This window comes from Lepisosteus oculatus, chromosome 11 (genome assembly GCF_040954835.1).
Source record: "Lepisosteus oculatus isolate fLepOcu1 chromosome 11, fLepOcu1.hap2, whole genome shotgun sequence".
NCBI lineage: Eukaryota > Metazoa > Chordata > Actinopteri > Semionotiformes > Lepisosteidae > Lepisosteus > Lepisosteus oculatus.
Window position 1 is genome coordinate 17,598,369 of NC_090706.1, and position 132,829 is coordinate 17,731,197.

General features: G+C 43.6%; 3 protein-coding genes and 1 long non-coding RNA gene across 5 annotated transcripts; 2 read left to right on the forward strand and 2 right to left on the reverse strand.

Moving 5' to 3' along the window:
* Positions 1-19,985: 19,985 nt before the first annotated feature.
* On the reverse strand, positions 19,986-99,496 carry LOC107077602 (uncharacterized). Of its 2 annotated transcripts, XR_011191132.1 has the most exons (4): positions 99,414-99,496; positions 98,195-98,387; positions 21,945-22,066; positions 19,986-20,252 (listed from the first exon to the last, which is right to left on the reverse strand). It is a non-coding gene; the product is annotated as an uncharacterized lncRNA (long non-coding RNA). The 2 variants fall into 2 exon arrangements; XR_011191131.1 differs by lacking the exon at positions 19,986-20,252 and having other exon boundaries at positions 21,817-22,066.
* Positions 23,439-29,241, forward strand: LOC102694214 (NFIL3 like protein-like). The gene is made up of 2 exons (XM_015349154.2): positions 23,439-24,227; positions 26,262-29,241. The coding sequence occupies exon 2, from the start codon at positions 26,345-26,347 to the stop codon at positions 27,677-27,679; it is 1,335 nt and encodes a 444-aa protein (XP_015204640.1). The 5' UTR covers positions 23,439-24,227; positions 26,262-26,344; the 3' UTR covers positions 27,680-29,241.
* nfil3-5 (nuclear factor, interleukin 3 regulated, member 5) lies at positions 37,923-58,801 on the forward strand. The gene is made up of 2 exons (XM_015349153.2): positions 37,923-38,254; positions 52,969-58,801. The coding sequence occupies exon 2, from the start codon at positions 53,542-53,544 to the stop codon at positions 55,174-55,176; it is 1,635 nt and encodes a 544-aa protein (XP_015204639.2). The 5' UTR covers positions 37,923-38,254; positions 52,969-53,541; the 3' UTR covers positions 55,177-58,801.
* A 5,696-nt stretch (positions 99,497-105,192) lies between the features above and the next one.
* rgl3a (ral guanine nucleotide dissociation stimulator-like 3a) lies at positions 105,193-129,137 on the reverse strand. The gene is made up of 18 exons (XM_069195751.1): positions 128,803-129,137; positions 125,015-125,658; positions 115,546-115,829; positions 114,889-114,945; positions 114,345-114,514; positions 114,043-114,176; positions 113,091-113,309; positions 112,672-112,775; positions 112,226-112,310; positions 110,067-110,138; positions 109,245-109,325; positions 108,663-108,695; positions 107,864-107,985; positions 107,178-107,273; positions 106,802-106,934; positions 106,398-106,634; positions 105,659-105,773; positions 105,193-105,326 (listed from the first exon to the last, which is right to left on the reverse strand). The coding sequence occupies exons 2-18, from the start codon at positions 125,210-125,212 to the stop codon at positions 105,193-105,195; spliced, it is 2,274 nt and encodes a 757-aa protein (XP_069051852.1). The 5' UTR covers positions 125,213-125,658; positions 128,803-129,137.
* Positions 129,138-132,829: the final 3,692 nt, after the last annotated feature.

The following is a 132,829-nucleotide window of genomic DNA, read 5'->3' on the forward strand; positions in this document are numbered from 1 at the left end:
CTTAAAAAACATGAGTCGCTAGCTTGTTCCAGACCCCCACTACCCTTTGCGTAAAGCTGTGCATCCTATTCTCCATTTTAATTGCATTTCTTCCCTTAGATTGCACTTCTGCATATTATTTCAGAGTTGATTCTAAAGAAGTCCACTGGGTCGTCAATGTTTTTGTAGACTCTAAGTACTTCAACCAGGTTACCTCAGAGTCTTTTCTGTTGAATGTCCCAGTGAATAAGTAATTGAAGACATATGGTACCATTGCACTTAAAAATGTCACTGTGGTATACCTCAGGAAAGGCAGAATTAATGCAGTATTATAGTGAAATAAAGGCAAAAGCAAGAGGCACAAAACAGAAAAGCAATGCCATGGTCTATGCTTGGTAAACCCATCAGAAAACTGAAAAAAGGCCAGACTAATATACCAAGGCTACCTTTCATTAAGGAACGATATGTGCAACTGTATATGCCGTTCATATACAGCTCAGGCAGCCATGCGGTTCTCGGAAACACAGGCTCGTGACACACTGGAAAAAAAGGAACCGCCGGGTATTCTAGGAAAACCAAGAGGTCCAAGATTAAATTTTCCTTCTCGGAATTCGCTCCGTTCTCCACAAAAAAAAAAGGAACCTGTAGGAGGAGCATTTCTCTATAACTTTTTTTTAAATTACACCACAAATTCATGGTCTTCATACAAGGAACACGAGCCGGAGTCAGGCTGATGGGCCCAGAGCTGAGCAGAGCAGGACACGTGATTCGATCCCAGCTCAAACAGTTGAGGGACCAAGAACAACACAGAGCTGGGGTGGGCGCAGGGGGTCTCATATTAAAGGCAAGTCAAGAAAGGAGGAAAAACCCACCTACTACCCACCGTGGGGTTCTTTCTTACAGAGGAACAAAATGACTTTTTTGATTCTCATCTGCAGTTCAGTTAGGAGAGACAGCATAGGCAGCGACTTCAAGCAGGGATCAGGTACCAGAATGTGAAGTGTTTCAGCAGCAAAGCTTTATCAGTAGTTAGTTCTGGTCTCATGTTTGCTTTCCAACTGCCAGGTTTGCTCAGCTGTGGCGGGGTAATCAGAGAAGAGAAGAACAAGAGTTAGTCAACAATGGCACAGTCGCAGAGCTATTGAGGTCAAAGGCTGTGTTTTGTTCCAATGCCCAAAACACGTGGTTTTACAAGACCATTGTCAATCCTCCACACAAAACAACAGTGTCAGGCACCAGTAACTTTATCCCAACACTTTACACTTGAACACCGGCCAAGACAGGCCAGCTGGCTTCATACCAAAATTGCAACGTCAATTCATTCCTCCACATCAAGTTACAAATCTTGTTGCCAGCCTCTGAATGAAAGCTTTGGCTTTGATACTCCATCTGCCCTCCTCCCTAAATAAGTGCATGTACAAATCTAAAGGACACAAAAACTATGTCTTGAGCTTGGATCTGAAGGAGTTGGACATATTACTGTACCTGCACTGACTGTCCACTGGAACAGGGCCTCAAATGTCAGAGTCCACTGGCACCTTCTTTTAAGCTGAACTCCATGTTACTTCATTAAACCTTTAATTAAACTAACAAGGCCTTCGTTAATATTGGAGATTTGAGGTTTAGTACAAGATGCAACAATAAAATGTAACAAACACAAAATGAAAAACCCTGACATACTTAAGAGCCCAGAACAATCGAAGGATACAGACTAATCCAACGATTGGCTCAGGTAAGGTTCAGTCATGTAACTGGGCTGGGACTGGGAAACCCGGCGTTAAACTGTGAGAAACGGCCAGTACTTCCAGGACTGCTCTGGGTCCGATCTTTTAGGACAATGCATTTGCAATGCAAAGAGAAACGTCTTTTTCCCCCTAGTATTTCTAGATATTTTTTCCAATTGAAAATAACATGCACAACAGACCGCATCACAACCCTTCTTCCAGTTAACCACTGACCACATTCCCAAAGGCTCGTATTGTATTAATGCTTTTGCAAACACGATTTTTTTTCTATGAAATCACAAAACCAGTGCCACAGGAAGCAAACAGAGGAAAGAGTAACAATTGTTTCTAGCAAGAAACAAATGTAAAAGGATAAGCAACATCAGCATCTCCACTTTCTACGACATGGGCCAATCGAAAGAGAAAAGTTCCTAAGAAACGGAGAGCAGCGGAGCCTCGGGCCTGACGATTAGCAGGGAATCGAGCGTTTTGTACTGTGGACCGTGCCAGATGCTACTGGTTCTTTCAGCGCCACCGCACTAGAGCTCATACATTGAGTGCGACTGCCTTTTTATTTCCACCTGCATCTTCAGTCGCCTCCACTCCAAACTCCACTCCTTTTGATACCAGCACAGTTCAGTATATTACAATTTTTGTTCCAGATGATCTCTGATTACTTAATTGAACAAAATGCCAGTCTGATCCTACAAAAGTTAAATTATTCCAAGGCTATAAAAATTGATGCTTTCATGGTTACCTATAACGCCGTCTACACTGGAGTCCTCCAGAATCAGGGTCAGAGACCCTTAATTTAGGATATACACCACATGTGGAAATGGAGAGACATTACCCCACAACCTTCACCCTCCCCAGGTAATCACTTAATCTTTAATTACCAACAGTGATTAAATTGGCAGAAAAGAAACATTCATCATCGCAAAATAAAACTTTGAATAAGCACTCGGCACCTAGGAGCTATTTATATACGAATGGCGGTTCTGGCTGGCTCTGACAGGAAAGCAGAGATCGCTGCTGGCACTCAGGGGTTTGTTATTACCGTCACTGCGGTTCAAACACACGCCAGGACCCGGTTGAGTTTTAATACAGGTCTACACGTGATATTCAGGGCAGGAGTGTGAGTGGATTATTTAGCTCCAAGCACCTGAAGTTAATTAACAGGGGAATGCTGCTGAACTTCTCTAGTGAGGTGTGGCCTTGTCGGGAAAAAAAAAAAACACGCTCAGCTCTGGAATAAAGAAATAGGAGAAGAGAGAGAAAATACAGGCTTAATATGTAACAGGTCAGTGGGACACATGGAGACCCCAGTCTGACCATGGAAAAGGGTTGCAATGGAAACTTGCATGTTCTGCAGGCGATATCACACAAATTAAGGTTACACATATGACATTCTGGCTCTTCCACGGCTTGTTGATTCTGGAACCACTTCAGGATGTTTCCTGAAAGAACCCAGTGAACCATAACATGCAGCATACTTCATATGGTTTTCATAAAGGAACTGCCTCCTTTCTTCACTTCTGGATCTACAGTACATCTGGCACATCTCTGATCACCTACCTTCTCTCTATGTCTCTCAGCTCCAGACACCAGTCCACACTGCCTCCATCCATCAGCTCCAGACACCAGTCCACACTGCCTCCATCCCTCAGCTCCAGACACCAGTCCACACTGCCTCTATCCCTCAGCTCCAGACACCAGTCCACACTACCTCCCTCCATCTCTCAGCTCTAGACACCAGTCCACACTGCCTCCCTCCATCCCTCAGCTCCAGACACCAGTCCACACTACCTCCCTCCATCTCTCAGCTCTAGACACCAGTCCACACTGCCTTCCTCCATCCCTCAGCTCCAGACACCAGTCCACACTACCTTCCTCCATCTCTCAGCTCTAGACACCAGTCCACACTGCCTCCCTCCATCTCTCAGCTCTAGACACCAGTCCACACTGCCTCCCTCCATCCCTCAGCTTTAGATACTAGTCCACACTACTGCCTACCTCCCTCAGATCGGAACACTAGTCCACATTGCCTCTCATCCTCTCTCAGCTCTAAACACCACTTATCACTGCCTCCGCCAAGTATCTCACCTCTCACCCCACAATGCCTTTTTCTCACTGCAAGTCAACCACTGAACACAAATTAACATCACCTGTATTGCTTTGCTTGAAAATGGATCACATTCTGCAATTAGCATGTCATAGTCATTCCTTTCTTGTATGAGTGTCAGCTCTCTACAGTTCTGCTCCTGATCTATTCCTGTCGAGTCCTGGAAATACTTTTGACTTGAGCAGAAGTTGGTGACCTCTGTTCACTCTTCCCCTGTGTGCTAAAACAGGCCAAAGACTAAAAGCATCCCTGCCTAAAACAATCAAGTCACCCTGCTTGAATCAGTGGAAAAATACCGCCTTTATCAATTATCAAAGACTTGTTCTTTGAAGCCTGGGTGGTGTTTTAAACTTTAATGGCTGGCCAGAGCACCAGAAAGAGGCTAGTTGCTAGGTGACGGGCCTTAAGAGGCTCAGCGTGTTTAGAAAGCCGAGTGACCTAGTTTGGCTGAAGGAGAAACAGAGTGACAGGCAGGCAAATTCATGGAAACGCTTTCTTGGAAAGGAGGGGGTGGGGGTGAAGCAAAGAAAGACTCATTTTATGTTTGACTAGGGCGACTCACATATGCCAGCCTGGCCTGCTTTCACTAAGCTTTTAGTATTTAGACCTTTTATGTTATGTCCTGTTAAATGCATTTAAGCAAGATTCAGCAAAGATCAGATTTTAAGAAAATTCTGCAACCTCTCTTCGCAGTAATGGTAACCAAGCACTGTGACATGATTTTGTTTCCCAAGGAAACGTAACATTCTCAGCTTCCTATTATACAAGTCTTATCAGGAAAATCAAATTGGCTGGCAAAACTTTGCGGTGTCTTCATTACGAACAGGATTCCATCCTCCCTCTCTTTGTGCAGGGAAATTAGATACTCCCACTGAACAGCAGTATGAGCCACAGGTTTGAGGAGATCTTGACCTCTGTCCAAATTGAACTGTTAAAAGAGAACAAAGAGATATTTGATGTTACTTTAACCACAGCCTGGGCAGTTTTCCTCTCAATAAGGTTAATAAGATTATCCAGCTCCCATTGTCAGGTTGCGTAAGAGACCGAGGGTTGCAAAGCCAGAAATGGACTAAAAAAAAAAGTATTCCCAGCCCCAGCAGCACTTCCTAGTTTAGTCACTGTGCTCTACCCCACAGCCCCACATCAAGGACTTATCATGGTCAACATAGCCTATACTATGTACCAGTGTGTTAGTGTCTGCTCTACTTTGTGCTTGGTATTGTGTCACTGCTGTGGAATTGCTGCATTGAGTCTTGGCTATTCATTTCAGTAGAGACTTAAGGTACTATTAGGTTCAAGATCAGCAGGTAGATTTTAGGACAGTGAACTGTCCCTCCTCCAGAAAAAAAAACAAAGCAGCCAGAGGAAAAGAATCCAGTGGAAAAGTACATTTTGAGAAAAGAAAGTCTTGATTAATCTTATTCCATTTTTTAAAAACAAAATGATGAATAACATACCGCCTGGGGACTGGGATTACATGGATGGTTAATTTAAGGCTGACCTTCCGTGGGGCATGGTGTACAGACTGCTGGACTGTGTTCCACAAGAACAACTGTAGTCCACTTACTCACATTGGGGAAAACAGAAGAATGACCAGGATGAAAGCAGTGAACTGACAGGAAAGGGACAATTATCTAATTTCAAGTCAGGGAATGCTCACTCATGTAGGCCTTAACATGCAACGAATAATTTATTGTCCTCAAAACAGATTAATACTGACTGCTCTAGTAAATAATCTTCAAGTCACGAGATTCCTGTTTTGAACTAGGATTTACTATAGACAGCCAACAGTGTCCTTTTTTAAAACACTACTGCGTGAGACCCACTCCATTCTAGTCGGCTGATTCTAGTTAATGTATTCTATAACCACTGCATGTTGTCTGGTTTTCTAGAAATTCCTATTTCTGACCTGTGCTGCTATCTAGCTGTTCTTATTTAAGCACCTTCTATTACCTGTAAATTGTAGGAGCCTCTGTATGATTAACAGAATCAAATGTTGCATTTGTGACTAATGAGGCATGATGCAAACAGTGATTTTACTACTGATGATGAAGTGCTACTTTATTCATTAGTCTGGGTGTGTTGTACTGCGCCTTTGTGTGTCTGTCATTCTAAGCAAGCTAATGGGCATTTTACAACTTTACAACTGTTCCAATGAGATGAAGAGTCACGACCCTGTTGTGGGTCACTTCAGCATCTGCTGAAGATACACAGTTCTGCTAAAGGGCTAATTTTTATTACTTATCCATTCACCCATCATTGGAAAACCTCTTATTCTGGCTTGGGTCTTGCATCTTCTACCCTGGAAGCACATACAGGGACCACAGAAAAATGGACAAGTTTCACAGAACCAATGTAACTTAGCCAGGGTGTCTTTAGGAGGTCTGTAAGGAAAATCACACATATGGATTTTATGCTAAAATCCATATGTAAATAGGAGATAACATTCAAACTCCACACAGACAGAGGTGCCTGAGGTCAGGATCAAACACACAACCCTTTAGCAGCAATTCAGCAGCTGTACAGACTCACTGCCACTGTGCTGCCTTATCCAGGCAGCACTCAGATCACCCTGCGGCAGCCCACTGAAGCTCAGCGGATGTGAGCCTGGCCACTACCTGGATGGCAGACCTCTTGGGAAAAACTAAAGCTGCTGCTGGAAGTGGTGTTATTGGGACCAGTAGGGGGCGCTCGCCCTGTGGGTCCTAATAGCCCAGTATAGTGATGGGGACACTATACTGTAAAAAGGCACCGTCCTTCGAATGAGACAGAAAACCGAGGTCCTGAATCTCTGTGGTCATTAGGGCGTTTCTCAAAATTAGTAGGAATGTTACCCCAGCATCCTGGCCAAATTCCCCCCTGGCCTTTACCAATCATGGCTTCCTAATAATGCCCATCTATGAACTGGGGTCATCACTGTTCTCCCCACCGATGGCTGGTGTGTGGTCAGTGTACTGGTACACTATGGACTGGTACCTTCCATCATCCAGGTGGGGCTGCACATGGGTGGTGGTGGAGGGGAGTTCCCATTACCTGTAAAGCGCTTTGAGTGGAGTGTCCAGAAAAGCGCTATATAAAGTGTAAGGAATTATTATCATCGTTAAATATCAAAAGCAAAAATTTTAATCCACAGTTGTGTTTTTTTCCCTCTCAGCACAAATGCAAACATTGGCTTGTTTAACTAAAAAGAAAATGGCATTCGAGTTACCTGTCCTGGATCAAACAATGACTAAAGTGTCCTGGAACACAATGTACTGAGGACTAAGAAAAGGAGACTGTTCTTTACACAAAAGGACAAACTGCCCAACCATAAGCAGAGTCTACGGGATCCATTAAAAAAAGATCTGTTAGACCCACAGATTATCTGATAGCAGCACATCAAGCACGATGGGTCAAATGGCCTCTTCACTTTGAAGCCTTTCTTAAGATCTGCACAGTATATTGGCTGCTTACCCAAATCTAGACAGAACTCCTTTAGAGTATTTCTCTGCTCATCATCCAAACACAAAGAAAAATGCTGGGTGAAGTCCCAGTAACACATGGGACAAATATTGGGTAAGTACTAACTTGCAGAACAAGTTAGAAGCCGTTCACTAGACACGTCGGCAAACATCATTACTCATTTGAAAGAATCTGTCATTACTGGGTTAAACTGGCTTCTAAGTCAAAGTGTTTATCACTTTATATTCACACACATTCCAAAAATGTTTCTGTATGAGGAGGGCTGTATATAGCCATTAGAAAACAATATGATGGGGTGTTTATTTTGAGATACATCCCACACAAAAGTAGCTTTAGGACACTGTGTGCCACCAAACTGGCACGCACAGACCTGGCTGCTCCCTGCCAGCATGCCTTTGGTGGACTGAAGCCCAGTGCAATCCAGTTTTTTCCCCACTTTCAGGAGGGGGACTGGGAACAACGTTCGCTTGGCAAAGCATCGGAGACAATGTGCCAAATCACCAAGTGTGCAAAACTGAGTATTGTATATTGAGTGAGGGGGAGCAGGATCAAGCTTTTTTTGGCTTCATCCAAATAATAAAAAATCTAACACAACAAAAAAAATAATTTAAATGAAAAAACAACACTGCCCCCGGACCCCCCTCTGGGCCACATAAAAGTTTTGTGCTCAAAATCCAAGATATATCCGTGTGGTGGAACTACATGTATGCTCTTTACAAAGTACCTTTGAGCACAGAAAGCAAAGCACAAACGCAACTAAATGAAAAAGGCGAGAATGAGTGCAAACCAACACAATACAAAGTTATTCTTTGGAATCCAACAGAAGAGACCTCCCCCACCCCCTCCAGTGTTTCAAAGTGCAACGACGTGACCCACCCACACCCCCGCTCCAGGACCTGCCACTTGAATCCACACGGAAACCTGCGCTGCGCAGGGAATGAAATCCCGCTGCCTGCACACTTGACGAATCCACAGGGAAGCTCGCCAAAACGGACCAGAGATCTTAGGGCTGAGCACTGCAGTTTACAGCAGGACATCAGGCTGACACCTGAGCCACGGGACAGGCCACACATGGAGGTCAAGTCTGAATCGGGAGCTGTCTAGCTACACTTCCTTCATTACGATTAATCCTTTTGTGGACTAGAAGGCTTGACAGAGACTAAATCCAATTCCTCACCATAAGGAACATGAACAGAGGTTTTAGATCCTAAAATGAATGCCTTGCACACGTACTGTACCTATCCATTACTTGGCAGAAACCTGATTAACATGTGGAAATCCCCCTAAAATGTCCTTTCTCACTTTGACAAGCTGTCACCACTATTCAAGGAGACACATGTCCAATAAATGGATAAAACATCCATGTTAAATAAATAACAATAAACACATCTTTTCCAGTTCATTAAATTGACAAGAGAAACTGATATTAGCCTTCAGCATTTTACTTTCAGCTAATTAAGATTCCAGAGAATGTGATTAGACCTCCACTACACAGCCATTTCCACTTAGTTACTATTATAGAGGTCTTGCTCAACATGGTGATTATTCATAATGTAAGAAAATAAAACATTTAAAATATATATTTCTGCCATTCTAGCCCCACTCCACCAAGCTCCTGCAAGGTCACTGATCTCCAGCATACAGTAGCACGTCAGTATCAGGATGAATCAACCTGGGTGAACCATGAAGACATAAAAGCTCCCATTGAGTCTTCCTCGGCTTTTCATCCAAGGTCCACCCTCACCCTACTCAAGCTTAGCCAGATCGATCTCACTCCTCTCCCCACTCCTGTGCTGATTTTACTCCAGAGAGCGAGGAGACCGGGCTGTCAAGAGCCGGGAAGCGTTTCCGTTGTGCTGGGGAAGGACAGTGGTTAGGTGGCATTAAAGTGAAAACCTACAGTTCGACGAGCACCAGCTGCCCAGAGAGACTGGAAAAGTAAATGGGCTGTGCGCAACCGGGCCCTTACATGGAAAACCTTTGCTACATTTTATTAAGAAAATGAATTTATGGGAATGTATTCAATTCAAATGAACTTTATATAAAGGGTGTGAAAAAAATGGATTTTTCAGCTCACCAAAATCGCCACAGCATGATTTAGCATCTGTTTTTCACTGTGATCAAAAAAGCACACCGTAGTTTCAGAGAAACAAAGGTCGTGCAAGCAAGAAGGAAAAAAAAAGTGATCACACACACTTTTATTTTAAGGACTGCAGGCCTAGTGGCAGACGAAAACCGGGCAGAAGCCAGAGCTCTTGAACTGCCTTGAACTAAAACGACCTGCTGGCCCGCTAATGTAAGCGCTGTGTTTAATCCCAGCTGCTGTTCGGCTTCTGCAGTGGAGCACCGCCGCCTTATAAATTTATTATGTAACCCCGAGAAATGGTTACATAACCACAGACAAACCCTGGTTTCTCTCTCTTTTTATCCCTTTCCAAGTTCTCTGTCCCGGATGGTGCTTTTTCCTTTTTTTAAAATGTTTTATATAACTTGCCCCTCTTGGTTATCTAAAAACTGCACCGTTTTATTAAGCAGAAGCATTCGAGGGCCCAAGTGACGACAGCGCTGTCGCTAGGGGAATATGGAAAGCTGTTGCCGGGCTCAGACTGATGAATCGCTCATTGCTTTGACGTATTTGGATCCACATACTGTACCTTTTATTCAGAGTACCGCGTGATATGTGTGGTGAAAAGAATCTAAATCAGGAGAGAAGGCAGGGAGGAATGAGTGGGGGGAGATGCTATTTTAATATAAGCTTTACGCCCTACCTACTTATTTTAAACTAAATCAAAATTGAATAGCATCAAGAGCATGATTAAAGCCTTTGTGCGCGCTACAGATTTTTTTTTTGTAAAAGTCTGAGGTTTGATTTTAAGATGACTTTTTTTGGAAGCACAGATACACTGCTGGATTCTATCTGTAATGAAAAGAACATACTATTTGTGACTGACAGATAAGAAGTAGTAGGCACATTGCCTGTATTTCAAACCTCCTGTAGTGTATTACATTTAATGCAACAAACAGAGCTGTATTTTTATGACTTAGGGTGTTAAGAAAAGGAGATCTATTAGTCGGTGGATGATTTTACATATTGAAACACACCATGAAAGAAAAACCTGAGGTCTATTCGTGGGTCACCAGCTATTTTTAGGTATTGGGCAGATACCACAGGCAAAATAGAATCCTCTTCTCAGCTCAGTGAAAGACAACAGAAGATCAAAGGGTAAGTATGGGTCTCACCAACAGCACTGCAAACACCCCAGCACCCCCAGCAGGGTCAGGACAGACTGGAGGAACAGTGTGGGTCTCCCCAACAGCACTACAAGCACCCCAGCACCCCCAGCAGGGTCAGGACAGACTAGAGGAACAGTGTGGGTCTCCCCAACAGCACTGCAGGTACCCCCAGCACCCCCAGCAGGGTCAGGACAGACTAGAGGAACAGTGTGGGTCTCCCCAACAGCACTGCAGGTACCCCCAGCACCCCCAGCAGGGTCAGGACAGACTAGAGGAACAGTGTGGGTCTCCCCAACAGCACTGCAGGTACCCCCAGCACCCCCAGCAGGGTCAGGACAGACTAGAGGAACAGTGTGGGTCTCCCCAACAGCACTGCAAGCACCCCAGCTCTCCCAGCAGGGTCAGGACAGACTAGAGGAACAGTGTGGGTCTCCCCAACAGCACTACAAGCACCCCAGCACCCCCAGCAGGGTCAGGACAGACTGGAGGAACAGTGTGGGTCTCCCCAACAGCACTGCAACTACCCCAGCACCCCCAGCAGGGTCAGGACAGACTGGAGGAACAATGTGGGTCTCCCCAACAGCACTGCAAGCACCCCAGCTCTCCCAGCAGGGTCAGGACAGACTGGAGGAACAGTGTGGGTCTCCCCAACAGCACTACAAGCACCCCAGCTCTCCCAGCAGGGTCAGGACAGACTGGAGGAACAGTGTGGGTCTCCCCAACAGCACTACAAGCACCCCAGCACACCCAGCAGGGTCAGGACAGACTAGAGGAACAGTGTGGGTCTCCCCAACAGCACTACAAGCACCCCAGCACCCCCAGCAGGGTCAGGACAGACTAGAGGAACAGTGTGGGTCTCCCCAACAGCACTGCAAGCACCCCAGCACCCCCAGCAGGGTCAGGACAGACTAGAGGAACAGTGTGGGTCTCCCCAACTGCACTACAAGTAACCCAGCACCCCCAGCAGGGTCAGGACAGACTAGAGGAACAGTGTGGGTCTCCCCAACAGCACTACAAGCACCCCAGCTCTCCCAGCAGGGTCAGGACAGACTAGAGGAACAGTGTGGGTCTCCCCAACTGCACTACAAGGACCCCAGCACCCCCAGCAGGGTCAGGACAGACTGGAGGAACAGTGTGCGTCTCCCCAACAGCACTGCAAGCACCCCAGCTCTCCCAGCAGGGTCAGGACAGACTAGAGGAACAGTGTGGGTCTCCCCAACTGCACTGCAGGTACCCCCAGCAGGGTCAGGATGGTCACAGGAGCCGTATGGGTCTCCCCAACAGCACTGCAAGCACCCCAGCGTTCCCAGCAGGGTCAGGAGATCAAGGAGACCCTGGCCAGCTCGGCCACACACAGCAGCTGGTTTAGGACTGGGGCTCCCAGTTCCAGGCCTCTGCACCCCTACAGCTGCAGGCTTCCATTCGAACCCTAATTTGAACAAATCTAGGGTCTAATAACCCTTCTTATTTGTTTTAACTTAGTGATTTTTTAATCATATCAAAAAGTCCCTTTTAATCAAGAGAGTTTCACAATACTGCAATGAATTTTATTCAACACAAGAGACTGCAAACACCTGCACAGCAGCATATAGTGATTTATAAGTCAGTATGACCCGATACAGTAGCATTAGGATGGTGCTATTACCAGGAACCTCTGAGAGGTAAATGGGGCAAAACTGGAAAACCTGAAGTTTGAAGGGCAACATTTTTAATTAAGGCAGTAATGAGTACCATTACAAAAACCAGAACAGGCAAACGCATACATTACACACTACAATTTAACGAACCACAAAGCAAAGAGCATATCAAGGTTTTAGCCATCTTGTAAGAAGCTTTTATTAAAGTCTACTGTCCAGCCTCTGGTGCCACTGGACATGCAGAAGCAGCTCAGAGAAGGGTCGTAGTTCTCTGTCATCTGACTTTACGATAGTCTTTACCGGGGCCGATGGAGCATTCAGGTTTAAAAGAGAATGAAAGCAAAGGCAGATAAGCCTTTAGGTATGCAGCACACTAGTCCTGCCTCACAGAATACAATTCCAATTTCAGTTTCAAACCCCACATTAAGAAAAGGTACTTCTTAAGACTCTGAGATGTAGGTGAAGGGTCAGACCATCGTGTGCCCCAGCTGACATTATCTTAACTCATAATCATCTCTGTTTAAACCTGTTGGCTCCCGGTGACATATCGTCCCGCCTCATTAACTTCTTTGTCTCTGACAGTTTTGTAAGTTTTCCTGCAATTCTAGGCTGACAGCATGCTCTGATTTGGGCTCGTTAACTCCGCCCTCCTCCACTATTTTGAAAAACAACCTGATTTTGCGGTCACACAATCACAATTTACATAATTACAATTATTTTTAGACAGGAATGTTTTTTGCCTAGCATTCACAGTTTCCACATGAGTCACTCTTTATATCTGGCAATGATATTTCCTATTTCTAGGATTATTTAGATTGCACCTCCTGAAACTGTGATAGATCCCACTTGCTACATTTAACATCATTAAAATGTCAAGCAAAGAATCTAATTAAATGGCTCAGTGTACTGTATCCATTCAAGTCATCACTTACACAATGTAATCAGGGATATCTCTGGTCTGAGTTTTTCTTTGGTTATTATTGTAATCAAATGTTCATTTTCTTCCAACTTTTAATTGATTTTCTCCAAATCAGGAGCAACAAAAAAAAACAATTTTGAGTGTGCACTCAGCTATTAGAATATTTTATAAATTAAAATAGGCTGATCTCTTACTACAGATAGGACAAAGACAGGATAATACCAAGCACAATAGGGAGAAGACAAAACACAGCTGGTCCTGTGCATTATACAGAGCTACACATTGGAGAAGTGCTAGATAACCAGGCATCTCCATTTGTGATTGTACTGTATTTAATAAGTCTGCATAAAATGCTCAATATACAAGTGACAAAATGACTCAGAAAATGTCCCAACTCTTTTCATGCCCTAGTTCTCCAAGAAAACACAAGTACATAAGAAAGAGTTGTTGTATGCTAGCTCTACTTTAAGAGTATCTTCACGGCTTTTCTCAGATCAACCATGAACGCTGCCTGCCATTCACGTTTCTATATCATCCCAGCGCCTATCACCTCCCCGACAGCAACCTCCTAGCAACCACTGGTTGCCGGAGCAACACAGTGATGTCAGCGTGGAGCCCAGAATAGTAGCCATGGGATCCATGAGGTAAGTACTGCCACCTTCCTCAAACAATTCAGCGTTTCTTTTATGAATGAAGTCACCGGTCAGTCTGACATTATGCCAGCTTTCTTTTTTTCCCTCTCATTATAATAATTCTGCAGAGGTTGGCAGGGAAAGGGGGGCCTTGTTACGCAACAGATTTCCAAATTACGTTTTCTGAGTCAGATCTATAAATACAACAGTTTCCATATATATTCTTTATTTCTCAGGCCATATACGGATGGGCCTTCCTCTCTGCTTGCTGGAGATGGGAATTGACTCTCTACTGATGTGACTGAATTATACTTTGCCAGCAAACTCTGTAACCAGCTGTAAACTCCCATTCAAGGTTTAAACCAAGGGGCAAACAGGGATTAAATATATGCTCTAATTTAACTAAAAGGACGGAGAGAGTGCTCTGCCATAGTGTGACTAGCCAGAGTTGCACTGGACCTGCTGTGCGGACAGAGGACAATTGCTTTATGCCCAGCATGTTGAGGCCTAGAAGTTTAAGGCCTTCACTGGAAGCAAAGGCTTCGTACCTCATTACGAAAACACCATAAAGTCCTACTAAACCTACATCGGCTGGCCCACAACCATCATTAACTGCATGATAAAAACAGTGCACAGTGGAGCAATTCAATGTAAAGCACATACAAGTGGGGCTTCAGGGCACTCAGGAGGGCACTGCATTGGCAGGTGTGCTCCCTGGAAAACACAGATGACACTCACTCCCCATGCTCCCATTCCGTGGATGTAGCCCCTCCTGAATGTTAGAAGTATCCAGCTACAGGCACAGGTATGCCTACTGCATGAGACACGTGGGAGCCCTGTGCACTAGATCTTGCAGTCTGTTCTCTGAGGTCGGTGCTTTTGAAGTTTTACTGGAACTGCAGAACACACTGTAACGCTGGGAAGAGTCATGCAATTTTATTATCTATTTGCATTATAGCAGAATGCACCCATTGATCCGCAAAAGACAGAGAGAGACTGAAAAGAAGATGAGTTGCAGATAGAGCAGCTGACTACTGGAGATTTATTAGCCTATCAAACGTTACCATCTTGTGCAGAGGTACCAAAAAACATCATTAATGGTATTGATTTACGCAGCGTCTATCTTTTATTTGGCAATATCATGGAGGTTAAAAATAACAGTACAAATATTAAACCAGCTACTCTGTTATTGCATATGAATTTTCTCAGATCACGTTAGGGTCGTTAAGAAACAAAAGAATGAAAAAGTACTGTAGCGCACTACTGTAGGGCAGCTCTGCGATTTCTAAGTCGGCATGCCAAGTGCTTATTGACTTGCTGCTCTGAGAATGTTTCAGGCTGTTACACAAACTGTCATAATGTGAAGGCTGGCAGGGAGTCAGCGAGTGGGTTTAGAGAGTGGTTTCTGCTCAGGGGAGAGAGAGGGGGAGCACTGAGCTGTCTCCTTACGTGAACTGGCGAACGTGCAGCGCTCAGGAGCTATCCCAGGACATCACGCCCACAGCCACCGCCATCGCTCAGACCTGGCAGCTGTAAAGACACAGGGCTTTCGTGGTGCTGCAGAGACCGGGATGAGCATGCTTGTCCAACTAAGGAAAGACCGTATGGACTGTCTAACATGCAGTGTTTTCGACTATTTCACAGCAGAATCAAAGTACACTGTATACCCGCCCATCAGCTCTAACAAACACTGCTGCAATTGTTCGATAAATGCACTCATTCAAAGCCTGCAGAACGCCAAGTTGTTTTCAAGTTGTGTTCTTAGCCATTCCTTCCATTGCTCTCAGAGCTGCTCCCATACATGGTTCCCAACTCACGTGACTGAGAGTGGCCTTTTTGTGACCAGCTCTCCAGACGCTGTAGCAGCGATCACTTGCATGTTTGTGTCTTGCTCGACTTACACTGCGGCCTCCATGGCTGCCCCCGTGGCACCGCAGGAAAAGGATTTTTTCCGTGTTCTTGGAGGACTCTGTAGATATTCTCTTAGATTCCCTGCTCATTCAGCTGCTGCAGGGAAATTCTGACCTTTACTGATAACTTTCAAGTTTATAATAGTGATATTGTAGTTAATAATAGTAATAACTAAGACTAGAATGTCATTTTCTTTAATGCAGACTCACTAATGATTTGTTTTCTATTTTATACCCACTCGACTTCAGTCCCTGCTTGGGACAGGATGAGACACAGCCATGCTCTTGGAGATACCAGTTACTATGTCAGCAGTGTCGTACCTGGGATTTGAACCCACAACATTCCAGTTGTGAGTCAAGAACGCCAACCACCTCTCCACTCTGCCACCCTCTTTAAAGTTTCATAACTGGTGAAAAATGAAGTGATTAGACCTAAAAAAAACTGCTTATTAATCTGGTCAATATGAATGTGCAACTGGAAGAGGAAAGGTTTTGAAATTTCCTCAAAAGAGGAGAAAATGGGAAAAGACAAAAAAAAATGATTGGCAAAGAAAAGAGATTCAAACCACGTTTCATGTCATAACCTGCCTATGACCAGGAGTGTTTCAGGCACAAGCACTTGGCAGAGCATCTCCAAACTGGATGGCCAGGCTCCTGTGCACACCTGTGAGCATGGAGTGTTACCAGGCAGAGCTGCTTCAGTTGCTGGTGTATTCAATTTACTCACTGGACTTGCTGTGTCTCAGCCTCTTAATGCATGCTCTCCAGAGCACAGGGTGAACCCTGTGGCCTAGATTAGTTTGAACCTGGATACCATCTCACCAGGCCACTTGGACCAGAGGTGCCCATGCAGCAGTGACTGACTGGCAGAGCAGCACTGGGTCTCTGAGGGAGTGTAGATGTTACGTCGTTCGCAGGAGCAGTCTGTTTGTGGCAGATGAGCAGGTCTACAGGTCCTGTTTCTCAGCAGCAGCCATGAATCAGAGTCTTGAACAACTGGCAATTCTGAGTGAGGTGATTACACAATAAAACATAATATTCTCTCCAAAACAAACGACAGCACAAAGATGCTTGGGATCTAACAACAAGCACTGGAAATGGCTACTGACCCCGTGCTGTGGCCCTCTGCTTCTGGAGTGGTGCAATGCAATGACAGTGGTCTTATCCGAGCTGAACTTGGGACAGCTGCAGTGGTGTTCGTTGTCAGGTTTATCAATAGTGCACAATCGCAGACCCTGTTCCAGAAACCTGAAACGACCTTTGCTTGGCATTTCGGCATCGTGTCCTCACACATTCCCTTCATCTTGCATAACTGACCCTCCCCCCCCCCCCCCCCAGCACCCGCCTCCTTCACTCCCAAACCTAGAGATTCAAAAACATAACTGAGCTCCCTTCCTCGGCAGAGCCCAGCGAGCAGGCGCCCTGGTTCTAATACGAAGCGATCACTTGGCAATCAGATGACTCCCGATTTAAAGTGACAAGTTTAGCAGGAGATCAAAAGCGCTTCTGTTTTCGATTTTTGTATGCCCCAGTTTGTCCATTACACTGACAGAAAAAAAAAATCTCTATAAAGCTGTCATGCCTTAAGACAGTGCATGTGCTAATGCTGAAAAGGGCCTTCAGATTTACAAACATCAGAAACACGAGAAGAGAAATAAAGGAAAGGTCTCCTTTATTTGCCGACTTTTCCATTTTCCAGTTATTTCTCTACCAACATACAAACCTACATAAAACACAGGAGATATGAATACAACAGCTGTTTTTTAAACACCTTTCTTTTTTGCACGTTTCACTTAGTCTCCATCTAATTCTTTACACGTCTGTAAGGGCAGAACGAGGATGGGCAGATACTGAATACTGTCCTGACATCCTCAGTCATCACAGCCATTCACGTTTCTGACAGGCGGGAAGCTCCAAGCTCCACAGCACAGGCCGAAGGAGCAGAATATCTCTCGGAGAGGTCACTGGAAGCCTGCAGGCACCTCTCTTGCGCCGAAAACCAAAGCGGATCCTGGCTGATTAAATCCCAAGGCATTCTGCAAAACGGCACGCTGCCTCTCTTTTACAGGTTCAGCCATTTGGGAACTTTATCAGTTCCCTTTTCATGCTGGAACATCCATGGCACCAATGGCAGGAATAAAGCAACAGAAGGAAGCCACAGCTCTTAATGCACACTTCCAGCAGATTTCCAGGCAAACCCTGAAAGGGTCAGTATTATGGTGAAAGCTAACAGTCCCTGGAGGGACTGACCAGCATGCCATCAGTCAGGGAATACCTGTTGAGGCCAGTTCATTGCAATGAACTGGCACATGTACCTGTCCAGTCAAGTTTTAAACTTCCATGAACTTCCTGTGTATATTTCTGTGGAAATCTCCTTCAGTAACTAATCAATATTTGTAGGTTTTTGCATTTCCTGTGCAAAGCTGAGTTTGCGATGTGGCATGGTGGGGGGGAAAAGTAAAAATGGCAACGCCTGAGCCCAAATACAGGATCACCACAAGCACAACCAGGACCAGTTCTGGTTCATATTTTAGCTATAACAGTAGGCTGGGAGACATCCCAGGTTGTAGGGTGGCCACACAAACTGACTTAACCATCACATAAGCTGCGTAGTTCCTCCTCTTGTGTGCAACATGGCCACCGGTCAAATGACCGTGCAACTCAGTGCATGGTTTTCTTCTTCCACTGTGACTAAAATAATCTTTCCACTGTATTTACAACACAGGAGAAGAAAAGAAAAATCACACTTTGCAGGTTTTCACTCCTGACCCCCAGATCTTTTCAAATATCATTACTTATGTGACCACTTATTCATTTGTGATTTCCCAATGCTGTGTTAAAATGCATAATTCTCTCGATTCAATAACTTCCACCACAAATTAAGGGTCCTGCCTGCCCCCAGCAGTGCTCCACTTAGCCTGTTTGTGTTTGTCCAGTTCAGTTCCTGCTCCCAGCTGCATCGACCCTTGACCCCCTGTGTTTGGACACTGGGGCTTGCGATACTCTTTGCAAACATGCAGAGGCCAGTGAACTCAGCCAGCAGGACTGCAATCCAGCCCGGGCGAACATGGGTCAATTGCTCACATTCCCGCAGGCTGGAAGAGCAGGATTCCTGCAGCAGACAGAGCTCAGCCTCTGCTGCCAACATTTTCAGCCAGCATCTGTCCATTTCAAAACGAAAACCCACCCTCTCCGCTACCAAACATGATGGAACACAGCATAAATATCGGCCTTCTGCCTTGCAGTCTGCTTCAGGCCCTGCGTGACTCTCAAAGGCAATTTATATGAGATATTCTCTGCATGTTTATGTAGCTTTTTATTTTCCTGCAGGCAAAACCGTGGGCGTTTTGCCCATCTAATTCATTTACTGTGGAGTGGGCACTTTGCCCGTAGTTTGCCCACAAGTAAAACAGCTATTATCTCCATGTCAAGGCTGCTTGTTTTAATATGACAGGGCTTTGAGTCCTTCCAATACTTCAGTTACACACACAATAGTAGGCAACTGTCCATGGAGCCTGGAGTGGTCTGGAACTGCAGTAAAGAAGGGACCCAGCACTTCAGAGACTCACAGACGCTTGCTCTCTCAATAGAAGCCATCAATCTGCTGCATAAGGGAATGCCAGATTTCACATCTTCCAGTCTATTCCAGTGCCTGCTTTCTTCTCCTCAACAGTAAAGATTAGAATATCTTTTTTTTTATTATATACTCATTCGACCTGTAAAGTCTGATTGCTCTTCGGCAGTGACTTCGGTACCTGCTTGGGACGGGATGAGACACAGCCGTGCTCTTGGAGATGCGTCATGTGTCGCAGACTCCCAGCCCCACAGGAGAGGTGGCACAGAGCGGAGGAGCCCAGCCAGCACACCTCAGGAGCAGCAGGAAATTGACAGCACCCTGGCTGACTAAACCAACCCTGACCCTGGTAGCGCTCAGGCAATTATGTGTGACCGCTTGGGAAATTAGGGGCCCAGCTCAAAACAGCCATGTCTGGGTCATAGTGCAGTTATTGGACTGGTATAATTAAGGACCTGTGATCTAATCTAAATTGATATCAAACAATCAGAAACGTGAATATCACTGATGGGTGGGCCTGTCAGAGAGCATGTCTGCCCATCTTCAATCTCTCCTTTATATTCCTGTTACCTTCCTCTCTCTCCTTCATGCCTGAAAAAGGTAAATGTTGCATTTTTTCTTCCTACTTTTCACCATGGAATTAACCCCTACTGTACCTTTTCAACTGATTTTATTTAAGGAGGCTGGTCTGAACCCCTAAGGTTTACTCTCACCAGAGCTGGACCATCTGAAATAAAACACGAGACACTGTTGTTTGGTTCTTAACTGGAGCAAAATGTGTAAAATTGCAGCATTCACATGCGCTTTTAAGGCGAATTCAACAAAAGAAGCATTCTTCCCATTTCGATTTCCATATTGAGGATCCAAAAGATAGCATTACAAAATTCAAATTGAAGACGGACAGTATGTTAAAGGCAACACACGAAAACGTGATACGCCCTTAAGCTTGAAAATCAGATAAAGTCACATCCACTTGGAAAAGAAAGAATCACCACATCACCCGATCTGAAGAGAAAAACGTCATCCTTCTAAATGTTCAAATCGAGGAACAGCAATCATCTGAAAGGAGTAAAAGGATGGTCTTGAGTTTCTCAGTAAAAACTAGTGAGGTCTTTTTTTGGAAGGACACCGCAAAAATGTTTGAGATGAGGGGGCAGCACTGGTTAACTGTAGAGATTAAAGATCAAAACGCAGTTACAGAAAACACTGTGGGCTTGGTTTGCTTTCAGTGGGGTGCTCTGCTAAAGCAAGCCCAGATGGTTTTGCTCTTAACACCACCATGCAGACATTTTAGAAGACGCAACTGCGCCATGTGTGCCAATGCCATCTCAAAACATTTTACAGCCTGCTCTTTAAATAAGCCTTAGCTAACACATTGTCATGTGTACTGGGACAAATGGTTAAATTATTTTTAATAAGGGCAAAATGTTTTTGCAAGACAGTAGACTGCACTTGATGAGACAAAAAGCAGTACTGTTGTACTGTAAAAAGTGTGTCATCTCTTTACGTGGGATGACCAAAATCACATGAAATGTAGCTTTTTGAGGAAAATAGAACAAGTTAAAATAAAAGCACAGACCTGCTTTTAATTCTACTGAGTTTAAATCACCTCTTAAAAGCACCTTCTGCAAACCCAGGAAATCTCCATTCGCAATTCAGATAGTCAGTCCCTTTTCTCTTTGCCTTTATCTTCTAACACTGAATATACTGCACTTTGTCTCAATTGTAAAAAGAAAAAAACATTTCTAAGCTCCCTACTTGACCTCTTAGTGAATTGCATACTAGGCACGTTGAAACTTTTTCAAAATACCATATTGAATTTTCTAAAAAGGTCATCCACCTTCAACAGAAGCAACACAGGCAAAAGGCTGAGGTGATACATCACAAGTGGATATGATTAATTGGCAAAGCCACACTGTGTTATAAAACCTTTCATTTGGGGTTCATTATTTTCTTCTCTTTAGCCCCAGTTCGATTTACTCCTCAGATCAGAACAGATATTCTCCCAGTCTCCCCGACAGAATCCATTGCTTAAATCAGAGGTGGGGAATGAAAAGGAGCTACAAGCCCTGTGTGTGATCATCTCCTGTCACAGCCTGGGAAACAGACTGTCTCAAAAAGTTTTATGTCGTTAAAAATCTCTGAAAGCGTCCAATAATAGCAATTATGTTTTTGCTGCAAATGTAAATATTTTGCTAATTGTTGTAGCTTTGGCAAGATTGCAACTCACCATTCCGGGCATTTAAGATTTACTTCTTAAGATTTAAGGGTTCTGGAAAACTGGCCCAGGTGCAAGTGTGTGTCTGTGTCTGCCTGGCCTGTGATGAACTGGAGTCCTGTTCAGGGTGCGCCAGTTGCTTGCCAGGATAGACTCCGGCTCCCTCGTAACGGATTGTTTTTTATCTAGATTTTATTTAACACCATGATAATCTCAAAATTACGGCAATCTTTACACTTGCAACCTTATGGCTGTACCAGTGGTTACTCAAAGCAATGATGACCTCACATCTGTAAAACATTATTTGTGTTTAAAATGCTTCTTTTGTTAACAAAAAAGAAGTGATTGTGATGTGTAATGTGTAGACCACAGGTAGATACAAATTATTTATTTTGATTACAGAAAGGAAAGTCATCCAGCTGCTGGAAGAGGGGGCTGCATGGAAATTGTATATACTGATATCTGGCTATAAAGAGAGCGCTGCCAGGGGAAACGGGCAGAGAAAAAGAGATAAACGTTTTTATTTTTCTCACGCTGCTGTATGATGCCTTAACCTCAGCTGAAATCAAGACCTGATGATCACTTCGCCTCTGTAGCCTGGACACCGATTCCTTTCCTGGTCTTCTGATGAGGGGTTACCTTTACCCATCCTGAACTGGACAAAGCGGTTGGAAAAAGGGGAAGATGTTTCATCAGTACAGAGAAATGGATGGGTCTTCTGTGCAGCAGGAAGTGCTTAAAGGGGTCTTCTAGCGAACAGGCTCTATATCAGGGCCTCCCGTGGCTTGTTCCCTCCTTAAAGATGGCATTTTGTTGACATCCAGGTGGGACTACACACTAGTGTTGGTGGTGGTGGTGGAGGGGAATCCCCATTACCTGTAAAGCCCTTTGAGTGGAATGTCCAGAAAAGTGCTATATAAGTGTAAACAATTATTATTAGTAGTAAAACATCAGCAGCTTCTGACCTGTGCAGAAGAGTTAAAACAGTCTCTTAACTATACTAAATGATCTGTTTCATGAGGTCCTGTGCTGTTGGTTATCTACAAAAATAAGAAGGACCTCCAAAACATGTTTCCCCTCAAACGCGAAGACTTAGGGAGCCCTGTCCCACATGGAGGGAAAGATCCTGGCCTTCTAAGGAGAGGCACATGAACTGAAACTATTCTACAGGTCTATCATAACTTGGTCTACTTCGAGATCCTTTGACAAGAGGGTAGTTATGTCAGAAATGCCAATCTGCTCTGTTCTACTTAAAAGAGCAAGAAACACAGAGAGTGACAGGACAAGGGAGAACAAATGTGAAAAAGCTGAGAAAGGGAGCACAGAGACATGGATGGAGACAGGTAGTGCAGGGGAAGTGTGTCTTGCAAGGAAGTCTTGACATTTTTTGGGAATACGCACCAAGAGATTTTCTTTTAATTCAGTTAAGAACATAAGAAGGGTTAAAAATGAGAAGGGGCCGTTTGACCCATCTGACCCACTACTAATCTCATCCAATTATTAGTTATTAAGTCATTAAGCCATTTAGCTTATCTGACCCGTTTGGGAATTAGTAGTTAATTGATCCGTGGATCTCATCCAGCCATTTCTTGAAGGAAATATTTACATCAGAGCCGAGCTGCTTTTTCTACACTCCACAACCTTTTGGGTAAAATGCAATTCCTGGAACATTTGGAAAGTTATTTCATGTTCATTAAGGGGTTACAAGATTAAATCTATATCTTAGCTGAAGTTGCAAAAAAAATAAATTTGAGTTAAGACAGCCCCCCAAACTTAGGTTTTGTCTGACACAACTCATCCCCCCCATACACTCCAAACCTTAAAGGAACGGCACCAGTCCTATTTTTGTAGTTTTCAGAAACTATAAGACTATGTTCTGATTTGACACTTAAAAAACAAACGAGAATTTGTGGTTCATCTCCTAAAATTCAGAAGTGTTTGGGGGGTACAAAGGGTAGAGTCAGGGCTGCGCGATCACATCTTCCTCACGGTTTTCTGCTTAAATGCAGCAGCCAAGACGCAGTAATCCTGACGGCCATCGGGAATCTGGAAAGGTTTGAAATACGTCCCTTGGCCAAAACCTCACTTCTCTAGTCGTTGAATTCAACCGCGATAAAACAGCGTATCTCTTATTCTCAGCCGACTATTGAGGAAATCGTTTAGTAACAACTGCGGAAAGGCAAGGACGGACGGAGTAGTCCAGAAGAATTCGAGGAATAGCTCGCCGATGCGTCATGAAATCATTATGTTAACGCGTGGCGATAAACAAAAACAGGAACTCGGAACCACGAACGCCGACTGTTCCAATACATGCAGGTCATCGGGAAAGACATTACCTAATCGTTACGAAAAGATTAACTCGCTTTTGGAGCCTGCCAGAGAGCTATCGATGTAAGATCTTTAGCGGAGAGGAGGGGATACAGGAGGCTGTGGCCGCGGGGCTGGGCTTCACTCGCTCAGCGGAGAGGCGGGCTTGCTGGGCGGTCTTAACCGGGCCCACTTTACCAGAGCCCCGCGGTTCATCTGAGGTGAGGCCGCGTCCTTATCTGAACTTCACGGGGAAAAGAAACAAATACAGGCTGCGCCATTCAGTAGTGAGCAGAGACAAACGAGCCGAGCTGGGAGAAGGAGCTTAACGGAGCCGAGCAGCGAGAACTGGAGGTTGTCGTTCTCGCTCCCTTTCCCTTCAAACGCTAGTATAAACGCAGCACCAACGTTTATAAAACCCGTAAAACTCAACAAAAAAAACTGCCAGTTCGGGGGATATCGGCTAACCTGAGAGGAGCTAAAATAACCGACGTCCTGCTTGCGCGCAGGTAAGGAAATATAAAAAAGCACTATTGTATTATCATTATCATTATTATTCATATCAGTATAACCGATATAAACGGTTGATGTTAACGGCTGAATTGTCGCCCCGCATTCAAATCTTTAAAACTTTGTACTGTACGATCCGTACTTACTAAATATAGGTTAAATACAATACACTTAAAAAGGGATTAGCTATCGACCAACCGTTTCGCTGTTACAGGAGCGACATAATATTTATGTAAATGCTTTTGACGTGGCTACCAGAAAAAAAACACATTTACATTTGGAAATTGCAAGGGAATCGTGCAACGTTTGAGTCTTTTACTCCGGTTTCTTCCAGCGACTCATATAAAATAACCTTTTTCTGGGACTGACGTTAGTGCTTCAGGGCGATACGTGATTTGCGGGCTATTTACGGCAGCAATAAAAATGTTACTCAAGTAACCTTTGTACTGGAAATAAACACCGCAACCTACTAAGTGATCTGGGCAGAAACTGGGACAGAAAAGTTCAGCCGTAAATTCAGTCTTTGCCCGAATTCAACTAAAACAAGTCCGATGCTTTATCAGTACAGGTATCACAAAAAAAGACGTTATATTCCTTGTTTGGAAGAAATGTTTATCAGCTCAATGTTAAAAACATGCAAAGATATGCCTGTAAAGTACGCCAAAAAGACAGGGATACTAATAAAAATATTATGTATATTTAAGAAATTCTGTAGTTAAATGTAGGATTGATAGGATTCAGAAAAAAGTAGGCAAAAACGATTTCATTTTTCACGCCGGTTAAAAGATATAAACATCGTATATTTCCTGCCATTCGTCCTTAACAGATAATATTGTTTCACCATTATGTTTGACCACTGTTGATGACTCTTAAATAATAAATGACGAGAATAAATCTGCATTAAATCGGAAACTAAAGGAAAAAATAATAATCCAATCCAGTGCGTGCGATCAATGTGTGGTTTGAGGACCACTGCGTGGATGTCTTCAGAAGCGCTTTTTAATACCCGATTCGTGGTTTTGCTTTGATGATCGATCACACTGGATTCAACTGATTTGTGTGATACTTTGAAGATAACCAAAAAGTGTCGTAGTTTAGTGGGCTTAGGCGACTACAAGAAGTGATTTTTTATTTACACTTCGGTCGTGTCGCTTGGTTTATGTATGAAAAGTAAAGTTGGGAAACCTTCTCAAGCCCCGGTAGAGAACCCGGGTCAAACCCAAACCCTGATGCAGGGCTGTGCTCGCAGTAAAGGTCGATCTAGAGCGATAGGAGCCTTTGAGAATCCGGCCGTGGGACTGTCACGATTGTGAAGTGACGTGAAGGGGGATACAGCAGTCCGACCCAGTTAAGCGTGAGCTCCGTCAAGGACATTGTAGGTCTGGACGTTTCCTTTCGACTGACGCCAAGGCGCAGTCGGATTCCGCGATGGAGGCATAGGGGTTTGAGGATTTACTCAGACTCGACCTTGATGTATTTATTCCGTTATTTAAATCCACCGCGGAGAATTAAAACAAAAAAGGAGAAGCTGTCACGCAGCAGTGCAATGGTTAAAAAAACTGCGTACTTTAACACTTAATAGCTTAATTCTGTCAGAGAAAGTAGTGCAGTAGGCAAGCCAATAGGTGCTTAATTAAATAATTGTAAGCTTTAGTGGAAGTTTGAAAAACTTGGCGAGTTAAACGTTCTAAAGATCATTATGTAAAAAGTACAGTTATGACATCAAGTCCTGTTATATCATCCATTCTTCCACATATCCCCAGAAGGAGTTCTGTTCTAGTCGAGTCCAGGAAAAGGTTAAACTTATTTTTTCAAACATAGAAGCCAAAGTGAAATCTTTTATTCTTCCTAGCGTGGATGTTTTGTTTTGTTTTTATGTATGATTAAAAGTGGCTCAACGGGAATTGTACAGGAGAGACAGTTCAGTGGTTACAAGTGAGTTACGTAACGGGAGTGTTGTAACAGTTCTTACATAACGCTTACACAAATACAGTCCCTCACCGCCCCCTGCGCTTTGCTCTTCTCGCCGCTAGGTGGGGGTGTTGCTGCACGGAGATCACCACCGAGCTCAAACAACGTGGAAGAAGAGAACTCGACAGAAGTACCCTCGATTCTGATGAGCAGTATAGGGGGCACTGCTAACAGCTCTCACGATATGAGGGACCAGAGTATCCCAGGAGGGAGCCATAGCACTCCGGACGCAGAATTCCTGCAGGAGCTGGTTCCGTCTCCTACAGCAGCTGCTCCGGAGACTCAGACGGGGGGGCTGTCGTTCACAGATGAGGCCGTGTCCATCCTTACGACCAACAGCATCCTGGCTCGGTCCCTGTTGGGCCGCACCCAGCTGAAGCACAAGGACAGCGCCTCCCTGAGGAGAAAGCGAGAGTTCATCCCGGACGAGAAGAAGGACGAGGGCTACTGGGACAAGCGCAAGAAGAACAATGAGGCGGCCAAGCGCTCGCGCGAGAAGCGGCGGGTCAACGACATGGTGCTGGAGAACCGCGTCATTGCCCTGCTGGAGGAGAACGCCAGGCTCAAGGCCGAGCTGCTGGCCCTCAAGTTCCGCTTCGGCCTCGTCAAGGACCCTTGCGAGACAACCATCTTGCCCATCGCCGCCCCTATTGCCCCCGCCCCCCCTCCTCCTGCCCCTGCAGCAGCCCGATTCCACCCAGGCGCGCCCATGCACTCGGGCTACCTGCCTAGGACAGAAAGCACCTACGCAGGGCAAGCCTCTTCTGCGAGCCAGCCGTATCTCCATGGATATGGAGGCCGCGGCCTGAACGGCAGCCGGGAGACTCCCAGTTTTTCGGAGGATTCTGGGTTTTCCACCCCGGGCAGCTCCAGCGTCGGCAGTCCGGTGTTCTTCGACGATCGCCTGAGCGAGCACGGCAAGTTCTCCCCCCGGGGCGCAGAGGAACCGGGGTACGAGGCCCACTCCTGCCCCGCGGGCGGAGAAGCAGAGGGCCTGGCGGGCTCGGGACACTACCCCGGGGAGGCCAGCCGCGTGGGGAGGCTGGACTGCGGGGAAGGGATGAAGAGCCTGCCCCACAAACTGCGCTTCAAGACCCCCAGCAGCCCCGAGGGCGCAGAGGCCGTCGGCGCCGACAGCCGGCGCAGCCCTGTCCAGCCGATCGGGGGCCGGGAACTGGCGCGGGAGCCGATGAGAGGCTCCTTTCTCCTGGGTGGCAACAGCCCGCTGGAAAACGGGGGCGGCGGGGGCCTGGTCCAGCCCTCGTGGCGGTACCAGCCTGGCGAGGATCCGAAAAGCGGGCGCGTGAGGGAAGACCCGCAGTACTGTGCCCCGCCGGGCGGGTACCCTTCCGCCACCCCACAGGACAGCACCTTCCACCTGGAGAACACGGCCCTCAAGTCCCAGCTCACTTCCCTCAGAGAGGAAGTGGCCCAGCTCAAGAAGCTCTTCTCTCAGCAGCTGCTTTCCAAAGTGGCCTAAGAGGTCACGACCTGTCCGCGGCGCCGGCCCGTCTCCTGCACACCTCCAGCGCAGGAAGAACACTTTGATCTCCACACAACAGAGGGGCAGGACTCGGCCCGTTTAATGAAGAGACATTTAAAAACCTTACCTATCTAGGGTATCAAGACCATGTGAAAATTCATTTGTAATGGTTCAATGGCCTAGTAGCAAGTATGTTTTTTTTTAAGTATGCAAGAGAGAAGCACTGAGTGTTTTACTCCTTGAAATCATTAGCACCGTAAAATTAATCTTGTTGCATAACTGGAACAAAAGGTCAGAGTGCTTTAATCTGGAAAGCAAGTTCTTCATCTCTTCTTAATTAGCTATCAATTTAACATGTTAATGTTTTGGAGGAGGGTCTCTTGTGCTTTTTCATTTAGCAGAGAAAAATGGCGCAGTAACTGGCCTTAGTGAAATATTACCTGTTGAAATCAGGTCAGGATTAGAAAGTACTTTCAGACCACCCAAATGTCTCATGTTAAAAAAAATAGGTTTTACATTTGACACCGACATATTGCCATTCTTTAAAGCAGAAGAAAAGTAATCTGTATGTTCTTCATTGTACCTGATCCATTTGTCAATTTTGAACTTCACCTACAACACCAAAAGAGATATATAGTTCAGCATAACATACGGTATGTATGTCTAAAATTAGTTTAGGTAAGAAAACATGGTTCTCACGGGCCCATAACTAATACTAAACCTTATTTATTTGATGACCTCAGGCATAAGTCCACAAAGTTTTACATGGTCAGGTTTTACAGCTGTACTGAACTTGCAAAGACTTTCTCATCTCAATGGCTCTCGCTACTCACTAGAGGGACTGCAGAGACCAGAACACACTATTTTACATTCGTAGAGCACTTTCTTTATACTAAGGACCTCAAAGCATCACATCTAACGCAGAAGAGCAGTAGCAAGTACGGTACTATACTCTTGTGGGGAAGGGGGTGTCAGCTGTGTATAACATTATTCTGTCTTTTCCTTCTGCTGTCCAGGTGTAATTAATATATTGTATGTTTTTAAGACAGGGCTGGCATGCCCTCTCTCCACCACACCCAGCGAAATGTTGCCATTTCATCTCCCGTCACACTTGGCACACGTCCACCACCTTTTAAACCAGATAAAGGTTTCACCGTTACAAACATCCAGAGGATGAGCTCAGGCTTCAGACTACGGATTCGTTTTCCTAAGCTGTTTGGACCCCAGGTACCTGGAGTCACCAGGGCACACAGGCAGGCCGCAGACCAGGGCCGCACTAGGACTAATCAGCACCCAAACACACACACAAAAATCCCCCACAGCAGAAGTGCTGCTCAGGTTTTACACTGTGTTCTCGTACAAAGCAAAGAAAGATGCATTGTGATGCCCATTCACGCAGTATTTCATATCCATGGTACACTTTATGTATAAAAGAGAAATGCAGTATATTTATTGGAAGTATATCTAGGGGTTCTGTAAATATTTGTAGGTACAGTGCTGTTTATGTATTGTATATAATATATATTATCTTTTTTTACGTTTAAATAAAAGATTTTTTTGGACAGTACACCCTGTTCCCCGTTTGTGTGTAAAGCAATTGAAACCCAGTTGGGATGAACTGAAGTGAGCCTGGCAGCTGCAAAACTCTTCTTTCTGCAGCGACACGCAGCTCTTGCAACAGGTCCTGTACAAGGCTGAGAAGATGGCAGCTGGTCACAGCGCAGTTCGGTCACATCAGACGACTAATCACTCATGTTGGTTATGAAGCTAACCAACAGCAGCTCTTGTAAATGATTTGTGATTAAGTGCTTAAGTTAATCAAACTGCAGCTTCACAGAAGCTGAAAAAGAAATCGGTCCTTCTGGCTAAACTGCACACCTAACAGCATGCCCCAAATTCTAACATCAACAGCTTATTAAGATGATCGCTGTCATCAGAATCCCGATCACGCCTAAGAAGATATAACTTGAGGCTTGCTAGCCTGGCCTCTTTCCTAAAAGAAATATAAAATAAAAGAGCAGTCCATAAGTTATTCATCTAAGTTCTTTTAAAAGGTTAATAATTGTTATATTACAAGAAAACAAGTGGCCCCTATGCTGTGAGCAGCTTGCACAATTGCAGGCTGTAGAGTCATAACCTGCTTCCATTTGAAGTCACGGGAGTTAGTGAGTGCACTGAGCAGCTAGCATTTAAGGCTCTGCTTCTCCTAAAAGTGACTGTCAAAGTTACCAGCTGATTCAGATAAAGTGTCCATGTTGGAACGAGAAGCAGATGACACTAGGAGGAAGAGTGGTGTGTGCTACTGGGTGAATTTCGGTATGGGGTTTTCCCTTGAAACCATGGGTGTTCAACTGGTAGGATGCCCAGGGTTGAAGGTAAAAGAACAGGAATCCAAACTTGTTTCGGGATAGGAGTACAGTACTGCATGTCAAACTGGGTTCAGACCACATACAATTGGGTCCTCCAGTTCCATTTCCCTCATATATTCATTCTCTTTCCACACAAAGGGTGACAAAGAGCTGTCAGGAGAGCAGCCAAATAACTCTAACAAATAACTCTGGAGAGCTCTCTTCATGGACATGACTGACCAGAGAGCAGAGACCAGACTCCCGACTGACACATCATTGAGGCTCAAGGGGGCTTTCTGATGTTCAGCTCATGTGAGCTCTTTATTTCTTAATTGGAACAATGAATTGGTTAACCGACTTTTCTTTATCTGTAAAGCATGCGGTGGAACTGTAGATCCACAGGATTGGACATGGCCTCTAACTGTATGTGTACATACTGTAGCACACTATCAGTAACTCATTTTACGTGAAATGAACCCCGCGGTACATCTGCATCACTACAAACACATGCTAGTCTCCCCTTTGATCTTGTTACCTAGACTGCAAGATCCTAAAGGGAGTGTTGTCACCAGGCCAAACCAAAATTAGAGACAAATCTAAAAACAGACAGGCTGTCTAAACAGGGGCGCTGCATTCCTACAGAAGTGCAGTGCATACTGCAACATTGGTTATTAAGTAAGTTACTTTATTAATACTAGGACTGTTTTAAGTCTGAAGGGTAGTATTTAAGTCTTCCATTTAAACAGTTACGTAATTAGGAATCTGGCAGCTGGGTTACAACAGAAGCCAGAGGAGGCTGTAGGTGGGAAGGAACAGAGCCTGACCTCACCTCCCACCCTGATCAAGAGTGACCATTGACAGGAAAGGGTACAGCAACCTGTGGTGAGATTCCCAGATTCCCAGAACATTGGATTGGGACGTACGGATGTAAGGCTGCACAAAGCTATCACCCAAGCCCAACATTAGTCGTATATAATAATAATTAATAATAACTGCTTACATTTATATAGCGCTTTTCTGGACAATCCACTCAAAGCGCTTTACAGGTATTGGGGACTCCCCTTCACCACCACCAATGTGCAGCCCCACCTGGATGATATCTCCTCTAGCCAGGTACCTCTCACACCGACACATCATTTACATCTTCTAGACAGTGTGTGAAAGCTATCAAAAAAGGTAAAATCTTAGGATATGCGGTTAAAAGAGCAGAACTTAAATTTACTTTTCCCAAAATTGGCACCACACATTAGTAAGACTTCAGTTAGAATCCTGCAAACAATCTGGTCACTACATTTCAAAATGATACAGCTGCTCCTGAATCAGTATAGAGAAAAGCAAAGTAATACATTTAGTTAAAGGAATGTCCTACAATAACTGGTTAACAGGACTAAGTCCTTTTATTCCTCCCCAAAGAAGACTACAAGAGGATTGGATTCAAGTATTCAAAAGGTCCACGCAGCTGTCCTTTTTCAGGATAAGCTGAGAAACGCAAACCAGAGGACAAAAGTGCAAACCCAAAGGTCAACCAGCCAACAGTTACCAAACCGGTCAGATGGGGTGAAAGTCCTCCCCTCGTTTATGACCTTTATATTCTTACAGGCATCTCCAGTGGCTTAGAAGCCGACTCACCCTATATTCTCTCTCAAAGCCTGTGAGGCAGCTCCTCCTGCTTTTGGCTAACATTAGGGGGCGCTCTTGGCTTAAAGGGTGCTTCACAGAAAACATGGGCAGAAAAGGCTTCAATGCTGCATCCCAATGCGCTTCTGGGTACTTCCACAGTGACAGGCCTTACATCATCAAGAGCTCCAGGTGCTGCTGAGATTCTAATCCACTCATCTTCATGCTAGAAAACAGTACAAACAGGAATATGTCTCTCACCCACATCTTCCATTGTTGACAGTGCAGTCAGTTACAGCGGAAATACCTATTTCACCAAACAGAAATAATGCTTGTTTTCAAGGAATTCTCATGGCCTTCTCAGTTATTCTTTTTTATTCCTTTTAATTAGGGTGAAGTTTGGAATAAAGTTTAGTCATCTAATATTACCTCTGCTGCTAATGTTTTCTTTTTGTTTTTATTCTATAATGGTCACAGGGACCTTTCTGAAGGGCAGCTGTGCATATTACACAACAAACATGCAACAATATACCACAAAACTACGTATAAGAGACCAAGGACACTAACGCGCAATCCTCCATTGTTAGATAAACTGTGCAATCAACGCCTACAGTCCAATATACCACCAACACCAGGTGACTGACAATTTCCAGATTCATTCCAAACTAAGGCCACTTGAGGGCACCACAGCCGATGTTTTCTGGTCTCCCCCCTATCGTTCCAGAGCCTAAAAAAGATTTAGCAAAACTTCAGCGCTACAAGTAAAAGCCACTTGGAAGCCTGAGCCAGACAATGATTTGCAGGTTTATTTTAGTGGACTTGAGAGATCTGTAATCTACTTATGGATACTTAGCTACATTTGCAGTACTCACCACAGAAAACAAACATATATTGGAAGCAAAAGGTTTACACCTCAGGACAAAAACACTACAGCATTTTTACCAGGAAAAAAAACATATGTCACAATTCCTGGAGTCTCATCTTGAATGCTCCTTTTTATTAAGGAAGACCTAACAATAGTTGTAATTTTCAAGCTTTTGCAAAGAATGCAAAGAGTTTAATCCACACTGTGAACACAGCAAGAACAAGACTGCTCCACTGAGGTCAGACAGGACAGCTGGCTTGAGGGCACTCTGTACCTGCCCTTATGACTACAGTTCATTTACACTGTTTTGCAAATTCCCTTGCATGGAATCCACAGGGAGTCATAACAGCACTCACTGCCAGGCACCAGGCATGAAAAACAGCTTTCTTCCCAGGGGGCTGCTGTGTGATAAGAACATAAGACTGGTTACAAATGAGAGGAGGCCCATCATTCAGCCCATCTAGCCCACTGGGCAGTTAGTAACTAATGCATCCAAGGATCTCTTCTAGTTCCCAGATTCTATTTCATTAAAGAAACCAGGGTATCGGCTATTAGAACGATTACAAACAAGAAGACGCAATCCAGCCCAATGGAGTTAATCCCAGCAGGCACAGTGCACAGCTGCACTCCAGACACAATGCCAGTCCATTGCAGGGCACACACCTGCATGGAACCGTTTAGAGACTCTCATTAACCTGGACAGCATTCTGACTATATGAGGACCACTGAAACACCCAAAGAAACCTGCAGGGACAAGGAGAGAACACGCAAACTCCACACAGAACGAGCCCCAGTGCAAAATCAAACCTAGGAGAGGCACCACTGCCACAATGTGTACCGCCCACATTGGCAGACTAGTTTTAACCAATGTCATCCCTAAATAAAAACCTCCACAGCCTGGCTATTAAAAAGCAGCATGTGCTATGCATGCATATACTGTACTACAACAAGTGTATTAATAGACAGATGCTCCAGGCTGTGCAGTCTTATTTTTATCCTCTAGTATCTAAAAGTATTCATGAAAGAGCCAGCATGTTCTGCGCTAGTGTTGATCTGGGATGTAAATAAGGCCTGGCTTTGTCTCTCTCTTCTTCCATAGGAGAAAGCCTGTTGCTAGGCAGGCACCTCATCAGTTGCCATGGGAACCCCTGCAGACGCAGCTCTGAGGGAAAAGGGGGGAGGAGGGAGACAGAGGGGAGGGGGGGTGGGCTCAAGTTCAAGGGCAAGGTTTCTACTGTGGCTTGAACAAAGAAAAAAGGGGGGAGGGGAAAAGGATTCTTTCTCCTCATGCACACCTTCCTTTCCTCTGCAAAGACTTCCAATTGACACCCACGGGGACATTCCTGTAGGTGGATGGGCTTGTACTTGATTAAAACCCCTTTTTATATTTATATATTCTAGATCACAAGCATAATGCAAAATTGCATGCAAGTGTTTTGGGTTTTTTACATTTTTCATGCCTTAGTTGTGTCTTTTTTATTTTTGTATTGAATAAATGTCTTACATTTAATTATTTTTGGCAGAACATGCAAAATTGTCAAAAAAAATGGACTTGAACAACACAAAGTACTCGGACAAGCAGGAAAACAAAAGGAATGGCGAGGAACATCAGAATAAAATTCTTATTCTACTCCCACAATTTGAACCCAGTAATAAGATTTACCCCCTGTCCTCCCCCCATCCACAGGAACGGGGCATTCAGGAAATTAATTTCATCCCTGGCCATGTCAGATTAAAGAGCGTGACTAAGCCCTGGGCACGAGCTATCAAGCACAGATCCCCTTCAAAAGGGATCCATTTCGCAGTCATCTGCGCCTTTCCTAAAAGATGAAACCATATCCGCTCTGATAATTTCCTTCCAGGAATTTACGGATCCAAATTCCTTCTTCCAAGAAGGAGGAAATGTCTTGTGAAAAAAAAAAGCGGGACAGGATGTATTGTGAAGCAGCACTACACTTCACCTCGAAGCGCAAGTCCCAATTAGGTCTCTCCTGGAAGCTCTTTACCGGCATGTTGAGAACGTGCCTTGACAGACTGATCAAACTGGAAAGCAAAGCTAATGCAATAACAGAAACTATTCCTGTTTCACAGATATTTCACAACATATCTGGCAAGTTCATCCCAGGCAATTTACAGAAATTACAATTGCTCAACTGTTTTTTTTTTTAAACAAAACTTCTTAGTACCAGTTTAAGCAGCTGGAACAGCCAGGATAAAGTACCTTGCTCAAAAGTCCAGCTGCAGTGCGCCCAGATGGGCTGTAGTCCAAATCCCTATAACAGCACTCAGTGCTTGCACCCAACCTGCAGCTCCTGATGGAAATGACCTATGGAGTCATAAACATACTGTAGGCAGAGGTAGCCTAGTGCGAACTGAAGAACTGGGAGTTTAACTGCTGTTTGCAACAAGATGTAGGTGATCTGCAACAACAGAAATTGGCTGGTAAACATTGAAACTGGTACAGAAGCAACATGAACGAGCAGAGCAGCAGTAGTGTAATACGTTATTGGGAAGACGGCACTCTGCGAGGAAGAATCTTTCTACTGGCTTTGCTGACAATTTCGGGACACCTACAAAAGCCCCCCTTGACCATCTGCGTGAAATAACATTTTCACTTTGTCTTGGTTGCTAGAAATGAACAATATCAACACCCAATTAATCTCATCACCTCTCGTGTTAATGAGAGCTTCTGTGGAAAGCCTGTGGCTCCAAGAGAACATTTCTTCAGGGAGTGATGATTACAAGTCAGAGGACCTGGTCCTCCACTGAAGAGCTAAATTACCTCCCAGATCAGTCTCATTCAGCCCTGTGGAAGCCTCCGTGTCAAAACCGCAGTGATTGACTTGCATTTGGAGACAAAGTAAAATAAGAAAAAAAAAAGCTTGAATTGTAGACCAGCTGGTTGGTCTTCACAATGTCCAGCTTAAAATGTGCTTCAATTATACATTGCTCCAAGGAACAACATGCAAAAAGGGGGATTTTTAAAATCCTGTATCACTCCCAGTCCTGGTCCTTAGAGCTAATGCCATCAAATTAGCTGGACTCATTAAACCAGGTTTAGGCACTGTGTGCTAGTTTCAATTAATGCATTATTTTTCCAGTCTAAATCAATCCATTTTGGAACTGCAAATGAAGACTTGGGTGAGGAATATAACACCTTTGCTAACAGGGAGAATGATAACCCGCAGACATGCTCCTCTGATGTGCTGACCTGCAAAACAACAACGGGCTGCAACCTACATCACTCTGCAACTCACAGCTGGCAGCCCACTGAAGCTCAGCAGGTGTGCCCTGGTCAGTACCTGGATGGGAGACCCTGGGAAAGCTAAGGCTGCTGCTGGAAGAAGTGTTAGCGGGGCCAGTAGGGGATGCTCACCCTGCAGTCTGTGTGGGGCCTATTGCCCTCCTGGCTCTCTGTGGTCATTAAAAAATCCCAGGGTATTTCTTGAAAAGAGTAGGGCTGTTACCCCGGTGTCCTGGCCAAATTTCCCCCCTTGCCTTTACCAATTATGGCCTCCTAATAATCACTATCTACAAATTGGCTTCATCACTCTGTTCCCCTGCCCACTGACAGCTGGTGTGTGGTGAGCGTACTGGCGCACTATGGCTGCCGTCGCATCATCCAAGTGTGTGCTGCACATTGGTGGTGGTGGAGGCGAGTCCCCATTACCTGTAAAGCGCTTTGAGTGGAGTGTCAAGAAAAGAGCCATATAAGTGTAAGGGATTATTATTATTATTATTATTATTATTATTATTATTATTATTATTTACAGGGAATTTGACACTGAATGGAGTATCTGGCGCATCTTTCCCCGACCTCACACAAAGCTTCCAGGCGCAAGAGATACCGTTGCTGTGAACTAAGATAGTAGGACCCTGGTAGACAAGTGTATGTCTTACATTTGTTGCCTTACATGTCTTGCTCATGTGTTCTAGATTTTGGACATGCAATATGAACATACAGGAGCTGAACAATATTAGGGTTTAGACCAGTGCTTGGGTAATTTATGAGATGTGTCAAATTATATAGTCTTTACACCGAAAGACAGCTCCAGTGCAAAGCTTCAGGTGTTTTCCACTTCCTACTGTCCAGCATGGAACTTAACTCTTCTTAAAGTCATTGAAGTTTTTTACACTTTGACTCAGGGTATATTTTTTTTTGCACCAATCAAAATGAAGAGATTGGAGCAGGGGACACGCATTCAGTTCCTAATTTTGGTTGAAACAAATACCACCAGACCCTAAGCCCTCCAGGAATTCTGTGTCTTAACTATAGAAACAAGCTCATGTAACCAATAGCACTACAGCTGTAACTTTTGCAACCAATTTGAGTTTGCTTAACAGCGGCTCAAGCTATACCACAAGGGCTGGTCAAAAAAAGTCACTTAGTTGCACAAGACTTTCCTCAGAATGCCATTTTCTTGGTATATCAGATGTGCTTTGTAATGTTCCTCTGAAACGAATCTTCTGTTCTAAGAGGACTTCTGTGTGCAGGCTACAAAGAAGAAAACACTACTCAGAATCAACATGAGCACAGCATCCTTCACCTGATGCAGTGACACCACAGTGCTGAGTAAAAGCACTGGTAAACTGGTAAAAAGGAAACCAGGCCTGTCTTGTACAATCCAGAGAAACTGGCGATTTAAAAATATTTTACTAAATGAACCTTTATCTGGGAGAGTGCATTTTTAAACAGCACGTTAGGAAAAGACTGGGTTAATATCACCTGAAAGCCACATGAGAAGAAATTTAACAGTATTGTCTGCAGAGCTGTGGTACAGCTGTTAGCACCACCACCACCTCACAGCTCCAGGATCATGCGGTTGACTGCAGCCTTGAGCAGTCTGTGTGGAGTCTGCATGTTTATTCCTGCACTGCTGTGGGTTTTCCAGTGGGGGGGGAGTGAGTATTCTCACTCACCCCCCCCTCTCCGTGGCTCTGCAGAGCCTTTCTGAAGCTGTGGCCAGAGTAACTTTGGACACAACTGTACGCATACAAGTTAACAAACCTGAAGTAAACAATTACATAAATGGAGTATTTTGTGCCTTAAGTTTATTTTTTGTCCCCTGGGTGCAAATCCCATAAACTGGCACGATAAATTGAAATACAAGCAGAGGAGGACGCGAGTTTCTTTTTATATCGACTACTGCAGGCTTGTTTCTAAAAATGTCTCCCTCGCTATTCTATTTTCCAAGCCCCGGCTCTCTCTCTCTCCCTGCCTTCCCTGTTTAGTAACTGTATTATGTGTATCTGTGCCCTACATCTGAGCCATGCCTGGCGCGCCGCCGAGTCCTTCCTCTTTCTCTGCGATGCTCCACACATCTCGCTGCGACTGGGAGAGCTGCTAAGGACGGGAGGGGGGGGGGGGGGGAGAGGAGGAGGGAGGGGAGGGGAGCGGGGGGGGGGGGGGCGGCTACTGAAGAGAAAAACGAAACGTGACTAGGCACCCAAAGAGGGCTGTTATGCAACGAGTGACCTACTAACATACATTTGGAGACGGAAAGAGAGAGAGAAATTGGAGCAAGTCAACCAACATAACATCCAGGGATCCAAAGCAAAATAATAGTCGCGGAAGCTACCCGGCCAGCGAGAGACAAGAATACCCCGCACTGCAGCCGCGAGTGGCAGACCCACGACACGACAGTTCACAGCACAGAGAAAGAGCACCGCGGCAGCTACAATTTGAACTGGGAGCCGAGCGTGCTGGACTCGGGCGCTGTGGATTTGACTTCTGCACGACAGGTACGCTGCATGTTTCACGCTTCCGTCTGAGAGGAAATTCCATCTGGCGGATTTTTATTTTACGAGGTGCAGGCGAACCCCGGTCAAGTACATTTTGAGGTCCATTTTCCATAAGATCCTGGATTTCCCTCGGTTTCCCCCCTTTTGTGGTTGAAATAGGCAGTCTTTTGTTTGCCGTCGGACCTGTTTTCAGTGTAGAAATGTATGTTGCATTCATTTAAAAAAAATAAAACATCAGTTCTGGGTCTCCAACCGACTTCGTGGCTCCGCAGTCCCCGGGCGAGGAGCTGTGGGGGGTTTCTGCGCCCCTGCGCCGGTCGGCGAGCGGTGCCGGGACGGGGCGGGTGTTTAGTGCTCATTTTCTCGGTCAACGTCAAGGCGAGGCTCTAGCCTCTAGTTTCAATGGAAACATTTCCAAGGGGGAGGGGATGGTGTGGAAAATGCAGAGCCGGGGCACGAGTGGAATTCCTGTAGACAAATACACGCTGTTCCGGGGTGATCCGACAGCCTGAGCTACAGCCGAGCTGTATTTGAAATATGTCCATTCGGCAAATAACTAAGGTAGCTATTGTTCATACGCGTTCAAATAAAATGAACATTGTTTTTCTATTTGTCGTTTTCTTTCCCTCACGACAGGCGTGAGTGTTATATTGTAACGCATACGACTGGACAGAATTACTCTATGTTAAGGGGTTGTTGCTAAAACTGGACATGTACAGTATGCATTCTAGATATAGGTTGACTAAAACCATGAGATACATTATTTAAATTTCTACACGCGGCGGGGCGTGTAAAACAACGCTTCTTAAGAGCAGGGGGATACTTTTCGCTTGGCTTAGCTCACTTCAAGGACGCTGAACGGTTCACTCCCAAGTGTTTTTACCAAGGTCGGAAGTTTGAATTATGGTGCTTGCTCCCTTGGCTCCGGGTGGCGTAAGGAGTGTCACCCCCCCCCAAACAGAAGAATTAACAACAACAAAAAAACGGTTACAACTCCTTATCACCTGGAGCCTGGAAAAATACAACCCCTTGTCTTGCCGTCACGTGTGGCTCCGTACAGTAATAGCTGAGGCTAAACACAGCCTGCCGTGTCCATTAACCCTTCCCTTCCGAGCTGCCCCGTCAGAAATATTTGTCCTGTAATTGAACACTCGCGACCCTCCTCCTGTCCCGTCAAGATCTTCCCTTCACAAACAGAAGCCGGACGTCCTGCGGGTGCACTTGGCCGTGTCGGGAGTCTGGCTCCGCGGCACTCTCAGAAGAAATAGGAAATGTTCTCCCGCAATCGCAGAAGTAATCGCGCGGAGGGGGGAGGTCGCGGCGCCGCTGACCCCGTTCTCCGCGAGCCACTCTGCGAGCATGGGGAACGGACAGAGCTAGACAGGCTGTTCAAGTGGTTTCGTGTACTTTTCTGTACTCGGAATAGGAACAGTGGCAGTTCAGGATGGGCAAACCCTGCTAATGTCCAGAAAATGTTACTAATGAGGCTACCAGGGTGTCCAGTGCTAGTTCTGGAGGGATTACTCATGTTCCTAGGTCTCCTTACAGCAGCAGTACCAATTAGGATGGTCCAGTTTTACACCAGTAATCAGCTGGTTTAGTTGTAAAACCACAGACACTGCCATGTAGTCATATATCAATAGGATATACTAAAAAATGTAGTATTCAAATCTAGACTGGTTAAGTTTAAAATTATACAATGCAATATTAAGTCCTTATTTAGAATATATTGTACAATTATGATCAAGATAAAATAAAAAAAAACATTGCTGGATAATTTCAGAGAGGAGCAACCAGATACTGTACATCGTTGGGTTTAAAGGAATGTCCTAATCTGACAAAACATATAGCTCTAAATCTTGAATAGAGTATACATGATTCAAAATCCTCAAAGGCAATCTGATGGATTTCTTCAGAATCAAAAGTGAAACCTCAGTGAGGGGGATATAAGTGAAAGCTTAATGAAAGTGCATTTAAAACGAGCAGGAGGCACATTGTTACACAAAAATGTCGCAACATGGAACAAGCTACCTAACCACGTTGAAGCCACTATCCTGGCTTTTTTCCAAGAAGTCTCTGGATCTAATCTTCTGATCAGTTAGCTCCTGAAAAAAAAAATAAGCTAGATGGGCCGAATGGCATCTCGCCTATTACTGCTGTAAGATCTGTATAATGTTCAGTAATTCTTGCTGGCGCACCTCACAAGTTCAAGGATGAGAGATGATGGGATTTACATTTATTAAAGGAAACATCCAGTATTGTCGTTTCCCTTCACTGACCTTAATTTAAAAACTTTTACTGTGGGATTGTGTGCTGTTATTACCTGTACCTTTAAAATCCAGCCCTTTATTCCGAGAAATGCAAAGACATTACATTTTTAAAACCTTTTGAGCAACGCCTACCCAGGCATACAGAAATTGCTAAAACTCAAACAAGGGTGATGTAATCTCATGAAAGGTTTGGAAAAAAAAAATCTCTTTCATGTTTGCCAGCACCCTTACATGGGGATACTTCAGTACTGTAGGCACGGTGTCGGCATTCTGCATACGAATGCCGACACGAACTGTGTCCCCTTCATTTAATATATTTCAGAAGCAAATAAATGCACATTGAAGTAGCCCAAGAGAACTCCTATCAGTCCATCCATTGCCAAACAAACATGCATGAGCCCTGTCTGCACGGTCTGACAGTGCTGGGAGGAGAAGGGTGCGATCCATGTGGATTTAGCCGATGGGATTAACGGAGAAACAGGCTTCCTCGTTAAGTAATTAAAAGTGACGACTGTATTGTGCAAGGACTTTGTAATGTAATGCTCTACAAGACTGCCAGTGTTCTGTTTTTTTAGTTCTCGGGTAAATCAGACTGACTTCAGGTAGGCAGCAGAAGGCAGTGAAAAGGCTGGCAATTTTGCGAACGGAGTTTTGCTAACTAACTTGAGGCCTGCTATAGGGCAAACAGAGGCAGAAATCGCCTTTCCCAGCAGAAAGCTGGCTGGTTCAGGCAAACGCCACACTGCAGGCACATCTGGTCTGTGGCAACCTCTGAGATTTCTATCGGCAGTGCAAAATCACACATTACATAACTGGAAAAAAATGGTGAACTCCAGAGTAATGCACAATGTTCGATCGGAAGCGCAGCTTTTTCGGTCAGAATCCAAAACAAAGCTGACATCTTCAAAAGCTGGTACTACGAAAACAGCCTGCAGTGGCGCAGAATGTCTCACTGTTCGTTCCAAGAAACACAAACCGTTTCTTTGAGATCTATGTATAAGATGCTGTTGAATTTGTTACCTAACCACGAACACAAAGTGAGCAGAACTGCAAAACAACGCACTCTAACCTAGAGTCATGTGTACAATGCACCCTAACCTGGAGTAATGGATACAGTTTTTTCAAGACGGGCATTATTAACAAAGCAGAACAAGTTAATTCATTCTAACATTAGTGCTTATTACCGATTTCTATGTCAAAGCCTCTGACAAGGTGGTATCTGTGTTTATCCGACACGCTGAGCACGTGATTTGTAGCTGCAGGGACCTTGCTGATTTGCCCGCAGACGGGAATGTTACTGTGTGCATTTCCACACGCACGCTGAACACAGGATGACGCAGGTTTCACATCTTGAGGCGCACAGCTAGCAGAGAGCAGCTTTTGTGGGTCGGGATCACTTGTGGGAAGGGGGTTCAGACCTATAAATAGGCGTCATCCGATTCAATTCTGAAATCCACAGGATAGTGTCCCTGTCAGATTTATACAGTCGTTACACAACCAAGTATTAAGAGGATCCAGCGCGTCATTGGGCATGTGGAATGGTGATGGAAAATTATAACGCAGTAGGGCCATCTGATGAAAACTGGAGAAGGAGCCCTAATTCGGGCTCAGATTGTCAAGGAAAAGGACTGCGATTATTTGATAAGCTGTGCCCCCAAACAGGACGTGCTCTGGTATGGTCTGTGCACATATACCATGCACACCTTTCTATTCAGAAGTAGAACCCTATAAAAATAAGATCAATTTCAAATGTCAGGAAGCAGCCGTTATTACAATACTGGCACATACTGTAGGTGCTGGTTGTTTACTAAGATGTAACTATAAAGTCACACTGGGTTCAAGCTGATTATGAGAGGTATACAGGAATGGAGAGATCAAACAAAATCACACACATTTTGACGTTATAAAATTATTAAGATCCCTCTTTTCAATCGATTCTGATAAGAAGCTTTGTTAGTCTGCTACACTGCTGTCTAGTGAAGCCTATTAAAGGTCAAGGAATAAACGCAGAACAGCTGTCAGGTTTACCAAAGGTCGTTACGACATTTTATCTTCATGACAACACTTTTCCCCGCCCTCATTAAAAAGTGTTGTCAATTTCTAGGACCAAAACAAATCAGTCCTGTCCCAATAAAAAGTTTCAGCTCGTGTCAGATTCAAACAGTAATGAAAATTACAATGACAAAGTTCCAGATGTGCTTGGTTGGAGTGTCCTGAGGATGTACCAGTCGGTGAAATGCAATTTAAAAAGCACTCTAACTTGCACTGCAAAGCCACAGATGGACGAGACCGCCCCCATATGCTCTTATTTTTTTTTGTCGTGTAACGAAAATAATTAAACGGGGTTAGAGAATCGAGGTGACGCAAGCTAGCAAAATTGTCTGTCTGTGTCGGGCTTGGCGGTGCATTCCAGCCAGTTGGTGCTGCTCACAGTTCACATGCCAGGGCTGCAAATGTAGGTCAGGTTAGTCATGCTGGCAGCCAGCAGGAGCGAGAGGGTAGGGAGACCAGCCCTCTGCTGCTCAATTAAAACGAGAACAGCCACCTCGACAGAGCTCTCTGCTGCCATAACAAACAGACCGCAAAGAACGAATACTATCCATCTGCTCCTTAACAATGTGCTCGCTTTGTTTCGTTTGTTGTTTTTTTTTACCTCTGGCAGACGGATAATGTTTCCAAAGGCTCGGTTGCATAAGAAAAAATAAAATCAAGAGAGGAGGGATAGGAAAAGGAGGTGATGTGCCTTCCGTTCTTTGTCTTTTTTCCCTAGTCTATTCAAACCTTTCCCTCTTTTACACCCCTCCGCCATTCTTACTACTCTCATGCTCTTTACTTTTCACTCCACTTTAAGAGAAAGGTCGCTCACGCCCAGCCCACAGTGGAGTGTGAGAATTTGACTATTCCGTATGGATTAAGGGGAATTCCACAGTTCCCTTGAACTACCCCCCACCCCACCTCCTTCCTCTCCAACGAAACTTGGCTCCTGAATTTGAGCCACTACGCTTTCACCATGATGTGTTCAGAGCAGGCCTCCTTCCCCATAGGCCAGTCTGCATATCTCTGAATATTACTGCAACTCTCTACATTTATTCTCATTTATTTTGAGCTACTCAAGTCACCTGAAAGGCCTGTCATATAACATTTTGTGCCCATATCTTTTAACAGGTTATTTTATAACAGCAGCAATAACAAACATCGTCAGACTGATTTGTTTAAAAACTTTTTTCACTCTTTGAACCAACTCAGATCTTTAATGGAGGACCAGATGAAAGAGGTTTTTGAATGAGAACTCATAAAAAGAACATGCAGAATAAATATACTACTTAAAATTTTTCCTTTGATCTTTAAGGGGAATTGGTATTCTACTTGTATTCACTTTCCGTGTCAGTTTATTTATTCAGGCACATCTTTGCTAAAAAAACATTTTAGAATATAAGCTTCAAGGTATGCAGATCACTACTCGGGATACTATCACCACGTTTCGAAAAAGACCCTCCTGAATTATTGCTGCCGAGACGAGAACATTACTCAGAGTTGGCCAGGGAAAGAACAAACTTGGGAAGACGTCTTGGTACAGTATAGCACACGCTGCACAATCAGTGAAGAAATACAGGCTTGGGAGGGAAGGAAACTGTCAGTGTACATCAGTACGTGACATAGTGAGTTACTGCACTGATCATCCTCTGGTAAATTCTTTTGAAACATACCCAGATGGAAAAATAATCTCCATGTTGCGTAGACACAGAGAGTACCAGGTGTCCACTGTCACTTGATCCTGATCAAATCACGCTGTACATGTTTTTGCTTGTTTTCTCCAGTTTTGTACACAGCCCTAAATACAAGGGAATAACTACTTAGCCTGCGCAAGAGGCTTTGAGAGATTCAAATAAATCTAGCCAACTTAAATTCATTTAAATAAAGTTCAATTTTGTATTAGAGAGTAAAAAATGTTAGCCAAATTATACTATCTTACTAATGTTTTACACTAGATGTCAGTCGTCAGAGCTCAGCTGGAAATAGAAAAGTAGGTGTAGATTCTGGACTGAGGAGAGAAGGCTCTTGTTGTGCATCAGACAGTTATATTCCCTGTGGACCAGGCATGACAATCTAAGATTTCTGCACCAGAACAGACACAGCACAAGACTCTTTGTTTGTTTGTTTGTTTTTCTTCTGCATTCAATATCTTTTTTTTTCCATATAACCCTATGGAAGAACTGCAAAGCACCTGAGAACACTAAAGTTACAGCATCACTGTACAATATACATCTGATATAACTTTTACCTTTTTTCAAAGGGGCAGGCATAAACACCCAAGCATGATTTCATCCATAGACCTCTACATGTTCTTGCAGTGCGTCAGCACCACAGTATTTAGATTAATATTCCAAGGCCGGAAAGGAGACAGTTCATTTGAGGTTTTTCAAACGACAGCTATTTAAAGTTTTCCCTGTACCAGTCAGTCCATTATCCATCGTCCTGCTTGCACCACTGGGCTGTGAGTTGCCGTGGGAGTGAGAGGGAGTATGCAGTTGTGCTGAAAATGTTGTGACATCAGTTCTTTTTCATTTTCGGCATGTGACTGTGGAAGCACATGGAGTGATCTGTTCTGGCCGAGGTTAGCCACTAAATCTTACTGGGACGGATTGTTCCCTGGGTTTTTTTTCTGCATTACATTCAGGGGCTGGAAAACTAAAAGGCCTTTAAGATGCCCCTGTCTAACATGCAGTTCTAAATGTTTAAACCTAAACCCCTGTTTTACTGTCTAGCTTCTCAAGAGTGTTCAGGAACGCTCCAAAAAGGTCAAGTGTGAGATGGAAGAGGGAGGTATGGAAATCAACTTCCCAAGTGTTGACATTCTGCTGTTTAATATGTCATCTATTACATCTTCCTGTTCTCCACTTTCTAGGTTTCTGCCCACTATCGTTGAACCATACTTTGGCCTGTTCCCTTCTGTAGCAGCAGCTAAGAAGGCACTTTGTGCAACTAAGAGGATAACTTAGGAATTTCATCAGAAACACAGTTTGTACTCCATGGACTTTGTAGCTAAGTGTAACAAATGTCCTTCCCACATTACACTTAATAATCTTTGGCTTCTTTAACTTTTACTTCTGTTCGTAGTGTTTTCCTATTACATAACATGTAGAAACTACTACTACACAAACTACTCAAGCAGTGTAGAAAAAGAATACTGTTTGAAATCCAAAACTAAAAAGCAGACAAACTCCTAGTGGAGGGGAAAGGGGGGGCTCCAACCAATAAGGGCACTTTGCTGCGAGTTCAGGTTGTGCTCTATGATCCAGATGCCAAGGGTTCGAGCCTGGGTCATGCCACTAACTGAAAGCCATTTTGTACCAGAACTAGAACGTTGTGCCCTCTCAGCGGGCAACTGAGTTGAGCATTGCTAGGGTAATCTGGGGGCTGCTCCTGGCTCCCAGCTCCACGGTGGCCCCTGTGGGCTCGTGGTGATGTCACCAAGGGACTCGTCTCCTCTACCACGCCAAAGACAAATGCACTTTCACGACAGATCAGAGCTGCCCCTCGTAACTACATTATTTTCATGTGGGGGTACCAAGGTCATTGCTGGGAGCCAGGACACAAAGACAAATCAGGACATTCTCTTTTTTTTAATAGAAAAATCTGTGTTCAAATTAAGGCAGAATTAAACAAAATGTAACAACAGATGCATCCTACTGTCTTGTGCAAGTTGCCATCCTAAATAATTAGGGCAAAAAAAGTTAGTGTAATGTTCCTAAACATCAGCATTAATAGGGCTAAACGTAATATTAGCAAGCCTTTTACTTTTTACTGCTCTTAAGGATTATTTACCTGATAATGTACGTGGGTGGTGTTTCATTTAAGACGCCAGTGGTGGAAATGCACTGCTAAATTTTAGACAGTTTCGTTCAGTGGTAAAAGTCAGCTCGTCACTTGTGCACTTTGGGTTTTCTTCCTGGAATTCTTCAATTTTGCAATTGAACCTCTTGGCTGGCAGCAAGAGTTTTTGCTTTTTAACAATTGAAGGGTTTTTTTTTATCAGATCCTGTTTCTTGCTGTGATTTTTCCAGGTGGGGTTTCTATGGTTACAGTTTATCGCCCTCCTCAGGAATCCTGAACGTGACTGATGACTAGAAGATAAAAAGAAATGAAAGATCGGTCACTCTCTTCTCTTGTCGCAGCTGAGAGCAAGGGAATGCAGCTCATGTGGTAGGGATATTTACTAGGACAGGAAGCACCTTTTCAGACCATTTTAGATCATGGTCTAACAAGTACATTGGCAAAACGTGTTGGATTTACTAGGCGTCTAACTAGGATGCACAGGTTAGAGAAACATTTTAACAAAGGAGTTGCTTTCAAGTGATAAATTACACAGGAGAATGTAGTACTTATTGTGCCTTCTTAGAAAACATAAACATGGCTGCAATTTTTGTTTTTAATGTTTCAATGATTCATTTTGTTTACAGGGAAAACAAAGATGGGTTGCAGTCGGTAAACAAAAACTCCCACTTATAACACAAACATTCCTTTAGTTTGCACAAATAAGGCCGGCAATGTCATGGATAGGAAAGCAGATTGATGTCTTTCATCTGGATCCAGTTGGTAGGAGTCAGACTCCGGTCATGTTTAGGGGTCTGATGTGCACTCACTACTCTCCAGACACATGACTCAGTCTGCTTTTGCAGTTTAAAGAATGGTGTTCTGGGTAACACTTCAGTTTGGCTTGTGTGCAGCTCCAGCCAGGACAGGCTATGACTCACTTCGGCCGTTTTAAGAATAAAGCAGTTACTGACAATGAATGGACTTTAGTTTAGGGGATTCAGCCAACACTGTATGAATGCATAATACACAATTATTAACCCAGAAGTATCTATTAACAAAAACCTCCTGAGAACAATCTGAATATTGTTAATGAATAAGTCCTTAATGTGGGACAGTTTCTCCACGGTTGTCAACCCATTACATGATTATAAAGGATGTGTAAACGGAACTTACTACCCTTGCAGTATACTTTTATGACTGGATACAGAATGAAATCAAAACAGGATGAACAAATCAGAACAGAAAGCTATAACAATGCACCTCACTGAACTCCCATACTTGTAAAAGAAAATACTTCAATACTGCACGAAAATGCTAACATTCGAGTCAACAACTAATTTCAGCAATGAGAACTGTTCTGTGTAACAGCTCCCAGCTTGGTCAATCTGCCCCCTTTTCAGCACTTCAAGCTGTAGCCTCCCCAGGCTCCACCAGGCAGTCCGCCCTCCTGAAGAGCTCTTGTTTTTAAGAATGGAGATCTGAGTCTAAGAGCCGTGTGGTGTGCTGTGGAAGCGTGCCTGGTGAACAGACATGAGTCTGGCACAAACAGCTTTCAAACGACAGCATACTTAGAATATGAGGGAAAAGGCTTTTTTTATTCTAATAATGCAAACAGCTTATGGTTATAATAGATACACAGCAGTGGACAGTGAACTGTATTGGATTTTCAAGGCTTGACATGTCCAGGCTGGTTAATGGGGAAGTTGTTAATTGCTGCTGATGGAGGATGTACAATGAGTTCACAATAACTTGAAGTTACTTATTTATTTTTGGTTTTTCTTGCACTTACATTTACTAACAGTTGCTATGCTGTTAAAGCAAACTGTTTATCTCTTTCTTTCTGCCTTGATTTCATGGGAAAAGTAGCAAACTTTAAAAACACAGTTCTCGATTTCCTTCCAATTTAAGAGGAAAACAGAACTTTTAGAGCTTTGGGGTAAAGTTACTGTGGCATTTTGATGACTAAAGGATGTTGCTTTTTTTTTCTCTGCAAATCATGAACATCATTCCACTTCTGGTTCTCGTCACTGCAGCAATAGGCCTTTCTGCAACATTAACAAATGCAAATGAGCTCGCAGCTGCTTAAGTCCTAAGTGAACTGCAAGTTCGCTTAGAAAACTTGTCATTTTCAGCAGCTAAAAAGTTGCATTTTAAAAACAGTTAATTTGGATTATCTCCTAATTTAAGAAATGATAGCAATTAACAGGATTAAACTGCTCATTTGATTAGCTCAATTAAGCACAGAGTTAAATTTAGATCTCAGCAGGAACAGCAGATAGGATCACCAGGGCCAGGACTGGTCAACACAGAGTGTGGCTGTGCAGAACAGAAAGCATCTCCTATCATCTGACAGCAGATACTTCTTGAAAAACATGTTATATCACCTTTCAATGGTGGATTAGAAGCGAGTGTCACAGACAAGAGCCCATCAGCGCCCCTGGGAGTGTGATATAACATGTGGCAGCGATGTAATCTGTGATGTCAGGGGGTGGATTTTTTTTGCACTGTGTACTTAACCTGTCTTTTGCTGGGGTGGTCACTGAGAAACAGAGCACAGGGGAGGCAAATGGTAAAGTGTGTTCCCTATCGGCACAGGTTTTTGAGTCTCAGGTTTTAGAGCTCGTTTTAGAACCAGTGCAGTCTGCTGTCTGGGTGAAATTCCCCACTTGTCTGCAAATTAAGGTCCTTAACGGGCTCCTCCCTCCTTCTCTCTCTATTTATAGGGCATGCTCTAATTCTCACTCTGCCTTACTTGCAGGCCTACTGACCTAGTTTTTTCAGCCGCGGTAACACACAGGCAGTATTTACAGTAGAGGCCTGTTTTGTAGGTCAGTAAGACGCGGCAAAAGTTTTCCTATTAAAAGCAGCAATGAAATGGGGTTGGATTTGGATTTGTCGTTTTGCAAAGCTCATCTCAGAGCAGTCATCACAAAAGTACCTTCTGCTCTCTGCTTTGCCCTCCGAGTGCCTTTGGCCCACCATAGTTCCTTGACAATGACACAAATGTGTGGGTGCTGTATTGAGCATTGATTTTAAATGTGCCTGTTTTTTTTTTTATTCTTTGTTCATTTCCCACCCCTGAAATCATTTTCAAATACCTTAAATTCCTTATTGTTTTTTAGGGGGAAATGAATGGAAAGATATGTTACTGTATGTCCATATACACATCCATGTTATAAGTACTTCATGGGTGTTTTTCACCATCTTTGCCTATCAATGTATTTTTAACAGATTGTATACTGGAATAACAAATGCAAGTGTTCAGGAAGAAACAGGAGTATAACGGCATTTTGTTTAGTACTGCTGCATCACAGCTGTTGGATCCTAGATTTGATTCTGGATTGGTGCATCTTCTCTGTGGAGTCTGCATGCTCTCCCAGGGTTCACTCAGGGTTTTTCCATGCTTATACGTTGACTGGCTATTCTAAATTGCACATTTCCACAAAGTGATAGAAAAGTTCTGGAAAATCCCTGCCATAAGATCGACCCAGATTAAACTTATGCAAAGAGAGGCTCTGGTGAAGAAGAACAAGACAGACCTCACTGCACAACACACAGGTGGAACAGCAGAGGGATGACGATGGTTCATCTTTCCTGTATTATCAAGACAGACCTTCCATCATTATACAATTCTTTGTTTAGGGAAGTAATTAGCTAGAGAGGAGATCAGATATCCTGATCGGTCTCAATTCCATGCGGTAAGCTAGTTTGTGATGTTTTAAAGGTAGATGTGAAGAGCGATAGCTTGGACAATTTTAAAGTTTTCTTTCTACATCAGGTTTTGCAAAATCTGCAGAGTCCCCAGGATTAAAAAAAGGTAAAAATAGGCTGGGACAGACTAATTGTGTAGAATCTTTCGACTTCAAAATAGGTCTTTAATATCTACTGTGAGCAATATTAGAATGCAGGATAGAAACTCTTATTACTTTGATCCAGATGTTTAAGGGTGAAGAGGAAAGCTTCAATTCCATGAATCACAGTTTTTGTCAACAAGCCCCCAGAGAATTCGGAGTGTCATCTGTTTAGGAAAAACCGAGACTTCGCACTCGCTCCCCATAAGCCAAAATAAATTTGTCATGGTTCTGGCTCATCGCCTTGTTCTGAGTCACTATTTTCACAGACAGAGAGAGTAAGACAAATAGAGCAACAGAGAGGGAAAGGACAGAAAGCAGAGAGATATGGAGAGATGGAGAAAGGGAACCAGAGGGGAGGAGGAAAGAGTCAACAAAATATTGATAAAGGGGGACAGAGCGACACAGAGAGAAGGAGTTACAAATAGAGAGTTAATAGTAAGGAATACAAAGAGGGAAAGGGTGAGGAAGGGAGCAAGTGGAAAAATAGCAGAGATTGTGCTTTAAATTTAAGAGGTTTTCCTGGAAAATCAGGTTTAATGTTTTAACATTGTCACTTGATTGTAACAGAGCCTACAACAGGTCTGATCTAATAAGCGCTGACTGATTCAATCACAGTAACTAACCAAACAACTTGACTTTTGTTTTGCAATCTGAGACGTGTTCATGGTTTTAATCTAGTTACAGAGCACATGCACATAAAGACCTTTCTGCAAATTTAAGAATTTCTTGGGGAATTTTCTTGGAAACTAATATGAATCACTACTAACAGCTGAATAAGTAAATATTTTGATGATCGTGTTTTTTCTTGTGGAAGATTTCACAAAGAGCATTATGCTAGGGAATTAATCCGACTGAGAAAATTCCTGGTTCTTGCACACTCAAAAACAGAGCCATCTGTTCTTCATAAAGAGAATTTATCCTTACAGAAGTACAACTCACTAGGACCTTTCTTCCTTGTATTAGAATTGAAACTCAACAAAACCAAATGTTTCATAGAATTCCAAACTTTCATAACAATAATAACATTAAAATAAACACATTCAAGACAGTAATGGGCCCCTTAAACTGCTTCTTCATCAGTGAAATAATCATTTCAGCAAACACCTGTATGAATCAGTACAGTTCTTACACTGGAATCTTTTGGGATGAAAAGCACGAACAAACACAACTTTCACCAACAATCCCAAAAGCAAAACCAAGTAGTTCTACTAACTCAGTCACCTTTCTTGCCAAAGGATGCCATTGGTCTCTCTTCTCTGTGTTGTCAAACAGAAAGAAGCTTCATGACACCCAAACAAGTCCCCCCCAGGTGTCTCCCAAGTTCAGGCTCATGAGAAGGAACACAGCTTATTTTGTTCACCATAGCCCTTCTCACGGGCTGTGAAGACTACACCTGCTAGTTCAGGAGAAGAAGGTGCCTCTCCTCCTAAAATTAGCGGCTGCGCTTTCTCTTTGATTTTTCACATCTGGGAAGCCAAGCTATTAGGCAAAGGCCTTAATGCAGTGTGGCAGGCTTTGACTGAGCTCAAGGCCTCTGCAGAGCCCTCTCCTGCACACTGCCCTAATATCTGAAGCCTGGCAAAGCCCAGGCTACCAAATCACTTGGCACTGCACTGCCTGGCCCCCCTCACACACGCACTCTCAAAGCAACAGCAGCAGCACTCAGCCAGATAGTACACCCGTTTTAGTACGTTTATTGTTGTTTTTTTTCCATCCAAAGCTCTGAAGACTAGGACTTTCCTAATCTCTCATGGCTTGGTTCTGTTTCTCGGTTTTAGAAAGACAGGCATTATCAGGTCATGGAAAAAAAGCCGGGGGGTGCGTTTGGAATGTCAGCTCTGGCCTCGCTGTGGCTGGCTGACCCAGATTCCTTCCCCAGGCGGAAAAGCTCAGAGCTGACTGCACCTGCGGAACACATCCGAAGACAAGGGGACGGCTCTGCTTTCACACAGCACAGTCAAACGCTTTCACTGATGCCGATTTCAGTCGTAAAAGCACGCATCTGACAGTTTTCAGGAGTTCAAATTCTTGCTCACTCTTCATTTCCTGTGTCTGTGGCTACATCTCCTGCTTCCTTCTGCAGAGAGACCTTGTCCCTTCAGAATGACAAATAATCAGATCGTGTGACCAGCTATAAAAGGTTCTGCAGAAGTGTTGTGTGCCACTGCCTTGAATGGTTTAACTTAGGGGTAGGGGTACATTTTATAAACGAAATGACAAAATGCATTCATCACATTTCCCATTGTGAGCAATGTGCTCCTCATTTGGTGAAACTCTCAATGTGCCAGGCATAGGAGACAGCTGTCTGATTATCATTAAAAAACAGTTCTTTAAAAAAAAACAGTAATATGACAATTCTACCCTATCATCCTGGGTAGTTACTTTGCAAAGCAACATGGCACAAACAGAAAATCAATGTTTTCCAGCATGTGTTTTTGTCTGTACATTTCATAAATTCAAAGTCTTCATTCGTAAAGCCTTTGAGATGTTGGCCATGGCCATTCTTTTACATTTTCAGCATCTGCTGTCCTGCAAAGGTATTTCCTACTTCGTTCCATTGTTAAAGATTGCGTGAACTTATCAGTATCAGCTGATATCCTTTTCTCCTGTGGACCACACATTAAACTGGTACTTTTAAGAAAAATGCTTAAGCACAGTGATTTGGGGCATTTGAACTACTAACATTGAAGTGATTGTTTTCAGATTCTCCAAGATTATCATGCGACTCCCTACAGAAGTGAATAACATGCTTGTTCTCCATTTCTTCCTGCAGGTCACTGACAAAATACTGCCTCCAAACATCTGCTCTCACAGATACCTGTGCTGCACGGGCTGAGAGTAAACCTCCATTGAGCAAGCCATCGACAGTCTCTACGCAGGCACACTCAGTCCTACAGACAAGAGACTTTCAAACAGAAACAGAGTCCTTCCTCCAGACACCAGCATTACTGTGCTCATTTAGCAAAAGGCTCAAAGGTCATCCACGGGAAACAGTTAAATATCCTCTCATATTGGGCTTTCAAAATCGTGTTAAATGTGGGAGATTTTTGTGGAGTCCCACCTCTTCTTAATATTCCTAGCCAATTTAGACACTTGAATGACAAGAGGACCAAAATCAAAGAAGCAAAACAATTGAGAAACCAATGAGGCTCCTCCCCAGAAGAGCACAAACATCTCATCTTAAATTCTTGTCTGATTTAGCCACTTAAATGTCAATTTGAAATAAAAAATCGCCTCAGCCAAGCTCCAGTGTCCATCATCCTTTTTCTCCTCTTTGCCCTCTTTGGAAATTGTCCCTTTCAATGCCAGCCAGGCGTCACCAATCCAAACTGGCCGCCTCAGAACAATGGAAAATCTGAACTCGCAGGACTCCCTCGGTATTTCAGAAAGCTTCTCACCCTTCAGCAGCAGCCTTCCGTCCACCCGCCCCGCCCGCATCCTCAAGCCCAAGCCCAACATGACGTGCCGCCGCAAGCGGGAGTTCATCTCGGAAGAGAAGAAGGATGCCTCCTACTGGGAGAAGAGGCGCAAGAACAACGAGGCCGCCAAGCGCTCACGGGAGAAGCGCCGGCTCAATGACATGGTCTTGGAGAACCGGGTGCTGGCGCTGAATGAGGAGAACGTGCGGCTCAAGACGGAGCTGTTGCAGCTCAAGCTTCGCTTCGGTTTGATCAGCACGGCCTCCTACATGGAGAAGAGCCAGCAGATTGGTGGCAACTCCGTCAACCACTACTTCTCCAGCGGCTACTCTAGCGGCTCCCAGGTCATGGTCAACTCAGACTCTTCTGAGGCAGAGCAGTCCAGTCGGGGGGATGGCAACACTCCACTGGCCAAGTACTCCCCCCGGGGTTCGCTCTCGGACATGTCGGATGGGTCCTCTCGAGACAGTCCTGAGCCCATGACTTACGAGGTGAAGCACGAAAGCTCCAGCATGGACATCAACACCTTGGAGCAAGAGAACACCCAGATGATGTTCCACAGTCTCGGCTCACACCACCAGGAAATAGATTCAGTCATGGATTACCACCAAGAGCCTGGCAGCCTGCCCTCTGCTAACCTGGCCCCACAGAGGAGCGTGATCCTGTACAGGTCTAGTAGCAGCTCATACCCTGTGGAAAGCCAGAGGACCCAAGAAGTTGAACAGCAGCACACACTGGCCTCCCACGTGCCCCAAGTGGGAGGGAACCCCACAAAGCCAGAAAGTTCAGAACCCATCACGGAGGGGACACACCAACTCAAAACCTTGGACTCAACCTACGAATTCTCCACTGTGGAAGAACAGGCCACATATAACATTCAGCAGGAGCACCAGCAGCACCGGAACCACCAGCTAGAGGATCTTGGGCCAGACTCTTATGCCCCAGACCTTCTGAACAGCAATGAGGAAAGCGATCTCTCTTCTTACCATCCTTCCTACCTCAACTCCCAAGATGAGGAGCCCCCAGTGCTCACCTACGAAGGTGGCCCTTCCTCTGAAACGTACTATCAAGAGAGGTCAGCCAAGGACTCCTCCTCCAGTGATGGAGACCCCCGGAGCTCGGATAAAGATGCTTCCACGGACGACGAGTCCCCGTTTTCCTCTTCCTGTTCCGAAGCGGGTGGCTACCACAGGCTGTCGTCCCATCCTGTGTCCCCAGCTCACCCTTACTCCACCTCGCAGAATCCCGGCGAAGGGCAGACTGAGGTCAAAACTACAGCCCTTCCTCATAAGCTGCGCCTCAAGTACAGGGCTCTGAGCAATGGGGGCAATTCCCAGTATGACACTTCTGCCACAATGGTGTGCAGCCCAGTGCTACCCCAGCACCCTTACCTAGCACTTACCCATGTCAACCAACAAACAAGCAACAGCAGCATCTCAGCAAGGGAAAGCCAGACCCCAATGGGGTTCTGCAAACCCGCACCCCAAGATCGAGAACAAAAGGAAGATGGGAAGAAGGAAACAGAGCGGAGAGTGAACAGCCGGAACAAGAGGCGTGACTGAAAATGACAGAGCCTTCTCTGTTGGGGGGAGGGGTGGCTCACTAATTCTCAAACACGCCAACCCCTAACTACAAAGGCCAGCCCTGGAACACAAAACAATCACAATTTAATATAATCAACCAGGCTGGATATCTGGATGCACTGTTTTACAGACTTGTCAGTAGATATCAATGTTCAGATTTTTTCTCCTTCATTAGACGACAAAAGCACTTAATTAAGGCGTTAGCAGGTGGAAGGGAAATGGAAAAATGGAACCCTACCAGTTCTAAAACCTTTTCCAAGCTTTGAAAAGAAACTCAATGTTCAGTCTAACCCCTTTATCAACCCCTTTATTGATCCACACTTCTTTGCAACCAAGCTTGACCTCTATGTCCAGTTAGCATGTGGCCAACACACACCTAAAGCACTAGGTGACTCCACAAGCTGCACGACATGATGGGAACACTCCCTTGACCAAAGAAGCTTCTGTTTCCAAGTTCCATTCCCCTTCACAACTGCCCGACACTCCCTCCAGGACTTTCCTTTATTTTGGGTTACCTTTTTTTCAAGCACTTGGATTGTACATTACTGTGATATATGAATATACATATTATATAAATATATATTTTAAGAAAAAAAAAACAGAAGAGAGAGGCTTGGACAGTTCTTGTCAATGTCAGGATGTGTTTCACAGTCAAACCTGTCTTGTTTGAAACAATGCTTAGCCTGAAAATCTTTTCACCGAACCACAAATACCAGCCTCCGCTCACAAGAAACCCAGAGGCAATGAGATTTTGCTTGCTTCAGGGTGGGCTTTAAGAGTGCAGAGATTTATCAAAGCACGCCCTGCTGGAAAGCACCTATCAACAAGAGGGAATGAAGGTTATTACATTAATAAGGAAAGACGTTTACCTTAACTCCTTTATCACAAACTGAGAGCAAGCACAAGTTTATAGCATGTGATGAGTTTGACTTGCAGTACATTGTACAAATTTAATAAAAGCCACTCAGGTATACTCAGTATATGTGGTAAAAGTGAACATCTTTTTGATGTACTGCAAGATTGACAGTGACAGCAATTAATATGAGAATGTTTACATCAGGTCCATTCTGTAATCTGGTCAATTTTGTAATTCCCAATTCTTAACAAGTATCCTATTCAATTAAAGAAAGCGTGTTTCTTTAGTTTCTTTGCTTTTTAAGTACAATGCCATGTAAGTTTTTCCAATGACGTTTCACCACCTTTTATTTAAAAAACCTGCTTAGTTTATAATCTTAGAACCAGTCAAACAGTCTTTAAACCAGCAGGCATTTCCAGCTCTGCACTCAATTCATTTCAAAGCCCTTCAACTGTACCATTACCATAACAGCTGTATCTGTATCTGTATAAACAGTCTAGCATTGTTGTTTGTGACTGTTACATTTTCATAACCTCCTCAATTAGAAAATACAGCTTTAAGAACCCATAGGAACTCTAAAAGTATAGATCCCGTTTTAGAATGAGAAGTGTGGGGCTTGAGCTGAGCTTAGACAATATAAGGGGTCATTGTAAATACTGGACTTTTATTAGTGTGTGAATGACATTGTGAGGCTGGGTACCACAAGATTTCTGAAATTAATTAAATGCTATGCACTGTTCTCAGCAACCGAAAATGAGTACAATGTTACTGATGTGTACTTTACAGTACTATACCAAAACCTATTCCCTACATAAAATTAGGGTATGGTTTCCAAGTAACCCTGCAGGCTGGGGTACACTCAAAGTTCTCTTTCATCAAATTACCCACTTGTAAATCTTTAAATGTAGGTTATAAAAAGTGTATTTACCTGTCACTACCTTCTAATGAGAGTCTTAACATTTTCTAACAGATGAGGATGGCACTGAGTTCTCACTCTCAAATTGATGTCTGAGGTATGAAACTGCTGGGACATTAGAACAACTGAAAAACTAGAGGAAAATGTTCTTTTATGCACACAACCACTTTGGCAAAATACCCTGCATAGTGTAATAGCAAAACCCTCTTACTTGAATGCCTTAAGCTTAATTAAAAAACTGCAGGTATCATCCCATGCAAATTCTGTTCTGTATTAACCAACGCCATAGAGGTCATGGGCATGCCGTTTCTAGAAGGCAGTACGAGTCTGCTGCATGGTCACGACAAAAATAAGCACAGATCTCTGTCAACAGTATCTGCGGCTATTTTTGGGCCTCCAGCTGCCGGCTCCAGCTCCTGCAATGTTAGGATTTGTGCCACAGCTTGCATTTGTTATTGGGAATTGTCTTGTATGCCAGTATACAGCCCTGAGCCCCCTTCTCCAGAAGTTAAAAGGTCAAGAAGCCTCTGAGTCAGGCTATAATTCCAATGTGTGAAAAGAACCAGTGTTTTTTAAATCCAATTTTTAATCGAAGATCAGAATATCCATTATCTAAATAATCCAATCTGATTTTTAATTGCTATACATATATTATCAGCTGTTTTGCCACGAGAGCTGTTGATTTTATCATAAAGTACATGAAGGCTATACCCAATGATTAGAGACACACTGAGTGCTCAAAATATTTGTTGGCAAGTGATATGAATGTGTGGCTGATTTGAAGAGCCTGAGACAGGCTTCCATCACCATTCCCCAATCAGATCTCAGTCCTGCTGGAATGTGGAAAAAGTAGTGGAACACGCAGTTTGACCCTGATTTCCATTACCTCTCATCCCAGCCTCAGCTGAAGTGGATAAGAATGTGAATGTGCTGCAGCTGTTTAGCAAAACCCTTGTGGAATACATGAATCACCCTGTTGGAGCTGTGCTTACTGCTCTTAGAGGCCCAAGCATACTTATCCAATTAAAGAGGGTATGGTCCTTATATTTTGGCCAGTGACCATATACACATGCAGATGTATGTGCTGGTTTTAGGACAATTTTTTTAACCTCTATGAAATCTCCCCAGTGCTTATACTGTAGGCTATCCACATTTCAATCGTAGTATAGCACCAAAGCAATTTCAAGAATTATTTTGCTTTGGAAGCATTTATTTGAACAACACAATATGCACTGCTGCTGTCTGAAAAAAAAAACAGGAATTATAAAGACTACAACAGTGCAACCCAATAAATCAGATTCTGAGAAGTAGATGACCACAAGGACAATCACGTTTAAAGGAGTATTAATTGCATTGTTTAGTGTGCCTCCCCTTTGTAATATACACCTTTAATCCCCCTGCCATATGAGGTAACAATGCTATACTTGCACTGTAGTGCAATCTCTGTAATTTCTGAAGTGCTCTGAAACTGGCACTGGTGTATAAATGTACAGCTCTTCTCAATGACAATGTTGTAAGGTTTTCTGCGTTCTCTTTCTATTTTTATTTGTTTGATTTCTTTTCCCATTTTTTTAACTGTGATTCTGTAATCCCACCCTTTTCATTGTGTATACAGTGCTGTGTTTTTTTTTTGATGAATGGTTTTTCAGGACAAGGCTCGTCGTCCCTCTGTTGTGTTGATGTTGGGTGGGGGGGTGGGGTGGGGGGTGGAGGATGGAAGGCTTTTCCACCAGAAAAAATAGCCTTTGGAAAAAATTCAGGACACTAATGTTGATATTTGATGGTAATGAAAAAAAACAAAAAATAAAAGGATGCTGAATTTCTGAAAACTGCACGGGATATCTACTTCGTACTTCCTTGCTAAATCTCATTACATGTTAAAACTGTTGGCTTCAAATACAAACACTGGACCAAACTCCATGCAAAAATATTTTTTCCTGCCCAGATTACTGAGCTAATTACCTAAGAACATATCACACAGCTTGAGTAGAAGTCATACCCAATCAATAACCTGAACCCAACATTTTGGACAGAATAGGAACTAGATAGAAACATGCCCCAGGGCAGATGCATTTGGTTAATTTATATTTCTTATCCTTTCTCCACAGAGGAGACAATTTATAAGAGTACTGGTGATGATCAGATGTCAGTCTCTAAGAATAGCAGGTGCCTGACAATGCTGCAAAAGGCAGCTTCCCAAATAAATCCAGGGACAACTTGACCAAGTATAAAAAATGTCCACTAAGTCATGGTAAAATGCCATTTTTGGGATTACTGACAATACTTTTTCAAAATTAAAACAGCAATCTTTATCCAATTGCATCGGGTTTATACAGTGAGGCTTAACTCAAATAGAAATCAGTCAAATCCTATATTTAAGCAGTTATAACCTGGGTAACCAAGTAAGGCAACTGAGAAAACGCGCTCATTTACACTGACGATTTGACTCATTTACACTGACATGTACTGTATACAGAAGGACATTTACTGAATCACTCTGTGTGAACCACCTTGTTCAAGAGTACACCAGCAACGCACCAGAGTCCTCACCACTACTCTATGATGCTATACTTTAAGACTGCAAAGCTGATGAAAAGATTAATTCTCCTAGCATTCATTACTAGGTGCATTAACTATTGCAGTAAGCATATGACAGTTTGACCCAGGGCCTAATAGGTTATTTAAAAGGTCTCTTTTATAACTAAAAGCTTGGTAAAGTGAGAAAATATCAAATCTTACAAACAAAAGAAGATTGTCATAAACATCTGGTCACTATCTTCTTACTAATTGAAGTTTCCCAACAAGATTGGTCCAGCTCCATGTCAAAATTCAATGGTCTCTAGACTCCTGTCCTAAAACATTACACAGATGTCCTGATCAGAGAATAAAGGTCAAATTAATCTCAAGTAATTAAGCCAACAATTAGCTTAATTAAGTGACCGGGGATTCTGTAGTTTTGCTGAAGACCCTGAAGTTAGGTACCACTGGTTTCCCTTTGTCTTACGGTGGGATGGCACAGGGACCAGCCAGGGAACCTAACCTTTCCTAGTCAGCACCATTGGAGAAATGTTAGGCAGTCAGATCTTTGATTAGCTGATTTAATTGACTCAAAAAAGATCTCAAGATCAGCTCAAGATCAGTTGCATATTGTGCAACATAATCAAATGGAATATGGCTTTGGATCAGCTAGTAATGAAAACTTGGATGACGTCGCCAACACAGACAGGGATGTCTGATCACGTGATTGTTATTTAGACCAATGACAAGCACAAGGAAATAGAGATCTAAAATAGTGTATGCTTAATCCATAAAGTCAACAAGCAATAAATGGCTCTACAAAAAGCTAAGGACCACCCTGGTGTAATATTAATTCTTTTCACTACTTCTGCCAATATATTTGCCTCCCAGGAACAGTTCATACCTGTGAAATGTCACTTCAGCAGCTATTAATCAGAGAACAGCAGAGGAAGAAAAATGCAGACACTAAAAAAGCTGAGCCTACACCACATGAGGTGACAAGATGTGAGAAATTAAATAATGCCTACAGTTTTGTTAAAGAAACCACAGGTATCGGTTATCTGTCAATACTTCAATTAAAACTGTGGTTGGGTCTTACTGTATACTAGATGTCACAGTTGTGTTTCACAAAACCAAAGACATATGGGTCTGTAATGAACATGCCCATATACTAACAAAGTAGAAAGCAAAATCAATTAAAGTCAAAGGGAAATTCTTGACATGCTTTTAACTTGACATGCTTATAAAGACCCTGCTGTATGTAATACAAATATTTCATAATCTGATGTACTGAATCCCACTAAAATACTGATTCAAAACAAGTTTAAGGAGTCAGTCATCATAACACAGTGCGATCAGTCCAACTGTTCTCAATATTTCTTCTGAAGGAGGAGGTAGAAATATCACGTCCTGTGAATAACGTCAGCTGGTGGCTAAAACCTGATAACACCATGAGCACATCTCATGGTCAAAACACACAGGATTGCCAAATAAACTGTTCAAACTGCAGGATGCGGATGAACATGGCCGAAAGTAGTTGATTGGCTTTGAAAGCCAAAATGATGTCATTTCTGCGTCAGCCTTGTTTTGATTTCAAGATACTGTGTTTCATGCATACGTAGATTACAAGGCAGTACAATACTGTCATGTGTTAGAATTTGAAACGTTACAACTGCATTTCATTTACTAAAACTGCATGTTGCCGGTGGCTTTCTTTCACATTTATTTATTGTCCTGATGTTATCAGGATATCTTCTCTTCCTATAAAGATGGAGAAAGTGGGGGGAGGGTGAGATGTGAACTGTTACAGGTTAATTTTGTCTGTGTATCACAACCTCCAAAAATATGCTTCCAAGGGAGCCATCACAAACAGGACTAACACAGAACTGAACAACTGTACCTGCCTTCCCTGCCACGCCCAATCTGAACTTGACAGAGACACTAGATCTGTGTAGGAAAGTTTAAAGGCAAAGAGCTTGATAACCAAATTAATGAAAAAAAGGGACAATGACGCACTAAATCCTTTAATGATGACTTGTAGTCTAACACACCTGGGAAGCTAGCTCTATGCATGTGGAAGCTGATCCCCTGCTGCAGGCAGATAAAACGATACAGAGCCGGGAAAGAGCATTTCTTTTCTTGGCACCTGAATGAAAATCACAGCCAGCCCAATGACACACAATTATCTCAGGAGGGGACTGGGGCTTCTAATTTCAGCACGCAATGGTGCCCTACATTCCGGCAACTCGCTGAACTTGGCTGCAGATTCTGTGCCAAGCGTACTTCCCTGACCTACTGAAGACGAGCTCTGAAACGTGTACGAGCCGACAAGTCCCACACTGGAAATAGAGTAAGGTGTAGGTGGTTCTGGGAAGGCTGATGACTGGGCTCCTCTCCTATCTGAGCTTTTTCTAACTCCCTAATCAAGTTTTCTTCTTGAACATGGACACTCATTAAATCCGATCCCTGTGGCCTATTTGTTCCGGCAACTCCCATTTAGTTTTACATGTATTTTTTTACATGTAGCCCATTCATTCTTTCCATTTTCCATAATGAAGAGGATAGAAGTAATAAACATTACTTTTTGATGTTGTTTGGCTCGGTCATACAAATGCATCACGCTGACCCACGGAAATCCAGCAGCCCACATGTTTCTCAGCACGTGTGTGACACCGAACCACGCAGGTGTGTATTAATAGGCTTGCGCTGGCATGGCAACAGCGGCATTCCGGCTGCAACTCCATGCTGTCGGCACGATTCCTCTCAACAACAGTATAAAGATACCCTTTGCTGTGCTTGTTAACAGCCCCATAACAAAAATGAAATTTAAGATAAAAACCTACACTCCCCCCCACCCCATCCCCCCCAAAATCCTGTTCACCTCTGACATGCACTGTAATTAACGCTGTGAACTGTTGCCTGCATAGTCATGATGCGAAGATCGAGATGATACCTTCAGTACGCCCACTGATGACTTTTCCAAATCGCCAAACTTGGTCTGTTTTCTGAAACAGCTTTTTAAAGTAGTAGGTGCTGTTTTTTCTTTCAGCTGCAGGCCTAAAGCATTCGATTTTTGCTCACTTCAGCTTCTGCCCATGCTAAACATACCTGCAAAAGAGGTACCTGCCTTGACATACAGAGGAAAAGCACCGTGAGGCTGGTTTCTACAATCGCTGGCCAAACATTATGAACACCCCCTATGTCGTTTGTGCCTCTGTGGAGCAGAAAGAACAGCTCCCACGAGTCAACACTGGCATTCCACTAGAGACCTGATAAACAACTGCTGCTCCATTCCCATTCTTCTCCCTTTGAGAGGTAATGGCTATCAGGATCAAACTGCATTCTCCACCTCTTTTTCCACCTTGCAATAGGACCCAGAAACCTGCTCTTACAAGGGAAGGTGATGGAAGCCTGTGTCAGGCTTCTCAAGCCAGCCGCATTGTGCCGTCACTGAGAGCTTCCTTTTATTAAACTAGGCAGGGAGAAAATACTGCAGCGCCGTCCAGTCTTATCTCATGCTTCTGGTACGGTGACCTCCAGCTGAAGCTGCTGAAGCCACAGGGTGGGCTGTGCATGTTCTTACTCAGGTCTGGGGATCCTTCTGGCCGAGGAAAGTGATAGAGTCCACCTCTTGCCCCACAAACCTAACTATACTTCAATTAGCACCCAGCATCTACTCATTCTGAGGGAGAGGGCAGTGAGTGTAAATACATGACTGTACAACTAACAGTTCCTAAGGCTGGCCTAACCTACTGTATGCAAGGGTGAGTCTTATCTATTTGCCAGATATTAAGGGCAGTACTTCAGCCCTGTCATCACTGGCTAAAGGCCACACAAAACATTACACCAGCCAACATCAAAGCCTTGATACCTGTTCAGTATATAATTTGAACTGTGTCTATAGCACGGGTATTTCCTGGGAGCTGTATTCCCTTTGGGAAGTATTAAAGCTCTCCTAGTGGTCCACAGAGAGCTTGCATCCCCTGTCCACTGCGGGCCTGTCACACTCTCTCTGGCCTGTGTTGTGTTGAAGTCTGATCCTGTTGGCAGCTGCAGGCAGACGCAGTGGCTGAAGGTTGTTGTTGGGTTTTTTTGATGATTTGATTATAACACGTGGGAGCTTGTGAAAACAGGTCAGGAAAGTAGGTCAGTGAAGGGGAAGGGAGGGGAAGAAAGGAACGGGGAAGCATGATGGAGGAGGGGTATGCAGTTACTTCTGAGCCTGACATGTAAACACGCTGACACACTGTGCTAGAAAACAACAGGCTTGAGTTTCCTCTTTTTTTTGTTTGTGTCGTGCAGATAAGGTGACAAAGGCAGGGGTTTAATTAAGCAAGTAGGGGTGGCTAGGCTTAACAAAACAATCCCTTGCAGCTGGACAATTCAGCTCACCTTGAGCTGGGACAGCAGCTTTCTCTCTCTATTCCTCTCTCCTGCTGCCATCGCTGCCTGGTGGAATCTGCGGCTTCTTTAACATCTTACCGTTAAAGAAAGACGCAGTTATGGGCGATTAAATGACTATTTTGTTTGCATGGGTTTTAACTTTTAAGAGCTCTTGTCATCTCTCATAAAACTCATTATTTACCTTCTTTACTCAGTGAGGGGAAGACATTATGAAACAACACACGGTCTAAAGAAAGCAAGCACTGCTTTTGGAAACCACAGCAGAAAGTATCTATTTGAACTGAGCTCTGCATTTGGCAAGAGACAGTGTGAAACCTGAATATGCGATGATGTGTGAATAGTTTCTTTCATCTCTTTCCGCAGCTCTTTCCTTTCATTAAGTCCCAAATACTACTGATCAACTGAACCAGCTGTTCTTCAGCTTTGTGTTCACCACGTCAAACAACCACTATAAACTCCTATCGCAGAAGGCTGCACAATTAACCGACTAAACTTTTCAGGCTGCTATTGTCACACATGCAGTTGAGTAATGTCAAAAAGGTCAGCTGTAGCAAGTCACCAGTAAAGACTTCTCCTTTTGTAAATGATTATAGAGGCTAAACAAGCATCTTAATAAGACGCAGACCTTTAAACGTGCAGTGGTTTATGGAATTTTATTTCTCCTCGTGGGGAAGCACAGTGGCACAATGGTTAACATTCCTGGCTTGCAACGCTGGGGTCCAAGTTTCAATTCCAGACCCGGGGTGGTATCTGCATGGAGTTTGTATGTTCTCCCTGTGTTTGCATGGGTTTCTTCCCATAGTGTGTGCATTTGTGTCTGTGTGTGTGTGTCCTGCGATGTACTGGCGTCCTGTCCAAGGTGTATCCTGCCTTGCAGATATTGCATACTAGGACAGGTTCCAGTTCCCCCTGACCCTGAATTTGAATAAAGCGGTTAGCAAACAGATGAATTGATTTCCTTGTGATATCCAGCCTTTTAACAACTTTTGTTTAATTTTTTTAAACCCTGCCTATTGTTTGCCAAGCCTTTCAATTACTATTTGTTTTGCATTGTCTAATCAACATTAACTACTACAGGTACTTGGAAACACGTCAAACTGATATCTTTCGCCACCTGAATAAAGGGGGGGAGTACATGGCAAAATTAAGACTGAAACCAAAGAAATTAACAAAAAGAGAGGACCACTGATATGGTACTGTATAAGCAGGTATCTGAGCTGGGCTTGAAATAAAAGGTGACTGAATTTGACATGTAAGTTGCCTTGGATCAAGCATCCACTGGAACCAAGAATGATGCATGGCCAACATGGGGTGACTAATTCCTTCTCATAAACGCATTAACAGACAAGGGAAATCCGTTATCAAGTTTGGTGCAACTATTAAGTGAAGCAGGGTACCAGATAAAGCAATGAATTAAACCAAGAAGTTTTCCTAGCACGGTTAAAACCCATGTCTGTTTCACTGTGGAAGCCCAAGAGTCACAAGTCAAGCGCAACGAAACCGTTGTTTTGTTTTTTTGTTGACCTGGCCTGCATGTCGATGAGGCGCAAAAAAAAACAACAACAAACAAAACAAATAAATGTGCCCAGTTACGGTTGACTACTGAGACGCTTCTCACCAAACACAACCTCCACCCTGGGGGCTCAGAATAAAAGCTCCGTCTTGTCTGCGTACTGTTATTGTCCGGGCATTGTGACAGCTGGAAAACTCTCAAATAAAACAAAACCTGTCCTCTTATCGGCAAACTGGGAGAGTTTCAATTTTGAACGCACTATAAACTGCATTCTGAAAAACAAATGTGGAATGCACAAGCAAACACATTAACGTTCCAATTATGATATTAATGAGCCCCCATGTAATCCACACTGACACCTTAGAAACGTGCAGCTATGATAAAGCCTCGTAGGAGGCAAACTGATTTGGTCTCTGTGGCGACCAAGTGCGCTTATGTTGCTGGCAATCATTCAACTCTCCTTGTCTGTTTCAGATCTACCTTTATAAAACTACGTTCAAAGCCTGCCACTTGGTCCAATGGTTAAAGAAAAATGAGAGCTATTCTTTGCCAGGGGGCTCCTGGTTCAAGTCAAATTAAGCCTTGTTGACTCCACTGGTTTGCTACAGTATGTGTCACCCCGGGTGAGCTATAGAGCCTCCTTGTGCTTAATCTTTACATATGTCCTTTGCCAGTTAGTCCTTTAGTGCATTTGTGCACCACAGACTCCAATCTCAAGGTCCAAGACTGTAATTTAAGACAACTGCCACTCTGCCAGCATCGGTGATGTAGTTCACTTATCAAATTTACGTACCTTCCTAAAGCAAATTAAAATGAACACTGAAAATTACATCTGCTGAGATAGCTGATGCCTTAGTAATGGTATGTCTTTTTCATTTCAAACTGAGAACCAGCAGCTACTGTGTAATTGTCCAACCTTAAATCATACATAATTTAAGAGGTGGCCCTCCAGTGGGTACTCCCACACCCAATCAGCGGAGAATAAAACTTGCACATCCATTCCTACCTGCAGAGCCAGCCAGTTGGCCTAAGAGAGTGCCACAGTCCCTTATAGGAGAGTTAGTCAAGACACGCTCTCTTTAGGGAACCACAGCACATGCCTGTTTCAGGAGGCACATGGTATCTCTCAGGTTGGTGCAGTAGGTGGTAACTGATTTTTTGCTGAATTGCGATACAGTATGCAGAATGGGTGTTCCACACAAAAGTATATGCATTGGTGGTTGTCTGGAGGTGATGGTGAGGGGGGTTATTACTGTTTATAGAATGCTATGAAATCTACAATGAAAAAAATACAGTCAGCAAGAAAAGCATTTCTCAAATCCTACAGCAATAAATCACATGCATCACTTTTCTTATTTTTCTTCAAAGGCAAGGCAGGCAATGAATTAATCTCCCATCTCTAACTCATTGCTGCAGAAGTTGGTTCGGTTTGATGTAGTCATGTAGGAGGTGAGGAAAAACAATACTGCTTAGGGGTGAATAACACATGACAAAACCATAGATATGAATCTACTGCCAACTTCCTACTCTTTGCAATGTAAATATAGATATCAACAGCTGACACAAATACAGTATGAGTACAGAGGCTGCACTCTAACAAGGGTGTATTACTGTATTTTTCTGTTTGACATGCCAGTGCAAAATCTTAGGACTGGAAAAGTTCTTTAAAATATTGGTCATGCCCCCACCTCCTCTTTAAAAACTGCTGAGTGCAGGCAGTGCAGATAGCAATTAATTTCCAGGGAGTGCCTAACCTTGCAAGTGCTAATGCAAGATCTACAATGGTCTACAAATACAGTAAAATGGAATCACCTCAAACAGCTACGATATAAATAGGGTGTTAGTATAGTTAGCAGGCCTGCCAATATTCTGACTACAATATCATGAAAACTGGGCTCTGTATAGCAATGGAATTTGGTCCAGATGTGAATTGGACAATATGGAACCTGTTCCGATGGACATCAAAAACTCCGAGCAGCAAGCAGTACACTGAAGACCGCTTGTGTAGATTAAAGCTTACATGCATCCACTGATGGACACCAGTGAGGTCAGTGCTCAGTGGTTTGTCCTCCTGAAGTCCTAATAAACATCCTGCCCATTTGTAACATGTCCCAGATTCCACAGGACCACGGTCTTCATGAGACAACTGAGCAAGTAGACTGTTTAGCTCAGAGTTCAATGAGATGCATTTTCAAAGTGTGGCATTCATTTGCGCTTCACCAAACTGATTTAACTACTTTAATCGAGCCTGGGTCAGAGGCTTTGACACAGGACACAGGATATAATGGAAAAAAGTAGCCTTATACTGTATATCTGGTGTAGTAAAAACCCTTCCACATGTCATACAACTCTGTAGGTCACGGTGCTAAAAGGAGTTAAGAACAGTGATTTCTATTCTCCATTTAATGTGAAAGTGTTTCAGTTTTCTGTTAAAAGTTATTCATCCACTAGACCAGCAGCTGTAATAATGTCCTTCATCCCAAATAATGGAAAGCATTCATCATTTGGTTAAAAAGATTAACTGAAAGTGAAAGCTGAAAGAAACAGTGTCTCCTCTAAAAACAAACTGTTGATACTTGCATTGAGAATGAACTGATGATCTCCTTGCATACTTGCAGGAGAATTTGACCCAGTAGCCCTATAAAAGCTACGGACATTGTGCCCGTCTGGTCTGTCCTATTTCCTGTTCACTGGAGCTGTATTGGGGTCAGCTCTGATTCTGGGCCCAGAGCTACTAAGGCAGAAAGCTGTTGGGTTATGTAACAACAGTCCTTATTAGAAAGTAGGTCAAAGAGAGACAAAGAGAGCAAGCTGAAGGGGGGGGGAGTATATCAAAGCTACACAAAGAGCTCACTGTAGCACTCAGATTCTCTGCCTTTTCCAGAACTGTAATATAAGAGCAACATCATACTACAGTACCTTCATTTCCTCCATGCTATTTGGAGAAAAATAAAAAAAACTCCACACAGTAATATCAAATATCTCTCCTGGCAAGTTATTTCCCTCTTTGTTGCTCTGACAAATATGGTTAAGCTCAAAAGTGGAAATCCCAACAAACAAAATCTTTCAGTAAAAGTTTACAGCCAATTGAAACGCACAACAAAGAATCTCTCCCCTCTTATTATTGTTTTACTTTACTTTACAATACTGTAATAACAGCTGTGGAGACCCATGTCCTGCTATGTCAGAAACTAACAGAACATTACACTGCAGCTATCCCATGATTTTACAGTTTTGTTAAAGTCATAAGAAAGATTAATGCAGACTGATTTTTCAAGCTGGGAGGGTGATTTGTTTGTCATAAGTGGAAATACAACCTCCTGTACTGAACAAATGACTTTTCAGACACAGATCTTTGAAGACAGGGCATGCATTCAATGGGACTGATCTGCAGCACTATTTATTAGTGCCATACATGACTAAACAAACACTTGCCACATTGGGATACATTCAGCAAGAAGTTGAACAAAAAAAAAGCCCTCTTTTGGGCCTTTTGGTTTTATGGTTTAGAAGTGGAATGTGTTTCAGGAAAACAACATTGCCTGGCTCCATGCCAACTGGTGCCTTTAGTTTCAAAGCAAACTGCTACTCCCTTTGTGGTGAAAAATAGGTCAGCAATCCAAGCACAGTGAAGAGGGGTGCAGGAGAGGGAACAGGTCTGTTGACAGGCAGGGTGCATGTAGAGAGAATGAATAAAGATTGGGGGTAGCAAAGGATGGAATGAAAGTTCCCTCAACACTCTGTGGAACTTGGGCTGTGGTGGCTGCATTTCCAGAAACTTTAAAGGTGTGCATTTATGTACTACAGCATTTCACAGCAGACAGCTCCCTTTGCTTCATTAAAGGGCAGGCTGATTAGGACGCAGCAAGAGCACCCCTGCTAAGGACATGTTAACAGCCAACAGCAGGGGGCGTTAATGTCTCCAATGTCTACACTGGGCAAAGCAGAGCTTTTGTATAGTGTCTAATCCGATGGGGACTGATGATGTGAGCAATTCTCCATAATTTGCACTTGTGTGGGCCAAATTTCACACCCCTGTGGTGCATGGTTTTCGGGACAGAGCAGTTATAATACATCAGGTGGGTAGCTGCATCAGCATGTGTAGGCTGCAAAGGAACAAGTAATAGGTTTATTCCATGCTGAAAAAAAGAAGAAAGAAAACACAACGTTTCGGCCTTGGAGCCTTCTTCAGGTGTGAGCTCTCACCTGAAGAAGGCTCCACGGCCGAAACGTTGTGTTTTCTTTCTTCTTTTTTTCAGCATGGAATAAATCTATTACTTGTTCCTTTGCAGTTATAATACATTATCAGTACAACACACAGGATGATGAGGGTTCTGTGCTTTTAAGGAATGTGGAGGATGACGTACCAGACAGCAGCAGCAACTGGACAGAAAGAGACAGAGGATGGAGTCATTGTGTGGGCAGTACATTGAGAGGTGATGTGAAGGAGACAAATCCTCTTTGGTCCAAGAGTGTCCATTACTCTTCTGACATAAAACTGAAAATGTGGCTAGGAAAAATCCCTTGAAGTCTTATTCCATTAACTGTAATGACTAGAAACACGACTTCCATTTAATAGAGGGGAACCTCTAGCAGTGGCTGTTTCAGATATGGTTTTTAAAAGGAATCAACATTTTTTGCATGTTATATGGAGACTTCCACACTACCTCAAGTTTATTACTGCTGACACATGCTGCTGCACTACACAAGAACATACAAAACAATACCAACAAAAGGTGGCCTTTGGCCCATCCAGCCTATTTGGTAGTCAGCAGTTAATTGATCTCTAACTGTTTATTGGATGAACCCAGGTACTGGATTCAACAACGTGCCTGGGTAGCCAATTCTAGACTCCCTCTACCCTTTGCATAAAGGGTCTCCTATTCTCAGTTTGAAAGGCACTTCCAGATAATAATAAACTTTATTTTATATAGCACCTTTAAAGGTGGCTTCTCAAAGCGCTTTACAGGATGACAATAACAATAAATAAGAAGACTACAACGATAATTAAGAAGATTTCACAAGATAGGACACAATTATAATTACAACAATACAACAATAACAATAGAGGAGACCGTGGAAGGTGGTATTAAGAAGAGCAGAGGGGTGAAGAATGGAACCAGTTAAGTAAAGGCTTTTCTGAAGAAGAAGGTTTTGAGTCTAGATTTGAAGGAGTTTAGAGAAGGTGACTCTCTAATATCCTTGGACAAAGAGTTCCAGAGCTTGGGGGCATAGCAGGAGAAGGCCCTGTCGCCCATATAATGTAGACGGGCTTGGGGGACAGTAAGGAGGGCAGAATTTAAAGAGGGGAGGTTGCGAAGTGGGGAGTAGGGCGAAAAGGGGGATCCCACTTGTGTCCTCTGTTAGCGTTCTGGCCCATTGGGTTGACTTTATCTGCAATGAACCGTGAGGATTTTGAATACTTGAATCAGACTTTGCAAGGACTTTTTTTTGTTTAAGACTAAAAAGGTTCAGCTCTTTCAGCCTATCAGTGTAGGACATTCTTTTAAGACCCAGAATGTATCCAGTTGCTCTTCTCTGGATCAGTTTCAAAACACCAATATCTGTTTTTGTAATGTAATGACCAAACTGCTGGACGACCTGCCACAAATTAAGCCTCATCAAACAGGGATTTTTTACTAATTATGCTCTGCAAGGGAGCTAATTATAATCAGCCTCACACAAAAAAACACTTTAAGCGTCACACATCCTGTCTACTCAAACTTCCTGAAAATATAGTAAGATTAGAAACATGCCAATGATAATTTACATAATTCCGGCTTCATTCTGAGCCTGTTACAAAGTGACGTAATTGCCAAGGAAACATAATGGAATCAATTCTTCAGCAACGGGAGGCTGGCCTGTTTTGGAGTAGAGGCATTGTGCAGCCTGAGGAGGCGCTGAGTGGCTCAGGAATGGAAGGGTGTGTCTGAAAGCCTGTGCTTGAATCCCAGTAGGGAACAAGACGCACAGGTCACTCATTCCGCATGAGCCCACAGCTTGTGCAAACCGAACCACCCTCCGTGGACAATGGAGCAGACTCCTGTCCCTGTTCCTCGCTTCGCACAGCGTGGCTCACACGTGACACTGTGAGCAAGGACTGCCGGCACTGCTGAGAGAATGGCTTTGTTCCAGGCGGGTACAATTTTAAGTGGCTGTTGATGCAGACAAGATTAGATTTAAGAAAAAAACATATATTGTTCTTCCCAACAGAACTGGAATGGAGACTGCTTTCAAGAAGACCCATTCAAGTGAGACCCTTTTTGAAGTTACTACTCTTTTAAAAATGTTGATGCTTTAGTGGGGGAACTATCACAGTAATCCAATTTCACTGCATCAAAGCAGTTCTTCCTTTTATCTTGGGAGTGACACATTCCCTGTGACTCCTCAATGATGACATAATGATCACCAGCTTTGCATTAAGATTCAGCTTCTGCAAAATGTTTTTTTTAAATAGATCCATTACTGTTGCATGTATTTATTTAACATGAGTTGAATTTTGATTTACCAGAAGGCTACAACATTAGTTAGTAGTCACAAGGCTACACTCTAGGAACAAGGGGAAATCTGTTTAAATAAAGCTGAGAACTACTACAGCAAGAGTATGCAGACTCACAATTTCATAGCTAGCTAATGTAATTTAATGTAATGGCTTTTTTGGAAGTCAGAGGTGGCAATCCTCTCTTCTGTTCAACATTCAGAAGGCCAGTGGGAATAACTGGCTTGCTAGGGAATGTCCTGTTCATTACTGTGGCTCTAATAATACACACTGCCTGCATGTAACAAGCAGAACTTGAGTACTAACGAATACCTGTTCTGAAAAGAAATAACAAGTGCAGCTGTCACTGTACATAAACTGGATTAAGAACAAAAGCTGAACTGAATGACACATAGGCTGTATGAGTTAGGCTTTAGAAAAGGGTGAACTCCACAGTAACCTGACTGTGCAATGCAGACATACAGAAAGGACACGATAATCCGTGGATCAAATCCAAGACCAAATAACCCATAAAGAAGAGCATTGTTACTTTCAGGATGTGTGCAGAGAGAAGGCATGAGACACACAACTGAAATGGAGATTGTTCACATTCCTGGAAGAATAACCATTGCCAGCCTTCTGTGATGACATCTTCCCCTCAGACAGTCTTTATCCTCTCCTATTCCAAGTTAAGAGTGGAGTTAGGCTAACGGTGTACCAAGGAATGCAAGCAGCTTCCTCATATTCTAAAATAATCTATTGCAGGCCCACCTGCCAAACTCATCACAGTATTTCCAATGCTCCCCTAAGAATGTTTGAAATTGGAAAGAGGACTGGAATACTCCCTATGCTCTCAGATTCAGCATCCTTGTATCACACAGTGGTTTGCTGAAGCTTTCTGCAATCAGCATAAGGCTTTACCATTCTTCTCAACGAACCACTCTGCTGTACTACACTTCACCCCGCTTCTATAGTACTTATTTATGAAGGCTGGTATTTACAGTATATCTCCTCATTAACACACTATACAGAACATTATTCTAAGTATCTTTACCACAACACACAGAAAAAAACAACAACTAATTGCTAACATTTTAAAGAACTTTGCATCCTCAAGAAACCCAAAGCATTTTACATACAGGATTGGATACATTTTGCCTAAAAGGAGAATCCATAAGGGTGATGCAAGACAGTCATTTTGCACCTTCAGAATTGCTTCTCCAATTAAACTAAAGGGAAATCTTAATGTCCAAGCCGAAGCTGAAATTAAGACAGCACACTTGGGCCTTGGGTCTGACATGCTGGGCAAAGGAACCTTTAATGATCACTTAGATAGGGCCTGGGTTTGACATCTCATCAGGAGAACAGCAGCTCCAACAGTACTAATTAATATCACAAGCAATAATGCGAGGATGTAGTTAAAAAAAGAAAGATTAAGCGTAGTTAAGTAAAGCTTCCAGTCTCCATGACAGCATTGTTAGTGTTGTACCTTAGCAACAAGCCATGCAGTCAAGTGCTATATGAACTGGAGCTTCTCCAGGCTGGTGAACTCTAATTAGCTAGGCAATCTGCTTTAGAATTACATAATGAAGAGGAGCAGAACCTGTCACAGAAAGGACAGTCTGTTTGAATTCAACTAGGCAGCCATGCACAGTAAGAAATAGCCATTACTACATGTGCTGGCCATGTGACATCTGAAACCAAAGTAAAGCACCATATCAGTATCGTAGCAAGCCAGAACCCGGGCACAACAAGACAAGCAATGGAAGGCTGTGCTTAAAGACTTTTTCTGCAGTGTTTTAACAAAAGTCAGATGGACCAGGTGTGCAGTTACTGCCACATTCTGGTAAGGCAGGGGCTGCAACTTACTTATTGGTGTCCCTAGTGTTTTCTGTTTTTTGGCCCAACCTGTACAGGGGAATTGTTTAACTGACTCATCGTGTCATTCATTCAGACATCATAAAGGAAACTATAAAAAATCTATAAAACACCTTCAAGTACTAACACTTACACTAATTAATTAGATCAGCTGTGTAACTGAGTCCAGGGCCAACAAAAACCAGAAGACACCAGGCTTAGGTTTGTCACAATAGGTGCGACAGCCACACTGCCGCAATTTCAGTAAACTGTCAAGCAGCAATGGATGTGTGAAAGATACAGTTGTGCTTGTGGAGCTACGGATAAGGCCTATGTTAATTTCTTTCTCCCCACACCATGCCACCTAACCAATCCATTGTAAAATGGAATACAGGTACAGTGAGCTTCCACGTAAAATTGTATTTAAGTCTCTCCTCTCTTTCTCTGTTTTAATTTTTCACAATCCTACTCGTATTACAGTTCTATAAACGCTAAGAAACAATAGGTACTGCTGGCCTTGGGAGAATAATCTCTGATAACAGAGCAGTGCCAGAGAGAGATCAGAGCAAATGTAGGTCAGTCTTACACACACACACCCCCCCCACTCCCCTTCCCCCTGCAAACATGTTTATTCCTAAGGCCTAGAATGAACTCTCTCGCCATGGCAACCAAACAGAGGCCTGCTCTGGAGTGCGCAGACAACACTGGGAGCTCCTGGCTGCGGACCAGCACTCGGGGTGCTGGCCTGCCCGCCCTCTCTCTGTCGTTGCCCTCGACTCACTAGAAGTGGCTATTTATAGCAACTGTTAAAGAAGAACTTTTATCTGTGGTTCCACAGAGGAGAAAAACAACGAGAACGAAAAAACAAACAAACACAGGCTCTAAGATGTTGTTGCTATTTTCGTCAGTGTCTCCCAAGTTCACCACAGCTGTCTTTTGTGCAACAGGAAAGGTAGTGTACCGTTTCAGAGAATAACATTCAGTGCTCACTAGGAGTGACAGGCTGCAGGGGGGATAGGGATCTGCATTTCTGCAAGTTTCATCATATAGCCCAGCACAAAAAAGACCAATCTTTTCCTGGTGATAATGAGGTACAAGCCATTCCTCCTGCCTGCCTGATTCTTTCTGCAGATCTGAACAAACGAGTGCTGTGTGTGTGCCGGTTCAGGACAGCAACAGGCAAAACACACAGTAAAAGGCCACTTCCACGTACATCCTCATATCACTCCAGCTGCACTTGAATATAAACGTGGACCCAATACGTCTTAATGAATAGACAATTAAAAAGTAACTACAATGAAAGATTCTTCTTCAAAACTCATTAAGGAACTATTTCATCAGCAACCGAAATGACAACATACACCCGTTAATATGGTATGAAGAAATGCACAGCTCAACGGCACAATTGGGTCCACACAGCCATTCTAGTTCTTTTTAAATTATTTAAAAAGTCAACTTTAAAGACTTAAAATGCTCTCACTTAAAAGTGTTTATATATTAGCGTTCATATGAAAATACTAGTTCTAGCACAGCTGAAAAGAGTTAATTCACTAAAATGTAGAGACTTTCACATCTTGGGGGGAAATAAATTATCATTTGATAAACCTTCAAGAGTTTACACTGACAAGTGTAATTGAAGGATGAACATTTATTTATCCCAAGTAAAAACATTGTTTGCTTATATGTCCAACACGTAGTCCCAGAAATGCTGGAGGACAGTATTTTCTACAGGAATATCAAGATGCAAAATGTCCAATGTATTCCAGTAGTTACAGGATTTAAAAAGTCAGCAATATCCGGAACCAGCGTGCCTCAATGATAAAGGATGGGGCTGATAGCAGAGGCCGAGCCTTGCAGAGTCCACACATTGCCCTCCTGAGTGTTGGTTATGCCACAGGCTGCCTGTGCCCATCATCTGACAGCTCACAACAGACCACATGTGAGCAGGCTGGGGTGGGCCCGAGTACACTAGGGTATTCCAACATCTACCCTCCTGGCAGCATGCTCCAGCTGCTGTCAGCCCCACCCTGTCGCGTTACACTGGTTTCCTCACGAGCAGGCACAGCAGGTCAACGGCGCAGAAGCTTCCTTTCAGTGGAACAGCAAGAAAATGAAGGGAAGCATGTTCCCTTCACTGTTCACTCAAGAATATAGGGCTCCAATGTCTAACGTTATACAAATCCTACCGTCTACTGTTACAAACTGCATTTCAGAACAAGGCTGCTTCGCACAACGTTTCTCTCGGCACTTTAATGTGCTTGGAGAGCGCCACTACCTGAATGTTTCAAAAGTGTTTTCACCTTGAGTCCTGGCGGCTCTCCCAGTCTGCCCTGTGGCGTGCCAGCCCTTGTGCGGGTTTAGTAATACTGGCACACTGAGGACGGGCAAACTGCTTTGCAAAACAGAGAAACCCCTCAGGCACCAAAGTGATGTTTATGTTCCAGGATGTTACAATCCCCCTCCCTCCCCCATTACTGAACTGGCTTCAATTCTGTTATGGTTATTTACTGCAACTCACAAATTCAACTGAGAACAGAGAGCTGAAGTCATATTTTGCTATAATGCAGTAACCAGCATGCTGATTTGTGTAGATGGATGAAATCTTTACAGCGGTAAAGTGGATGAAAACTCATGGAGGTGTAATGATCAGCTGCAGATTTGTGCTGAACTGAAGTTTCATACAGGAGAACGAGTGGGGAAAGCCCTCAGTCAAGGCCAGTGCAACTGCTCTTCCACCTCATTTGAGATCTGTGCGTCTCTGAAGAAGGAACTGCTTTAGTTACAGCTTTAGTTTAGAGCTAGGGATTGTTACCATTGCCCTTCCTTACCTTCCTTAAAGATCCTATAATCATTATTCCAAGAAATCCTTAATTGTCCTCACAGCTTCTTAAGTGAATTTAGGATTGCGTGCACTTGACATGCTAAAGCTTGCATATGGGTGATACATAAATATCAAAATAACTGCAGAAGCTTCCTTGGAAACACAGACTGGCTTGCTGTGCGTGCCAAAATAAGACCATGGACTTTGGTGTTAAGCATACCAAATTGTACAACAGGCAACAGACTTTTTTTAATCCTATCCTCTCATATTTAAAAAATCCTCTGTAAGTGAGCTTCATTAGCTGAAACAGCTCACAGCTGTTTACTTGAGGGGTATATGTGGTTTACGTGATCAATCATGATTTTGCCTAGGACCTTCTCAATGGCCAAGAGAATAGGACTGCCAAAAGTAAGGAAAAGCACAAACAGTGAGGTGTTCGCTCTCAGAAACCAACTGAGACATGCAGCAACAGTACTGATACTTTATACTGGGGTAATCAATACATTCAGAACACACTTTTTCATGACTAGTCTCAAAGTGCTTTACTACAATGTTCAGACTAATTGAACGAAAGAGGGTGTAAACAACATAAATCCTGATTTTATTATTTTTAATAGGAAAAAAGCTTGATAAAACATGCTGTGTGACACAAAACATCAGTGTGAAGCAGTGTCTAGGACTCTGGTCTACAGACCAGTGGGTGAGGCTCAATTTCCATGTTGTGGAGCATGCCAGAGCCTGGAGCCATGTGCTTTTCCCAGAGTTCACCTGCAAGTTCCGCTGTTTAAAGGGAAACCAAAATTTGTTTAGAAATAAAAGAGGTAATTGGTAGTTCTATAAGTCACTTTGGATAAAAGCATCATCACAACTGATTAACAATAATCATGCCAATGATGGTAACAGCCACGTGGCACACTCCATGGCCTCAAAAAAATTAACTAGCAAAAGTCAAAACATAAAATGTATGGGTGCCCCAATTGTCAATTCAATGGAAGAGGAAAACACACAGAAATGCAGGGAATTCCTTTGGAGCTGCAATCTGTGTGCTTACTACAAACCCACACAATGGCTTCTTTGAATCTCAAGTGCATTCCTGTTGACCTGCTTTGAGAGCGATGGCGTTCAGCCCATCAGCCACCCATGCTCCGATCGCCACTAAATTACCACAGCATAACTGAAACATGGTTTCAGTTCAAACATGAAATGTGGAAGCACTTCAGAGTTCACAAGGAGAGCTTTGTCATTATTACAATAATTACTCTGATGAGGGTGATGACAATAAGCATTATTATTAGCAGTAGGGATATACTGTTAGGGACAATATACAATGGCATATTAACATGACACACAATGCATGGCACACCCCATTAAACCTTCTGGGTAACTGGCATCTACTATATATTTGCACAATCCAAATCTCATGCCTTTGTTCAGTTTTTCCATTTTTAACTAAAATACAGTTAGCCTTCGAAACATGGTCTTGGTATGACATTCCCCTCAGACCAGAAATTGTTCTGGCTGCTCTTCTTTATCCTGCCTCTAGAGTGGCAGTATCTTTCTTGCAACCAGTTAAAACTTGGTGCAATATCCCAAGAGAGGACAACTGTGTATTTTAGAAAGGTGCATGCAAGCAGTCTACGTCTCTCAAGTTCAGGTAGCAATGGGTGCAACAGCTGTGTTAAAACTATCAACATGGAGGGGATTAGGAAAAAAATGTCCCCTACCCCAAAATGAATATGCACTTTTACAAGTTGTAGCACGAAGAAAGATGAAAAGCATTCTTGTCATGACGGTGCAATTCTGTGCATGCCTGTTAATGTCCGCACCTCGCGCTGTCTCATCCTTACTCATCCCATCATACTGCACTTCCTCCTTTGAGTTCCTGTCTCCTCCCCTGCTCTTGTTTACAGTAAACGCTGATACAAGTCACGTACTCTTAATGAGTGAGAATGCTTACACTGAATGCGCAGGTTGACGAAGAAGAAATCCAATCCCTTTTCCCTCTTGCTCCATTTTCCATTACAACAAAACTCACTGAGGTAACCTTGGCTGCACTTTCAATTACCCAACACTTTTTTCGTCGAAACGTATTTTGTTAGCTTAAAAATACAAATCAAGTTTAAAAATAAAAAATAAGGCTGTGTAATCAGTGTTCAGAGTAAGCCAGTGCAGACAGAAATTTAACCTAAAATTTCTAAGATCCTATTTTTTACCTTGTACAAAAGCTGTTGACTCACTGTAAGTGGATGAGAAAATCCAACCACAAAGTATTCTTTGATCTAATTTAAGTGCATGTCAGAGAATAGGTATTCTATTCTTTACACTCTTTGGAAACCAACACCGGGCTAAAAGAACCTTGAACAGCCTCACTAAGCTGCCACCCAGTTAGTGCAGTTAATTTGCCTTTGCAATTAAATATGGTTAATTCGGGAACCAGTTTTGTTCTTTTTCTGTTTTCACTTAAGGAAGAGGGATATTTAAGACTTCTCATTCAACGGTTGAGGGTTTTTTCTCTCAGCAATTGAAATTAGAAACAGCAGAAAAATGCTTTTTACTGTTCTCTTTAATTTAATCCGCTTCAGGCAAACGGAGAAAATATTTTTAAGAGTAGGAAATGAATTTAAAAAAAAATAATGATTTCCCTGAAAACCTGCTCCTGGAGAAATTAGAGTAATTCCAAGAAAATACTGTCCAGATTTCACGGTTGGGTCACAGACCACAATCCCTGCCTCTCCCGCCAAATAATCTCCACTTCTAGTTTCTCCACTTCAAGGCACCGTGACCAGTGTGTACAGTGCCAGGACCGTAGCCCAAACAAGAAACGAGACATTTCCTCTACAAAAATCACTTCAATGTAGCACTTGAAAACTAACATGCACTTCTGTGCCTTTTATATTTTTCTGTGCCTAGGTTTTGTCAGCAGACCAATAACCTCCTTTTCTTCCAGCTGTCCATAGGAGGCAATAACTAAAAAAAGGAACAAATTAAGTCACCACAGAATGCAGTGGACTCCAGCGATGTGGAGTGAATGTGCATTAGGAAAGACTTTGTTCAAACCAAGGCAGGGAACCAGCAAATAACAGTAACCCTGAGAAAAGAAAGACGGTCTGTCAATGTCAATCTCCAAGAAAGCACTTGAGGTATGCCGCCATGTGACAGCGGCCTCACACGCCTGACAGCGGCAATGAGTTACTGTAACACCTTGACTTGGGCCCAGCTGAGTTACATAAACCAAATGGAACTACGCCATATGCATCAGGCTATTACGAAACCCGAAGAGGATTAGGCAGATTACAGTGTCTGAACTACAGTACGTGAGAGCCATTTCAGCAAGCATTAAAAAAAATTAAAAGCAGTTACAGGAGCATGTGAGCAGGCAAAGAGCCCAGTGCAAAGCGCGTTCACACTGGCAAATTTAACTCGAGTCTTGAGATTTCCAAGGGTTTTTGTCACAAAAGGTTGTTTCGCTTTTTTCTGTTCATACAGAAAATTATAATCTGAGAACAGCCTACTGGGAGTCACTTTCTTTTTATTGAAGTTACCCAAACCTGAAACGCCCGAGTGATCATCAGATCTTCAAACTGTGGTGACCTCGGTAAAAAAAGGAATGAATGTGAATTGACAGCACATGAAAACCCTTCAGCTGCAGCTGTTTACCATTCAATGTAAAAAATAAAAATAAAATGCATTGACTGTGCATAATTCTATTCTCTGTGTAACCATCTGAGCTGTAAGCAGAGTTGATGGTCCCACCACAGGTTTTTCTTTTTCTACCTCGATTGACTTAAAATGTCATTTTACAATTCGGGCCAGTGAAGGCCTCCCGTTGAAATGCACAGGCAACAAGTCTGGGCATCCACACAACAGAGGGGGCAGATGACACGCTGGACTCCAAGGAGGCGTACGTCTCCAGGGGCTTGGAGGAGGGAGAGCCGGGTGGGAAGCTGGGAGGAGAAAGGAGCTATTGTCTGGGCAGAGAGGAGCCGCCACGTGAAGGAGCAGCCTCCTGCGTCTGCAAGACATGTGCTCCGGTGCTCCGTGACTCCTGGGGCTTCTCTGTCGGGGAGAGGTAGTGAGTCACTCGCGCCACACGGCGCGGGGCCAGAGCCAAACGATGAATGAGTCTCCCCCTGGAGAGCAGTGCAGGCAAAGGCGGACAAAAATCACTGTTTTTCTGCAGGCACCTGCTGTGAAAAAGCATTTTGTTTGCTTTCTTTGGATCCTATATTTACACCTGCAGTGACAGCAGCAGCAGAAAGGCTGGGTCTGAAAAAGAATCATCTTAAAGCATCGTAGTGCCTCTTCCTGGAATTGTGCTGTTAGAAAGCCCCGTGGCTCTTTATTGCCGGGAGGGTTAAGCAAGAAACAGAGAAGAAAGACCTAAAACACTGTTGAGGATTTGGCATATAATCACATAATAAATCACAAGCCTCATGGACTCCAACTGTACATGGAAAAAATAACTAAGACTGTACTTCTTATGAACTATTGAAATTGTTTTAAAAATCCCTTTGTTGCCATGGTGCGTTTAGAAGCTGCGAAAACAAAGCAGGTAACAATTTTTCATTAGAGTTTTCATTTAAAGCAAAATTGTGAGTCCATGATTTTAGTAACAACAGTCACCGATAACCCCTCAGGCAGTGCGACTGTACCGAAAGTAGAAATATGTGGAATACAACAGGAGCCAGTAACCCCCAGGACCACCATAAGTTCAAGTTTATTGTCATTATACTCATATAGAGGTATATAGTATAACAAAATGCTATTTAGCTAGCTCTCAGACGATAGGTAGTACAAACAAACAATTGTATAATAAAAGAAATACAGAGACAACAGGCAGTGTGCAAAAACAACAGGCAATGTGCAAAAACAACAAAAGGTAACAGGTAATGTGCAAAACAACATCAACATAAAACACGACCTTAAGCTTTATTAGTTCTTTCCAGGTGAATCGTTTTCAGGAAAGACTTTACAATGTCGCCCACATTTTTTTTCTACAGATGATACCCTTTTAACTATGGAATGAAACAACTAACCCATGCTTCTATCTAAACTTGCCCATTTATTTTAAGTATACTTTTGATGCAGTATATTTTTATACATTTTAGAGAGGCAGAACTTACCATCACCAAACAGCTTTTGAAATTCAATACATTAAGACAGCCCCCAGAAAAAGATCATCTTTTAATCAGTTTTGCTTCCTATATTTAGGTGTACAATTATAAAATTACCACAGCTTTTGAACCAGCTTTATGCCAGCTGGGAGAAACCCCACCCCAAAAGTCAAGGGATGAGGACCCAAGACTGACACACCCACATCTCTTTAACTAAACATTCCCAGTTCTATATCAGAGAATAACTGAATCCAAGTGACTTACATTAGCTTACATTCAGCCTTTTTTAAAAAGAATAAAGAACGTCAAACTAAAAGACCCTTAACCGCAGATGTATAAAAAGTGGACAGGGTAAAGTCGCAATCACAGATACATAAAAAGAAAAATACTCCCACCACAGTGTGCTTTGCAATTCTCACTCCATTAAGAAAAATGCTAAAAAGGTCTCTAGACAATAATACTAGCATATTGATCCAAATGGATGGTTACGAAAATGGTGAAAAGCACTGACCAAGTCAATAAGTAAAATAATAATTCATAAACCCAACTTGTAAGTGATTTTTATAGAATATACCTGAGCAGCTGGTATAATTAAAGGAACGTGAATTCTTTATTCCCTGGCACAGCTTTGGTGAAAAGAGTAATAATCCAGACACACTTGGATTAAATAAATATTTATTAACAAGGACAAGACAAACACTATGCTACAGACAAGGAAACATACAACACACAAGTTACTCCATTTACAAACAAGGTGTTTTAGAGGCCTAACATCTTAATCGCCCAGAAAACCACAGACTGCTACTTAGTATTAAACTCTTAATGCCTACAGAGGCCACATAAGAGATTAGCTGCCTTTCTAAATAAATGCAATTTAACCTGCAGTTAAAGCTCTCTCTGCACCATGGATGCCACAAAATTAATGGGGGTCTATCTCTCTATCCTAAAAATGCACCCTAAGCAGGAAAGACATCTCTAACTGAGGTATCTTTTCCCCAGGAAACCCAAGTTCCCTATATTGACAGTATAGCAAGATCTCTCTAGCAATCTTCTGATACTTAGCTCCAGCCAGGTTTTGTTTGAGCGATCATGAAGTAGGGGCTCTCACCTGGCGCAAGCTTCAAGTCCCAACTCCTCTCTTCTCTCTATTCTTTTCCCACATCTTCTTCTTGCTCTCCTCTTTACTTAATGTGATCTTATATGGTGTGTTTCTGTACTACTCATTCACAAACATTAACACACAACTTTTGGTGTTACCTAGGTATATCAAGTTAAACTTTACAATTGGTTTGGGTTCAGGAGACAACCACACATCCTAGCAAACATCCCCTCTTCCTACTCTGCCATGGTGTCACAAACTTTATCAAAAATCTAAGACACACTTCCCAGTCACCTAAAGTTGTAACAATATTGCAACGCAACGGGGGTTCAGGCGGGCGCCCTTGCTGCATTAGGTCAGCCCCCCACCGTCGGGGGCTCGAACCCGGGACTCCCGCGTCACTCAGCAGGGACCCAGCCCGGTGAGCCAAAGAGAGATCTCTCTACAGCCCAGTAGCTGTAGTCCTGCTATCACAGGGAAGGGCGCTCTGGTAAGCTGGCTCTTACACACCCTGATGGCCGTATGCGTTACAATATTATTCATATAGAGTGAAGTTTGCAAAATGTTTAGTTTTAGAATTTTTATTTCTAATTATATAAATAGAGAATGGAAATCTGAGCGAGCTTGATCTGAAAATGCGACAAACCTATAAGCTAATTTTCCTTTGATGTGGGAATACCTGGGAAACGATCCTAGAGGTATCATTTATTAATTAAAAGAATACACACCACATTTAAAGGACAATATAAATCATTCTGTGATGTTTGTGGCACCTGGGGTGTCAAACTCAAGCAGCAGTGTGCCCCTTCTCCCCTATGCCTCTCACACACTTGACCACTGTAATCACGACATTAAGGGGGACGTTTTAACACTGTGCTCAGGCCTGAAAAAAGATCAACAGTTGCTGTCCCTTGAATTGGCTCGATCCTTGTAAATCATCAACTTTAAACTTCCTTGAAAGAATGACAAATGTGACAAGCCGAAGGAATTAAGGACTGACCCACATGAAACACTCAGACTCTATATGGTAACCTTCCACCAGTGGAACCTGGAAACAGATCACTTACCTGGGGTCATCTTTTCAATATGTCATGTCCTAACGGTGTAATAATTTTACCCACTTAAAACTGAAAAGCTGCTGCAGGGTTGCACAGTACTACTTAAACCGATACTGCTGAGGTAGAAGGATCCCTGAACATGTGACTTCACTGATCTGGCTATACAAGAAAACCTCATTAAAGACTTACTAAGGCTATATACTAGTATCAGCTACCTAGCTGATCCCTTTTTTCAAAGGAGACATACAATCAATGAACTGGAAAATATTCATGATGCAAAACAACCTGCTAATACAACAAGAGAGCGTTACAATAAACACATCAATTTCATACAAGACTCTAACAAAAGGCCTGCAGGAATGGAAAACAAAAGCAAGAAAATTACTAGCCACAGAAATTCCTTTGGTAAGTTGACAAATTTCCTGTTTTCCATGGTTGAGGGAAGACACTAATTGTATGGGCTTTGATAGGTTTCCATGAAGCCACAGAAGCCCCTGTGGAGCAACGTCACACAGCAACAGTGAACCCCATCTGGAGCTCAACGAGATCCTCCAGTGTGTCACAGGGACAAGGAGCAACAAGCCACATTCAGACCCTACCTTCACCATGCTTCACAAAAGAGGGGCTGTGCTTAGGATCATTTTGCAGTTCCTCTCTTTCTCCACAGGTAATGTTATGGTTTGAGCATGCATTGCTGCCTCTGGAACTGGCTCATGTCTTTACTGAAAATAGACCAGGAGGCGAGACAGTAGCCTGCGAGTCGCGTCTTGTCAATCTCACTCAGCCTTGCATTGGCATAGAGCGCTTCCACCTGATTGCCCTTGCCGTTTTCCCAGGATCAGGCATGGGTTCAAAGCATTTTGATCTTCAAAGGCTTGAAAGGATCATGAGCAGGCAAGTCTGACCAAGTTTAGCAGACAGGAGTTGGTTTGGGAGCAACCGGCAGATCTCTCCCTAATGAGCAGGGATGAAGACAATCTTAAAAACTCCTTGAAGAGTGTTGGCAAATGCATTTGGACCTACAGCCTGAAAGTGACAGTAAACCCTTGATACTCATGTTTTCGCATTAAGAATGATAACAAGTATTTCATGTTAGACAATCAGATCATTTGTAACAGACGTGCTAATATTTTACTATCACACTGGACTTGGCTAAGTTAAGCAGGCATGCTAGCTATCTTAGAGGTCACCATATAAAACAAAATAAAATCTGGTACACCACATTCACCAATGTCAAAAGAGTATGGTTCTTGTATTGCAGGTCATATACCATTGGTAGCTGCATATACTGTAATCTTATAAAACTGTTCTTTTGTTTATGTGATAATTTATGTGATATTATTTTTGCCACAACATTAAAAATGAAGAACAGTTAGAAGAAACTGTGTTACTCAAACAGAGCTTTGTTGTCCCTCTTTTATTTACCTGGCAAAAGAGGAAGCATGCTCTTATCACTAATCAACATATTCCTGTGATATCCGGTTTTATCAACCACCCTAATCCAGCATAAACGCACTGCCAAAGAAAACTGGAATTTTCACTTGGGTGGTGTAATTTGGAATAACTGACATGCAATAAAATCACATCACAATCTGCCCCCCCCCCCCCATCAGTCATTCCTGAAAGGCTGGATTCCTGGTTGGAGGACCACAGGTACACCGATATTACGCTCTTCAAACACATGTCCCCCCAACCCCAATAAAACAAACACCCCAATTATCCTTCTCCATAATGTTAGTAGGATAGGGACAGATCCCAATAACGGAGGCAAAAAACAGGTATTTTAAATTCTGCATGACCAATATCAAAAATAGGTTTTAAATGAGCAACCCTAATGGAAAGACCAACATGCCCGCTATTTTTAGAGCTGTTCCCAGTTTGACCCCCAGGGTTCTCCCACCCCAAATTTACATAACTTTGCCCTCATTGCCATGCACCATGCTTCACCATGTGCTTTGTGTGATAATGGACTAGTTTTGGGGGTTGGGTGTCTTTGATCAATTCTTTCAAGCGTACTAAAGGCACAAGCATTGGGTTCTCTTGTTAGTGCTGTCCAGTCGAGTCAGCACCATGGTTGTGAGACATGAAAAGACCAAACAATTCAGCACTTGTCCAAGGTCTGAAAGAATTCAAGTTCTACACTGCACCACAGCACAGTGTGCTTCGTTCAAGAAGCCTAGCAAAACAAGTTCGCCAACCAGCTTTAAAAAAGCACCGCTGTTGAACTGATTGTTGGGCACTTTTTAAAATGCATACACAATGTTTTTACTTTTTAAGGAAACTGCAAGCGGTTTCTTCACACATCGATAAACCCTGTGAAACAGGACTGTTGCTTTCCTATCTGTTATTTTAAAAAGCAATGTCAGATCGCACTATTGACTTTCTGATGACTCTTGGTTAAGTAATGATTTGTAAATGAGACACCGTGAGGTAACTGCAGAATGTCAATTAATGGTTAACTAACTCAGCAGTCACTGTGCACCAACAAGATCCTACAAAGTCAGGCTGATGCACAGAACAAGAATACACTCACAGCCCTTGGAGCAAAGTGGAACAAAGCACTGGCCGAGCTGAGAACAGCAGGTACAGTAAAACCTCTGTTTCACAGAATAACAACAACAACAACAGCAACGGGGAAGGGGTGTCTGTTATTGTCAAAAGTCCATGAAATCACAAATTACATTTTTTTCTGTCTAAAACCACACTATGAGAAAACAATATTTACTACATATAATTTCTGCATCTTTTCACCAGGATCTTTAACAACAATCATAACAGTAAAAAAAAATGTTTCTGTGGCCTTTTTTACCATAAATATTTATTGTTTATCATATATAGTATGTACATTCCCTAAAGTATGCAACAAACACTAACCCATCATAAGCAAGTGACCTACCACTATTAGGCACCATTGATAATCCTGAATTTTAAACCTATACAGTATATATTTTTTACCTTATTTTATTATTTGTGCATTTCCCCGTTATTGTGGGGAAGGTCCAGTATATCTGACTTTACAAACATAATTCCCCTTAAGCAGATTTTGTAAATTGAATCCAAAGTCCATTAAACCGAGGGTTTACTGTATCATTAGAACTTGGACGACACTCACACAGCATATTAGGAAACTCACCAACTTTCCCAGCAACTTAAGAATAAAGCACATTTCAGCCCTTGACTGAAAACTAATACTCGGAAACACTACACTTCCTCTGTTCAAAACAATAAAAAGCAACACAACAAAAAAGTATCACTGGACTTAAGCGATCCTCACTCCTGATCGTGTAAAGTCAAAGCCCTGCACGTTTTATAAGGAACCCAAACTACTCGATGACTAATGGCTTGGAATAAGTTACAATTAATATTGACGATAAGCTAACTGCATCAATTATTAACTTTAAGAGAAGAACCCGTGGCCACGGAGCTGTGACACAGCAGTGCTAATGGCCATGCCACACCATCATGCAGCAATTCTCTTGTAGTCAACGCCTTTAACTGAACCACTAACTTACAGGAGCAATCATGCAGTGTATGGTAAATGAGTCAGCTTCACAGACCGAGTTAAGATGAACGAGTTCTTCATGAACCAAGAATAAATACTCCTGACACGAGTTTAGTTTAACTTACGTCTTTACATAGTACATAAGATATGAATGAATAACCTTCTCTCGGATAAAGGGGAGGTATTTACACCCAAAAACATCAAAAAATTAGTGAGCCAAATTGAGTGAATTCCGAGAAATTTCTTGAGGTGGCACAATCCAATCAGATCAGAGAGCTATTCTTGGAAACAAGAGCAGCTCGATCATGTCAAAATTTTGGACGGTTAATGGGTTCACCAATGTAAAAAAAAACAATAATAAAACACGCCTTCCCCCAGCCCAGTCGAGTGGTTGAACAAGCTGGGCCACATTTCTACTCCACAGAAAAATCCAAATAAATCTGAGTATCCTCTAAACTTCCTTGTAGCTGCTAGGAGCACATTCCTTTAGGGAAGATAAGACTTATTTGCCAGTGACTACAAAGCTGAGGTAATGGTAGATAAAAGCAAAACACAAAAGGTTTATTTAATCTGCACAAAGTCATTCAGTTTAGCTGCCTGGCCCCATGTTATCAAAGGTAGCAGTAATAACTGGAAAAAGTCAACAAAAGCAAGTTTTCGCCACAACAGGGGTTCTCTGCCCTTGTCCTGGGACAGCCCCGTCTCTTCTGGATTTCTTTCCAACCGAGTTCTTAATCACTGTGATTGAATTTCATGCTTGATTAGATCATTTTGATGTTTGTTTTCTGTTAAACTTCAAAAACACTCCCATAAACATTTCAGCTAACAGCTTAAGCCATGGACTCTCTAACAATCAAGCAGTCAGGGCCTCAGTATGGCATCTCAACCAAGGAGCCCATTCAAGAATCTAAAAGTTTCAGTTCCTTATGCTTTGTTTCACTGAATCATAACACCATCATGTAAAAATAGTTATTCAATTGTTTACATTCTTGTTCTTAAAAAATCATTACAAAAATACATTTTAATCAATCCCGTCTTTATGCAGGTCTAAAGCATTTCTTTAAAGTCATTAGTCACAGACACTTTAAAAAAAAGCAATATCCACTATCAAGAGATTATCAAACATCCGAGACAAAAATAAAGATTCTCCACAGCCCATTAAAAACATTCTAAAAATTAACAATGATGAATGTTGGGGTTATAAGGATTGCACAACATTGTGACTCACAAATGCAGGTAGCATGCTAAACTGGAGGTTTCAAATGCCATTTATAAATATTTGTTAAATATTAATCCATTTTTAGTAGAATCACAATCTGATGACTTACTTGATTAGACTTATTAGTCTAATGCATATTAGCAACAAACCCCTAATCATGACAGTGGATGGAACTATATCCTTAATTACAGGTTATCTGAAGAAAGCACCTTGTTCCATCTCTAATATCATGTAAGTGTATGAACATGCAATCTATTACCCATTTCTCTTTCTAAGTGTCTCTTTCTAAATCCTAAACTAAAGTTTAAACTAACCAAATCAATTTGGTTTGTGAAGTTCTTTCTCACACCCACTGTACACATTGCCCAAGAAAGTCCACAACTGACAGACTATATTGTGCATAAGAGAACACTGCAGTGGCATTTAAATAATGTGCTACAGACTTTTCCTTGACAGGTCTTGCAGCACATCCGACAGCCAATCAGAAATGTTGCAGTCAGTCACATCAGTCACGTCTGAATTCATACACACCTCAAGCAAAAAATACAGTTCAGTCGCTGCTATAAATGTTCCAGTTCTTTACACCTTATTAAACCTTAGTAAAAAGCCAAGTCCCATTCTGATGAATTTCTGAGGTGCATCTTTAGTTTGGCTCCTTGTGGAAACAAATTCAGAAAACAACATCATGTCAACTCTAAGAGGGCTGCTTTAAGGTTATGGTGGACAAAGCAGCTATTCAAGAGGTGCACTGTGGGATGCTAACGCAGATACAGTAAGCCGAGTCAGCTAACGCTGACCACTTCAACACCTGAGGCACAGTGTGTAAGTATTAACATACTGTGCGCAGCTTGGACGGCGCTCATGGGCATCACAAGACATACAATTTCTAAGCCTCCTTACAAGGTAGAAAAGAAACGGAGGATAATCAAAGAGAGATCACATCTGAGCTGTAGAAAACAAAACAATTAACCAATCAAGAAGAGCTCTGAAGTTTGTTTTGAGCAGATCTTCTGGAAAGGGAAATGGTTGAGGTACATTCAGCCTTGTTACAGTTTTTTTATGAAAAGTCTGAAATAAGTTGGAGGTAAGTGTGCTCTGAAGACAGGATAATTCCAAATGTACGGGTCTGCAATCAGTTTCAGATTAATTGGTAGAAAAAAAAACTAATTCCAGTTTTTCAGACCCAAATAAATGGTGAAAAACGCTATTCATGCCTCTTTTTTCCTTCTCCTGTTTGAATTCCACTTCTGTACTTTCAAAAAGACTTTCTAAAAAAGACGGACCAAATTCAGAAAAAGAAAATGGCAAGCTGTAAGAGGCTGTTAACACTTCACTTCTATTCTAAGCCCCCCTACCTTACCAAGGAGATACCAAATAACTACTGTACATGTTGTGCTCCTCAGACCTGGTGTTAACTAGCACTGAGAAATGTATTGCATATTATAGTAATTGTACAAAACCTTGGGCATAATAGCTTTCTGCTCATGTAATTGAACCATTGGTCCAATTCAGTTGAGTTACACCAGTAAGTCACTACTTGATACGTGTTCCTGAGCCACTGGCACACATTAAAGGTTCCATAATGAATACAGGATAATGAGAAAGGTATTGCTCCTCAGCATATTCGCAATTACAAGCGCAACTGTAAACAGGCATGAGACCAGACAGACTGGGATCTACTGCTGCATTTGGAGTTACTAACCTTAGGTCTAGCTCCTATCTCCTCCAGTTGCCAGCTTGCTACTAGAATTGTCAAAATAGGACACTATGGCCAAAGGAAGCCTAGCCAACAAGATCCAACTGGAATAAGCCAAGCTGCAGGGTTATTTTTACAGGGAAGGTTAAACGGGCAAGCACCTACATACCCAGCAACCTTCCTTCTCCTCTCCAGGCCTGCGTACCTACAACTATGCTACTCTGACAGGTTGGCTCAAAGAGGTTACTGAACCTGACCATCTTCCTCTGCTTCTCAATTGCTCTAAGTGCAATGGCCCTAAACGACTCGCTATATCCACTCCACCTCAGTGAAAATTGGAGCCTTTGTACATCTTTATGAAGTAACTCAGAAGTAAATGGGCATTCGTAAGGAGATCCTTTTAAATACAGTGCACAAAGAAGTAACAGTCTGAACCGTTCCCACTGACACTTGACACTTGGCTTTTGAATAGATGCATCAGATCTGAATAGCAGGAAGTGGGTGGAGGAAGTGCATCCACTTTGCACGGGGTATTGCATACGTAATGATCCCATTCAGAAAATACTTTTTCATCAACTAATCACGCACAGAAGCACAGCGATTTATCTGCACAGAAAAGAGTGAATCACACTATAATGCAGGCAATTAAGTGAGAGAGGACTCAAAACAGGAAAACGGCAGATGGCAGGAACCATGACTGACGTCTGCAAATTATCGGTTTAAACTCATAAAGAGATGGAACCGAAAGCAACCACAGATTTATACTGATGAAGGTGGGCTATCTTATAGAAGTGGGGTGCTGATGAGGCCGCTTAAAACTCTTCGGGGGTACAGGGCTTCTGATGGGCATGTACTGTGTGGGCAGGGTAAGCTCAGCGGCTGCAAGCTTGCAAGATCGAGCCCGGATGACATCACTGGCCAGCTCTGACCAGGATCCTCCAAATGAACGTGGGGAGAGCTGGGATTAGGTGGGCCCGGGCTCTCTCTCTCTCGGCTTTCCAGCAAGCATCATCTCCTGCAAGATTGCAGGTTTGCAGTGATGTCAGCAAGGAACACGCCAGCCCTGCAACCGGCATCAATTCCCCTGGTCAGTCGCTGTGGAGCCTGCAGCACGTCAAATGGCGAAAGATGCTGCAGGTGGGCGTGTTGGTGAAGCACAACCACATGATCGTTCTCTGGAGTGGGTACAGGAGTCGATGCCAGAGAGCCAGGTCATGACACACCCAGCGATTGCAGTCTTGTGGTTATAGAACACACAACCAGAGAACCAATAAAAAAAAAACATTTTCTCCAAGGAGCACAACCCACCAAAAAACCATTACATACACCAATAAAAACATTTAGGAAGTAGCCTATTGGTAATTAGAAGTTAAATAATCTGAGAATCTCACCCAGCCATTTCTTTACAGAAAATATACAGTAAGCTTTAACGACATAGCTGGAGAGTTTGTTCCACACTCCCACCACCCTTTGTGTCAAGAAACACTTCCTGTTCTTGGTTTTAAATTGTTTTTCACATGTTTGTCTGGTTTGTGTTTTAGTTTTTATTCTGAAGTCATTCGCTGGGTTAACCGTCAAAGCATTTGAAAGTTTTGAATACTATGTTCCAAAGATAAATATTAGTTCAGTTCCTTTCCTTAAGCCCAGAAATGTACCTGCTTGCTCTTTTCCGGACTGATGCCAGAGCAGCAATATATTTTCTATAATATGGCTTCCAAAACTGTAGACAGTATTCAATAAGAAGCCTTACTAAGGCATCCGAGTTTCCTCGTCCCATTCTGTTCACCATTTGAGCTCAGAAACCATTTCTAAATCTACACTCAAGCCTCTCCCTAACGATCTTATCTGATGAATCATAGAAAACTTCAAAAACAACGAAACCCTTCTGCTTCTTACTATACCTACTGTACAGATAGTAAGAGGAAGCTGCTCTGTTCACTCAGCAAGACATGTTGCATGAGGCATTCAGAGAATCTTTATTAACCATTCCAGACAGTATTTGAGAAATGTGGGGTAAAGGTAAAAAATGCAAAAAAAGAGGATGTGCCAATACACAAAAACACCTAGACATTATAGACTAACTCTTCTCAGATTTATTTGTTCCTGAGGGGGTGGGAGCAGAGGTGAATAAGCCACTTGCTTAGAGAAAAAGAAATCAATTCTGCCCCATAAAAGGTTACTTTTTTAAATATAAAGAATGCATTAAAACTAACTGCTGTACCTAACCAGAAGCAAAACTTTTGTTATTATAGTTCGTGCACGTCCCATCCAGGGTGTATCTTGCCTTGCACACCTTACATGCTGGCATAGGTTCTGGCTTCATCCGAACCTTAATCTGGAAGTGATGGATGGGTTTAGCTGCACATCTGAATTAGATAGATAGATAATACTTTATTAATCACGTAGGGAAATTGATGTGTTACAGCAGTCCAGCCCAAGACAAGCAAAACAGACATCAGAATAGTTATAAAACAAAAGACAACAAAATAAATAAAAATAAATACATAGGTGTGTGCAAAACGTGCTGATCATAGTCAGTGTAAAAACAATAAAATATGTGCAAAATGTGCATAGGTTTTACAGACTGATTGCCCAAAAAGTACAATGGAGTAAACATGCTGTCCATAGAGGAGCAAATGAAGGGCTAACAGTCCTAGCCTAGGGCAGCGTTTTACACCCTGACAGCCGCTGGGAGGAAAAACCTGCAGAAACGTTCCCTTGAACACCGTAGCTGTAGCAGTCTATTGCTAAATGTGCTCCGCTGCCAAGTAACAGTCCCATGAAGTGGATGAGAGGTGTTGTTCATGATGGCTGTGAGCTTGGTCAGCATTCTCCTCTCTGCCACCACCTCCATGGGGTCAAGGCTCATCCCCAACACAGTGCCAGCCTTCTTGATAAGTTTATTGAGCCTATTTGCATCTTTTATCATGATGCTGCTGCCCCAGCACACAACAGCGTAGAAGATGGCTGCCGCCACCACTGATTCATAAAAAATGTGTAGCAGTGTTCCACACACACCAAAGGACCTGAGTCTCCTAAGAAAATAGAGTTGTCTCTGACCTTTCTTGTACAGGGTGTCAGTGTTACCAGACCACTCCAGCTTATCATCCAGGTGTATCCCTAAGTACTTGTAGGAATTTACGCCCTCTATGTCCTCACCCTGGATGGAAACAGGGTTCAGCGGAGACTTATTCCATCGAAAATCAAAGATCATTTCTTTGGTCTTGCTGGTGTTAAGCTGGAGATGGTTAAGATGACACCACTCCACAAAATTGGTAATCCTATATATCCTATAATTGGCTCCTATATTCCTCCTCCCTCCCCTCTCTAATACACCCCACAATTGCAGTTAACCAACTTAACCAATAAATTAAGCAATTAACCAAATAATAGGGAATGTCTAGCACAGCTACCATTCACTCTAAAATCTCCTTCCAGGGGACATGCACTTTCAATGTGCAAGCAGAAATCGGCATGACTCAGCATAGCTGTCTCGCTTGGGGTTTGGGTAAAAAAGAAATAGAAGAAAAATTACATCAACTGCCTTTTTTTTTTCCATCACAGGCATGTTCGCTCCTCATAAATCAACACGTGCACCCTCCCCCCAACCACACAGTCATTCTAACCAGGTGCAGTAGGAAGAAATTCATATGTTTGAGGTGGATGAGATACTGTGTACCTTCTCAGCTCAGTCTCCGGCATCAAAAAGTTCAAGCTATTGTTGTTTTTTTGCCTTGAATTTCCTTGCAACACATACTGTAAGCCGTCATGGCTGGGAATACGTGTGCCCAAACTACATTTCCGGGTTTTGCGGTTTTGAGGGTTTGCTGAACATGTTTAAAGGCCACCTGTTAGGCCACAGTTTACTGCCAGGAAGGACTCCTTGCCCTTTGTTAACGCTGAATTCCCCTTTCTGACTTTCTCCCGGAGTGCGAGGGGTGTGACTGAGAACACTACATTCAATCACCACTTCTCAAAACCCAGAAATGCTCGGTTTGTCGAAAACCTAAGGCAGTGCTGCCAGGATATATTTCACCTTGTCAAAATTGTCATCTTGGCTGAGGGCTTGTGCTCAGATCTGTGGCTTTTAGGGGAGAGAAGTGGACTTGTCGTTTATGAAATGCACACAGACGCAGAGCATAAGCAAAGAGTAAAGTGACACAGATTAGATGTACGGGACTATGCACAGTTTATAAAAACAGACAATCTCCCCCAACCAAAACACTTTACTATAACTCTCATGCCAGGAATTTAAAGGAGATTTAAAATGTCTCAAACTGTTGAAAGACAGCGTCTTTCTAAGGTAGCAATTACCATTGAGATGGTGCTGTACATGAGAAGGCTCTATTGCCAGTTGTGTGGAGCTTGATCATATGCATGATAAGAAGGTCTGATTCAGCGTAACCCAGATTTAAGGAGTGCACTCATACTGTAAATCTTTAAAATAATCTGGAGCTGGACCATCTAGTGCTTTATATGTGAAAGACTTTAACATTCTGCTCACAAAGAGATGGTCTAACTGAGGGCGGAGCGGTTGCTCTGTGGCTAAGGCTCTACACCTGTGGCTGGAAGTTTGCCTGTTCAAATCCTGCAGCCGGCAGAGGAATCCTAATCTGTTGGGCCCCTGAGCAAGGCCCTTAACCCCAACTGCTCCAGGGGTGCCGTATAAATGGCTGACTCTGTACTCTCACCACAAGCTTCTCTCTCCCCTCCTGTGTCTCTCATGGAGAGCAAGCTGGGGTATGTGAAAAGACAAATTCCTAATGCAAGAAATTGTATATGGTCAATAAAGTGATCTTATCTTAATTTCCAGAGAACAGGAATTATGTGCACATGCACTTTACTTTTATTTAACACATGACCTACAGTCCTGGGCATACTTGAAGCTGGTTTAGCACCTTGAAATAAAGGTATGAATAAATACGACATCCAAAGTTACATTCCTAACTTGAAAAAACAACAACACTGGGTTCAAAGCAACACCATGGTTTCTAACTTCCAACAAGGTTTTGACTTCAGTAGCATTAACACACACCCTGCAAAGCTGATGCTGGGAGACTATGAACATAATACCTGTGCTTTCGCAGTTTACCATGTGATTCTTCTGCATGCACATCATATAGATCATACACTATATTTATGTCATTCAAACCCATGAAAGCAGGAGAAGGTGTGGTTGTCATGACTGCGAGACATCAGTGAGACCAGTAGCAGATTCATTTAATATTACAATATTATGATGAACTGAACAAGTTGAATTTTAATTTATACTTGCTTTGCTGTCTTCATGTGTATTGTACATACACGATGCATTACACGTGTAAAATGACTAAACTTAAAATGTTAACATTTAAATAACAGTAATGTTTAAAAATGTTGTTCATCCCACGCACAAATACAAGCTCTTTCTCTCATTCATTGTTAATTTTCAAATTTTAAGCGTTTCTTCAACATTCCAAACTACATTTTAAGTGCTCAACTTAACAGGTCATTACAATAAGCACTCTGTTTACACATTGAAAACATGAAAGTATGCTATTGTAGACTTGCATCAGCATGTCATGTGTTACCGTTGAAATACATTGATTCTTATGTCACACTTGAGCCTCCAGGGAAAATCTACAGCTTCCTGGTCCCCATTAATCCTATTCCCATTATTTATTATTGGAAATAATTCCCTGCTTAACAATAAGGACATTAAAAGGGGACTTCCACATTCCTTTTTAGTGGTATTGTTGTGTTTGTTAAATGGTTACTTTAAAAAACATCAGTCTATTTTTGGGCTTCAAAATCATGAAAGCAAGAACACACTATGCACACACGCCTCCGCTTCACACAATCAGAATCCCATCCCATGTAAACAACAACCAGGACAGAACGAGTAACTGAAACGCTTCTGGGAAATGTAGTAGGGTAAAAGTACTGTCTTTTCTAAACCAAAGTACTTGATTAAATGGTACAGTATCCAGAAAATAAAACACTTATGTCAAGTACACATCTTAGAAAACTATACTTAAGGAATGTAGCAAAGTATTTCTACTTTATTTCAGTTAATAGTTAAATTAGCAAGGGGGCTATGTCAAGGAAACTCTTCTTCTTTTGCATTTTGCTGCAATTTGTTTCAGTTAGAAGCAAATTTAAAAACCGTTTGAAAATCGTGCTGTTCATAAAATGGCATCTATAAATCTTGAGAAAACCCTTACTGGATTCTGTTACAGTTTATATACAGCTGCTCTCATAAATACCATCTTCCTCTGTCATAAAGAAGTTAAATGGTTAAAAACATTAACTGGGATTAACTGTATGGCATGAACACATTCTGTAAAAACATTTACAAGTAATCATCAAGAAAAGTAAAGCTTTAACTGCCATCAAGGATGTTACAGCTACTTTTTATCATTTTTATCCACACCCTTGTCTGAAACACAGATGGGGTAATTGTGTTTTGTCTCTCTACAAACAATAAATTGTGCTTTTTGTGACCATGAGCTTAACTGCAGCTGGACTGAAACTACATAAAAATGAACAGAAAGTTAACAAGACTAAAGTGGACAGTTACTAGTTAGTTAGTAACTAGTTATTCAAATGTACAAGAGAAACAAACACCAATAAATCCATTCCTTTATGTAAAATAAAATTAAAAGAAATCAGTGGGGAATCAATAAAACCTTAAAGTGGAGTTTTAAAGAAAGAGCATACACTTCTTCCTAAGGTACATAACATTTCTTAAAGACAAACAAAAGCGGCTGATCACCACCAGTACCACAACATTTAATCAAATTGCTCCTTCATGTGGTTGTCTGCAATACCTACCTAAACTTGTGCATCTCTATACTGCCTCCTCTCCTGTACCCAATAACTCGCACTGCCTCCTATTCTCTCACAATCATTCAGCTCTAAATATTAACTGACACGGCCTCCCCTTCTCTCTCTTCTACCCCTGCCTCCTGACCCCACTGGCAGGACACTTCCCTAAAACATGATAGACAATACTAAAAATATAAAATGAACAGCTTACAAAAAAAAAAAATCAAACGTATAGGGAACATGTGGGGTAAGCCTGCCATCTTGTGGTGTGTTTATGAAAGTGTGCCCACTGGTAACACCAGGACAGGAGAAAAACCTTAGCTACATAATTATATACACACCATCTTTATGAATGAGAGAGAGAGAGGGGACAGAGTAAGATTAATTCCTAATGCTTCCAAGATTTTAGTGTTTTCTGGAAATCTATAGAAAGTGTAGGGGTAATAAGGCATCAGCAACACAGAGCTGAAGATATAGGGAATCCAGAGATCTAGACCATGTCTGAATAAAAAAAAGACAATACAAACCTTAAACGTCAACATAAATTAGTGGAACCAAGAGTGAAGACAGTCCAACCAGTGACAAGAAAGTGAGGCCAGCAAGATGGACCAGAGATGAAAGAAGAAAAGAAAAAAGCAGAAAGGAACAGAGGTAGAAATAAAGACCAAAAAGAGAAAGGAAGCCTATAATCAGTCAACAAACAGCAGAAAAACAAAAATGTAAGACTTGTTTGTTAAGCTGCACTTAACAAATTTTAAGTGCTGGACTGCTCATAACAGAAATGTTAGTTTGCATTGTGTACTACTACCATCTAGTGCCAGAACAATGTATTCCAGGAAACCCACTGCCTTCTCTGAAGAGGCACAGATCAGGCATCGACAGCACCACAACCTGCTTGAACACTACTGTGACCCCATAAAATACTTTGGTCATTTATGACCCCAGAAATGACCAAAGAGGAGGATGGCAAGCAAATTGACACTGAAGATAAAATTAAAAGTTGACTTTTATAGGTTTCTTGGTGTCACACACATTTCATGCTACCATGCATGCCCATGGATACAGGCTGGATAGTCTGATGTAGAGCTGTTTAAACTGTTCTTTAAAGAACTGGTACTGTCACAGAAACCACCAACATACCTCATCTGAAAGGCCAACGGACGATGGGAAGATCGCACTGATTCAAGCTGCCCCTCTGCCATAGACTGAGACCTGTCGGGTAACCCCTGGGCACCTGTCAGGGCAGAGTCCTCCTCCAAGAGCTTTCACTGCAGGGGCGCCCAGTTGTGCCAGCACCCCTCTTCATGAAGAACATCTAGACTTGAGTGTGCAGCTGAAACAAAGCAAGAATACTAAGTCACATGAGCAGTCTGCAACTTCACTGTGCAAGGCCTAAAGAGATGACAATATTTCACACCGCATGATCAAAAAATAATAGTGAAGGGGATCCAATTCATCCACCACTGTCATGCGACAGCCCCACTACTCAGCTGATCAGGTGGAGACTTACTGTAAGAAAGTGCTTCACCATATGCATTTAGGAAGGCCAGAGGGGAATTTTGCCAGGACACCAGGGTTAACACCCCTACTCCAACCAACAGTGCTATGGGATCTTTAATGCCCAAGTAGTCAGGATCTCAGCTTATTGTCTTTATCTGAAGGATGGCACTCCTACAGCACAATGTCACCACATACTAGGGCCTTGGTTTGGAATATCAGGTCCAGAATGCCACCTACTGGTCTACAACATCAATTACAGCAGCAGCCTGGTGCTCTTTAGAAGCCTTCCATTCCATTATTGACCTGGCCCAGCCTGGCATAACTTCTAACATCTGAAAAGATTGGACTACAAGGGACAACGCATTATATACTGAATCATATACATATAGAAATAAAAGCTGAACCTATGAGCTATCCTTAGTGTCCACTCGGTTTTAGGAGTCCAACAAGCCAATATCCCATCTCCCCGGTAGCAGAAGGCTGCGGTCACTGCGTGCAGGAGCCCAGTCAGGAATGTGCAAATTCGGAAAAAAACTCTACAAGGAAGCGAAAATGCCCCTCCATGCAATGTCAGTTAGAATTTCCCTGAGGGTGAAGACAGTTCAAAGGTCTCTTCCATTATGTTTGTGGGGAAACAGTGAAACCCGACTGATAAGCACTGTAAGACTGATTAAGCGTATTAAAAACGACGGCGTTTTCTGTTGAGGATGAAACCCAACATATACCGTTGTGCTTTTTAGGGTTTGACAATTGTATTTGAATACACAGCTTGTTAAACAGCTCCTGCTCCAATGACATTTACTGAAAAGAATACGTGGTGAGCCAACTTTATCTTATTAATTTTATTTCCATTACTTACGTCTATTGCTTACTGCGTCAAGAGTCAAATCTTGAAAATCGGCCAACTTCACGTGCAGCTTCTCATGAGCTCTTCTCGGACACAGCGCGTAGCTAGCGCGCATGCGTACAGTCCGTCACGCGGGGAGAAACGGGCTTTTTTAATTAAGAAAACGTTTACATGTGCACTTGAAAACAAGCCCAGGGTTAAAGGACATCGGTGTCAATTTAATATAGCACAATTTTACGTGCTTTCCGTAAATGTGAAGGTTTTTATTTAAACCTTTGCGGTGAAGCTGGAGTCTATCCCCGAAAGCAGAGGACGCAAGGCGGGACGAGACACCAGTCCATCGCAGGGCAGACACAAAGCCCAGTTTTCCCAAAAGTAATTTAACTGTCTTTGGACAGTGGGAGGGAAACATGGTCACTTGGAGGAAACCCACCCAAGTTACAACCTAATTCAAAAGAATTGTGCAGTTTTTCTGTATTTTATGGCTCTTCCTGGATACATGTCCTATAAACTGAGCTAGGAAGATTGAACTCAAGCTGGAGGTTAGCTTTACATATTTAGGTCTTGTTTGTTTTCCATATGTATTCAAGATTATATATTCATAATCCTGGTATTGGGCACCCCTCACACACCACACACACATATACACACCTGCCGTGTGTTGTTCCAGCCCAGATCTCCCTTACACAACTGAACCCCTAAATGGAAACCTAAAATTAAGTACCCTGTGATTTAGCACTCATTTGGAGTAAAAACCAGATGAGACAGCGTTCCTCCAGGACCAGGGCACTCCACTCAAAGTGCTTTCCAGGTAATGGGGACTCCCCTCCACCACCAGCAGTGTGCAGCCCCACCTGGATGATGCGACGGCAGCCATAGTGCGCCAGTACGCTCACCACACACCAGCTATCAATGGGGGGGAGAGCAGAGTAATGAAGCCAATTCATAGATGGGGATTATATGAAGGCCATGATTGGTAAAAGCCAGGGGGAATTTGGCCAGCACACTGACGTTACATCCTTACTCTTTTCAAGAAACGCCCTGGGATTTTTAATGACCACAGAGAATCAGGACCTCAATTTTACATCTCACCCAAAAGGACAGCACCTTTTTACAGTAAACCATCCCCATCACTATACTGTCACATTAGGACCCACACAGACCACTGAGTGAGTGCCCACTGGTCCCACTAACACCTCTTCCAGCAGCAACCTTAGTTTTTCCCGGGAGGTCTCCATCCAGGTACTGGCCAGGCTCACACCTGATGAGCTCCAGTGGGCTGCAGGGTGATATAGCTGCTACTTTTAACAAAGCCTTATGTAAGTTGGTAAATTATAAAGTTGATATACAGTACATGAGCTATTCTACAGATAAATTATGTTTGTAGAATGTGAAGCATTTTGCTGTAATTGGTAAAACTGTCAGCTGGAACATCTTTCCAATAGCAGCCTGTTGCCATGAAACCTTTTTTTTTCTCCAGGCGATACAAATCCACTTGATGACCCGGCACAGAGGGACAGGCAGAGGTCTACAGCATCGGCTCCAGGGAATCTCTGTCGCTGGAGAGACACGGAGCAGCATGTCTGAGCATGTGAAACTGCAGCTGGGGCACAGAGGAGATGGGACAGGAAAGAAGAAGGACCTTTTTTCTTCCGCCTGTGGAAAGTTTTTTTCACCTCATGTGTAGTCCATGAGAGTACTGCTGTGTGGTTTATTAAACCCCTGCATCCATGTTCTAACCCCACTTCTTCCAATGCAGGGTCGCAGGGGGGCATGCACGCACACACACACACACACCAGGGCCAGTTTCTCCCAGAAGCCAATTAACACATCAGCACATCTTTGGACTGTGGGAGGAAATCAGAGCACCTGGAGGAAACCCATGCGAACACAAGGAGAGCCTTCAAACTCCTCACAGACAGCCCCCTAGCTCCAGAATTGAACCCAGGGCCCCAGTGCCATGAGGCACTTCTTCCCACTGCGACTACCCACCTCATGAAACCCGATTTCCGTAACTTTGATGATCAGCCAATTCACTCAATTCACTCCTGACCATCAAGAATGCACAGACGGTCTTCCTGAATGGTTACAGTTCATTGAATGCACCTGCCTGCTATAACAGGCTGCCAATATTTCAAATGTTTACCAAGTACAGCTGCACATCAGCAATCTTCTGTGTAGCATCCCATACTTTACCCTTACAGCTGTGCACTGCAGACTGTTATAAGTCTGGTAATTATGTATCTATTTCAGCTGGGTATTTCATTGGAACAATTAGAGAAGCACTGTTCTCAGAGATACCACAGGATTTGAACCCATAACCTTACAATTCCAAGGCCAGAGCTCTAACCACTCCTCCATGCTGCTGCAATAGACAGCAAAATTAATTAAACCAGCAACACCAGTAGGGAACTAATACATTTATTAATTTCTTACATCCTTAGCATCAATAAATACATGGATAAAACAATCAGACAAGTGCTTAAATTAAGTTCAATGGTTCTATAAAAACACAAATGTACATTTGACATCGGACAGGAACTTAAGGAGGGTCTCGCCAAAGAATCCGAATAATTCTAACATGCTTTGTTGAAAGAGAAGGTCGACTATTCACATCCTTAATGGAATCAATTATTCCAGAGTTCAGGTGCTGCCTGCTCTTATATCCAATGCCCCTGATGAACACAGACCTTACACGCATAAATACAGACACAAACAAACAAAAATCCTTCATTGCCCAAAAAAATACAAATACTGAAACTTGGTGTTAGCATATGGGTTCGGAAAGTTAAATCTCTAAACTTCCTCTGTTCAGTCCAAGCAGGAGGAAGTACATTTGACTCAACAGTATCAGGAACTACGTGCGTCTAAAAGTGCAGTGTCTCTTAACGCAGTGCTAGGCTTTTAGTACTGAGCACCTGCTAGTTCCGGACCCACTCTTTGGGGGTCTACTTCAGCGTAGCGTTTGTAGGAGAATCTTACAATCTTGCCCATGTGCCAGCTCAAAGTTTGTCCTCCGAAACTCTTCCTCCTCCGAAAAGCAGTGACAGCAAAGGTCTTGATCACCTTTTCACGACTACTCGCACTACAAAAACAGTCCACAGTCTGCTCGGAGCATTTTGATCTCATTTGCAAATTGTAAAGCACACTCCAAATCCACCTGCGGATCAGGGATGAATACCGCGAGGGGGTTTTTGCGTTTTGATCACAAAGAGAATCGAAAAAAATATTAATATTTGCCCCCTCCTGTGAAGAAAAAAAAACCTTGAGTGTTGTATTTAGAAGGGAATGACATCACCTGGCCGGGGAGGGTGACATCAGGGTATTGTAGAGCTGTGAAAAGAGCACGTGTTCCAGGATTTGCTTTTTGGCAAAGGCTGTAATACAATACCAGCGGGGAACAAAAAGTGGGTCATTGTGACACAGGCAGGAATCCACACTGAAACTCCAACAGGCTGCGATGTCATCACCGTCTCCAATTGCAAGCAAAAACCCTGCTGGAGGCAGTAATTGTAACCCACACTTCGCTAAATTTAGAAAGAACAGGGTGTTTGTCCCGAGGGAACAGCATGCATCTAAACTGACGCTTATTCCAATCAGGCAAGCTTGGTTCCTTACAAAGGTGCCTGACTGCAGGGCCTGCCTTGCTGTTCATTAGCTTACCACCTCATGGTTTAACCACTGGTTTGTGTCTCTTAAAGATGGCGCTAAGTGCTTTCGGAGGACGTTTTATACATTCCAGAGCATGTGTTGTATAAATTCTCCACGCCTGCCATCGTTGTAAAGGAAAGTGGACTGCCATGCCTGTCTCTATGGTAACACTGCACTTTTTTGAGTCCTTTGGAATTTCCAGGTGTTCCGAGCCTCTGATGAGCTCTGATGTAACATACAGCCGGCATTTTGAACGTTTAGAGCTTATACCTTCTCCCTTTGCCCTTCCTGATGTCCTTTTGTTATCTGACACAAATCAGAGACACCTGTACCGACACTCCCTGCTCGGGCTCATTGAGATCTCCTGCTGCCCAGGCCTCTCTCACTTGGACACAGGGTTCGATCACGAAGAACACCCAAAGGACACTGTCCCCCAACTCCCAAGCTTTCTTCTGACCAGCTCCAATAAGAGTGAGGGAATGTCCTGTCCCATGGAGCATCAAATCTAGTAGGTTTCATAGACCATGGCTAAATCAGCACTTTCCAAACACCTAGAACAATTTCATTGCAATAAACTTAGCAGCTGGTTTCTTAAAAGGAGGAATTTAGAAATAATTTGGGAAACAAAAGGACTTCAGTCCCAGTCCCCATGGACCAGATTACTTAATTACTTGGTTGATTGACCTACACCTTGGTCTTTAGAAACAGCTGGCCAGGTTCTGAGAATAATAGTAAGCTTCTGAATGTGATCCAGAGCTACTAGGGTCGAGCTACAGGTGGTCTCAGACAGAGCCCAGGACTGCAGTGTTGTCGAAATCTTCTCTATCCACTGGGACAATTAACACTGAAATGCAACGAACAGGTATTTAAAAAGTCTGCTTTCCTTTACAGATGACGGCAGCCCATATGGGTATGGCCCCCCTCATTCCATCCTTTAATATGATGCATGTGATGGGAGCCACAGAGGAGAAAAGGGAAAACGTTTTTGCTCTTCCTCGGAACATAAGTCATTACAATCTAGCAGCTCCCATCTTCTTTAAAACTACCAGTATTTCCCAGGTAAAATTACACAAAGAACCTGATGGACAATAAACCTCAGTAACACTCAAGTTATAACTCCATCACCAGTGCTGCACCTCCGACAGTCTCTGTGCCCCAGAAAGCCAAGTGCATTTCAACACAATCCTTCTCCTTCTAGTGCTTCCCAGTAAGGGCTTTTAAGGGTCCATCAGAAACATGAGCATAATGTCAGGGCTCACCAAGACCGCACAGCAGCTGCGACTAAATTAAATACATATGTGCTACAGAGGGCAAGATGTTTTGTAGTTTTAAACTGAGGGTTTAAAAAAAAGCTCTTTTTGGACACTCCCGAGAAACTCTGCCTTTCCACAGGTCCTTCCAAGTGGGCCGTTTCTCTTCTGCGCCGCAGGACGTCCAGTTGCTTTTCCTCTGGGTCGGACACAAATGAGGGCAGCTGAAATGTACCGCAAGACACCTCTCTTGTGCATATCCTCAGTACCACATTGAAAGCACCAGCCTTTCATGCATTTGCCCACCCAGATGTTACAATGTATCCAGTTCGTAAAAGCAAGTGATCACTCCTCTACAAACTCCCCCCCACCCAGTGACCACAGATGTTGGAGAACAAGGATCATTTGAGGGCACAAATGCAGGGATTCAGGTCTCTTGTAAGCCCAGAGCCTTACACTCCACCCCCTCTGGAGGTGTCTGGCTGCTGCGCTGTACCCAGAGGCTCTTGCTTTGCAGAACTAAATGGTCACTCTTTGTGGACAATGCTGATACAAGTCAAATGAGCTCCTCAGCGTTCTGCTGTACTGTTAATCTCAATATTGCACAGGATCCTGTTGGAATCAATTTCCGTAGCTTTTTTGTTGAATAGGAGTGAAAATTCGAGCGCAATGTATTTCACTGCACCAAGACAGGTCATCTACATAAAGTGCTTCATAGCTTGAAGAAGTCTGTAACAGTTCTTTTCAGGTAGCTGAAGTTGCTCTACTGCTGATATCCTTGAGCCAACTTCGGCCCAGGGCCCTACTGATCAGTCAGATTGGACATAAATCATCTTCTTCTGTCATCAGTCATTACTTTCGACATGCAAAGGGCAGGAGCACCTCGATCTCTAGTTTATTACATTCCCTCTGCTGCGATCCCTCCCACTTCTGTTGCCCTGCCACTTCCGGCGCAGGATGAAGTCATAGTTGGCAGAGGTGCACATGGCGTAGAAGACATTGGCCTTGTCAGGGATGACCAGTTCTGCACGGGGACACGGGGGAAAGCAGAGCGACAAGTGAAAGGACTGACACTGCGGAGCAAACAAGCAAACGATAGCAGTCAAACAGAAGAGAGAGAACCCCTGACATACTCCTAGATCCCAACAGGATAAATCTGTTGCTACAATTTAATTTTCTTTTATTTCAGATCAGTAAAGGCTAGTCAAAATAAGAAACAGCTGATCTTGCCTCCAAGTGAGGTAAGTACAAAGATAAGCTCTACTAACAAGTAAAGGAGGTAGCAGGATCTCTACGGAAGTGGTCTAGAGGTGAGGTTTCTGACACTCGTGGTACCGACTCTACACTGCAGCTCACCTCTGTCCTGGGAGAGGACCTGGCTGAGCGAGAAGTCCTTGCAACTGCTACTCTCCAGGTTGTGCTTCTCCAGGGCTCGCTGTACCACCTGGGCCGTCTTCTCCTGGCTGGTTAGCTGCACGGGAGATGGAAACAGGGAGAAAGAAAATGAGCTGTTACTGAACACAGCCGGATACGCCCCTACGCCACAAATCAGAACACAGCCGGACACGCCCCCAGGACTACATGCCACACCCCCATTCTCACTCCTAGTGCCAGTAACAAAACAATAACCCCTACAAGACTGCTTTAGGTGGGGACCTCTTGAAGGAATTTCCACAAACGAAGAAGAATCGTCCACAGAAGCACTTTATTCAGGTTAAAACCTGAGTAGGCAAAATTCCAAAGCAAAACGTGAGGAGCCCAAACCACTCCATCCACCAGCCCATTTAACGATGGAATCTACTTAATCGCTCATCCTTCTGCTGCGCATTTCAGGAGTTGGATGTGTCCCAATCACCCACGGCAATGGCAATAAAACCAGACATTTCTGCAGCTGGAAGTCCGAGATTCAATGTACAGGAAAAACGGCCTGCTGTGACAGTAACGCCATACACAGACGAAACAAGGAGGACTGTACTTTCCCCTCTCAGGACCCCCCCCTTGCTGGATCTGGCCCATGTCTGATCTTCCATGTGTAACACAAGCCACAAGCTGCCCCCTAGCTGACTGAGCACAAGCTCGGGGTGACCGCACTCACCAGGATGCTCTTGTAGACGTTCCCGTTCCCTAACTCCACGCTGACCCGGATCACGCAGCAGTCGGCCACCTGCCGGTTGTAGACAGGCAGGGAGTTCATGGAGATGGAGCGCCGGTGTTGCAAGTGCGCGGGGGCGGAGGGCAGGTCGGGCTGGGAGTTGCAGGAGCTGGAGGAGCAGGAGGAGCCCGTGGGGGAGAAGACCTCCTCGGCCACATCCTGGCAAGAGCTGGACAGGGGCTGCAAGAGACAAGTAGGGCCGGGTCACATCCTGGAAGGGGATCCCCAGCTGATTTCTCCAAGATCGTACTTCTTGATCACAGCAGATTTCCCAGAAGCTGCAATATCTGTTCCTCCAAGACCAGCCTTAACTCCCCTCTGTAAAAGTTATAAAAGTTGTTTGGTACCTTGTATTTGCCCCTCAAAGGGGAGTGGGGCGAGGAGACATCCTCCATTTCCGATCCACTGGATCCCGACGAGGACACACTGATCTGGTCAGGGAGAGTTTTCCCACTGGATCCGTCAGTCACGGTGAGCAGCCTATTGTCAGCCGGAAAATGAGGTTACCCAGAATGCGAGACTCCGATCTGAGACAATAGCTTCTCTTTTGAATGCTTATATCAATGATTTTTAAATCCCTGAATAGTCCCTGAATCGGAAACTCTATGGCCAACAAGTCGTATATTGGAAGAACACATTTCTCCACTTAAAAAGTCGTTTTTTTCCTAACACCAAAAAACATAATTTTCAGTGTTTTGCATCTCTCTCGGTCGGGATACTCACGAGGTCAGCTTCTTGGCCAGGAGACGGTGGCTCCAGGTGCCGGGGGACCCAGGGCAGGTGTCCACCGGGGGCTCCAGCTGACGTGACAAGTCATAGCTATGGACACAGAGTTCAAAGGTCAGCCACCAAAGGAGGGAAAACTCTAGAATTAAAGGGTACACCTTCATTAGGTCCCCAAAGTACCATAGAGACCCCAACAAGAATGGATAGGCATCTTTGAGTTATCAATTGTTTAGGACTTGGGGAAGACTCTTAAATGAATTTGGAGGGTGACTCCCTCTACTATGCACAATTAGGTAAAACTTAGTTAAGAATGTACCCCTGTTCTGCCCTTCATCCCTCCGCATCACTCCTACCCTCATTTTCACCCATGTGGCCTGACCCTCACTTCCTGGTAGCGAAGCTGGAAGCTGCGGGTCTCTGACTGCAGCGCACTTGTGCCCAAATCCTTATTTCCTCTGCCAGGAGGGTAGAAACAAAACCTACATCTCTAACCGCTCAGGATCTATGCCAAGAAATGCCAGTGTTTGTCTTCGGATACGACATTGCTATCAGGTCACGAAGAAGTTCGGTTGGAGTCCACAAAGTACCATAGAGACTCCAACAAAGGTGGTCTTAGAGCTGTGTCAAGCGCCTGTGAACCATGGATATCAGTCCTCTCCCCACCGGCACCCAAAGCTCCTCACCTCTCCTGGTCGGTCAGCGGCCTGTGGCTCTGCAGCCAGGTGGAGACGCAGGGATGATGACTCAGGCTGTACTGGGAGCAGGCGGCCTGTAGCTGCCTGATCTCAGACAGAACCTCAAACTCCTGGGAAGAGAGGGAATGCCAGCAAGACATTTACATGGGCACCTGCCACAAGAGATACAGTACCTCAAAATGGCTTTCTATGACACTCAGAGACGTTTCTATGGATAAACCATAGCTTCTCCACATGCTTGTTAACCATTTACTTTTTGTTCCTTTGTACATCCCCAAAAATAAAACAAGTTTCATTTTACTAAATCTAAAAGGTATCATGGTCTGCACAGGTTTAAATAATGAGCAGCGAGCTTTACGAGAAATAATTACAGTTCGTCACTGGCAACCTTACAGAAACCAACACAGAAGCTTAAGCTGACACCTAGAAAGAGTCACGAGAACCATTTTATCATTTTTCCCCATAAAACTAGTAGACAAATATTTGAGAGCTGTATTATGGAGCAGTGTTGAATGTTTACATTCGAGGCAGGGAATTGGGATTGTACTTCCAGGCAAGATACTACAGTAAAATTGCCTCAACATGTAATAATATGAGTCACTTGCAAAGTAATAAAAATGTCAGCCCAATAAATTTATGAGGATGGAAATATAACTCTTTCATGGGCATAATTACAGGTCAACAGCAATATTTTCCCTTTTTATAACCATAGTAAATGTAAGTGCTCTCCCCTTACTCTGGGTTTACTGGGTAAAATAACTGCAGAGTGACATAAAGTAACACTCACCCTTCTCCTCTTCTCAAAGTTGATGAGACCCCCCTGGAGGAAAAAGAGAGAAACGCAGGTTGAGAGGCAAGAAGAGTGAGTCCTCAGCACCACCGAGCCAAGAAAACTGCTGTCATGTTCTGAGCCCAACGGAGACCACATTCTAATTAATTACAAACGTGAACAGGCCGTTTTGCCCATCTAACTCATTTGATATTTTAGTGGCTGATTGATTCTAGAACCTCAACCGGGGGTTTCTTGACAGATGCTCCTGCCAAAGTACTTGTTGTTGTAGCTGTGCAGGGGCGCTGCAGAACAAGTGACAATATTTGGCATTTCTCTGTGGTTTTCTTACAATCTGTAAATTAAGGATATACTTATTCACTTCAATCCAGCAAAGAAAAACTGTGCAGCTTCCCGAATGCCATCTCACTGAAATCCTATCTTTGGCAGTTTGGTATGAGGCTGTGCTTGGTATGCTGGTTGTGGGCACATTTCCCCCCAGCACGCTTTTACCCAAGTCAGAAAACTGAGATGGCAGCACATCAGAATAACGCACGAGCCAGGGTCCGTCATCGGTCAGCAGTCGGTCTGTCCACTCACCTCCACTGTGTCAGGCAGGGCAGTGTCCAGCATGGTCAGCACAGTGAGGAAAGTACCCAGGTATGGGACATTGCCTGTGCTCTGTATAAGATAAGATCACTTTATTAGCCATATACAATTTCTTGCATTAGGGATTTGTCTTTTCACATACCCCAGCTTGCTCTCCACACAGACAGGGAGGGAAGCTTGAGGTCAGAGCACTGGGTCAGCCATTTATACAGCGTCCCTGGAGCAGCTAGGGTTAAGGACCTTGCTCAGGGGCCCAATGGAGTAGGATTCCTCTGCAGGCCATGGGATTTGAACTGGCAACCTTCCAGCCAAAGGCACAGATCCTTAGCCACAAAGCCACCGCTCCGCCCCAGTATGAGAGGGGGGTGCCCCTCATACTCTGCCCGTCTGTATGACAGACAGGAAGAAAACGTTGGTCACACAAAGTCTTATTTGCCTGGCGCCTTTCTGCAAAGCAAAATAAAGACCCTAAGCTATGACTGGAACACTGACGCCATTTTAAATGTGGTGGGGGCGGAAACTAATTTGCTCCTTTGTGTAAAAAATCACTTATTTCACTGCCGCTCTGTGGATGGGGTTTTAACAGCACCTCCTTCTCTGCCGTGGCTTCACCTGAAATAAATCTCATCACTGAACCCAGGGACTACTTCCCCAACCGTTGTTTTGCAGTCCCTTTTTATGGCTTTCCTCCTGTAATTCCCCTAGTACTGTTCCATCAGTTTCTCCAGATCCACACCAATGACCTGCTCCAAACACTAGCACTAAAGTCCATATTGGCTCTTCGAGCCAGGAGGACCTTCCTGTGGGACCTACCGTCTGTTGGGCAACGGGGCAGTGCTTGGGAGATTTGGGGCAGGAGCCGTCGTCGTTTGGAGTGCTGCCATCCTGTGTAGAGAGCAGAGAGAAATCAGTCACACACCAGAACTTCTACAAGGTGGGACACTTCCCAGATCACCCCACTAAGACCTACAGATAGGTACGGTCCTGCAAACAAAACCATACTTGACCAGATAAGTCTCACAATCTTTGTTGCCACATTCAAACCACTGGCCTCTGTGCCTCCCCATCATGAATCACAAGCCCTACAGTAGCCTGGTTGTCAGAGACTCGTTCATTCAACCCTTATAGAGGGCTGCGACATCAGCTTAACTTTGGTCGCAGGTGCCAGACTTTTTATCTGCTTGTTAGGGGAAATGAAACCAGTAATTACAAGACTTCATTCACAAATATTGAATGAAAATATATTTGTACAGAATGAGGCTCAAAAGCCATAAAGAACTAAAAAGCTGCCAAGAACTACCTTTTCAGCTTTCCATTGGCCTTTTAATGGTATTGACACTATTTGTTTTTTCTCTCCATCATACTTGTATGAACCCAGAATAAATAGCGGCTTGTAGGACCTGATCAGCAAACACCAGCACTGATTACAGGACAGGATTTACAGCACATTTCCCTTCTCTATAGAATCCCAGGCCCAGCGCTTGGGGGTTAATTATTAAACTTGCTCCTGTTCTTGCCTGCTGTACAGGTGTGTTAAAATGTTAAAAAAGCAGCCCAGAGATTTAACACTTATAAACATATAGACCTTTTTTGCGATCACCTTTCCCAGGTAACTGTACTTTCAAATTGCTGTTTACTGGCCTGTAAAGAAGCCAGTTGTTTCCAGGCTATTAGATAAGACTCCCTGGGTTCAATTTGCACTTCAGCACTCAGGGTGTTTACAAAGAAAGGTCTTGGGAACACTGTGGAGCTCAGAGTTTCTGAGAGAACATTTAAGGGTCATTGTACTCCGTGAACACAGAACAGCAGGGCTGGAGAGAGAAACTCAGAGTGGAAACACCTCGAAGCAGGACTGACAATTACAAGGCAGAGGGACTCACCTCCTTGTTATAAGCATTAAATTACCAGTTTCTCCAGGTCTTGAACAAATTGTGATGTTAATTGTGATTCATTAAGCAGGAGATTTTTTTACATGAAAGGCGAACTGTATTGCCAATTTCCTAGACTGGTTCTAAAATCTGGTTAGTAAAAAATTGACGGTATCTCTAAATTTGACAAATTCCGAAAATAAGCACAAAATCATGAACTTTGCCAAACTCCTGTAAGTTGCCATGTTGTCACAAACCACTGGTCTCACTAAGCCGAGAGCAAGAGTTCACGCAGATTGTGACACGAAGTGGCCCTTCCTGCTCACTAGTCACTGTAATGACTAATGTAATGCGATGAATGAGCGAGTAAGTACAGGCTGTGTGGCAGTCATTTCACTGCAGAAATGTTCCAATGTGTTCTCCATGTAGAGTTTACAAGTTTCTATTTCTATTGGATTAATAGACATGGGTTCACAAGCCTACTTGTTTGCAATATCACAGGGCTGCTTCACCTTACTGGATATTTTGTTGCCTCGTTCTGAATCGCAGACAATGATGGAAATTCTGTCTATTTTGTGATGTAAACTGGAGATTTTACACGTTACTGTGTACATCTTTCTTTCATTGTGGTTTGAAATGCACTCATCGTGATTCTTTCTCACCGTGAAATATTTTAAAAAAGTTGCAGTTCCCCTTAAAGTAACTGTCTTCCAACAATTGTGTTCCTCATTTTTTTTAAGCATGCACTTTAATGAAGGAGAACTTACATTAGTTAACGTGGAGCATGTGCTGTTCATTACATTTTAAAGGAAAGTGATAGGTTTTTAACTGTCCTTTCAGGACAGCTTCAGCCTCAGTTTGCATGTATTTCAGCCTTTAAGAGGCATGATACAAACTGAACAAATGTTTTAAAAAAGAGATGACAAATGAAGGTAGTTATTGTATAATTTAGGTAAAGTGCTTCAAGAATGCTATATTGAAAAGCGCGATTGATTGATCGATTGATTGATTTGGACTGGGGATCTCAAGAACCTAAGTAGTCTGCATGAGCCACAACACTTCCTTATCACTGCTGACCAAAGCAGATTAAAGGAATTTCTTTACCTCCATAAGGATCTCTCGGCTGCCCAGGGCACAGTTCTCATCGGGAAAGGTCTGGCACAGCTGTTCAAAGGCGGTCACACTCTCTCTGGAAGAGAAAAATCAACATAAAAACATGAGATCTTTAGCAATCGCTGTCCATGTAGCAGTGAGGTACATATTTACAGGTGGAAATGGGATCCAGAGTCCTCACATCACATAAAAGCGAGGAGACTGGACCATTTTCAATCCATAGGCAAACGGAATTTCACAGACAACAAAAATACAACCCCTTTGTCTGCCGACTGAAAATCCAATCAAGAACAATAGACAAAAGGAATCACATGGGAGGCAGAATTCCCAAACCCAGAGGTGGAAACTTTAAAATTACCACCGGCTTAACAAAGACCAGGAAACTGGTTTCTCAATGGAGCATTGTTGTAGGCTGAGAGAACAGGTTGGTGTGCTACCTAGAGACGGACGCCCAGGTTTTCTTCAGCCTATAGACGGCATTGGACTGCAGAGCAGAGAGGATTGCACGCAGGGAGGAGAAGTTCTTCAGCTGTTTGCACTCCTGCAACACAGAGAACAGGAAGGACCTCCATTAAACGCCTACTGGATGGGGAGAGGGGAGGAGCCAAAGCCCTTTGTATCGATGCGCTGAAATGCGGTTCGGAGGTGGAGATCTCTGGTGTTGGAGGATTGTGGGTTTAAGATCTAAAGACTTCACTGAATGCTACTCAGATCAATATGTCTAGGAGGATAAGCTAAGATGGCAGATTTCTGTGCATCACAGCCTCAGTGTCTTTAACCACTGTGTACAGGGTCATGCTAGAACGGGGCCAAAGTTTGTCTGTTTTTTTTGGCGGTTCTCTGGGAGCAGACCGACCTGCGCCACCTCGATCCACTTCTCGACGACCCTGGCACGGTCGCAGGGCCGCTGGGAGGAAGGCTGGCACAGCAGGGTGCTGATGACGCAGTTGGTGACCATATTGAACTGGGCGATGGTGGCGCGGATGGTGGGCGCCAGGTGCTTGTTCTCCTTCTTGTCGCGCTGGGACCAGATGCAGCCCATGCACTGGAATGGCAGCACCTTCATGAACAGCCCCTGCAGGCATCAGACAGGGAGAGACAGAGGCATTACAGTCCAATTCAAAACGGACATCAAGATCATGCCAAGGGCCAATGCTGTAGCACCTGCAGACAGTAAGGGCAGAAACCTGAATAGATCTCAGAGAGATTTGTGCTCTTTTTGGGGCTGTATGCTGCTTAGATTAGCTGCAGACCATCAAAGAAAAGAGAGTGGAAGATCTCTTCCTCCCACAAAGCCATAAACATAGAAAGTGAATAAAACCTCCAAAAATCATTTGCTTCCTGTCACGGACGTCCAAAGGGACAAACCGTGGGGAGCAGGAGAGCGGAAAAAGACCCATATGCGTAGCGGCGAGACGGGAAAAAGGCCCGGGCTCATTAGTGCAAAGAGTTCAGGAATGCCGTATAGAAACCTATGCCCTCAGGGAGCGGACGTGGGGCACCCTGGTGCTAGGCGGGTCTCAGGACATCCGAACATCAATGCTGAGCAAGGACAGAGTGCAAGACCCGGAAATATATAGCCCAAGGGAAAGAGAGGGACAGGAAGGACAGCAGACCGGAAACTAGGGACAGGACAGAGAAGGAGCGCCCTCTGGCTGCAGAGGGCGTGACACTTCCTCAATTTCGGCAATATCCCTGAAGGCGAAGGCCTGGGTCTCTTGCCCTTCCTGATCAGGCTGTAGCTCCAATTGCAATATAGTACCTGGACAATCACAAGCTGTCACAACAGGAGAGTGATTGAGACTTACCGCGTCCAGCAGGGTGAGCTGCTCTGCAATGTCTGTGGAAGGGAAGTCCAGGAAGTCCCGTACCACCTTAATGCAGTCCTGTTCCAAGTCGCCTTTACCAGAGCCAAGGGCGGCCTGCTGTCTGCCATTTTTCTCTGGAGGTGAGAAGCAGGAAGAAGGGTGGGTGAGGGACGAACAGTGGGAAGATGATCACAGAGCACAGCAGCTAAGGTCTCCAGGGCGACCCATGGGGTGAGGCTAAGGTTTCCAGGCAATCAGCTAGGGGGCGGGGATAAGGTTTCCAGGGTGACCCGTGGGCGTACCTGCATCCTGAAACTTCTTCAGCAGGGTCTCGGCACGCTGGGATAGACGGCGGTAGCACAGACGCTTGCGCAGGTGTCCCCGCAGCACCTTCAGGCAAGAGTAGTGAGGGGGATCCCGGAAATCCTCTGCATACTCCTCCAGCCACATCTGGATGAGCGGGATCAGAGTGCTGAGGAAAAAGGGAGGTAAGAGAGAAAGGGAGGGAGAGATGAGACGCACAAGCTTGAAGGGGATTCACAGAGGTTAGACAACAGGTTCACTACAAAACTGCACCTTCGGCTTCCTCAAAATCCTCCCAAAACAAAAAGTAACACTTTAACATTGTTTTCTTCATCATCCCAACCAAGAATTGCATCTTTGAGCCTATATAATGATATTGTGCAAATTAGGAGTCAATTCCGCTCCAGTGTGACACAAAAGCTCCGTGCTACATCTTCCGCAGTTTGCTCAAGAGAGGATCACAGATTTCTGCTGCAGCTGGAAACGGGGAGCATGTGGAGGAAAGATCAAAGCAGGCCCTCAAAGACTGACCCTTTCCCTCACCTCTTGTTCGGACGAACGTGGCAGACGTTGCTGTCCACATCAGTGATGGAGTCATCTCTGAAAAACGACAACAACAAAAGTGGTCACTTCAAGTGTCCAGGGCTGTTTTTCTGCCAGTACTGGGGGTAGCTTGACAAGACTATCATCTATTACCATCCATGACCCTCTACCATGCCCAAGCCTTTGTCCGGCTGGGCCAACCCTTGCCTTAAAATAGAAGAGCAGCCCAACAGTGGAGCATTCCACAAGCCGGTTTAATCCGCAAAACAAGCAAGCATCCACCCTTTCAAAATAGGACACCATTCCCACACAAACAAAAGATAGAGAATTTGAACCTGGAGGTTCTAGGAGACTAGCTGTTCATTGAAGAAACTGAAGAGGGTCAGAGCCTGATTCCCGTGGTCTTTTCCCAGAATTCCTATCACCCACTCTGCCATTTCCCACTAAAAGGCCTGTGCGAACGTTCCTCACTTTACTCTGTTTTTACCATGGGGTACCGCAGGGAGCTTTTCTAAGGATCATGCAGGAAGAAAGCCAGATCTTTCTGTTTATTACGTTCACAGTATAACAGGGCCACAGTACGATACGTTCGAGGAAGTTCGGCTTTATCACAGCAGGGCACAGTTAGAGCTCAAGAGGAGGGGGGAGTGGCTCCACCTGTGCAGGAGCAGGTCGATGAGCGTGCTGGTGTCGGTGAAGGCGCGGTAGGTGGCCAGGAAGATCTTGGCGAAGTCGGGGTCGTCGCCGGGCTCCAGCAGCCGAGAGGTCAGTTTGTCCAGAGTGGCCGCCTTGAGCCGCCGCACCTTGTAGGTCCTGTACTGGACGAAGCAGAAGGCGGACTGGGCCTCCCCGTCCTCGGGGGGCTGTACCGGCTCCCTCCTCAGAGTGATCCCATAGATCGCCCCATCCTCCACCTCTTCCCCCCACTCCTGGACCGGGTTCTGAGAAATGAACAGGAAAAGGACATGAGCAATTAGAGAGAAGAGGAAGCCACCGGACCCTGTTCTGCTTGGGTCGATGGCCAGTCGCTTAATAATCCCAGAATTCCATTCAGTCTGGTCCAAAAAGGTTCCCACAAAGTCAGCTTCAACCGCATGGCCCGGGACGTGGTCCCAGACTCCCACAATCCTACATGCAAAGGAGGGTCTCCTCCTGTCTTAAAGGCTCTTTCATTTCCCAGTGGTGTTCCGGGGAATCGATGTATTCCTAAAGATGGATCAAAGCCTTTTAAAATTTGGAAAAGCGGAATCAAGTTCCCTAGGTAGAAAAACAGAATTGGGTCTTTATTATGTATTATGCGGGAACAACAGGTTAATGGGCGACTCAGTCACACTGCACACTGAGTGAGCCTCATTAAATGGACTGCTGCCTGAAAACTGTGATTGGCTCCATTAATTCAATTCAAGCTTTAAGCCTTTCTAGCCCCTGGGGAAAATATATTCGAGAGCAGAGTTCAACACAGCAGTACAAACAAACCACCCACAAAGAATTCACCACACCAGCATCTCAGAAGATAAGAAAGTTATCTATTGCCTTGGAATGAAATTGCAGAGAGGAAGAAAGATTTCCGGAGTCTATTACCTTGAAAGAAAAACTAAAGCTTAGCAGAGGCTAGAATCAGAAGACCCGCCCCTCAGAAGCACACAGGTTCTTCCCAGACCGGCAGGACTGGGGATCTCCAGTACCCGGGGCCACTCTGCTGTAGGCAGAATGACAGGTGGAAGAGGAATGAAGAATAAACCTCTGGAGGTCGTGTGCAGAAAGCAAAGGGAACAAAACAGAGTTGCTGGGAAGATTTCAGGACACTTGCACACAGCTTCCACTCGTGACCTGTGGCTGGCCCACTCCTCAGTACACCCCACCCTTGTTTCCCTCACAGGCTCGCTAGACTACAGGTGCCGATAAGCAAGACGATAAACAAGAAGCCCGCACGTCACCGGGTGACCTTCGAAAGGACATGAAAGCATGGCTGAGTGCTTTGTAGCCAATACAAACTCACACTCCCTGGTTTCGCTGTACACACACGCACGATGAAGTCAAGTAAATTCAGCTTACTCTTCCATACGGAGTGGGACTGTACTGCGTTTCAAAAACCCATGGTTACATTACAAAGGCTAAAAACAAGGCGAGTTAAATCTAGGCACCATTTTAAAGCCAGCGCACTCTTCAGTTTGTTTGGTTTCTTTGTACCTGGTGCACTGAATAAAACAACAGTTTTTTTAGGAATTATTTGCAACTAAATCAGGCTGCCATATACTCCAATACCAAATCATTGATAAGTAATCTGTCCTCTATACAGTATCTTACTAAATGTTAATTTAACACCCTTAAGTGCTACTAACACGTAAGGAAAGACCGCAGGATATTATACATAATACATTACAATGCATAGCCCAGCAATGTTTAAAGTCTGTGCAAAGACAAGAATGTGTTGTTTCTGCGGTCTTGTCCTGCACAGTATGATATTCTGGAAAAATGACCCTCGATGTGATTGCAACAGGTACATCAGCTCCTCTAGAACTTCACAGGAACATCCCTTTAATCTCACAAAAAACCTGTAAGACAATCTGGAGTCTTTATAGCAGGGGTTAAAAGCTAATTCAAATTAAGCTTCACAAAATCTTCTATTTTTCCCATACAATACTTGCTAGTGGCTTGCAACTCTTGCACCAGGAACAAAGAAATCAAATCGAACTGAAGAGCGCACTGGCTGTCATCAATTAACGAGACAACAGGGTTACCATCAATTCTTTTTGGCAGCCCAACAAGCAGCATTTTGCAACTACATGCCAGCTATTGATTTTCACCTCCAAAATAGGTCAGTGTATGCCAGCAATCTTTTTTTTTAATTGCATTTCAGGAGTTTTATTAATACAGAGCTCCTTGGCTAGGTGTGCTTGGGACAACCCAGCACTCAGCAGATTTTATGTCTGAAAAAGAATAGCACAGGGCCAATGATGGGGGTGACAGGTGGGAATCAGATTTTTCTTAAAAACCGGCGTGCTCCGAGTCCTTCAATGACATTACTTGCTAGACAGCCAGCCAACCAGTCTAGGCTTAGGATTGATCTACAGAGTCTGAATGACTGGGACGAACCACTCAGCCTCTTTAATGCATGTTATTTCATCACACATCCTTATCACAGGCAGGGGACCCACAGACCCTCGCTGTGGCGCTGCCTTGTTTACATCAGGGCCTGCTTAGTAAAGCATTTGCTTGACAAAAATACAGAAATTCTCTTCTGGTGGACAAAGCACACACACAGTCTCCAACCAGATGGCCGCAGGCTGATGTGACCTGTATAGAAGATCACTTGAACTCAGAGGTTAAGAGGCACAGTTTTAGATCAAGACCTGCGTCGCTGTGGCTCAGACAACAGACACCAGACACCTGCACAGAGCACAGGCTGTATTCAGATTCCTGTCATTTTCCAAGAGGAATATCCCACAGAAAACAATCCAGGGCCTCCTTATTGTAACGTCGCGCAACCTCATGGAGGTCGTGGGCTCACAGGGAGAAACCTGAAAAGTTGGAAAAAATACTTGGTCTTTCCCTGGATTACTTAAAATCATTATGGGCTCAGCTGCCCTTGGGTCAGGAAACTAAGGGTTTCTCCTATCAGGACACAGATACCTTTGCCAGAATGGTCTTCCTTTCTTCCACAACGGTTCACCTATCTTACCGGCTGACGGTTTTGAGGAAGGGAAAAGAAGGGTGGGTTCTTTCACGCCTTGGGGGGCCAGCTGACGGAAAGAAAACTCAGCTGCGAGTGGAAACTCCGCAGCAAAAATAAAAGTATCTCAGCTTTACAAAAAACCCCCGCAGCATCAGGTTTCGCGAGAGAGGTGAAGATTGATAAAGATCTGCTGACCAGACTGGCAACGTGAATCTGGTTTCACACTGAAACACCTGCAGGCCGTCAGGTAGTGGGACTGGCTCGGAAAGTCGAATTGGATGCCATTTTCCGAGCAGGAAGAAATGTGTTTGTTAAGCCCAGACAGAAGCCTGGTGGCGCTAACCTGCTGATGGTCTTCAACTTGGCAGGTACTGAGTGACAGGCCCGGTCCAGTTCAAGCTAGGCCTGTTCTGAAGCCATCACCGTGACTACTTTACATCTCATTTGTGTTTGAAAGAAACTATTTTCTCTGTCCACCCACATGCAAAAGAGATGCCTTGACTCATCAAAGGCTTTTTGAGGACTCCTGTGCAGATGATGCCCTTCAAAGAGGTGGGTTCTGTTTGGGCACATTTGAATACGAATATTCACAAACATATTTCCCCCTGTTCTTCTGAAGAGAAATTAGATAGTTTTGTGTCCTTCACCCACACAAAAGAGGTGTTTTGAAGATCTCAGCTCACAGCCACAAACCCCACACATAGCCCACAAGCTGGGAGAGTAAGGAAGAGTGGGCAGACCCCTCAGAGACACTCAGCTTTTCTGAAGTACGATAAACTCGGGTTTTATGTGGTAGCCCAAGCGGGGCAGCGTGGCAGTAGGGCCATGCATGAACACACACTCTTTCATGATCTTCAGTGCTGGAGAGAGCGCGATCGAGCTATCCCTCTCACTTCCGTAAACGCAGACCAATTTTTTCCAGCTGCTGGGAATAAAGATACAGAAATCGTCCAGACTGAATGCTTCCTCAAAAACCTGCAGCGGATTACAATAAAAAAGACTTTCGCCATGAACATGCAATTCTCTTGTAGTTTTATAAAGGGTCTCGCACAATATCGCACCTGGCTTTGTGCGTTATATTTCAGGAAAAGATACAGGCGGAAAATAAATCCTGTATTTCCCAGCGCCTATTAATGGCGCACGGCACACAAGATCCAGTTTCTCTCTCCCCGTGAAAAAGTCGTGCCCAACACATTTGTGCAAGATCCTTCTTCAGTCTGAGCCAGGGAATCCGTCTTCCTTCTTTTGCATTGAATGCAGATGGCAGGAAAGAAAAAAAAAAAGATGACTCCGGCATCTTTTTTGCTGTCTCAGCTATTGTGCATTTAAAGTTAAAAGACCAAGCAAAAAAAAGAGGAAAGTTAAAAAAAAAAAATCAGATCTCTTCTGAGAGATACAGGTTGCCTGCCACAACTCCCAAAGCTCGGGACTTAATGACGTTTTTTTTCCTTTCTACTGATTTGGGACAGTGAGCAATTTCCAGCTCTGAATAATAGGGGGGGATAACTAAATAACTACTGCCAGTTTCCTGCGACAGGTGTCTGTTGCTAAGATCCCACACAATAAAGCAGCAGTTCCCCATGGTCACACCCTAGATCAGCGCTGGGATCTGCAGCCCTCTCGCCTGCCACTGTGACAGCACCACAGCACAGGCACTGAGTGACAATCGGGCTGGAAACGGGGCCAGTTTTAGTTTCTCTGGCCACACAAAGATTTGCAGATTTGGCAAGCTAGTGGACTAACTCAGGAGAGACCAGGCACCTTGGGGAAAAAAATGGCTGCGATCATTTTCAGCACAGAATGTCTTCTCACACACACACAGTATGCACGTGATCCAGATTTCTGGGCAGAGGGGTCTCCATCATGAACGGTAGCACCCCCACAACACAGATGCAAACACACAGGACAAGAAAGTGGGGGTCATGTCTCCCTCCGCCCCATGTGGTCACCCCCAGATTGCTGAGGCCCCTTGCTGGGACGCAACGGGCTGATGCTCATGATCCCCACGGGGCTCTGACCCAGACTTCAAGAACCCATGACTCAACTTGAGCGCGTGATCTGCTGAGCTGATCGCCAAGCAAGATCGTCCACCTGCAAGGACCTGCCAGACTGTGACCGTCCAGGGCCACAGCAGACCCTTCTCTGGGCAAACTGAAACCGGCTGCAGATGAAAGCATTTGAAACCATTTCTCCCCCGAACAGCTACGGAACAAGTCCCAACCCATCCTCTCTGCTGTACATGTGTAAGGCCACCCCACCACACCTGCATACAGAGCCCTCCGTACCTGCACTCAGCTGTGCCTCTGTCCCTTTTCCTGTCACCACCTGCGCAGGTACTGCGGGAGGTCACCAGGAGAGCTCCAGGCATACCACAAGAACACACAAACACGCAGGCAGGAGGACACACGCTTTCAGTCACGGGCTAAGAGAAGGGCACTGGAACAACTTCTCCACACGTCCAAGAGACACACGGTTATTAAGCCATCGCAGAGTGGCTGTTCGATTAACGCCCATATATCCACAACTCTACTGGATATACTGTATATTGATATTTAATGCCATATCTTACAATAACTCTAAAGTGATTTGCAAGCCTAGTTTCAAAGACTAAGGAAAATCATTCATGCATCCATTCTTCTGACAGCTTTATCCAGAACAGGGCTGAGGGGTACCTGGAGTTTATTCTGACAAGAAACAGGCACAAGGCGGGGAACACCCTGGGCACACATTCCCACCAGGGCCGATTTTCCCAGAAGCCAATTAGCGTACCACCATCTTCTTGTGGGAGGAAACCAGAGCACCTGGAGGAAACCCACGTTAACACAGGGGAAACATACAAACTCCACACAGACAGCACCCGAGGTCTGGAAGGCAGCAATGCTAACCAGTGTGCCACCGAGCCACCTTAAGGGAATTAATGAGCTCCTCAGAACGTTTACTACTGTACATCATCATTATTGACGTCAAACCTTGTATAACTTGTATAACTACCTGACATTATGGATTTACGAAAGCTTAAAAGACTGCTGCCGACGCAACTTCACCAAAAACTCAAAAAACAAAATAGACAATACATAAACACGCTATACTGCGATTCATAATGCTTACCATCGTTATCTCCTTGCCCATATTTCCTAGCATTCACAGTAGGTCGACGGTTGAAAGAGATCGGTTTGCGGACACTACAATCCCAGCTTTAAACAGATCTATTTCCTCATTTTTTCGAAAATTGGAACTCCGTCTTCGCTTCACTTTTCACATTTCACACGCGAAGCTGGTGCATTGACTACTGAAGCACTAGTGCATTTTAGATATTTAAGACTTCCATCCGATCGATCTAACTTGAGAGAAAAAAGAAAAAAAAGAATATTTGTGCATGGCTGTCTTATAAGGGAGTAAAGATCGGATGATGGAAAGACCTTGTTATATATTTTTTTGTTATCGCTCCGTCTCCAGATGTCTTACAAACGACCGAAAGCGTGTTGAGAGCGCTCCTGAATTCGGAAAATCAGTTTTGTTTCAGAAGTACAGTACGGAACTGCTCCAAGGCTACAGCCCTGCGCTTAGCGCCGTCAAAAGCACCTGCACGGCGAGAGCTGCGCCACTCAGAAATAAAGCCCAAGGCGCGCTGAATAATTCAGATGGGAGGTTGTCCGGTGGGCGGCTCCTTTATAGGCCTGTCCCGCGATTCGAGTCCGTGCTGGGAGGGCATCCTGCTGTACGCGTCTTCATTTAGCGTACTGTGTACTGTAGGAGGAAGCTTGGCTGATGACAGTCAGAAATTGTAAACGTCACCTCCAAGGACACCGCTAGACGCCACTGGGAAAACTTTATTTTAAACACCCGAGTTGAAAGAGTGGACTAAAACTACTATAACTACTAGAGAGACAATGGAATACAGGATAAAACACTAGCCCGGTTACTTTAATACACGATTTACTTGTATGTGACTTTCAAAGCGTTTTTCACTGGTTAAATATAATGAAAATAGTAAAACGGCAAACCAAATCTGCATGTAATTAAAATATCTCTCACTGATGTAGAATTGTTGTGAATAGTTGATTACATGGATTGATGTCCAAAAGTAGCACAGCCTCCTAGCTGTACTCCTTCATAGAGACCTGAGCCTCTTGCTGAAGCACTAGAACTGGTTGCCAAAGTAGGTGACTTAGTGAGCCCCAGGGTGGAGAAGGGGTACGATGATTACCTTTCCAGCTGACCCCAGCCCACTCTGAGACAGGACAGGTCTTGCCTCTGGACTGAAACACATTAAGGTGATCTGGGCAGAATCACATAATTGATTTAGTCTCTTTTTTTTGTCCACGAAAGTTTCCACACATAAAATATTTTAGTCTTTTTCAATTCACAATCCAGAATGGTGCCTACCGGTGCTAAAACATAATCATCCATTGAGAAACTGCTATTCACTTTACATGCGGTGTTAATTTATAGGCGAGCCACAAGCCTGCCCTCTCCCAAATGCCTGAGCGATCTGCGTCTAAGTGCCAGACCCGTGAGGAGGGGGTCCCTAAAACTATCTGGCAGCACCCTGGTTTCACCACTGTGAGACCCCTGCTCATGTCAGTGCTTTTCAGCGCTAGTTTGGCACCAGGACTGTCAGCAAACGTCTTGCGTGACTCTGTCATTCCACAAGTTCACTGTTTGTTTTCTTCGGGAATAATCATCACAACAAACCACAAGAAGAACATAAGAAAATAAATAACGACTCTTTGGAGAACAATTCTCAAAACCTTAGCTTACTAAGAACTGCACAGCAGGTGTGGACTCTGAGAATTGTCAATGTCTTGCCCAAAAATATTTATTATGACTTTAAACAGAGAACTCCGGATGTATCAACAATTGCAGTCTAAGGTGGGAGAAGAGAGACTACTTAAATTACTGCCCGAAAACACCAGTAATAAAAGTGTGGGAATCGTGTCATAGTACCATCACCTGATCTGTTAAGTACAAATTAAAGGAGCTTTACTCTCCTAAAGGCAGGATTGTCCAAGTTCTAGGAGATTTGTATTAATTTAATCAATACAGACTTTAAAAAAAATAAGGAAAGTCAATGAGCTTGCTAGACATGGCAGTTCAACGCGTTCCAGACCCCCACCACCCTTTGTGTAAAGGGGCACCTCCTGTCCTCGGTTTTAAATGCACTTGCATTCTGTTTCGACTTGTGCTGTCTGGTTCAAGTCTGACTTTTAATTCTGAATAACGCAATTCATTTGTCTTTATCCTCATTAATTAAGGACCTTGAATACTTGAATCAGGTTCCTTTTTAGCTTGCGAATAACTGGTTGCTCTTCTGTATACTCCAGAACAGAAATATCTTTTTCACAACACAGAGAATAAGTGGGTCCTTTTTTTAATATGCCCATTTGGAAATAACTGATGCCAAAGCAAATATAGAGTCGGAATAAAATTATTAAAAAAATGATCTGAGAATTAAAATAACAGCCTAACACAAATAGGAGAGCGATCAGATTCATTGCATCTTTAATGCTGCTGAACACTGTCTTTTTATTGTACAGGAACACTATTGCATGATTTCTGGAGGTTTCCTCAACACTGGACAAATCACAGAAGGAAAAATAACACTGGATTGGGATTGTACAGGATCTCGGCCGATGACTCATTATTCAAAAGATGCACTTTACTCAAATTTCAGTAGATAAACATGTTTCCAATAAGTCAAATAAGCAGATCGATTGATCAATCAAGGGCCAAGGGGATGAAAGAGTGAGCCCTGGGGATCAGAGTTCAGCACCTCCAATACAAATTATCACTAAGTCATATAAAGCGCTACAAGCGTACTCCCAAACCATCTGGACATGATGGGTCAGATGATGGGTCAGTAGCCAACGTCAACATACTTCAAACCTTACTGTGTTTAAGCAGCTAGGATATTAAAACTGCATTCAGATACCCACCAACCCTCAAAATCAACCATCAAGCTTAGGTAAATTAACACTGGCACTAAACCACTAACGGCAGCCAGCAAATTGCACTCATCAGTTGCCCATTCTTTCTGCTATTACAAAACCACTGAATAGTTTATCAGTGCTCTCAATTTGATCTACAGTATATACAGTAGTCAGCGCAAATTACTACAAAGCATGGTTCATTAACAAGATTTATATCGATATCAAGGATAAACTGCAGAAATACACTGAGCAAAATGTAGAATTCATATAAAAATACATTTTTGGTCTTAAATTTCTTAGAAAGACTACTGTACAGTATTTGCCAGTATTTAATTGGTAATTAAACCGTGACAAACAATTCAGGAAAGGAACAATGCTTAAGTGAGTAATTTCCTTCACCTCAGCTTCTCAATCCTGCTCTTTCTAATCTCCTTAATTAGTCTCCCAGCTAATAGACTCACAGTCCAGTAGCTCCCCTTTACCCATCTGTAGCCTCTCTAGGAAGGAGGAACATACTGACCTCATCATCTCGCTCCGTGTTCAAAGACTGGAAGCTCTTCAGCCAAACTCCCGGCACCACGTCTACTAGCTCCAAGTCCAGACAGCGCTGGCCTGGGAATAGTTTCCTCGTCTCGAACATCTCTGCTCGGAGGGACTTTTTTCTCCTTCTCCTGTCTAAAAGGACAAGGCTGGGCAGTGGATCCACATCGAGCTTCATGCTTCACACATGGAGCTACAGCTTGAAGTGGCTCAGTGGAGTGTTGATCTGTAAAGATCACTACAAGCACACTCCCAGCTGTGACAGACGAGCACGCCCAGATACTCACCACATTCCAGCACTGGAAAACAATAGAACTTCAAAAATCTCCTCCCTAACCTTTTTTTTGTTTTTAGTTTGGCTGCAAAACACTATTTGTAATTGAAATCGGCCACCTGAGTCTATTCAGAGCATTGGAATTACTTGCGAATTGAACCTGCTGGGACAATTGGGCATCATGTAAAGCACCTGGAAGAGATTGACACCTTCCGCCCTGCTGTCTTCGAAAGAATCAAAACCTCTTAGCTCTGAACACAAGGGGTGTGTGCCTCAGGTCTGTAGAGCAGGGCCAGTCATGCACCGGCCTTTTCAGATCCTCTGCACTGGCTTCTTCTGTTTCCTTCAGCCTGCAAATTGCGTGATTTTCAAATCAATTCACAATACTTAATTCATCCCAAGGAGCCAATTTATGGTGCAGCATACAACATGTTCCAAATAAAATAACAAATTACTAAGAAATATATGTAGATAACAAGAGTAAGAGTGTGCAATATTTAAGATTGTATTAAAGTGTGTGTAGATGTAAGAGGGGGCTCTATCCAATAGAGATCATATTGATAAAATGTCTTTACAGTCATCGTTTGCCAGACTGATGGCCTCTGGAACAAAGCTAAATGTCCTTCTATTTGTCTTGCGCTGTGGACAATGCAAACATCTTCCAGAAGGCAAAAGTTCAAAAGACTAATTATTCAATTTAATTATTTGTGTATAATTAAATGATGCATTCGGCTTATATGAAACACGGGAATTGGAAGTCGCATTATTTGTCTCTCTCCTATGTTGATTCTCAAACACTGCAGTCACCAGCATTATTTTCTCAGGGGCACTGTAGTCTATAAAGATCTCGTTACTGGGGCAGTAAATGCTCAAAGAGGGAAATACAAAACATCAGTTCTACCGCCACAGTCCTTGCATCTAAACTGTGTGCTGTACAGGACGGTTTTAAAAGTGGCCATGTCTAAAACAGTGCAGGCGCTGCATGTTTCTTCTCAGAGTGGTCCGGACCCATGCAGACAAGCAGGAAATCCTTGGGCAGTATTTGTTGCTTGTGCTCTCCTCTCTTTCTCCCCCTTTCATTCCTCTGCCGTCCTTCAGAAGTGGATTTTCACTGTGCCGCAACAGAGCCCTTGTCTTTGCACAAGCTGCAGGTTTCACTTTCACCTGCTGGACTTCTTGGAATTGAAAACGAATGAAGGAAATTGCAGAATGGCATGCCACATGCAGAAGACTATGTGTGACTCATAACTAATTAATTCTTAGGACGGACTAAAGCGTATGGTCTTCCTATCATGTAACTATCTGTACGTGTGTGTTTTTGATTCAGTTAAATCATGGCACCACTCATATGTTTCCATTAAGAAGGAGCAAGAAGAAAGACATTTCTGATTATATGTCAGGATGTGCTAGTTTTTCTAATGAAATTCAGCTTGTATAGGTAGACTGCAGTCCTACTTTCTCAGACCAGTTATTAAATCTCGGTAACAAAATCAATTCCTTAATGCTATAGAACAAATATACAAATGTCAAGCCATGAACTTTTTGAAAGTACTGTAAGTCGCCAACTTGAATTCCAGTTCCAACAGATTGCGATGTGATGTGGCCCTTCCTGCTCACTAGTCACTGTAATGAGTAATGTACTGTGATGTACAAGCAAATAAGTACCGGCTGTGCCGGTACTTATCTGCATACAGAGTTAACAAGTAGTTTTTGTCAGCAAAACCATCAAAATATCCAGATCAATATTTATATTGGATTAAAAGAGATGGATTCTCACTTCTTTATAATGTGCTAAGGACACATCATGCCACTGTAAATTTGAAGTTCTGAATCACAGAACATGGTGCTGCTCCTACCTGGAAATTTCATCTATTTTGTGATGTAAACTGAATGTTTTACAAGTTACTGTGCACATTTGACTTTTATTGTGGTTTGAAATGCACTCGTCAATGCTGATTCTTTCTAACCCCAAAATATAAGAATAGCCTTGCGGTTCTCCTTTAAACTGGATCTGTGGCTATCTCCTGGACAAACACACTGATTTTATTTCTTGTCCAGTGGCCCTGTAAGGCAAGACAGCATAGATGTTTGTCTTTTTGCACCATCACCTAGAAAGCCAAAACAATGAACCCTTTTATCAGTCTTCTTTCTTGGAATTGAGCTGATCAATACCCTGATCACCATGAATTCTCTGCGCTGCGGGTTCAAAAGCCACATGGTCCGAGAAAAGAACTGCACTGGAAACGATCTCTACTTCCTTCTTCGAATGAGGCTATTTTTGATCCGTTGTGTCACGGATTCCATCTTGACTCAAAAGGGAAAGAAGAAGCACAACTGACAGTCCAACCGAGGCTCTTGGAGGAAGTGTTTTTGTGATTTCTGGCAGGGGGGTGAGGGTTGTCTTTATTTCCACTTAAGAGTTTTTTGGGAATCCGCATCAGCGTGGTCTGTCATTCAAAACTGCAATGTGGAAAAAATGGAGTGCCCCCTCCTTCACTTTCTGTTTAGAAAGGTAGAGGAAATGTATTCTGGTGGTGCGATCGAGAACGCCCCCCAGATTACACTCTGACAGCAGACCATCCAAAAATAACAGCACAGCTCCTTTTCAAAGCAGATCTGTTTTTTAATAGCTCTGTGATTCATGAGCTGGTTAGTTACTTCCAGAGTATTCTGTTGTGCAGGGGCACAGCTTTTGAAAACCCAAGCCTTTATTGGGACCATCATACACTACTACACACAGCTATTTCAGATAAAGGAAGTGAAATATATGCACTACAGCCTCAAAGTGCTTGGGTCCTGGATTTGATTTTGTGCTAAGGTCTTTCTGTGTGAAGTTTGCATGTTCTCCCTCACATGTCTGTGTGAGTTTTCCCCTGGAGGTCTGCTATTCCCAGAGACATACTGGCTACATTGCCAGGTGGCTCTAAACTGTTCCTGACATTTGTGTGTCCTACAGTCCTTGGGATGTTGAGTATAAGCATGTGCAAACTAGTTGTGAAAGAAAGAAAATTAACAAGGCAACAATACATTTAGATATTACTTTTCCTTAATATCGCATTTGATAATATGTTGTGTGCATTTCAATCTCTCATTTGCAAGATAATCTATAACAAGACAATGCAGAGGCTCTTTCCTGCAAGTAATTTTAAGCAAATCCATTGAACTCCAGACTGCTAAATATTAAATATGCATGTCCAATAGCGAGAAAGGACAGTGCTCTTGGGTGACACAATAAATATACCTGTATAACAAGCAGGCTAACATACCTGTTTCAGAGAAATGCTACATCAATCATTTTAAAGGCCGGCCTTATTTCTTTGGAGTTTTTCACCCTGGAGGGTCTGGTTTCACTGAGACTGCTCGGATTTTCTCTCTGTAAACCCAAGTTACCAATGGAAGCTTGCACTGACTTTTCTAAAAACCCTGTTCTTATCCAAATCCCCTCCCAATAAATACAGAGAAGACAGGAAGAAGCCTAGGAATGCTGTACTTACTATTCAGCTCTGGAATTCTGGCATGGAAAGCTGATATATCCGACAGCCAGGATCAGGTCTTATGGGATTCTCCAGTGTGACACTGCAAAGCTTCAGGAAAAGAATAAAACCACCTATAGCTGGCTCGGCTTCCTAGGTGGACTGACTCCGTGATGGGATTTTTTTCCATTTTTGCCTCTGATCCAAGAATATGTGATGGCCAATGTGCTTTTCACCGGGGAGGGAGGGCGTGTAGAATCCCCCTCTCACAAATTCCTGGCACAGAGAATCCACATCACTAGCCCTTCCTGTCAGACCAGCTTATTCAGCTTCGCTTGTTTCCTAAAGGCAAAAACAAGGCTCTGTTTCTCCCGTTCCCCATCTTTTATATTCCTGATCACCCATCTGTGGGATAATGCAGCCCTTTTGCCCTCTGCTCTCTGCTCTCCATCTCGAAATAGTGTGATGAGGCAATAAAAAAGGCCAACAAAATGCGTGGACACATCATTAGTGGAGAAACCACTAATTGTTGAAATTCTACAATACATTGGTTTGATCCCACTTGAAATACTGTGTTTGGCTTTGGTTACTGCACTGCTGGAAGGATATTGGTGTTCTAGTGGCAGCACAGAGGACCAGTCTGAATAATTCCTAAACTGAACGAAACCGTACTTGCACAAATTAAGGAAAATAAACATTTTGAGCCAGAGAATAGAGAAGTTTATGAGGGGAGCTAGATGTTGCTGCTCAACCTCCTGAAAATCATCGGCCAGATCAATTCAGGAGACAATCCTACAAGCTCAGCTATGACATAAGGAACTGGAGATTCCACTTGGGCCACTCAGTCATACTGAGGCTTGTAGATGACAATGACCAAATCCCAAATAATGTGGCTGACACCATGGGACCCATTGAAAAATGGATTGATGGAATTCTTGAATCCTAAAAAATAGGATAAAATGGACTCTTTTTTACAACCTTATGTTCTAGACATTATGGTCTCCAGCCTTTGTAGCCGAGTTTGTTTTTAACCAGAAAATAAGATCACTTTATTGGCCATATACAATTTCTTGCATTAGGAATTTGTCTTTTCACATACCCCAGCTTGCTCTCCATGAGACACACAGACAGGGAGAGAAGCTTGGGGTCAGAGTGCAGTGTCAGCCATTGTACAGCACCTCTGGAGCAGTTGGGGTTAAGGGCCTTGCTCAGGGGCCCAACGGAGTAGGATTCCTCTGCCAGCCAGGGGATTTGAACCGGCAACCTTCCAGCCACAGGTGCAGATGCTTAGCCACAGAGCCACCGCTCCACCCCCAGAACTCATTCATTCTGCCCGCCCACCCCCTCAAATGAGCATGGAATAGCCACTGAAAGTCTTTAATTGCCACCTGGCTCCTTTCCTCTTGGATCACACGCTGACCATGTGGAACCTTCGCAGCACTGCAGTCTCAGTGACATTCCTCTAGGAGGCTGATTATTGTCCGACTGCTCCCTTGCAAAGCTTTGCACCCCGTTGGTGGAGAGAGATACTATCTCCCATCCAGCTGCACTCTGACCCAGCTACTGAGAACAAGCTACTGTAGCGTGTTCCCCGTGAGGGCTGTCTCTCCATCATGCATTGCCATAGAAAACCTGCAGCAAAGCCGATTTTGTTTCAAGAAATCTACCTAAAAATTAAACAGCTTCTCTAAACGCACATTTTCTTCACATAGGACTAACGTAAAAAAAAAGTTATATTTTAATTTGAGTACTGAGAGGCCTTCTGCTTCTTAGCACATCTTCAGAGTGGAGGGTTAGATATATGTTATACTGGAGGTTTAAATGAATAACAGAAGAGTAAAATTATTGTCTTTCAGAATGTTTCTTTCCAATGCCCTGAAATAAATAATTCTAAAAATATTTTAAGCCTGGTTTACCACACTTTTTCTTCTCATTTTTTACACTGCAGTATACAAATAAAGGCCTGGATAAAGAAAAGTAAGTGTTTATGATGCACACTAGATTTAAATGTAAAAAAACAAAAAGCATTTCCTTCAGACAAATGAGAAACAAATGTACAAATTAATTGAGGCACAATCCCATAAAAATCAGTAAAAGTAGTGCAATCAACTGGGCAGCAGGCTCTCTTCTCTGAAATAATATATTAACATTTCTGACAAGTGGTAGAGTGTGTTCCAGTAGAAAGAAATGTAACCAGTGATTTAAACACTTTGCTATGGTTAACAACACCAGTGGATGAACTCCAGGAACTCCTAGAAGTCCTCTGTTTGAACATCTAGTTTTGTTTTTTGTGTTTGCTGGAGGGAGGGATTTAGCAGACATAGTGACGTCTTCAACAGTGTGGCTACTGGTACTGATGGGCGATGGGAAATGTTGTGATATCATTTCAAGTGCTTTGCATAGGTACAACAAAGTGGTCAGCTAACCGTCTTTTGGTTTCTCCAATACTATACCTGCAAGACAGAGGGAAACAGCAGACAGCAAGAATAATTCCCATCACAGCATACTGCAGATGGCAGCTATACATTGAGGAACAAAATAATTAAGTATCAGCCCCAGTCCTTGCTGTCATGCTGAAAATCAGCATAAACTAGGAAAATGCCCAATCACAATCCCCCTACATTATAACTGCTAGGCCACATATAGTAATACTGTACGTACAATACAAGCAGCCAAAACTCTCCAAAAAATAAGTGAAGATAGGAGCAAATTATCCCTCTTCCTAAAGCTGACTTGGACCCCAAAACCCACCACTGAGCGTAAAAAATCTCTAAGTAGTGTGAGAGTGCTAACCCTAACCCTAGCCGGGGTTTCAACAGAGCAGTTCTGCAATTTCTATCTGTGGCTGAAAATGGTCCCCACACCAACAAATATAAACCTGAAACAATCAAAACCACTGATAAAAAACTCTTGGAAATTAATTGTCTTCAAAAATGTTTCTTCTTTAGGCAACTTTTCAATCAGGCGAAAAATGCTGTTACAATGGTACACTAGTTAGAAGCATGTGAAACACTTGTTGATATACAGTACTGATGAACAAAAGACAAGCAATACTCAGGGCTCAGGACGGACAAGGAGGATAAAAAGAGGAGAGCCAATAACCCAGTCTTTCAGATCTCTCTGGTGTTTCCCAGTCATGGTCCGGACAGCACAAGCACAGGGATTGCCCGCTTAGCTCTTGACCATGGGGAAGACGCAGAGCAGAGCACACTGAATACAGTCATGTCAATTTCACTGCTGGCATGCACCCAGCCCTGCCCGCGCCACATCCCTGCATTCGCCGTGCCCTGCTCACGCCAGCAGCATCAGCGTCACAAGCACGCCTGGTCTCATGAGAGCACGCGGCATTTAAGAATCTGCGTAGGAGATCCATTGTTTTAAGCCTCATTTGTTTAAAATCAGGAACGATAGAAGACACTCGATCAAAAAGCATTCGAGGAATGCTGCTGGCCAAGTTCACGGGCTCTCCGCAGAGCTGAGCTTTGTTAAGTATGCCAAGGTGAGGTTGCTAAGACGACGGGAGGGGGGTTGCTTGGTGGAGGATCAAAGAAAACCCCTTGGGTGGGGGTGGGCCGGAACAATTTGTTTGTCTGGAACAATGGCAGCACGTACAGTAGCAGGCGTGCTGCTGGTCAGGGCTGAGGTAGTACTGATGTCACAGCGCCCGATGTGAGGCGCTGAGCACTTTCACAGGGAGACTGCTGCCCCTCTCTTGGGTTTCGCGACAGCAGAGTTGCTAGACAGAGAGAAATTGCAGACAGAATCGTTTCCATTGCACGACTGGTTAGGCGAGGAAGCCCGGAGCACGATCAAGAGATCAGGTGGTACGATGCACATGACAGGGACAGAAGCTCGGAGCTGCGGGAATCTATCACACCACATGACGTGAGCGAATCAGTCTCGTGGAATGTCTCTGATACGCAGGAAGCAGGTACAAAGCTCAAAAGCTGATTTTTAAAACTTCTTCCAGGCAGGTATAATATATGAGAACGACTTGTTTCCAAAGTACTCTGAAGTTCCATAAGTCTTACCAGTGAAGGAGCAACAA

Coding starts and splice junctions, on each gene's coding strand:
- LOC102694214 (XM_015349154.2), top strand. CDS start 26,345: ATGAGCAGTATAGGGGGCACTGCTAACAGCTCTCACGATATGAGGGAC.
- nfil3-5 (XM_015349153.2), top strand. CDS start 53,542: ATGGAAAATCTGAACTCGCAGGACTCCCTCGGTATTTCAGAAAGCTTC.
- rgl3a (XM_069195751.1), bottom strand. CDS start 125,212: ATGAAGCTCGATGTGGATCCACTGCCCAGCCTTGTCCTTTTAGACAGG. Junction 107,986..108,662: donor ACTTTGAGAAGAGGAGAAGG/GTGAGTGTTACT, acceptor CTCTCTTCCCAG/GAGTTTGAGGTTCTGTCTGA. Junction 105,327..105,658: donor GGTCCTCTCCCAGGACAGAG/GTGAGCTGCAGT, acceptor GTCCCCGTGCAG/AACTGGTCATCCCTGACAAG.